Here is a 144,179-nt window from a genome sequence, read left to right on the forward strand (position 1 = left end):
TTTAATTCATTTAGAAAGACATGGTTTTTATTTTTGTCAAATTTAAGTTCTTTTGGCTATAAAGATTATTTTCCATGGATCTCTATGCATGATAAAATTGAGAGTTATAAGTAAAGGCCTATGATAGGCTCGTAGTCATTTAAGATGTCAAAATTTATTATTTCATTTTATAAAACTACAAATACTTTATTAAAAAAACTTATATTAAAAACAAATTCATCTATATTACAATAATTAAATAATATAAATAAAAAAATATCTAATACAAATAATCATACGTGATATTGTAATAATAATGTCTTCGTAAGAGTAATTTCTTTATTATAAGTTTGTGCATTTAATTTCATAAAATTATTTACATCATATTAAATTTTATTTAAAATAATTTACTATATTAACATGAATATTCAAGTTAAATAAATATTTTTATTAATTAATTCAAACTATTTCAACTTAATTCATATTAAATTAATAGATTCAACTTTTTATATTATATCTGGATACATATCTTAATTTATCTTTATTCTTACTTTCAAATGGCCTTCCATACTTTAAAGCAACGGTTATTTCTATAAATAAATAAGTTAAGAAATGTCTTTGAAAATACACGGAAAATTCTGTATAAAACAATTAGAAAAAAATAGACGATGGGCATGGAAATTTAAAGTGCCTAATATATGAACAGATTAAATATTTACTTATTACCACTAAAAAGGATTGACTAAAATAAATATATAATTTTTTTTTTTTTAAATACTTATTAATTAGAATTAATTGCATAGTTCACCCGGCATGTTTTGTAGGAAGTATTTTGGTTTTATATCAAAAATATAATTTATTATTATTATTTTTTTATAAAATTATATTTATAAAATAAATGAAAGATACTCCGACTGGGGTGCGAGCCGGTGGTTGGGATAGTTTGGGTATAGTAATGATATGTACCTTTGAGAAATGTACTGTCGCCCCCTACAAGGTCAAGGTGATGAGTGTGGTGACCTTTGGCATGAGTGTATGCAAGGGTGGTGGGAAAGGTGGAAGGGAAGGAGGCGAGGTAGGATGTAAAGGAGAATACGACAGGCAAGAGGGCGAAGTTGGAGTTTTGGCTTGCAGAAGAAGGAGGTGCTGCAGAGGAACGAGAAGGCGACGACTTTTTCGGCTCTAAGCTTGGAGATGACCTGCATCTATATACGGGTATGTCTTTTGGCGTTTCGCCTCCATTGCAATGACGTCTTATTTGGGATTTTACTGATGGGAGAGGGGGGACAATAGGAAGATTAATTGGGGGGTTGAGAATTGTTGGTGGCAATGGGGTAGGCAACTGGTAGCAATTGCCTGGTTATGTGTTTATATCTTGCGTCTGCCCGGTATTTCCTATGGCCTCTGTTGTGTTGACCTTGTGCCGTCTGGTTTGGAGAACTCGGGTTCTGTTAACTGAAGTTGGTGTGGGGATGACCGTAGAAGGCACGTGAGAGATGACAATGAGATGGATACTAAGGGAAGGGGGGATAAGTCAACACAGTGCATAGGAGGCAGGGCATGCTACTGCAGCCAAAGCACTTGCTGGGATAATGGGCATCCCACTAGGAATATGGAAATGCCAGGGACTTAGAGTGGAAAGCTGAGTATGAAAAAGAGAGTGGCAACGCTAAAATTTCCTAGGCAGAGGGGGAAGGGTTACCAATTTCTTCTTGGAAATCTGATGGAGTGAGGGTGGGCTCACGTGTTTGGATTTGGAAAGGGGTGGCTTACCTGATTGTGACTATAAGGTATTGGGTATATAGGAGGGGAGTGACAGAGTGTTGTTGGAGGTAGACCCCCTCTTGGGACTGTTCTCTTGGCCATCCTGGCTCCGACTTCGATAGGGAAAGGATTGAGGAGGAGCATGACGTGGCTTATCTCACCGGAAATGCAATTCAGGGAAGGAACCAAATTATATCAAATTATTTTAGATTAACGAACTGTCGTTGTGAATAGGTCTCAGGAATTTATGATATGGCTCGTCCTGTGAGAGGTTGTGGATGAGGAAGGAGGGGACAAACCCCTAGGAAAGATAAGGAGCCGAGTACATCAGAGCCCCATAGGGTAAGAAAGTCGGTATAATACCTTATCATTGAAGCCGCTGAGGCCTACCATAAGGGTACTAATGAGGGAATTCGGAAGCTGTTAGAAGAGTGGGAAGAGGAAATAAAGTAGGGCAGTGAGACAGAGGAGGATATGGAAAATTGGAGGACCTTAGTCCCAGACCCGGGCAACACCAGAGGAAGAATCACACAGTTCAAGTAGACCTTATATCTCTATTGGTTGATGAAGAGCCTGTTGGGCAAATCCATGGAAAAAATCTCGGTAGGCATGGCGGTTTCACTCCAAGGTATGTCGAGCTACAAGCAAGACCTGCAGAAAATTCAATTCCAGCTCCATAAGCAAGACATCAAGTTGGACAGAATTGAAAGACACATTCCATGCATCCTAGAACTGTCTGAGATGCCTGGATCAACAGTTAAGGACCCGACACCTGTGGAATCGACCTCGGAGGAGCAGAAGGGCTAGTCATTTCCCTATGTTTACTTTTGTTTTATATGCGGATAGCTTTTAATTTTCTTCATGCAAGTATATGTATAGCTATAAATCTAGAATATTGACATGAAATAGAGACATATATAGCTTGGTTAGAGAGATTAAAACTCTATTGTTTTTGGATCACTTACAATGCAGATAAGTGGCCAAGAGACTTGGTTTCCCTCCGGGGCAAGTTGAGGCCACCTAGCCAATCTATGTGATGTAAATTTGCCTATGTTTGAATAGAAAATGAAATGGTCCCACCAAGCTTAACAAAAAAATAAAAATGAATGAAAGATATTTTTTAAAAATAAATATATTAAATTAAATCATATAAAATTGTTTGTTTAATATTTTAATTGAAATAAATATATTTTTATATTTGTTTATTGCAAGTTATGCTATATATTGTAATTATTATGTATTGTAATTATTTTACATTCAAAATATTTTTATTTTGAATTTTTTCTTAAAGTTTTAATTATATTTTGTAAAATAGTTTTGAAAAAAATAACTACTAAATTAAATATTTTGAAAATAAAAAATATTTTTTTAAATTTGAATTTTTATTTTCTTAATGAAATGACTAATTTTATGAGATTATAAATAGAATTGGTTAGAAATAAAACTTATTTAAAAAAAAGAAAAAAGAAAAAAAAGAAACTATATGCCACCAAGTGTCATAATTATACACACATCAAACCTCAATATTTACGAAAATTTCATTTGTAACTGTGTCAAACTCATGTTTGAATTTTAATTAATGTGTAACTTTGAAAATAATTACAAAGTTTACTCAAATCTTTGAATTTTTTTAACAATCACATTTATTTTATGATATTATTTTTTGGTAGTTATATATATATATATATATATATATATATATATATGATATTTTGAATGTGAAATTACTTTAGATTCACTTTTTATATAATATTAACATATATAATCTAGTTAATATAAGAAAAATATCTAAAATTATTATGTCATTATTTAAATAAAACATTTCTAAGCTATAATGGGAAATATTTAACGAAATCACTTTTTAAGCCTTACTACTAGGACTTCAATACCATTGCAACAATTAAAAAAAAAAGCCAAGAAACACATTTGTGATTTTCTATCACTTTCTATAACAATATCAATATATTTTTCAGAATGCAATCTAAGTTACTTATAAATATTTTTCTAATACTTTTTTCATGCTTAATTATGTGTTCTTTTAATATTATAATGTTTTTCTTTCAAACATTTTTACCTATCTTTAATAGCTATCTTGATTTTATGATATTAAATATTTTTCTTTCAAATATTTTTACCTACCTTTAATAGCTAGCTTAATTATAGGTGCAACTTGTGTAAGAGTCATATAAAACCTTGAAATCTCAAGTTGTCAAATAATGCAAGGTAAAGGCTTATAAGCATTTGTAGATGTATTAGTTATTTAAGAATATGGACAACAAACATAAGCCAATTGATGACGTTTGTTGTGTAAATTTTTGTTATAATTTTTTTTTTTGTGAAATAGAAATTTCATTGTTTTAACTAAACACTTACTGAATCTTAGCTTTGTAAATCCAACTATAAACATCCCCCTAATTAAAAACCTTCTTTTAATATTTTGAAAATTTGTTTTAATATTCTAAAGTAAATACCTAAAAAAAATCTAAACTATTATAATGTTGCTTACAAAATGGAACCTTGCCAATCATCAATTTTAATAATTATTATTTTTTTTAAATATTTAAACACATACAGAATTTTTATAGTTCTGCTATCAATTTTTTTTTTACATAAAAAACAAATACTAAACAGAAAAACTGCATATTAATCTGGTTTAAAAATAAATATTAATTAAATTACTGATACATTTATTATTAATATTTTTTTATAAAATTTGATATACTTAGTACTTTTACTCCACTTTCATACTTGATTAGTCCACTTTCATCCATTTTTAGTTAATTTTTATTTTTTAAATAATATTTAAACCTAAAATCCAATAAAAATTAAACCCTGCCGAAAGCAAATAAATTAATTAAAATGACATGTTTAATAAATCAACGTTGGATATTTTTGATGCTAACGAGAGTATCGTTCAACATGATTTCAAAAGGAACGGCACCCACAATTTTACTCTTTCAAAAAGATTGAATTAACTGAAAGACCCTGATTCTTCTGTAAATTTTGTCATAAATTTAAGCAAACATCATCGAAACTGAATTGAAGAGTAACTCTGAAACGAATCATTGGACCTGGAACTGTCAATTTGTGGTGCTGTACAAAAATGGACTGTATGGGTGGCATAACTCCCTCACCTCATCCAGTTTTATTCTAGATCTTTTTGGATGGCATTCCTTCCTCACATCATCCAGTCTTATTCTACTTCCTGCGAAAATGCGCGAGTTGTACTATCATCACACTAGCATCATCTTGAGATTTTCTGGATACTGCTAGCTCTACAAGCTTTTTGCAAGCAACTTTAGGGCCTCCTCTAAATGGTGTCGAATTAGACTGCTTCTCCATGCAAAAGGGCCTAGCAATATCCACTGCTTCTTGATTACTGACTTTATCCCACAAGCCATCCGATGCTAAAATTAAAAACTCGCAGTCGGAAGTAATTTCAATCTTTCTGGTGTCAGGTTCAGCAGTTATCCATTTTTTCATGTGTGAATCGCCTATTGCCCTAGTTACGGCTAGAGATCCCTGAACTCGCCAAACACCGTGGCGGAGGTCCACAATTCCACCGAGATTTTCTATCCGTTGTCGCTCGTCCTCTCTTCCAGCTCGATGATCACACGTAAGGGCTTCAGAAGCACCATCTCTGCTAATGACTGCTCGGCAATCCCCAGCATTAGAAACCACCAGGTTACCATCTACAATTAGAGTTGTTAAACAAGCAGTACCGCTGCTAACCTCCTGCTTCAAGAACTCTGCATCTGTTGTTAAGTAACCAGCTTTAACAGCCTCCTCAAGATTGTCGTCTGTTTCTTGTTTCATGCGGAGCATAGCATCCACAATATTCTGCCCAATATTTTCGGCAGCAAAAGTTGCAGCTTTCCCACCGCCATGACCATCGAAGACACCAAAGAAGGCACGTTTGGAGTCACCAAGAACATTGACAATGACCTTGTGCGTATCCTCCATGAATTCTCGCGAACCTTGTTTGCATGACATCGCATAATGAAAACCCTCAATATTGACCTCCTTCCGCTGGTGCACTGTGGCGGAGCGGGCATACACGCTCGGGGAGTTGAGCGGAATATCCAGCCTCTGCGGGCGTTTACTCTTGAGCCGAGGCGAAGGGCACTTGCGGGCAAGCGGACCGTTCTCCTCCGGCAAATTTACACACTGAGAGACCGTCCTCTGCTGCACCCGCTTGATCAGGTTCTTGCCGTTCTCATTCCGTGGTAGATTCTTGTCTCTGGTGATCAACACGGAACTCAGCCGAGCTCCAAGAAAACCGGCCTGGTCGCCTCTGCTGTTGGGTTTCTGTAAACCGTGATTCCATGAGGAAGCTGCCCATATTTCAATATCAGAATCGTGAATAGAGGGAGACCTGCAGGAGTCCATGGAGGAGGCAGAACTCCGTGCTACTATGCAAGCCATGTTCATAATCTGGTGGTGATGAAACTTGTTGATGCTTTAGAAAACTACCTCTGTGTTGCGGTTGTTGTTGAGCCGACACAGGGATAGGGGTTCTCCAACAGTGACGCGAGACAGCAATAAATCACCCGTCTCCTTCTCCCTCTGTAGTTTCAAATTCAACTGACTCTATGCCTCCAAGCCCTTTCGTCATATATATTGAATTCTTATTGGGTATACGCGGAGCATTTATAGCGAGCTCACTAGGAAAGTTTCCTCTTGTCTCCTCGGTCAACACCGAATCCAGCACGTTGGCTCCATGCCAGTTCGTTAGATATATTGAATACTATGGGGTATACACAGCATTTATATTGCGCTCAATAGGATAGTGTCATGTTTTTTTGCTGGGTCAACACCTTTAACGAATCCAGCACGTTCCCAGTAAATTATGATATATAATGCCAACGTCAATACGTTGGAACACGCTGAAATATTCTAAAATTATATATGTAACCCTTGATTGATCAAAGTGTCAACCATGAAACTCAATTGATTGAAAATATATATTGTTATAAATAGGTCGGAGACGTTTTCAGTGTGATGGAAATAGTCTAAAATACTCTCTGCAATCCTTATTCCGTTTGTGTTGTATAAGTTAACTCTATTGATTAAAAATATATATTATTATTAAGTTGCAGACGCTTTCACATGAAAATTTCCGTAGCATATCACGTGGACCGGTCCGTGGTCCTTACCGGCCACGCGTATATTACTGAATCTACTAAGCCCGGGGGTTGCTCAGCATTGGATTCGGGGGCATTTTTACGGGGAGTTGTCTATAATGCGATTTTTTGAAGATTCCGGTGACGGAATCTGGCGGAAGAATTGAGGTCAAATCTTGATTTCTTGCAGTTAAAATGGTTTTTTAACTGCATATTTGGATTCAGCACCCTGAAAAACCCCTGGGACGCTTTCATTGTGCAGAAACTAGCTATCAAACTTGCGATTCCAATAATTCCTGCCGGATTTTGACCGGAAAAATCCACCAAAAAAACTTTCAAAAAATCGCGTTATAGACAACTGCTTTTACGGGTCCTATCTTTTATTCTACAAATGCCTCCCTCAGTGAATCTGCTCATGCCAACGGGTACGCCCAGCGTTGAATTTCGTGACATTTTTTCAACTCTTTTCCGTTTTGCCATTTCCGGGTCAACCTTACTTTAAATTGCCATTTTGCAACGGGGTCACAATTTCGTCCTTAGGGTGAAATTTTCTCGCGAGAAATTTTTTTAAGAAATTTAATTATGGGAGTGTGTGAATCATATTTTTATGATGGAAGTAGATTCAATATTATCAAAAAGAATTTAGCATCCAAAATTTTTAATCTGGATATTTAATTTAAATTTCTATAAAAATTGTCAAGATTTTGGAATTTATGCATTAAAAAGGCCTTTTAAAAAATTGAAAATCACAATATAAAAAATTAAAGAATTAAAAATCACCATCTCAAGGTTTTTTAATATATTTTTTAGCTCAAATAGTTAAAAAGTAAAACACTTAGCCTAAGTGGACTCTTTGTAATCTAATCGTCAATTTTCCCTAAAATCAACTAGGCAATTTGCAAAATCTTGATTTCTTTGGTTTTCTCAAGTGGCTAAATTTATTTATGCATTTAGAAACATATTTTAAACATCTAAAACTATGTAGCCTACATCTGAATCTTCAACTTGTCCTAAAGATGAACCACACCTGTTGGTTTGAAACCCATCGACAAATGCATTCGAATGTGATTTACCCCAAAGAATCTTCTCAAAAAACTTGATATGGATCACACAAGCTTAAACTCAACAAAAAATTTATTGTTAAATTTTGACAAAACAAACTGTTGGTTTGAAACCAATCGACAAATGCATTCGAATGTGATTTACCCCAAAGAATCTTCTCAAAAAACTTGATATGGATCACACAAGCTTAAACTCAACAAAAAATTTATTGTTAAATTTTGACAAAACAAACTAAAATATAGAATAGTTAAACTACACTTGTATAGTCTAACTCTTTTATATTTTGGTCCTTAAGTAGGATGTTTTATAGCCCATTTTTTGAAATGAGCTAAATAGTCCACATGACTCAAATTCCTAAAATTTTTTTTAAGATTGAATTTATTTATGTATTTAAGAAAAAAATTTAAACAACTAAAAATCACAATCTCAACAAAAATTGTTTAGTTGAGAGTAATCTAGAGTTTATTTTTTGATATATATTTTTATCAATTTTGCTATAAATTCTAGTTATTTAATTTGCATAATCTTAATACATTTAAAAAGAAGGAAACAAATGTAATTTATACATTTAAAAACACATTTAAAATAATTAAAATCATATTTTTAATATATATATATATATATTAAAAAATAAAAAATAAAAAATAAAAACAAAATATAAAATAATTAAACTCATTTTTATTTGTCAATCACAAAATATCTAGCTAAAATTACACTTTTCTACCGTATTTCTTTATTAAAATACTCCAAAACTTATCATATTTTTAAATTACTTAGGTTCTATTATTAAATATAATTTTGAAAAATCGAAATCAAAAAGTTTAGATAAACACAATCTATCCAAGCGGGCGGAACAATGGTAAGTGTAACTCGTAAGGAGCACTCTAACCCTTCCACTTTTACGAATCTAAACCAGAAATGATAATGAAATGCTTACAATGTACAACATAATTCCAAAGCAAGGCTATCTTTTAAGGTGAAGTATTGCTTTCTTTTGTTTTAGATGTAACATTCAAAACTTAATAAGAATAGCTAACACATACCTCCATGACAACACTCCATGATACCGTTTTCCCGTAAAACGAAAAACTACTACGACAATGGAATACAATTGACCTTTCATCATATGTATCATCATATGTATCATGTCAAGTTTTATATATGAATAGAGTTGTCTATAGTTCGATTTTTTTGGAGTTTTTGGTGCTGGAATTTGGTGGAAAAAATTGAGGTGAAATCTTGATTTGTATTATTTAAACTAGTTTTTTCACTATATATATGGATTTAGCAACATGAAAAACCCTTAGGCTGTTATTCGGAAATCTAGTGTCTATGCAGAGCTGCTAGTCCCACTAAAGCTGGTAGTTACCTTAGAAACAAACAAACTAAAACCACTTTCGTTTTCCTTTATGAGAAGTAGATAAGAGGGGAAAGAAGGGAGACCAACCTCTGTCTTGCGCTTGGTTCTTTGCTTGATTCCTCTCCCTTCTGATAGGTATTTGCCACTTGCTTCCTCGTCTACCCAGGTTCAAAGAGAACTTGTGGAATCAAAGCAGCATAACACTATACAAGAACAGAGATCTACTATCATAAACAATAAAGGGCCAGATATATACTGACCACACAAATGCATATATCATCAATCATACAAGAATGTGGAGGAAAACTTGAATAGCTTTATTAATAATCAAGAATAGCAAAGAGGATTACAACCAATTGTTCTGACCCAGCGTCATCCTCTCAGCAAGAAAGCCCTTCTTCACCTCATGAAAAGCTTAGATCACCCAACACTATGATGTTGCACCAAGAAACCAGCAGTGCTTCCTTACAAGATGCAAAATTCCAGCCTTTGGATCTCTGGGATGAGGGATCCATATATAGATGTTTGTAAGGGGGGTGAGTCAACTTTTGAGATTTGATTAGTGTCCTCTCTCTGATAGTTCGTTATTCCACTTGGAGATTGATGATCTCTTACTCATCCCTGTGCGAATGCAGAGAGGCAAGTGTCACAGGAGAAGTTTCTGGAAGATTCCATGATCCTCCACCTTGCAGATTGACCCTGCCATTTGTCCACTCTCGCCCATCGCACCCCATAGAAGGGATTTTCAGTATGCATCGCACCTCCCGTGTGCATTTAGGTGGGATGCAGTGCACTTTGACCATGGAGCAGGTGAGATGGTCCAGTTTTGACCAGTTCTGAGTAGTTTTTCATGGAGAACTTTTGGGAGATGATGTAATCAGCTGACCTTGTTCTTTTAGGGGTTGGAAAAACACTTTTAGGGACTTATGAGTGCTTGGTTTATGGACATTTATGAGTGGGGTTGCAGTGCCCAAAAATGTCTATAACAGTTTCCCCCTAAAGTATTAGGTCGTTAATCTTTTGATGTCGGGTGAAATGCTTTATCATGAGGATCCAAAGTTTTTTCGAGCTGGAAGGCGACCTGTAATAAGATACAATACAACACATTATCTTCATTATATTTTCATGATCTAGCTGAGGCGGGCATTCCCATGCTCAGCTTTATAAATTCATTTTCATGTACATAAGACAGACAATCGTCTGAGTGCAGACTGATGATTCCGGTAGAGCCATCATCCCTTGGATTGGATGATTATCTGTGCAGCAATGATGTACATTTGATGTCTTTATTGTCCTGAATATATATCGCAGCCAAGATGGATGAAACTAGATCCGGGGTCTTCAATCTTGTTCGATCTTCACTCAAAGTACAAGTCGATCCATGTGAGAGATGTTCTGGAGTCGAACATGGAAAGACATCACCTGATTAACAGCTAATGATGTAAGCTGTTAACAGGCACGAGAGGAATCACCGATAATGATGATGACCCTCAAGGTAATACAGTACAATTCACATGGTGTGAATAAGGGACTTGGCGTCGAACACCACACAAAATCTTTCAGTCGAAGACCATTGATGTAAACCTGTTGCCGGAAGTGAGAAACTTGCCATTGAGGAATGCAAACATCAAAGTACTGAAAGGGTTGTTCCTAGATTGACTTCCTGGATAATGAGCTGATGTCGACAAGAAGCGATCCGTCATAGGAGGGCCTTAGTGAATCCCACATCAATGACACTGAACGGAGCAAATGATTTTAATGGAGGTGAAAACGAACTGATGACATATGGTTCAGGGTGGCGGTCATGAAAGAATGGAGCGTAAATGTATTGCAGTGGATGAGACACAGGTGAATTTTCTGAGTGACTTCTCTTGAACATATTGGCGACACTGACATGATGGATTGGTAGCGTCAACCCCAAATATGGATGGTGTGATGGACCAATGGTGATATTACCGGTGAACGGAACAACCCAACCCGACTCAGATGCGGAGTGAAAGTGTCATGTTCAAGAGCGACTTGCTACCAACAAAGTTTCTTCAAATTTTCTTCCCAATTTTTCTCCAGTCATTGCTGACCAGTACCTCTTTATTTTTGTCAAGCTTGAGGAGGATAACATATGCTTGTTCTATAATTTTCTCTTCGGGCAAACCCATCGCTATGTTTTAACGAGCCTAGCAATAGTGAAACTCGTTCTTCTCTGTATGGACAAGTTTGTCGCTATTCGGTTTTAACGAGTTTAACGACAAAGATAACTCGGTCCTTTTCAATTTTAGAGAGTCTGAAAAAGGAAGTAAAGAAAACTCCAATAATCCTTTTTCATCATATAATCCCTTGAGTCCGAAAAAGTATAAAATAATACAAAAGGGATGAATTTTCGGTAATTTTAACGAGCCGAACAAAACAAGCGCTCGATCTTTTTGTGTAATAATCCCTCAGGTCCAAAAAGATTAAAATTTAAAGAAAGGATAGCACTTCCGGTCACTTGAACGAGCTGGAGAGGCAAATTGCTCGACAATCTTTTCATATTTTACGAGTCAGATGAAAAGAGCTTAAAGGAGACTCGTTTTTCGAGGAATGAGTGATAAATTCAGGTAGCAACTAATTCGAGGTAAGGTTTGGAATTTTCCGATCACGGCAGTGTCACAAGGATGGCTAATAGGATCACTTTTCGCAACTGTTCCTTGAAAAGGGTAAACAATCAAATGGAGGTGAATGATTGGCCAATAAAGAGTGGAAGTGATGATGAGAACACAACCAAGGCTTCAAATGCTGACGATAATGCATTCACGATGGTTATTTACCGGAATTTGGTTCATTTTTTAATGAGCTTAAACTCTGGGGGAACGTTTGCTCATTGCTTATGTTTATTTTTTAACGAGCTTGAATTTTGCGTTAAAACGACTCGATATAATGGTCATTGATTACTTTGATTTTACCATTGACAACTTTGTTCCTTCAAAAGTTGTACTGCCTATTGCTTCATCAAACTAGTTAGAAATGAATAATATATGCTTGAAAAATGAGTCAAAACACTAATATTTTACTTGAATTACGTGAAAAGTAATTTAAAAGTGGTTTTTTACCTCTCATTTTACCATTTCATTTGAACTTTGGTTTGTTGGAGCTTTGGAGGTGCTTTCCCCCTTGATTTTCACTAGCTGATTCCGGGAGATTCTGTGGACGATTCTTGGCACTGTCTGGACCAGGTAGGAGCTAAACCTGAGCTCTTCAGTTTCATTCTTTCCTTTTTGAATTCTGAGCATGTTTTCTGGTTTTTTTGAGCCTTTGGGGTTTGAAAAACTCGCCCTGGCTCCATCACACCTTTTCTATATTGAAAGGTGTGATGCATGCTAGCTTGGCCATTGGCCAATCAACATGCATCCCACCCAGAACACTGCTGGGGGTGCGATGGGCGAAACGAGGGAAATTTGTGCATAGTTTTTCATGGAAATTTTTGCCTGTTTTTCACCAAATCAGGATCCTGACTCTCCTCTTATTTCTTTTCAGAGATTCATCAGAGCAAAATTCCTGTTACATGGTGAGAACGTGAGCATGAAGAAAAGGACATGCTTGCTTTACATGATCCAGTTACGGTAAATACATTGCGGAACTGTGGCCTGTTCAAGTTTTTCTGCATCTCTAGCATGAGGCAAAAAATCAACTTGTTGCAATATTTTCTCGATTCATGGGATCCTACCAACCATGTGTTCTAGATTAGGGGTAAGTCCATCCCTTTGACTGTCGTGGACATCTATTTTTTGATCGGCTTATCGAGGCGTGGTGCCCCTATCTCATCATCAGGTTTGGCCCGTGGGGGTGAATCTGTGAGAGATTACATTCGCAGGTATTGCAGAGAGGGATCTCAGCTGAGTAAGGACGGCAAGATCAATATTCGAGATGTCACTGACAGGTCCTCGAGGACCATTCTGTTCACTTTTGCTAGACTGGCTAGTAGTGCGGCTCTTCATGTGGCCAACTGGTCTTATATGCAATATGCCTTAGAATGCCTTGAACCAAAGGTGTTCAACTGGTGTGATGAAGTACTCTCTGTGATGAAAGAACAACTGACCAAGGTGAAAAACGGAAGATTGAAGAACTTTGGATATGGTTCTATTTTGACCGCTTTTGCCTTGGAAAAGATCCCGCTGATGCAGCCGCAGTATGTTTCACTTGGTTTACCTCCACCGACTAAGCCACGGATGTAGAGATGGGTCAACCTTATGGCTAGACATGCTGGTCAGTCCCAGGTTTCCTTTTCTAATACCTTCTTCGAGTGGTTCAACTGTCAGGAGATGGTTTTTTCCAAGTATCAATATGCTGGTATGGATTTCCGGGGTGATCCGGATTTGGTACTGCCGGCTGGCGAGCAGTGGGGTGTCATCGGTAAATTCTCTAACCATATCTTTGTTTATCGTTTCTTTTTATAATGTTCTTGTGCTTTCTTCTATCAGGACTAATCAAAACTCATGTGCTCATGCAGATGTTGGACCAGTTCGGCCAGTAGTATGCTTGAGAGTGCCAGCTGCCGCTCCAGTAGGAGAGGTTGTGGGAAGGGCTATCCTTCGCGACCTTGACGTGGCTGAGACTCTTTCAGCATTGCAGGATCAGGTCGAAGGCCTCACTCTTGGTATTCCGGACATGAGGAATGACGAGCTGCTTCTGAGGTTGCAGCGACATACTACCAGCGTGCCGAGTAGATGGACTAGGCTTTTACGCATGATTGCACAGGTGGTGACTTGTTATCACCAGCATCATTAGACTAGGGTGCCCCCTAGCATTTTGAGTTTTGGGTCAATTGACCAATTTTGTCTTGGTTACAGAACATTATGTGTAAACCATAAATAGCTATATAGCTATATATATATATATATATATATATATATATATATATATATATATATATATATATATATATATATTTGATTTTCGGAGTTTTATTTTGGTTAAGTTACATGATCCTAATGCAAATATTGATGAAATGATTCTTTTTATGAATGTTGCAAATGTCTATCTAACACATAATTTGCCAATGAATCTGTTAATGTGTTTAAGTTTCTGGAAATATGCTGATATTGAATAAAATCAAATTGCCTTTCCAAAATCTTGACCCTTAGGAACATGCGATAGATAGCTGGATTTCAGACGGAGTAGATACCATTGAGTTGTAGGATGACGAGTTGTGAGTCTAGCTTGACGACAAGTCGGCTTATGCCATGTGAGATGGCATCAGAGAGAAGCTCTATCAATGCGCTATATTCAGCGATGTTATTTGTTGACCAACCAATACATACCCCTCTAAAACTTACTAACTCTCTGCTTGGATAAAAAATGGCCTAGGCTGCAGAAGATAGGTTTCGTGAACTACGACTCGCTCCGTCGGCATATCCAACAAAATATTCCAATAGGTTCGACATCTGCAACAAATGTAAAAAGTGGATTACTTGACCAAAACAATTACTCTTAGCGAAAACAAAAATGTAACAAAAGCATAGGGGTTACTACACTGATCATGCGTAGTAACGCTTAAGGTACAACCCGTTACGGGGTTGCGCCAGTGGAATCCCGTCATAATCCACTAACTCGTAGGCCCCTTTTGCTAATACACACTTAACAATATGGGGGCCCATCCACAAATATTGAATTTACCTTCTCTCAATTTATTGGATTCTTGGTCGTAAAGTAAGACCAAGTCACCTTCTGAGAAGACACGGGGTTTGACATTCTTGTTGAACTGCGCCTTGACTCGTTTCTTATGGGCTTCGTTAGCCAAAGCGGCATCACGACGGGTTTCATCCAATTAGATTAGTTCCAAGAAACGAGCCTCCTCTTCTAAAGTTTCGGGGAGAAGGTCGACTGCGAGTTTGAGGGACGAGATCTCACACTGAACTGGTAAGACTGCTTCTAGGCCATACACCAGTTGAAAGGGTGTAAACCTGGTTGCATTCCTTACCGATGTTTGGTATGCCCACAAGGCTGAGTACAGGATTAGGTGCCAACTCCTTTTGTGGACTCCAATCATCCTTTGCAGCATCTGCTTCAGGACTTTGTTGATTGCTTCAACTTGTCCGTTGGCTTGCGGGTAATATGGAGTAGAGATGTCGTGGGACAACCCCAATTTGGCAGCCAATTCAACCATCATGTGATTGCGAAAATGCGATCCATGATCTGTGACTATGGCCTGTGGAACGCCGAATCTGGCGACTACATGATTGAAAAAGAAAAGGGCAGCTGTTTTGCCGGTGTTGTTTAATGTAGGCATCGCCTCGGCCCATTTGGTAAAATAGTCTACTGCGACTATGATATACCCATGCCCCCGGTCGAGGTGGGGTTACATGTCATGAAATCTATGCCCCATTTGGCGAATGGCCCAACAACAACTATTGGTTGCAGGGGTGTGGGTGGTCTTCTGGTTTTGCTATCGAAAATTTGACATGCATGGCAACTTCTGACTGCGGTTATGCAATCTTTGAACATTGTTGGCCAGAAGTATCCTGCTCGTAAAATTTTTTGTGCCGTAGCGTAACCAGATTGATGCCCCCCACACGCGCCTGAATGGCAATCATTTAGGACTTTTTCGGCCGCCTCATGGGTGAGGCACCTCCTCAGAACTGTATCGACACCACGATGGTAAAGCGTATCACCGACGATCATGTAGTCTTTTGATTGGTATCAAGTACGCTTTTGTTCCGAGTGAGAGGTATTAGACCTATATTTTTGGGTTTGGAGATAGATGATTATATCTCCATACCACGGATTGCTTGAAGATATCAGAAACAAAGATTCATCCGCGATGGTTTCTTCGGATGTTTCATCGTTGGACGACAATGGGAGAGATCGCATAGTAATTCTGTGAAAACCAGGGATTTCTTCGATTTGAATTTTACAAATTCCAGATCAAACTCTTGAAGAATTTCTATCCATTTTGAATATTTTCCCCCCAGGAACTGTCGCGATAATATATAAGTCATGGTGTTGCAATCTGACAAAATGGTAGTTTTTCGAAAGAGGACATAGTGTCGAAATCTCTGTATCGCTTGAACAGCTCTGAGAGCCATCTTTTCAACATAGGAATATTTGCTTTATGTATCATTTAAGTTTCTACTCAAATAATATATAGGATGTTCAATTCCATTGTCTTCTTGTAGTAAAACCATTGTGATGGTTGTATCTGCTGCAACGAGATACAGGTTTAAGTCTTTTTGATAATCAGGATCATACATTAATGATGCTTTCATTATGGATTCCTTTAAATCATCAAAGGAAGCTTGCGCTACCTAATCCCAGACGAAGGGTACTTCTTTCTTCAATAGACACATATAACCTTTAGCAAGTTCGGCGTAATTTGGAATGAACCTCCTCAGAATGTTTGGTTTCCCTTGGAGTTTCTGAATCTGAAGCAAATTTGAAGGTGGAGGCAAATTTATGATTGCCTGAACCTTACATGGGTCGAGAAGAATCTCGTCCTTTGATACTACAAAGCCAAGTAAATTACCAGAACTGATACAGAACACACATTTGTGTGGATTGAGTCGTATCTTGTAGTGTTGGCAATGTAGAAATATTGCTCTTAAATGCTGTGGATGATCGGTCCGCTTTCGCGAATGAGCCGGAAGATCATCGAGATATGGTTGAACGATGTTTTTGATGTCATGGAAGGAATAATTCATTGCCCTCTGAAATGTTTCCCCTGCGTTCTTTAAACCAAAGGGTAACTTGCGATATGCAAATGTGCCCCACGGACAAATAAATGCAGTCTTTGACTGGTCCTGTGGGCAGATATTTATTTGATTATACCTGGAGAATCCATCCATAAATGAAAATATTTCACATCCGGCGCATTCATCAATTATCTGGTCAATAAAGGGTGTAGGGTAGTTGTCTTTTGGACAAGCTTGATTTACATCCTTATAATCGACGCACACTCTAATCGTTCCTTGTTTTTTCATTACAGGAAAAATATTCGATACCCAATCCGTTAGAGGAACTGGGTAAATAAAACCAGTATGGAGAAGTTTTTCAACTTCTGCCTTGATGGCAGCGGCTTTCTTGGGGTGCACCTGCCGTAGTCGTTATCGTATTGGTTTGACATTTGGATACATCTTGATTTCGTGTTCAACTATACTCGAGTCAATGCCTGGCATTTCATCATATGAACAAGCAAATACATCTCTGAATTCGTGAAAAAGAGCTTTATATATTTCCTGTTCTGAAGGAGAACAACATTTGCCAACATAAACATTCTCTACAACATCTGTTTTGGTCGAGATATTTATGGCGATAGTCTCTTCAATATTGGACACGTTTCGCTCGGAATCCACCGTGTTTACAGTATTTGATAGGAAATAAAAAACTGAAGGATGACGAAGGTCATCAGGAGTATCTTCTTGACAATCCGGAAGATGGGAACGATGGTGGTAATTTTCCCATGGCGCCCCTTCAATTATCATTGACTGAACAATTCCTTTGTCGGTGTAATGCACTTGCGACCAAGGATCTGAAGGGGTGCCATATTCCTTAGACCTATCTATCCAAACGCTTGATGAGCGTTGATTAGGGTTTGTCTCCCATGCTAGGAACATTGATTGCTACAATATTTCTATTGGGCTTGGAGGCAATACTTGTAGATGATCCATGTTAATATTGTTTTCTGAGATCTTTTGAATAGAAGATATCATATTGCAGGTTCCTACCGTTGCCACTTCCGCCAGATTGATTGGTGGTGGGAGGGCAAAAGTCCCTATTAATATAGGGTCTTTTAGTAGGCCTACTCCGATATTTTGAAGCGAATGGGGGCTTCCATGGATCATCGGAATGCTTCCCGTAACTTGGGAACTATTTGGGAGAAATGTTTGTTGGTCGATGATTGTAATTCCTCCTTGAAAAGGAAATGCAATCTTCCTAAAGTAGGTCGACACAACGACAGCCATAGCATATATCCAGGGCCTTCCCAATAGGATCTTGTAATCGAGGTTTCCGTCAATTACTTCAACATCTATTTCTACTATTTCCCCCCCTAGTTCAACTTGCAGGTTACTTAAAATCCAATATGGGGTATATGTTTGTCCATCAAATGCTGTAACTGTTGTCGAAGATCGCGACAAGGTTGGAGATCCTAAAGTTTTCCAGCAACTCATCGACATAATACATGTAGATGCCCCCTCATCAATAATTGTTCGATGAACAATTTTGTTGAGGGCTTTCACTTGAATGAGGAAAGCTAGTTGAGCTGGTAACTGAGGATCGTATCCTTTGTGATTAAAGGACACAAGATTAGAATCCTTTGGGTCAATCCCACCTATTGCTGATAATAAAGCTTGCTTTTGGGAGGGGCAATTTTGCAGTACCTCAAGTGTCGACATAGCGGATGGCGATTGGGCCAGATCTTCCACTATATTATAATGTTGTGCTACTCTGGCACACGGATTAAATGTCGAATTGTGTACTACTCCCTTTGGCAGTTTTATTGTCAGCTCTGGAATGATGGGCGGCACAACTTCTGTCGAAGTTGTTGTCGAACTACTAGGTTGATCTTTATCCTTGTTGTTCGACAATTGTGGATTGCCGTAATCTTTATTCCTTGTCGTTATCAAAGCATCATTTTGTTGTTTCGAAATCGACAACATCAGCACTTGGGATGGGGAAGCATTATCACTGGCAACTAGATTTGTTCCTAGATCTGGAAACGGATCAGTGAGTACCACCGAGGTTTTTGAATTCTTGAAGAATTTTCTAAGCTCAGCTTTATATGGACACTCTCTTGTCCAATGATCCTCATCACATATAGGACATGGATGATTTGGTTTCTTATCTCCAGAAGGGTTTGCAGAATATTTTTCAGGTGATGATTCCTCATGTTTCTTCTTCTTCCCTTTGTTTTTCTTCTTGCCTCCTCGTTGCTTGGTTTCTTTGCCTTTGCCAGTTGAGATGGAATTTACTTCCGAGGCGAGAAGTTCTTCTTTTGCATTTGACTAGAAATCTTACGGGCCTTTTTAGATTTAGCCTTTGTTGATTTCGTGTCTGTCATACCAATCACGCCATCGCTGACATGAGAGTCATTGTTCGATTTAGGAGGAGGAGGAACGGAAAATTCTGGCCTGGGAGCGTCAGGGATTATATCGTAGAGCGTGCCAGACTGAGTATAAATCAAGTCTAAATATTGCGCATGAGAAATAACTTGCTCTTCAGTGATGACTCCTGCCTTTGCCACATCTTCTGTAATGGAAGGTAACAATGACTTAATAAACCATTCAGCTAAAAGCTGATCAGGAACATACGTTTTTACCATTCTATGGCGACGTCGCCACTCATGAATATGATCAGATATGTGAGTGGCCGTTGTTTGCTTGAAATTGGTAAGAAGTTTTGTTCCCGTTTCGTACCTTATGGGTAACTGAAAATGGGTTAAAAAGGCTGTGGCTAGGGTACTGAAGTTATCGAACGAAGCTCTAGGTAATTCGATATACCATTTTGCTGCCGGACCAGTTAACGTTCTCTAAAAAAGGCGAAGCCTAATTGAATCATCGTTTAGGGTGTTTGATGAACACCACAGATGAAATGTCATCACATGATTCGAAGGATCTTCACCGAGATTCCCATTAAATTTAGGAATATCTGACGGAAGTTTATGCGGAATCGCTGGCCACTAAGGGGCGTAAGCAATTGGATCGTTCGTTAGCCGATTTAGATCCGGTAACTCTAAAGTCGCCACGAAGGGTAACTGTTGATTTAGGTTTTGTGAAGCATACCCAGGATAAGATGGAATTGCCTGGCCAGTTGGTCTTTGCATACCATCATATTGCGTTTGATGCTGGTAACTTTGATAAGGTTGATGGGCATAACCATTATAGAATGGTTGATTTTTACCGTTTTGAATATACGGCTGCCCATTATTTGCAAAGATTTGTTGCTCAAATCCTTGGTAAACTTGTTGGAATTGCGGTTGTTGATATTGCACCAGCCATGGTTTTGAAGCCATGTGCTGTTGTCCAATACTGGCTGTTTGACCAAGATGAGGTGTAATTGTACCCGTTTGGGCCTGTGTCATTCCACTAGTTGGCGATTGTGGTTGAGTCGCAGGGACAAGAGGTTGTTGCATTACAACCTGAGAAACCTGAGGTTGGCATACAACAGGCAACGCTTGTACTTGCGACACCGTCACAATAGCCGACGTAGTTGGTATATTTGACATAGGTAAACATTGTTGCATTGAATATACAACTCTTGGTTGTTGAGGCAGTATTGGCACCCAACTGCTAGATGTAATTCCAGTATAACCTGAATTTTGTTGTGAACTCTCGTATGGTTGTCCTCCCGGAGGAGACAATGAAAGGGTATATTGCCCCTCATACGGCGGTAATCCGGTACTCAAAGGAATGGTTTGTCCTTGAGGACCGGACTGCCCAAATTGACACCGTGAAGGATTAATTTTCTGAGACTCAACATAAGAGTTCCCGGATATTATTCCGGATGAACAAACGGGAACGGACCATACTGTCGAAATAGCCCCTGAGTGGGCCCCATCTAGCAATTGAGAGCTAGTTGGGACATATGGTATGCCGACGAACATTGTTGGAGTGACAGCAGGAAGTTCTGCCGTCGCTGTGTCTGATGGCACAGTCCTAGATGTCGATGGTTGTTCAGACATTTCTAATCTATCCAAAATATTTCCTAGCAATTCTATGGGAGCTTCCGATAATGGTAGACTAATTTCTGATGAAGAAGGATATAGGGTGATCCTGACTCCAAATTGCGATGGAGTACTAGATGGAGGATTCTCCACGATTACGGATTACTCGACCAACTAAAAATCAGGGGAAATATGTTTCCAAATTAAATGAATTTTAGACGCTTTGACACAACTTGTTTTTTCAATTTTTAAGAGTCGAGAAAAAACAAAAGATGACTCTAGTTGCCTTCGATTTTTAATGAGATTGAAGTGACAAGTGCTCAGATGGACCTTTTTCTTTAAGGAGTCTGAAAAGGAACGAAAGAGACTACTCTGGAAATCTAGACAGAGGGATTACCAAACCAATCGCAAAACTGCAGAATACTTTTTATGGTACGGCAGTCAATCTTCCCGAACGCTGTGTTTAGTGCATTTCGATCGGTAGGGCGGCAGACACAGCTTCCTATGGATAAAGGATAAAGCCTCTTGTGGTCTCCCAATATATACTCGACGATACGTGGGAGCACAAGTCCGTACTGGCACCTATCGTCTCAAAGTGGAGGAATCACCCAACCAGCAATGAAAACAACAGTTACCAGGCTTTATGACGCTGGAATACGTCTCTAGCCTAGACTTCTAAATGTTGTGCGTTAGGTTCCAAAGCGTTTTTAGATTCATTAAATTTATTTAACAGTTGATCTTGCTTAAGAAATTTGCCTTTCAGGTTCACCGCGTGATGTAGATATACAATTCATAAAATGCAATCTAAGATGATAAACAATCGTTTAATCTTCTTTTTGCAATGAAAATCCTAGCTACTAAGGAAAGAGAGATGATATTCTTTCAACATAGAGCAGAGAGCACACACTATATGCACTGTCCTAAATCAAACCAACGGATAGTCTAAATGAAAATGCACATGCATTTATTTGTTTTCAGCCTTCTTAATGTGTGAATGATAAAAAGAAATCCAAGCGCAAATCTGAATTATTTTTCAAAGCGACATTACTAACAAGTTTCTTTTCAAGACAAAATGAAGACAATGATGACACTTTGTTATTTGGAATTGAAAACTTGCTTTCGACACTTGAAAAACTATTAATTCAAATCAAATACAATAGTAACAGTGTAATTGACTATCAAGAACAATCAGATTCTCTTCTATGACTGAAAACAACACTTGCGACACTTCCAGATCAAGAAATGACAGTTCAATTACGCTACTTCTTTGTAAAAGAGAACTGAAAATGGCTCACAATACATAAAAACATTTACATTTCTTTGCACAATGGAGGCAGAATAATGGCAAGGAAGGGGGTTTCCAATAGAGGTATACTGATTACAGACAACAAAACTCCTGAATAGAGCTGAAAAGAGTGAAAAAACCAAAGTCTGAAGGCAAAATTAGCCCTTTCTGATCAGCGCACCTATTACACAGGGATTCTAGTATGCATCCCACCTACAACACATGGGAAGTGTGATGCATACTGATATCCTTGAAGAGAGGGTGCGATGGTACAGTGTGAGACTTTTGATCCAGTTCTTGATCACAGTTTGCAGCACAGTTCAGGGATTTAGGTCGAGCAAGTGGTAATCAGTAAATAAATCACAGGGGTAGATCTAAGGAGGTTACTAGAGCCACCATAAGGGCAATTAGAGAGTTTGTAAATCGATTGTTCAGTTCATAAACAAAACTCGGAGATAGACTGAAGCAGCATTGATCTACTTTGCATTTGCATAGAAAATGCAGTTCGAAGGCTAGCTGGCTTGACTTCAGGCTCCATCTGTAAGTTTATAAAGCAAACAAATATAGACAAACAAACAATCTATTCGCTCCCCAGTGGAGTCGCCATTTTGTTATCGGGAAATCTAGTGTCTATGCAGAGCTGCTAGTCCCACTAAGGCTGGTAGCTACCTTAGAAACAAACAAACTAAAACCACTTTCGTTTTCCTTTATGAGAAGTAGATAAGAGGGGAAAAAGTGAGACCAACCTCTGTCTTGCACTTGGTTCCTTGCTTGATTCCTCTCCCTTCTGATAGGTCTTTGCCACTCGCTTCCTCGTCTACCCAGCTTCAAAGAGAACCTGTGGAATCAAGGCAGCATAACACTATACAAGAACAGAGATCTACTATCATAAAAAATATAGGACCAGATATATATTGACCACAAAAATGCATATATCATCAATCATACAAGAATCTGGATGAAAACTTGAATAGCTTTATTAATAATCAAGAATAGCAAAGAGGATTACAACCAATTGTTCTGACCCAACGTCATCCTCTCAGGAAGAAAGCCCTTCTTCACCTCATGAAAAGCTTAGATCACCCAACACTATGATGTTGCACCAAGAAACCAGCAGCACTTCCTTACAAGATGCAAAATTCCAACCTCTGGATCTCTGGGATGAGGGATCCATATATAGATGTTTGTAAGGGGGGTGAGTCAGCTTTTGAGATTTGATTAGTGTCCTCTCTCTAATAGTTCTTGATTCCACTTGGAGATTGATGATCTCTTACTCATCCCTGGGCGAATGCAGAGAGGCAAGTGTCACGGGAGAAGTTTATGGAAGATTCCATGATCCTCCACCTTGTAGATTGACCCTGCCATTTGTCCACTCTCGCCCATCGCACCCCATAGAAGTGATTTTCAGTATGCATCACACCTCCCATGTGCATTTAGGTGGGATGCAGCGCACTTTGACCATGGAGCAGGTGAGATGGTTCAGTTTTGACCAGTTCTGAGTAGTTTTTCATGGAGAGCTTCTGGGAGATGATGTAATCAGCTGACCTTGTTCTTTTAGGGGTTGGAACAACACTTTTAGGGACTTATGAGTGCTTGGTTTATGGACATTTATGATTGTGGTTGCAGTGCCTAAAAATGTCTATAACAAGGTGTTGTGGTCACCAACAACCCCCCTCTTTGATTGGTATTAGCAATAACACCAAGCAAATAGGGACCCTTAACAAAACCCCAAAAAAGAAAAAAATGTTTTATCAAAATTTTTGTATTTTGACTCCCTAAAGCTATATCGCATCGCGAGAAGAGAGCAAGATGTTTTCCTATGCGCATAATAAGCTGCGAAGAAGCGACGCGAAATTCATCGCATCGCTTATATTGTGAAAACGCTCTTAAATAAAAATCTCAAGGCATCGCCGACGACCGATATGCAACGTCGCATATCGCAACATCCCATAAGCAGCACACAATGATCATGATTAACTGCGATCTGCGATATCGCGATCTGCGATATTGTGATCTGCGATTTGCGATCTGTGATGAATGCGATCACCAATTCCTGCGATGACACATCTTAAATGACACAATCCTCGATTCTGCGATGCGAGTCACAAAAACACTCATCGCAAAATTTCCTCGACACAGTGTTCAAGGAAAGCTGTCTGCAGACCAAAATTGGGCGCGCTCCTTAAAAGAATTTAATGATTGTACGCCAAAGTATCTGAGAAGGATTGTGTTGTGTTTTTCTAAGAGTCAGTTCATTATGAGTGTCATGATTATGCATTCATTAGAGCTAAATCTTTCATATCAATCTTTTCGTCATTACTCTTTTCCTTTGCGTAAACTGTAAGACAGCAACTAATATAAATCAATATGCAGGAAACATCTAAGGAAAAGGGGAAAGCGTCAATACTCGGAGAACAGAGAAGAGATGCCTTCGCAAACGGATGCCGCATGCAGCAGGACCGCGGATTCCAGAGTATCACTCAACAGAGACTGATGGAAATAGACTATCCAAGACTCAGAGTCAAAGGCGCACAAAAGCAACATGTTCACAAAAGATCCTGAAGCTTAGACTGGGTAAAGCAAAAAGAAAAACGCTAAAGAGGGAAAACGCACCCGAAAAGCCTGGAACAAAGAACGGAAGCAGTTTTCAAGACAGAAAATTGTTCAGAGAGAAAAGTCACTAACTTGTTCAGTCATTCGCGAGGCCGGAAACCGAAATAGCAACAACACAATCAGTTTGAGAGACATTTGGGTTATTACCAAGTATACACACAGTGGATACACCAAACCAGAGGAAAATATCTTCCAGTTTGTCAGAAAGCGGTGCCAGCGCTTGTTATTTCTATTTCCGTAACTCAAACGAAAGGAGAAGACAAACAGCCGACTCTTCCCAGGTGAATGTTGCATTGCTTACAGCACTAAGGAGCAAATACAAAAACGGTTAGAAATTAGATTCAATTTTTAGAAATAAATTTGCTTTAGTAGAAGGGCGGTCATTTGAAACCGTGTCCTAAATTTATGTAATTAAGATTAATTAGTTAGTAGTATTTAAACCCTTCTCAGGCATTTGGAGAAGGGTCCGGAAATTTGTCAAAGAACTTGTCCTCAGAACATGCACTTTTGCACCCTCGGAGGGGGTTTTTGGTGAATGGATGGATCGAGATTTATCAATGTTTGCATTTAATGTCTGCTACTGATGTTGCACTTTTGTACTCTTAGTAGATGTTAGAACAAGTAGAGATAAATCGTTATTGCTTGAAGCTTATGAGTGGAACCAGTCATAAATGGTACTTTTATCTCTTGACCAGTTTCTGTTCATATTCTTAAAGTGATATGCAGTTTTCAGTTGTTTATATGTTAATGCATGAATGTGTGGGTTACCATTTGGCACTTCTGTACGGTGGAGTCATTTATTTGTGCTTGATATATGAATAACTTATTATGCGATATGCTGTTCACAACTGTTTTGCTTAACTTCTTATGCAGAATGGTTTATCTTAATTGATTTCTATTCTTATGATAGTTGAATGATCTTTATTACCAGTTATTGTTCGAAATCTCTTTAGATCGCATAATAGAAGAAATACACCCCAGGTTAGCGTAGATTAGATGTGTTTTTTTTATTAGATTACAATAGCATAGAGTTACTTTAGAAGTTTGAATTAAATTAGATTAAAATACTCTTAGATCAACACCATCCAACTCTACACACACACACACCCCTTAGATTGGGAAACTGGTCCCATTATCCCCAGTCGGACCCGCTATACCAAACGGATAAGGAGCTGCCAACCAAGGTCCGGACTGGGTGGGTATCCCCCTTGTTGTCGACCCGATTTTCGGGGCTTCAACATATTTGGCGCTAGAAGGAGGGCCCGAACTATGAATGGAATCTAAATCAAAATCTAAATACCATTCTGAGAGTAAATCGCCCTCATCAACTCCCCCGACTTCCCTAGTACGTTTAAATCCAGAGTCAGAAGTCGCTCGAGTATCAACCGCTACTACATACCCTAATATTTCAGACCAATTTATCATTGAACCCCCTGAAGTTCAAACTCTGATTCGCAAACTCCAGGGATTTTCTATTTTTACTCAGAGGTCTGATAAATCTCAAAGTAGCGTGACTTCGCAGTACAATCCTGCTCATCCTCTGACCAGATTAAAGAGTGAAAAATTTGGCATCCAGCCAACTGAATTCCCTCTTCCCACCAGGAAAAGAGCAAGGAAAACACCACCAGAGTCTGACAGTGAGACTCTTTCATCTACATCGTCCATCTCAACTCCCTCACCGCGAAGTTAGCCACCCACGTCTTCATTCCAAACCACTCATCCATCTTCCACAACCCCTCCTCTTCAATCATTAAAGATCATAATATCTTCATCTTCCCAGCATCAGGGATCATCCTCTTCACTTTCATTTACTAGCAGCTCAACGATGGCCCAGTCTCCATGGAACAATCCTGGGGCAGTTTTAATGCCTCCACCCCTGAGCCCAATACCGGCCCATCCTGAGAAATGGCTACCCAAATTCAATCCAGAAGCAGGCATGCTAGCTGAAGAGCATATCAATAATTTCATGCTTTCTGTTAATCTCAACGGAGTTACCAACGAGGATGCTGTCGTCCGGCTTTTTCCCTACACAATGCAAGGGACAGCTGGGTCATGGTAATTTTCATTACCTTCCGGGTCTATCACAAGTTGGGACATTTTTCAAAGTCAATTCATTACCAAAGTTGGTGATGATAGATCAATGGTGACATTAATCAATGACCTATCCAATCTTAAAGCCGAGGCTAGAGAACCCATCAAATATTTTAATTTACGGTTAAATAAAATCCTCAACAAAATTCCTGCTGCTTCCCAGCCCAGTGAACAAGTGAGATGTGAATGGTATATTACTGCCTTACCATCGAACTTGGCAATCTTCGTAGATAGGGCAAATAAGACAACCTTAGTTGAAAACTTGACAGAGGCGATAGCAGTAGAAAAACGCGTAGTGGCCCTGGAAAAAATGTTTGCGATAGAGGAACGCAAATCTAAGAAAGTCTCCTACAAGGAAGACCCCAAGAAGAAACAATCGAAAGATCCTTTCGATTTGGAAGGATTACAAAAAGTGTTAAAAACCATGTCCAATGAGATGATTGACATAAAGAAACAAGTAGCAGAAACTTCTTCGAGAAAGCCCTACAGAGCTTTTAAAAGAAATCCTTCAATGGAGGTGAAACCGCCCAATGCTATCTCAAACGTCGAATCCGAAGAAGAAGAAGAAGAAGAAGAGAATACCACTGAAGGGCAGATTGATGACGAAGAAGTTGTGGAACTACAAGGAATGTGGGATTTCATCCTCCCACAAGAAGAAGATCAAGAAGCATTTCCGGTTAGCACACGAAGCAAAAATCAACTTGATCCTCCCCAAACTACCCCTAAGCAGAAGGGCGCAAGCCCTGCAACAAAAGATAAAGTCGCAACAAAGAAAAAACCGCTAAAGCGACTCAATCTAGCCCAGTCCAATCATATCAAACACCTCCATCAAGAACACTGATTGTGTCGGATGAAATGGAGTACAACATTATTGATGACATGAAAAAAAATAGGGCTAATATCACTCTTTATGAGTTGAGCAAATTGAAACATCAACAGAAGATAATGATGAAAGAATTACATGCCGTGCCTGCTACATCTTTGCCTACAGCTGTAGCTTCCCACAACACGGGAAGACCTCCAACCAACACGATCAATAAGATTGACCCAAATGACACCGCCTTGATTGGAGGAAGATCAAGGTCTCACACTCCCCCTTTTCTTCTCACTTATGAATTTTTCAACAAAAACGTGCACAATTGTTTGGTAGATTCTGGTGCTTCAACGAATATTTTACCCAGATCAATATGTGCCAAGTTGAACGTTCAACCGCAAAAATCCGCAGTGCGCATAGTTCAGCTTGATCGATCCCAAGTCGAAGTGATTGGTGAACTTAATCAAGTGACCATAAGATTGTCGTCTAACCCAAAGGTATGTTAGGTTATTGACATTCTAGTAGCTGATATCCCTGAATTCTATGGCTTAATTCTTAGCAGGGATTGGTCCAAAAAACTCCATGGATACTTCTCAACTGACTGGTCGCACATGTGGTTACCCTACAATGGTAAACCGAATCAAATAAAGGTTGAACGAGAGTTACAACAGAAGTACATAGTGACAGAATTGGAGGGAGAAAATGAAGCAATAGCATACAACAACAGTATCATAGGAAATTACTCGGTAGATTCTTTCCTCGGCAATTTTAATGCTCATACCTCACCTTACTTAGAAAATTCAGTTTTGTCCCAAGTCGAAATTTTTTCCCAAACTGATAATTCGAAGTGTGTTAATTTTTTAGATAACCCTGTAAATACATCTTTGTTTTGGAAATTATATTTTGACGTCTCTAAATCTAACGAGGGAGCAGGAGCAGAATGCGTTCTGATTAGCCCAGACGGAAATAAGACCATGCTTACGTGCAGGCTTGAATTCGATTGCACAAACAATACAGCGGAATACGAGGCCTTGGTGCAAGGCCTATACAAAGCAATCGGGTTGAACGTTAAGTACCTTCAAGTCTTCGGAGACTCTGAGATTGTCGTCAAACAGGTACGTAACACCATACATTGCCTATCAGGTCATTTGAAGCACTATCAATCTTTAATACAAGATCTGACTGCACATTTCATAGCATTCAATATTTCGTCAATCCCAAGACTCCAAAATGCGAGCGCAGACCTGTTAGCTAACGTAGCCTCTAGACTTATTCCCTCCGAAGATTTTAGTCCAAATAGATTCTCAATAGAATTAATTTTTAGACCGTCCATCCCTGACAACATTACAAACTGGAGAGTATTCAATGACGATCCAGACATTGTAAATTTCCTCACTTCTGAAGGATCCTACTCAAATCAAATAATTGACGAAGACCATCATGATCACCAAATACAAAAAAATAGCACTGATAATGCTATACCTAAATCGGTGGTTAAACTAGAAGACTTATATGATTTGAAAAGTCGGTTTAAAAGGTCTACCAATTCTAAGCTGTACAGTTCTACTCTGAACTACGATTTAGTAAACCTAGGAACCGATGAGAAACCACAAAACGATAATCTAGGCCACGCCTAGCCCCTGAAGAAAAATTAGCATATATCCGTCTTTTGAGACAATACAGACATGTTTTTGCTTGGAACTACGATGAGCTGAAGACATACGACACTTCTATAATTCAACACACTATCCCTATGACTGACAATGAAAAACCTGTCCAACAGAAGCTTAGAAAAATCCACCCCAATTTAGAAAATCAGATAAAAACTGAGCTAAATAAGTTATTGAGAGCCAGAATAATCTTCCCCGTCAGACATTCCAAATGGGTCTCCAATATGGTACCCATTAGAAAGAAAAACGGAGATATTAGGATTTGTATCGATTTCCGGAATCTCAACAAAGCCTGTCAAAAAGACAATTTTCCCCTCCCACCTATGGAGCAGATATTACAGGCAGTAGGAGGCTCAGAATTAATGTCTTTTTTGGATGGATTTTCAGGATACAGTCAAGTGCTGGCAAATCCCGATGATTAGTTAAAAACCACATTCCGAACTAAATGGGGCACATACGCATATCGGAAGATGCCATTTGGTTTGATCAATGCCGGTGCTACATTTCAGAGAGCCATGGACATCGCATTCAAAGGTTTAGTCAATAAATCTGTAGTGATTTACCTGGATGATATAACAGTGTACTCCAAGAAGCGAAGCGACCATCTCAAAGACTTGAAACAAATCTTTCAATGATGTTTAAGGCATGGGATTTCACTTAACCCAAAGAAATCTTTTTTCGCATTAAGTGAAGGAAAACTTCTAGGATTCATAGTGTCAAAATCTGATATTCACATTGAACCTGACAGAATCAAAGTGTTAGCCTCTCTCATAAACCAATAATAAATCCAAAAATAAATCAATTAATTAAATATTCCAAGTTAGGAATTTGTGCCTAACTCTTGGGTTGTTCCTCTAAGATAGGAGTTAGTTTAGGTAACTCCTATATTGGTGTGTCTGGTGAGAAATTATCTCAACCAAAGGTGTCTAAGATAGCACGCACTATCTTGAGAACACTGTCTCTCATGTATTTATTTGTAACACTATTCAATTAATTTGTAGAGTAATGAGAGAGAACATGAGGCTGAAGCCTTTTTCCGCCAATATTTTGTCTCTGTTTTTTATGTGTGATTTATATTTTTTTCTGAGTTAATTTCTTTTCATCATGTGGTATCAGAGCCAAGTTAGCTAGTTTGTTGTGAGAGGCGTGTGTTGTGAGCCATAGCTCCATTTGAGACGACGATCTAAGGAGGAGGTCCGCACTGTGCCACCGTGGATTCACTGAGCGCTTTGCTGTAAAAGAAGCATGGTTGTGGCGATCCGCCCCTCAGATTTGCATCCGTTGGAACAATCTTGGTCCGACCTGCCGGATGTCTGAGAGGTGAAAGGTGAGTTACGTATACCTTGATGCTGCAGAGAACTTGTGAAGTTGTGGAACCTGTGTCAGAGGCTAGAGCCCGTGTGATAAAAAAAAAATATTCTCATTGTTTGATCATCACATTTAGCGACTGACAGATCCTGCGTTGACAGAGGTAAACTTCTGACATTACAATTTTTGGGTTGCAGCGCTCCCCTCCTCCAACGAATCGCGCCGTGGTAAATGTGACTGTCTCTCATCTATAGAGTTCATCTACGATAGAGGGCCAATCGCGTCGTGGTAAATGTGACTGTGTTCGGCTCATAACCCTTTTGTAGAATAACAGTCACTAACCCGAATGCCTCGTGTTTTCCCGATCTTGCACAGCTGAATCCCATGAAGCACTTCGAATATTTTCTAAGAGTTCTTCAGCTTTCTCTATAGTTGCCATTTTCATGGCCATACTTACCTCTGCATAATTATTGTATCCGAGCAATTTCGCTCTCTCTAATCGAAGTCTCAAAATCTGATCAATAACTGGAGTGCCGGAGCCATTGACCACCGTCCTATTTATCTTCAGATGCGGAGTCCCTCTACTTATTCCAACCCTGCTGCTAAAACAAAGGGAAAATCCCGTCACGCGGCCGGTAGCGATGACAGAGTAGTTCAATTGTGTATTTTTCTGTAATCTGTTTGCAACAAATGTTGCCAGATTTGTAGAACAGCGTGAGAGCTATTGCTAGGGAGTTAAAAGTAATATGAGAAGGTGTGGCGCCGTAGTATGCTTTTTTATAAATAATTTGTTGTTTGGAATGTATGCTTGTTGTTTTCATGCGGTTTGGTACAGATGAACAGAGCCCGAGCTCTTAGTCAAGCGGCTCAAATTTTACAGTTGTTCAAGAGTAGCCTGAAAGATCCTCAGAATTCCATGAAAAACTGGGAAGACTCCATTGTTGCACCTTGCAATTGGGATGGAATTACATGCGACAATTCTACAGCAGCAAACTTTTGAATGAAGGGCCAACATTTGAATTATTGTTGGCAGCTTTGTAAATGAAATTGCGGAGCCATCGAATTGGACTAAGTTATGAAATGTCGTTACCCACTGGCGAATTTACTGCTTCGAGCTCCAGTGCCCTCCTCAAATGATTCGAGCTTTCTCCTGCACGCCGACCAAATCGCCAAAGTCAACTTTTTTTTTCAGCACTCTTAGTGGAGTAATATTTTTAAAAGTTTTATGCTGGGTAAATGCGCATTTCCAAAACGTGAGCTTTTACTTGTATTTTTCTTAAGCCTGATGCATAAAAATGAATGAGTGGTGTAATGTGAAGTGGAGATTTTATTATGTTTGAGTGGGCATAAGTTAGTTAAAGTGTGTTTTGGAGAGATAAGGAGTGGAAAATATTTTTTTAATTTTTGTAATGAGGTATGCCGTTTAAAGTGTAAATTTTTTGGAGTGCTTTTGGGAGATATAAGGAGTGACATAAGAAAGGAGATATAAGGAGTGACATAAGAGAGATGATAAGTAAATTCTTTTTTGAGAAAAGTCAATCATATATTTCAAAGTAATATTTTATTTTGAGAGAGATTTTGAGAGATTTTACTCAAAGTTGCTTCAAGTATTTGTGAGCTTGACATTCTCATGGCTTGAGAAATTGACAATTATGTACTCCAAAGTTTAATAAAGATATCATTTTTTGTGTTGATTGTGTCCTAGATCCGCCCGAAATTGAATAAGGGGATCTTAGGTACACGAAGAGTGTATTTGTGATGGCGAGTGTTTTTATGGCTTCATGTTGTTGCTTTTTTATTTGTGTCTAGTTTTGACACATAAATGATCTCATTTAAAATACATAAAGTTCAATGCAAGCAAGCACAACACTTGTAACAGAATAGTGTCAAGGAAGGACAATTGAACTCAACACTTGTATCTGTGCAAATACAATTCATAATCATAGATTGTCAACATCAGCATTCTACATCAACAAGCAAATTCACTTAATCAAGTTAAAGCATTTCAAAGCAAAAGTCTACATTGAAATTTTTGCAAACAAATTTAAGAACTTGTAAATCAAATTCCAATCAAATTGAATTGTACGGGTGCATTCTCGGTTGAAACCGACACCCACGTCTTGATTTGATCATAAGTCAAGCACGTTCATTCTCTTCAACTTAGTCAAATTAAGACAAGTGAATTCCTTGTTTTATGTGAGTCATTAAAATCATTGTAAGTTTTTTGGGTGCATTTTCGACAGTGTTCGACACCCTGTCCATGAGTTTTAACTCCTTGACACAACCATCACAACAACCAAAACAAGTTCAACTCTAACACCAATCAAGCAAGTTGAGTTCGTCATCAAGCGAGCGTGAATTCCAGAAAGTTCTAACAAGTGTTCTCAGCAAGTACAATAAGCCACAAATCAAGCGAGCGTGCCATTCAAGTTCCATAGCAAGCGAGCCTGTCATTCAAGTAAAGTGAAACAGTTCAAAGCACGACATCTACAACAAGAGAGCCTGACTTCAAGTGAGCAAGTTCAGATGGCGCAACATATTCAGTTGTTAAACATTCTTCACAGTTTGATCATCTCCAGTGATGAAGACATGGTGCACGTCAGCAAAGAAACTCTTGCTGATATTTCACGGCATCTACAGCAAACGCATGAAACCATTGAGTTTCTTCAGCTTGAGTCCCAACTTCAAAGGAATGAATTGCAAGAAAAGAGTGATACTTTCAAGTCTTTGAACCATCCAGAAGATAACTCATTCATCCAAACAACTTCAAGTGTCGAAGTTGTTCATGAGCAAATTTCTTCCAAACCCATCATCAAGCCTTGGGAAGAGATTCAAAATAACAAGAATCGACGAGGCTTAGGATATGTTCCTGATGACACCAACTTACAAATCCCAGATTATTCCAAGCCAATTAAGTTTGTGAGTGCAGGATTTCTTGAACCACTCACCTCAGCAGGTTCTGCGAAAGTTGCCGACAAACAGAATTGTACGCAACCTAAAGTTGAAGTCCAATCAAAGTGTTCTCATTGTCAAAGAACCTGTCATATGGAAGATCAATGTTTTGATCTCCATCCTTGTTGCCATTGTGGCAAGCCCAATCATTCCTCAGAAAAATGTCGCAACCAACAAAAATCAGGCAGATTGAAGATACATTATGAATGGATCGATCCTTGGGAATGGTCATCCACAGTCAAAAGATTGTCTCAGTTCTACAACCGACTACAATCATACATAGTGCAGCCAGCAGTGAACCGATGATGGTACTCTCATGCAATTGAATGAGGGAGTACAACAGTGAAACTCTCCTACACCTGAAGGGGGGGAGTTCAGATAAATTTTGGAGAAGATTGTCTCTCCTTTCAGCTGACAAAGGGGGGAAAATGTCAATGAAATTGACAAGTGGTTGTCAGACTGAAAGTCTCGACAACATCAGCGAAGTAGCCAGTGGGCATCTTCATCAGCCAGTGGGCATTTGTCATCAGCAGTGAGCATCAGCAAATTCGCCAGTGGGCGATCGACAACCAAAGCAGCAGTGAGCAGCTTTCATCATAGCAAAAGCAACATTGAGTTGTTTTTCGACATCTTCAGCCAGTGGGCGATCATCATCAGCAAATACGCCAGTGGGCGTTCATCAAATTGTGTCAGTGGACACCGGATGCTGTTTTCAAGCAAAGGACAGTTGGATCCTTTTGCGGCTTGGCACATGATGGAGTTGTCAAGCGTCCCTCTGAGATGAATCAGTCATGCAGCTGGCTCAGTCTCTTCATTTTGCGGTTTGTTCAGCATCCAGATTTGGCAGTTTTTTCAGGCAATGTTTTTGAGGATCAACATGAGAACTTGGAAGATGGTTCCTCGTTCTTATTTTGGATTTTTCATTGAAGGGGGGAATGTTAGCCTCTCTCATAAACCAATAATAAATCCAAAAATAAATCAATTAATTAAATATTCCAAGTTAGGAATTTGTGCCTAACTCTTGGGTTGTTCCTCTAAGATAGGAGTTAGTTTAGGTAACTCCTATATTGGTGTGTCTGGTGAGAAATTATCTCAACCAAAGGTGTCTAAGATAGCACGCACTATCTTGAGAACACTGTCTCTCATGTATTTATTTGTAACACTATTCAATTATTTGTGTAATGTGTAATGAGAGAGAACATGAGGCTGAAGCCTTTTTCCGCTAATATTTTGTCTCTGTTTTTTATTTGTGATTTATATATTTTTCTGAGTTAATTTCTTTTCATCACAAAGAAATTTCCGAAATATCCATGCCTCATAACAAAAATGCCATGCAATCTTTCCTTGGTCAAATCAATTTTGTGAAGAGATTTGTCCCAGATTTCTCACGTATTGTTTCTCCTTTGCAAAATATGATAAAAAAGAATTCAAATTTTAAATGGGGTCAAGATGAGCATGAAGCATTCAACTTGATCAAACAAGCCATCATTAATGCTCCATCTTTAGCAACCCCGAATTTTTCAGAATCTTTTATCTTATACACGTTTGCCTCAGCAAAATCTTATGCCGCGATTCTAACTCAAGAAAATCAAGAGAAAGTGGAAGCTCCAATCACATTTTTTAGCTCGAATTTACAAGGTGCTGAACTCAACTATTCAGACGTGGAGAAACATGCATATGCTGTTTTCAAAGCGATCAAATATTTCAGACCTTTTTTACTTAAAGCCCATACTAAGGTCATAGTACCGTTTCCAGCGGTAAGAAACCTTCTGATACAGAAGGATGTGGGCGAAAAAAGAGCAAATTGGATCACCGCTTTACAAGAATACGATCTTGAGATCAAACCAGAAAACATTGTAAGAGGTCAAGGCTTCTGCAAAATGTTAGCTGGAGCATCGCAAATTCCAGAGAATGCATCTGAAGAAGTACATACGTATGAGGTAAGCCTAAACGATGCAGAATCATTATATGCTGACACCATTTATTATCTTAAGAACGGGTATGCTCCATCACACCTGGATCACACCAAGAAAAGAGCTCTGAGGTTGAAAGCTAAACAATACCAGTTCATAAATGATGTTCTGTTTAAAAGGAATTACGATTCTGTGCTTCTTAGGTGTCTTGAGAAAACTGAATCCGAAAAGGTTTTGCAGGAACTCCACGATGGACCAGCAGGCGGACACTATGTTGGAGATGCTACTGCACATAAAATCTTACGTGCAGGATATTATTGGCCCACACTGTTCAAAGACTCACACAGTCATATGAGGAAATGCCAAGTCTGCCAGACTGCTGCAAGGAAACAAAAGAAACCGTCCATGCCACTACAGCCGGTAAACATCGAGCAACCATTCAGCTAGTGGGGCTTGGACATAATAGGTGAGATCGTTCCTCACTCTTCTAAGCAGCATAGGTACATCCTCACGACAACAGATTATTTTACTAAATGGGTAAAAGCAGTTCCTCTCAAGACAGCTAATTCTGAAAACATTATTGAATTCATAGATCAATTTATAATCACTAGGTTTGGATTGCCAATGGACTTAATGTTTGATAATGCTTCATACTTTTCTGGAAATACGATAACTGAGTTTGCACTTAAAAGAGGGTTCAAACTGAAATATTCGGACAACTACTATCCGCAAGGTAATGGACTGGCTGAATCAACAAACAAAAACCTAATTAGGATTATTAAAAGAATAGTCGACCAAAACCAAAAGAATTGGCACAAAGCATTGGTAAATGCTTTATGGGCAGAGAGAATAACGAAGAAAGCTTCAATCGGCACTTCTCCTTTTAATTTAGTTTATGGGAAAGAAGTGGTTCTTCCAACTCACTTAGTCATCCCCTCTTTGTCTTTGGTACAACACATCGATGAGGTATCTACCTCCTCCATACAACTAAGACAAATGGAAATAATTAAATTAGAAGAACGACGAGAACAAGCTAAGAAAACCCATGCTCATCACCAAGCGCTGATAAAATCCTCTTTTGACTGAATCATAATGACCAGAAAAAGTTTTCAGATGGGAGATTTAGTTTTGAAATGGGATAAGGCTCATGAAGAAAAGGGCAAACATACGAAATTTCAGAAACTGTGGCTTGGTCCTTTTCAAATTGTAGAAGTCATAGGCCCATCGACGTTTATGTTGTAGGATTTAGCAGGTAGAAGAGATTCTTTGCCTGTTAATGGACATATTCTTAAAAAATATTTTCCATAGAAGATCACTCTTCTATTTTTATAGGATAGTTTTAGTTTTTATTTGTTTTTCTCTTTCTTATAAATAAAACCAGTTGTAGATGGTCACTAAAAGGGTTCATGAAAAAGACACCAATTCTCTATCAGATTTTGAGCTTTTCGCTTGTACAAGTAGCAAAAATTTTTCAAAAAATCTGATTTTTATTATTGACAAGTAGAGTTAACTTTAGCCCAGACATGATGCTAGTTTCAACTTCAAAAATTTGATGAAAGCAACCTTTGGTAAAAAATTGTTTTATATCAACACAATGAAAGGTATCAATAATAAAATAAATATTCTCTGTAAAGCTGCTGTTTTCAAACTCTATTATTGTCGTCCAGAGCTTTCTTAAGGAAAAACAATGACTTCCTCCCTGATCAAGGAAATCACAGCATTCAGAGGAACAATCCGAGAAAACACTATATCTCAAAGAATAAGAGGTCTCATCACGAGCCGTCTTATCATGATCACAGATATTATAACTTGCTGACTTTGCCAAAATTGTCTACCAAAACAGGGCAACGACTCAAGATTGTTGCAATCAAAAGACAAGGGGTCTCATCACGAGCCAGCTTGTTCAGCAAAAGTGTAAATCAAGTGAATGACTATGTCATAATTTGGCCACCAAACCAAGACATTGTTCTTTAGAGAATAAAAAAGGAAAAAGTGTCAAAAAAGGTTTTCCTCTGAAATGTTGTAAATAACCTCAAGCAGGATAAAGGATCATTGCTGGGTAACAGGTAACCCTGTCGAGGCTATGGACGCTTGTGGGCAGCAGAGGCTCTACCTACGACAAATGAGCATATTTTAAAAAGCCAGCACGTAGAGAAGACCTTATTTTATCTTTAAAAGACCAAGTAATGTCTGGTGTGAATACAAGAACTAAGCCTGAGGAAACAAACGATTGGAATATGAAAAGGTTGAGACGAAGTATCAGTGCTAGGATAAGGCGTAATATACTCTATCTGTCCATAACAAAATTTAGACATATGAAAATTTTTCTGCTTCGGAAGTTAGAATTCAATAGAAAAACAGAGATAACTGGTTCTTCACAGTGAATCGCCATTGTTGTGGTCACCAACAACCCCCCTCTTTGATTGGTATTAGCAATAACACCAAGCAAATGGGGACCCTTAACAAAAACCCAAAAAAAAAAATGTTTTATCAAAATTTTTGTATTTTGACTCCCTAAAGCTATATCGCATCGCGAGAAGAGAGCAAGACGTTTTCCTATGCGCATAATAAGCTGCGAAGAAGCGACGCGAAATTCATCGCATCGCTTATATTGTGAAAGCGCTCTTAAATAAAAAGCTTAGGGCATCGCCGACGGCCGATATGCGATGTCGCATATCGCAACATCGCATAAGCAACACACAATGATTATGATTAACTGCAATCTGCGATATGGCGATCTGCGATATCGCGATCTGCGATATTGCGATCTGCGATTTGCGATCTGTGATGAATGCGATCACCAATTCCTGCGATGACACATCTTAAACGACGCAATCCTCGATTCTGCGATGCGAGTCGCAGAAATACTCATCGCAAAATTTCCTCGACACAATGTTCAAGGAAAGCTGTCTGCAGACCAAAATTGGGCGTGCGCCTTAAAAGAATTTAATGATTGTACGCCAAAGTATCTGAGAAGGATTGTGTTGTGTTTTTCGAAGAGTCAGTTCATTATGAGTGTCATGATTATGCATTCATTAGAGCTAAAGCTTTCATATCAATCTTTTCGTCATTACTCTTTTCCTTTGCGTAAACTGTAAGACAGCAACTAATATAAATCAATATGCAGGAAACATATAAGGAAAAGGGGAAAGCGTCAATACTGGGAGAACAGAGAAGAGATGCCTTCGCAAACGGATGCCGCATGCAGCAGGACTGCGGATTCCAGAGTATCACTCAATAGAGACTGATGGAAATAGACTATCCAAGACTCAGAGTCAAAGGCGCACAAAAGCAGCATGTTCACAAAAGATCCTGAAGCTTAGACTGGGTAAAGCAAAAAGAAAAACACTAAAGAGGGAAAACACACTCGAAAAGCCTGGAACAAAGAATGGAAGCAGTTTTCAAGACAGAAAATTGTTCAGAGAGCAAAGTCCCTAACTTGTTCAGTCATTCGCGAGGCCGGAAACCGAAATAGCAACAACACAATCAGTTTGAGAGAAATTTGGGTTATTACCAAGTATACACACAGCGGATACACCAAACCAGAGGAAAATATCTTCCAGTTTGTCAGAAAGTGGTGCCAGTGCTTGTTATTTCTATTTCCGTAACTCAAACGAAAGGAGAAGAAAAACAACCGACTCTTCCCAGGTGAATGTTGCATTGCTTACAGCACTAAGGAGCAAATACAGAAACGGTTAGAAATTAGATTCAATTTTTAGAAATAAATTTGCTTTAGTAGAAGGGCGGTCATTTGAAACCTTGTCCTAAATTTATGTAATTAAGATTAATTAGTTAGTAGTATTTAAACCCTTCTCAGGCATTTGGAGAAGGGTCCGGAAATTTGTCAAAGAACTTGTCCTCAGAACATGCACTTTTGCACCCTCGGAGGGGGTTTTTGGTGAATGGATGGATCGAGATTTATCAATGTTTGCATTTAATGTCTGCTACTAATGTTGCACTTTTGTACTCTTAGTAGATGTTAGAACAAGTAGAGATAAATCGTTATTGCTTGAATCTTATGAGTGGAACCAGTCATAAATGGTACTTTTATCTCTTGACCATTTTCTGTTCATATTCTTAAAGTGATATGCAGTTTTCAGTTGCTTATATGTTAATGCATGAATGTGTGGGTTACCATTTGGCACTTCTGTACGGTGGAGTCATTTTTTTGTGCTTGATATATGAATAACTTATTATGCGATATGCTGTTCACAACTGTTTTTCTTAACTTCTTATGCAGAATGGTTTATCTTAATTGATTTCTATTCTTATGATAGCTGAATAATCTTTATTACCAGTTATTGTTCGAAATCTCTTTAGATCGCATAATAGAAGAAATACACCCCGGGTTAGCGTAGATTAGATGTGTTGTTTTTATTAGATTACAATAGCATAGAGTTAGTTTAGAAGTTTGAATTAAATTAGATCAAAATACTCTTAGATCAACACCATCCAACTCTACACACACACACACACCCCTTAGATTGGGAAACTGGTCCCATTATCCCCAGTCGGACCCGCTATACCAAATGGATAAGGAGCTGCCAACCAAGGTCCGGACCGGGTGGGTATCCCCCTTGTTGTCGACCCGATTTTCGGGGCTTCAACACAAGGGCACTTCTATTGTGCAGGATTTACCCATCAATATTGTAATTTCAATGAATTTCGACTGGATTTTAGAGAAATTAAACCCGAAAAATACACCAGAAATCCACCTGAAAAGCTTCCAAAAAGTCGCACTAAAGACAACTCCTATATGAATGCAAGGTTGAGTACAACAAAGTACAATGATGTCTTTGGTTGTAAGGTTCCATTTTCTCCAACACTCCACTTTAAGAGCATATCCCACCAGATCTATGAACCAAGTCCATGAAAAGGATTACAGCGAGATCAGTGAAATTTTAAATCAATCGTTTTATGAGTGCCGTAGTAAAATTTATTTAAAAAATTATAGAAGTAAATTTTTTTATAAATATAAATTATAGTGGTTGAATTTTAAACTTATAGGTGTCTAAAAAGTTTTTGATAGTGTTGAATCCATTTCCACTATTAAAAATTCGATTCAAACATTCTTATTGCAAGAATTTTTTTAATTTTTTTTAACTAAATTCCGACATTTTTTGTCATCTACATAAATTTAAAAACACTGAAAACTACGCCTTTTACGAAGAGGCAAAGAAATATGTTTATGAATATGGATCTGTATCACAACCCCTTTAATGACTAGTTACACGAATAAGTTAACGATCAACATCATAAATAATTCATCTCTCTATTAATCTAGTAGTAGTTGCGTACATGTTAAGAAAGACACTATACCCACAAAGCCCATATTTTTATGGGAGAGAAATTATATTCTCCATTAGTTCCAAAATTTTACATAATCTAGTAATAATAATAATTGAGTAACACTATAGCCACAAAGCCCATCTTTTTATGGGAGAGAGAAATTATATTCTCCATTAGTTCCAAAATTTTACATATATGTATGTATAGAGCAATAGGCTTTGCAACTTCCAAGATTTATAATTACTTCCCACTTATATTGAAAGGGAATTTTCCACAAAACTAATGAAAGCTCATTTTTTGTCAATCGTGAAAATGCCATTTTGTATTTTTGTCAAATCATTTCCCAAATTCTATTACAATAAGAATATATGATTCCTAAACTTTATTATAAGTATAATATATGGGAAGATGATATTAGCAATGTAAGCCAAAATAATTTTATCAGCGCTTGCTTCAATTTCTTATGGAAGGCCAAGAAGAAATAAGTAATTACTCTTCTGCACTAGAACAAGATTGTTCATTCCAAAAATTCAGGGGTTGGGGTTAAAAATAATTTTTTCTTTCACAAAGTAACTTGTACTTAAAATCTTATAGAGATGCATGTTTGGGAATGGATTGTTGGGAGGCTAATAAGAGATCAAAATTGATAAAATTAGAGTGTAGTGAATTGGATCAACTTCGAGATAAGACTTTGGCATGGGAGGCTCTAATATGTGGAAGGCCTTAATCACAACTTATTCAATAATCAATCAGTGGCTTGTGTGGTAGGTGGGGATGGTAAATCGATCATCTTTGGTTGCAATCTATGGATTGGTGGTGATGGTATTTTATGACCCTCGTTAAATCTATTTTTGGCATTAATGATAAGATGAACTTTATGTTTGTGGGATGAAACATTCTCAAATAAACAAGAAAATGTGACGTAGGAGCATTAGAGCTTTGAATTCATTAAGCTTTTTGGAGATAAAACTCCAAACATTGTTTCAATGTTGTAAAGGAATTGTAATTCCTTAATTGTAAATATTCTTAGTTATTTTAATTATTATATTGTAAGGGAATTGTAATTCCTTAATAGCAAATATTCTTAGTTATTTTAATTATTATATAATAGTTTTGGAAAAACTATGGATAAGAAAGATTTGTCCATAAAGAAAAAGCTAATTTACCTTGAAAAACATGATAGTTTTATGAAATAAATCAAGAGTGATTTATGGATGTAAAAAAATATGCTTTCATTCTAGCTTTATATTTAATCATTGTAAGCCTACCAGAAAAGCTAATGGCCAAATGAATGTGAAATCATGCCAAGAGACTAATGAATACATTTGTATTTGTTCTGTAATTGTATGAACATGATTTTATTAATGAAAGGAATTGTCATTATGTTCACAAATTGTCGGGTGTATCTATGTGATGGATAATAGTTCTAATTTGTCCATGCTCTAGGATTCACTGTAAGTGAAGTAGGATTTATTTATTTATTTTATTTATTTTTTTATGAAGTGTTTTTGAAGAAAAAATTAAGGGCTTGATGATGAAGTGATTTGTAGTGTGATCATGAGAAGATGATTTTTGCGGGAAAATTTGTTTTTTTCCTGCATCAAAATGAATTTAAAAAATGGTTCACAAAAAACTACTTGGGTTTTCGAGGAGATATAACAATTGAATGGTCATCTTTCTCTTCCTCTCTAGCTCAAAATAGATTGATTCTGGGAAGAGGACATGACTGATTATTCTAGTCAAGGAATAAGGAATCTAGTTCTATGAAAATGAAAAAGGCTTATGAGGTATTGGACTCAATGAGTGAAGGGATTGAATGACGGTTTGTGGTTATATGGAAATGGAATCGTCCCCTAAAAGCCTATTTATTCCTTTGGATGGTACTTCAAAATTGTATCCTTACACAAAATAATTTAATGAAAAGAGTTTGGGTGGGGGTCCAACAAGATGTGCCCTATGTCAACAAGATTTAGAATCGACCACTCATTTATTCACTTTATGCAGTTTGTCGAGTGTAGTTTGAAAGGAGCTTCGCTATAACCATGATTTCCCGAGAATGTGTACAAGAGAGAATTTATCAGAGTGTTTGAATAAATGGATGGTTTCCCTATCATATAATTGACACACATTTCTTCCATGCTTGGTCATCTCATAGTTATGGATGCACATAAAAAACAAGTTATATTTGAGAATCACAATTTGAATATTGGTGTGGTGTTCATAGAAATTAAATAGCCATACATCAATTAGACGATGGAAAAAATGGGAAGAGAATTTGTAGGTGTGTTGGTCGAATAATCAATGAATCAATAGCTTGGGCCTTTTTCAATAAAGAAAAAAGACATGATCCTGAAAAATGTGGGGCTTCCATTGTGTTTCATTATATAGCGAGCATTACTTCTATATCAGTCTAGGGCTAGGGAAAGGTTCCAAAATTAAAGAATAACTAATTGGATTATCATTTTACTTAATATTTGCAAAAAGCCATTTATTAAGGAAACTATAGCTCTTCGGCGATTCAAAAGAGGTTTTCGATTAGTCTACTCACAAGGGTACTCTAGTGAATGTAGTGCTTTCTCGCTGGCAAAAAAAATATTCCTCAACTGCAAGAGGTCTTTGATGAAGTTGTAGGAGCTCACATACATCAAGAATTCTAAATTTTAATTGATAGATGTGAAAAAGAGTCCCTCTCTCTTCTAGCAAGCCACGTGGTGGAAAAGGAACATTTTTCCAACACTCAACATTTTCATCATTATTCTATTTTCTGAGCATTTGTAGTCTCTATGTTTTTAAGCTTCATATATTGAGTTGGATATCAATTTGTTTATTTATTTAGAACAAATTTGTAGGACCATAATCGATAAATGAATGGATAATCATTTAGGAATGGTCTCTACATGCTAAGAAGAAAAAACTCGAAACAATTTTCGAAGGACTATGTTTGTATGGTTTGATTCCAATGGAATAAACAATATAATAGTTTTTTTCCAAAAAAAAAGCATTATATTTATCATAATTTTATGTATATATTATTAAAAATTAAGTTTTTTTTTTAATTAATATTATTATATTTCTCCCATGGGGTCTTGGATAGATGGTAATCAGGTGCCTTGTTAAGGATTTCCTTGATGTGAAGTCAATGGCTTGAAGATGTAGTCTAGTCAAGCTTTATATATATATATATATATATATATATATATATATATATATATATATATATAATCAATTACAAAAATATAATCTGAATAAAATATTACCATCTAAATTTATAATGGACATGGACATGTTGAATATGTAGTCTAGTCAAGCTTTATATATATATATATATATTAAATCAATTACAAAATTATAATCTTAATAAAATATTACCATCTAAATTTATTGTCATCCACTTCAAGGTGGATCACATTAAAATGTTGATACCTTATCCCACATCTCAAATGCAACCCTTTTCAAATTACGATTGACATATTATTAATACAATCGGATCTTATGATATGATTCAAAACATGGATAGGCATTCAGACTCCAAAATTACATGAAGAAAGGAAACTCTTAATGCCCAATAATGTTTAACTTTAATAATTTTTTTATTAGATGATTTTTTGGGAGGTACACTTTATAAGACTTTAGACAGGCTTACACGACTATGTTTATTCAATTGCCACTTCATCTTTATCAACATTCCACGAATTTTTGGCATTTTTCCTTCAGTGTTTTATCTATTTTGCATTAGGGGAATTTTGAGGTCTAAAATGGGCCTCCTAAGGAAATTATAAAATAATAGGGGAAATAATAAAATAAGATTAGATTACATCATCAAATTTTAGAGGGAAAAAAGAAAAAACTATTTTTTCAACTTATCTCCCTACGAGTTTACTCAAATTTCGAGCGACAACAGTTCTTGGATGAAAAATTTGATCGCTCATCCAAGGAGTACCCATGTTCCATGCTTTCGATGGACCCCGCTACATGAAAAATGAGAAATACATGAAAAACATTATGCAGCATGGGTACCCTTGGATGAAGAATTAAATTTTGCATCCAACGAGTACTTCCACTCGAAATCTCAGTAAAACCTTAGGGAGATAAGTTGAAATTACTTGAAAAAATGGTTTTATTATTTTATTATTTTTAATGTTTTTACCTTTTTACTAAAAAAATGGTGAATCATCCCCCATGATTGAAATCACCATCTTGAATCCTATTGGTTCTTATAAAGTTTATTTCTGTTCTACATTTTTCTTAGGAGGCCCATTTTTAGACCTCAAAATTCCCCTAATGAATTATGAAAAAAAAATCTAGTAAATTTAGATTCACAAAATATTAAATTTTATGCTATGTATTATTGTTTATATTAAATAATAGAAAAATTAAATTTAAATAAATTTGATCTTTTATTCTAAATTTAAAATAAATATATATTAACATATATATTTTGAAATATTATCTTATGAAGTAGTCCTTAAGCATGATTTTTTGGAGTTTCCGATTGATGTCTCGCTGGAATATAGCGAAAACATTTGTGTCTAAATCTTGATTTGTGTTGTTTAAATTAGTTTTTTGACTACATATATGGATTCAACACCCTCAAAAACCCTTGGGGCACTTCGATTGTGAACAGTTCACCTATCAAACTTGTAATTTCAATGAATCCCAAGTAGATTCTAGAAAAATAATACATAAAACTTTTCAAAAAGTCACACTTAAAGACTACTCATTACCTTATACATATATAATTATTGATTTATTATTATCATTATTGAATCTATAAAACATGGCTAACCATGATTGATATTATAAAACCAAGGGAATAATAAACCCTAGGGATTAATACTTAATACCTAAGGGATTATAAACCTTAGGGAATAATATTAAACCAAAGGGATTTTTATTATAAACCCAAGGAATAAAAATTATAAAACCAAGGTATATAAACCCTATGATTAATATTATAAACCCTAAAAATAAACATGGTTGACCATGGTTGATTTCGATATTGAGACAATCCCTATCACAATGCGGCATTGGACTCTGGTTGACCATGGTTGACTATGATTAACTTTCATATCGGGACAATATTTGTCATAATGCGACATTAGACCATGGTTGATTTTCATATTGAGACAATCATTGTCACAATGAAACATTCGACCATGGTTGCCCATGGTTGGCTATGATTGACCATGAATGATATTATAAAACCAAGGGAACAATAAACCCAAGGGATTGGTATTATAAACCAGAGGAATAATAAACCAAAGGGATTTATATTATAAACCCAAGGGATTAATACTAAAACCCCAAGAGATTATGAACCCAAGGGAATAATATTAAACCCAAAGTATATAAACCCTAAGATAAATATTATAAACACTAAAATAAGCGTGGTTTACCATGGTTGATTTTCATATTGAGACAATCCTTCTCACAATGCAACGTTGGACCATGGTTGACCATGCTAAGCCATGGTTGATTTTCATATCACGACAATCTTTGTGACAATGTGACATTCGACCATGGTTGACCATTGATGACCATGTTTGATTTTATAAAACATGGTTGAACTTGGTTGACCTAAGTTGACCATGATTTCCCATGGTTGACCATGATTATCCTATTCCGACAATGTTTGTTGAAATGCAGCATTGGACCATGGTTGATTTTCATATTGAGACAATCTTTGTCACAATGTGATGTTGTACCATGGATGACCATGATCAACCATGGTTAACCACGATTGAATTTATAAAACTTGGTTGACCATGATTGATATTATAAACCCAAGGGAATAATAAATCCAAGGGATTGATATTATAAACTCAAGGCAAAAATAAACGCAAGGGAAAAATATTATAAACCCAAGGTATATAAACCCGAAGATAAATATTATAAACACTAAAATAAACATGATTTACCATGGTTGATTTTCATATTGTCACAATGTGACATTGGACCATGGTTGACCATGATTAACCATTGTTGATTTTCATATTAAGACAATCTTTGCCATAATGCGATGTTCAACCATGATTGACCACAGATGACCATGTTTGATTTTATAAAACACGGTTGAACATGGTTGACCAAGGTTGACCATGATTGGACATGGTTGACCAAGATTACAATATTGTGACAATGTTTTTCAAAATGTGATGTTTGACCATGGTTGAGAAACTCATTCACTTTCATATTGAGACAATGTTTTTCACAATGTGACATTGGACCATGATTAGCCATGTTTGACCGTGGTTGACCAAAGTTGACCATGATTGATATTATAAACCTAATCAAATAATAAACCCTAGGGATTAATACTAAAAACACAAGGGAATGTAAACCTAAGTGAATAATATTAAACCCTAGGAATGTGAACCCTTAGATTAATAAACCCAAGTGATAAAAATCATAAAGTCAAGGTATATAAACCCTAAAATAAATATTAAAAATCCTAAAATAAACATGGTTGACCATGGTTGATTTCCATACTGAGACAATCACTATCACAATGTGATGCTGGAACATGGTTGAGCATACTTAACCATGGTTTTTTTCATACCAACAAAATCTTTATGACAATGTGACGTTTGACCATGGTTGACCCTGATAGACCATGAACGACCATGTTTGATTTTATAAAACATGGTTCACCATGGTTGACCAAGGTTGACCATGGTTTATTTTCATATCAAGCCAATATTTATCACAATGCGACGTTCGACCATCGTTGACCATATTTTATTTTATAAAACATGGTTAACCATGATTGACAATAGCTGACCATGGTTAACCACAATCTTCCATGGTTGACCATCATAGTTGATCATGATCAAAGAGATTTTAATAAAGGTTAATCATCATTTATGAAATTCAACCATGGTTAATCATGGTTGACTATCATTGACTATGGTTGATCATGGTTGATTTTCATATCAAGCCAATATTTGTCACAATGCGATGTACGACCATGGTTGACCATGATTCACCATGTTATGTTTGATTTTATAAAACATGGTTGACCATGATTGACCATGGCTGACCATGGATTACCATGATTGTCCATGGTTGACCATCATAATTGATTATGATGAAAGAGACTTTAATCGAGGTTGATCATGGTTGAGGAAATTCAACCATGGTTAATCATGGTTGAAAATCGTTGACCATGGCTGATAATGTTGAAAATGCAACAAGATGATGGAGCTTAGTGGAAAGGAGTCGCTTTCACTAAGTGGGCCTACAGGCTATTTTTGGCGCAATATCTATTTTTAGACTATGTCTATTTTTAGACATATGGATCATGGTCTATGAGTTGCAGGATGCTATTTGTGGATTATTGGTCATGTTGGTAAAAATAGACGGACTTCTATTTTTAGACATATGGGCGGATTCTATTTTTAAACTGCCAGGCTAAAAATAGAACAGTCGAATATTATTAGCTCATAATAATATTTGGACTATAAACATTATCTTATCCTCTTGGAGCACTTCATTTTGAGCTACAGATGTGGCACATGCATCTGTTAGAAGGAAATACGCTTTTCTTATGAGTCAGTTGAGCTATTTCATGGTGGACTTCAGTTAGAACTCAAGTGGTTGAGTTTTGGTGGAGTTGATTGTGGAGTTGATGGAGTTGTGTTCAGTTTGACTTGGTTGAACTAGTTGTATTTTAGTCTAACTAAAGAATACAATAGTGATGAGTTGTGTGAATTAAATATTAATTAACTCACTAATTATTAACTCATAAAGAAACTAAAGAATACATCAGTTAACTCAGTGCATGTACAGTTCAGTGGAGATAGGTGTTAGAGGTTGAGATTGCTATCAGTTGTGACTATAGATGTGACTATAGTTGTGCATGAGATTTTCACATGCATGGATTGAGTTATGCCAATGAGGACTGCGCAGTGTGGGCCAATACAAAGGTAATTGTAGCCTGTGCTCACATGATTTTCACTTTGGTTTGTGTAGTGGAGGCAGGCAAAGCGAGCGGAGGAGATTTGAACTTGTGACTTGTTCGGATCTGAGCTAGTTTTGTGTGTAACAGGTGGAGATAGTACTGAGTACTTGTGAGGAGTATTGTACTATGTATTGTTACATGTTCTCAATCATTATAATATACAGATAGTGTGGGGTTTTCAGCTGTATGCTTTCCTCGGGTTACATACTGTGTTAATGTGTACATGTGATTGATGTTTCATTGATTTTAATGTTGCTAAATTGATGATCAACATAGAGGAGATTACGTATTGTGCATGTATTTTGCAATAGTGTATAATTGGGATAATCTCCGTGAATAAGTGTTTATTATTCAAAATTTCTACAATAATAGTTGACTATGGTTGATTGTGGTTGACCATAAAGATGTTGACCATGGTCAACCAGATTAAAGCATGATTAACCATCATTGATCACGGTTCACCGTAGAGACATTAATTAACCATTATGACCATGGTTGATGATGGTGGAGCATGCTTGACAATGGAATATCATCATGGAACATGGTTGATCATGGTAGACGATGGTTGACATTGATTGACCATGGTCGAGGATGGTTGATCACGTCTGACTAGATTCAACCATGGTTGACCATATTCACTTTTATTACTTTATCAATAAAATTTATTAATCTATTAATTATAATTAATTACTTAAAAAAATTAATTGATAATCAATTTAAAGTCATTTATTTATAATAATTAATATTGATATTCATGGCAATGTTAATATATTGATTACTAGTAATTGCCCCAAAAAGTGCAAAGAGATGCTGATAGGATTGTTAAATTGAAAAAGTTGTATTTTGAATTCGATAATCAAGCAAATAATAATTAATATATTAACAATTCTAATACTCTCCTCAAGAGACAAATTTATTGGCTAAGAAAAAAAACCATGTGAAATAAAAGTTTGAATCTAGTAGAAGTTAATACCAAGTCAATGAATGCTTTGATAGGGTAGTCTAAAATGTTCAGAGGTGTTATCCTCCAATGCCAGCCATATAAGTTGATGGCAATTGTAGATTAAATCTTTAATAAAGTGTTTATAGTCCATTACATTTCTTGAGGCATAAGTGAGTTGCTTTCTTAACCCATAATTTCATAAATGTTTTTAGTTCATAATACCATAATTTCTCTTTTAATCCATAATGCCATAAGTCATAAATGAAAAAATGATATAATATAATATTTGATAAATAAAATAAAAAATAATTAATCAATATTATTTATTTACTGATATTTAATATTTACCAATTAAAATAACCAAAATCAAACCAACCCACACTAAAATATATCACTACTCCATTACTCCATTAATGTAACTACTTTCGTTTCCACCACTACAAAAATGGAGTTGACATAGGTAATCACTACTATGGGAACGAGGTAATCACTACGATGGCAACAACATTAGATTTGGATGGACTAGTTGATTTATAAATAAAATAAAAAATAATTAATCAATATGATCTATTAACTGTGATATTTAATATTTACAAATTAAAATAGGCAAAATCAAACCAACCCACACTACTCCATTACTCCGTTAATGTAACTACTTTCGTTTTCACCACTATGGTAGCGAGGTAATCACTATGATTGGAGCGAGATTAGATTTGGATGGACTAGTTGATTCTTAATTGTTTTCTGATATGTGATATTAGATTTGGATGGAGTAAGTTGATTCTTAATTGTTTGCTGATATGTGATACTACTGGGGATTGACGGTTATCTTTGGTTATCTTTGATGTAGTTTGAGTAGGTCAAATTTTTTTTATAGAACATGACATTACAATATCTCTTCTACACATTGAGTTGGAGAGGACATCCCAACTCGATCCAAAAAAAACCATTTTTATATATTAATTAGGTTGTTCTATTTACATATAAACAATAATTAAAAAATAATAATTAAAAAATAAAGCTATTTTGTTTGAGATTCTTAAACCCTAAACTCTAGACAAGGTTTTACAAAAAAAACAAAAGCTATTTTATTCTAAATTCCTAAACCCTAAACTAGACAGGGTTCCAAAGTTTTAAACTCTCAAATCTAGACAGGGATTTGACTATAGTGGTATTTTATACATTTTTACGAATTTTAGCTGTGGTTCTAATTTATTTACGAATTTATGGATACCTACCCTAATTGTGATTTCGATTTTGTGAAGAGAAATCTTTGTCGCAATGGCTCTTTTTTATGTTGTTCACAGCGCTGCCTCAGGCGCTGTTTTATGTTTTATGTAGTGTGACATGGAGACGAATACAAAGAAAATGAAATGGGGTTCGAAGAGTACAAGCATCCGACGACAATTGTTTAGAGAAGCGCAGGCGAAAATGGTGGTGAATGGTGCATGTATGGTTGCAAACGATGCAGAAACGACACTAAACTGATGAACTATGTCATACTTAGACGGAAAAATGGAGACAAAAAGGTGAGTGACCTGATTCAAAAGAAAGGCATATGGGCTTAAATATTAACATAGTAATCTAAACATGGTTAAATTAATGTTCAATGTTATCTAATATTTTTATTATAAATCATTTATAATTAAATCATAAAAAATTGTTGTTATTAATGTTTTTTAAAATTATTAATATTAAGTCCGCCTAGGGTAGCTCAAGTGGAGATGGACATGGAATGAAGTCTCATCGAACTAGAGATCTTGGGTTCGAATCTTGTACTACCCTCCTCTTGTTGCGGGGTGAATATTGCACATGTAAAATCGAAAATGAGAGAGTCCTACCAAGCTTAAGAAAAAAAATGATGATATTAAAACTAGTAAAATATTGTTATTTATTTATAATATTATTAATTATTATTATTTGTTTTTAATAATATTAATATTTAATGGATGGATGAATGAAAAAGTTTGGTTATTAACATTACTAATGCACGTTATCATCCTTTTCCATTGAAAATTATTATGCATGGCTTGGGAATAATTGTCACAACTAGGGTTTCAGATTGAAAGCTTGACACCCCTAGCAACAAAGGACATCTAGTTTTGGCTACCCAATGACAGGCATGACTGAGAGGTTAGTGTTTGCAAAGGGCCACAAAAAAGGCGAGATTTATCATATCCAAAAAAAACTGGAATCGTATAGGAAATACATGAAAGACCACACCCTAATATGCAAATTTATTGGTTTTTGGTCTATAGAAAAGGAGCTGGTCAAATGGATCCACTATAAATGGCAGCCAAAGGGCCACATTGAGTTGAAGTTGGGAGCCAAAGGCTTATTTATAGTAATCTTCTCCACTCCGGAATACAAGAAACGAGTCTTTGAAGAGGGCCCCTACTTTTTCAACAAAGAAGGCCTCTTTATGAGACATTGGGAGGAATGTTACAACCCTGATTAGGAAAAAAATCCTCGCAACACTGGTCTAGGTTCATTGATTTTATCTATTAGTTGACTTCTGGGACCTAGAGATCCCGGAGGGGATTGGCAATTCCATCGGGAAAATTTTCAAGGTTGTAGACTCCGTAAGGAAGGGAAGGTACACTTGATACGCCTAGATTTGTGTCTACATGAACATAACATAGCCATTACTAGAATTCATAGATACCATGATGAGGTTTGGTAGCAGCCTCTGGATTACAGGTACATACCCTTTAGATGTCGTAGATTCCATGAGTATGGTCACTTGTTTCGAGCATGCCCTCTGAATAGGAAAGAAGCTCCATAAGAATCTACTGTCAATGGAGAAAACAAAGCAAAAGAAGATGTAGAGGGATTCCAGGAAGTTCAGAGAAGGAAGAGAAATAAGAATAATCCTCCAAACCCCAACCTAGGTCGAAGTGGAAAGGGCCTCCACAATCACAATCGATATAAGGTCCTACAGGAGAATGAGGAAAGTGACGAAACCCCTCAACTGAAGACAGGCCTGGAAATCCATCCAAACCCTCAAAGCGGAGGAATCAACACCAAACGAAAAGTGGAGGATAAACCTCAGGAAAAAGAAGTAAATATGCAAGTAGAGGACCAAGCCAATATGGAGATCGATAGCCAAAAGGATGATCTTAGCACATAATAACAAGTGATGAAATGAATTTTGAGCGAATGGAGGCATCTTGATAATAGATTCATCTCAGAAGACTAGAAACAACTATACAAAGACACTTTTCAATAATATCAGGCCAAGCAAGGAATGTTAGTGGTGGGCCAACCGAAGTAGTTGGGATCCAAACAAGTCAAGTGATGGAGCAAGGACATCAAGGGAAAGGCAACAAGAAACAAGGTAAGAAAAACATGAGTGAATCCATTCAAATGGTAGGGGAAATGTTGGTAAATTCTAGGAGGGTGGTGCCATTGTCAGTAGTGTTCCACCAACTCAATAATCCTTTGAAATAATAATTACATCTTGGAATGTTTGAGGTCTCAACAACAAAGGAAAACAATGGTACCTAAAGGAATGACTAAGAAAAGATAAGTTGGGCATCATGATACTCCAAGAGAGAACGATTGCAGAAGTCAATATTAAAGAGTCATACCCCCTATTATGAAGTAATAACTCAAGATGCTAGGGGTAGGACTCGAGGCCTGACTATCCTCTAGAACCTAGTGGAGGTATTATTTTAGGATTCAGTTAGTCTTTCGAGGATACCATCAGGTAAATTATGTCATATTGGATCCCAAGATTGGGTCCTCCTGACAGGGGTTTATGGGCCTCACATTCTAGGAGAAAAAGGGGTCTTCCTTCAGAACCTCACCAAACTGAGGAAGGAATACCCTGAAGACCTTTGGCCAGTAGGCAGGGATTTTAATATGATAACATTGTTGGAAGAAAAGAGAGGAGTTATTCGTTGGATAGGGACATATATGGAAGAATTTGGGGATCTAATAGTAGATTTGGACCTAGTAGACCTACAGACAAATAATGGAGTCTATACATGGAAAACTCGTAGAGGAGGAACTCATCAGATTGCCTCCCAATTGGATAGGTTTATGATCTCGGAGAAAGTCATTAGCAGGGATATTTTCTTCGAAGCCTCGATTCTCCCATGCATAGGATCAGATCATTGGTCCATCTGATTGGAAATAGATTTGAAAACAAACCAAGGAATCGACCATTCAGATTCAAAGCCTTTTGGCTAAGAGATCCCAACATAATGAAGAAAATAGAGGAGTGGTGAAGTAACAATGACGAGAAAGGAAGAAATTACATGCACACCTTCCAACTGAAGGTAAAGGAGATCAAACACAAGCTCAAGAAATGGAATCAGTAAGAGTTTGGACACATCATGAAAGACCAACACCAACTAAACAACAAAACCTAGAATTTACAACAACAAATCATCCAACATGGTTGAACGGATAGCTTGGTGGTGGAGGAAGGGAAACTGATCAACGAGTTAGAAGAAAGGAGAAAACAAGAAGAGATTTTCAGGAAGGAAAAATCGAGGGTCAGCTAGTTGTAGGAAGGAGAACGGAATACCAGATTTTTCCAAAAAGCAATGATCCATCACTGGAAACATAACCAGATCTACTCTATGAAGAACAAAGATGGAAACCGTGTAGTCCAACATGAGGAGATGGATGATTTTTTGGTTCGGCACTCTGAAGACATAATGCAACTGCCCTAGGATCACACAAAGGCTACATAGAGTATCACGAGGAACATTCCATAGAGTAGTTCTAAAGACCATAAATTAGCCCTCATGTGCGCAGTAATGCTAGAAGAAGTGGAGGAGGTAGTGAAGGGAATGGCGAAGAACAAAGCACCTAGACCGGATGGCTTCATCGAGGAATTTTTTCAAGCTGCTTAGAACTTTATAGGACCCGATATACCGGAGGTGGTGGAAGAATCGTGTCGAAATCAAAAGGTATGTCCTAGCTAATGCGATGTTCATTTATTTAATTCCGAAATCCTCTAAATCAGAAGACCATCAAGGTTTTAGACCCATCTCTCTTTCCAATGTGATTTATAAGCTCATAAGCATGGTGGTTTTCAAATGCCTAAAACCTATGTTTCCTCTTCTAATATCCCCTGAGAAAATGGGTTTCATGGAAGGTCGAAAAATTCTTGATGGAATTTCTCACCTCCCAAGGGATTGTGCACTCTCTCAAATCCCAGAAACTCTCGGGTAGGATGATAAAATTAGACCTCTCCTAGACCTATGATGGTCTAAGATGGGAATACTTGAGCAAGGTCCTCAAGGCTTTTAGGTTTGATCATAGGTGGATTAAATATTTTTATGATTTTGTGTCCTCCCCTGTGTTCCCCATTTTTCTCAATGGCTCCCCCTCTCATACTTTTAACCCCTTGCGTGGCATGCGCCAAGGCTATCCCATCTCCTCGTTCCTCTTTATTATTGCTGCGAAAGTTTTGGGATAATACTTAAAGAGTGAAGCCAAAAACTTCCAAATAAAAGGCCTATGGCTATGGGGTAACGACCTCCCCATTACCCGCCAACAATTCATAGAAGATATTATGATCTTTTTCCATGTGTCGTTGTGTGAAGCCCACCACATCAAAGAGGTGCTCCTCGTTTTCATGGAGGAATTCGAGACAAACATTAATAATAACAAATCATGCATTTTCTTTTTCAACACCCTTGGGAACATTCTGTCATATCCTGCTTGGGTTCTTGGGTTTGGTATTGGATATTTACCATCCAAGTAAGTGGGAATGCCCCTGATGGTGAACTCTTTAAAGACTTAGTGTTGGAAATCCTTGCTCCAAAACATCATTGGGAAACTCAACAGCTGGGATTTTTGGTGGCTAAATTTTGCAGGCCAGACAGTCCTTCTTAAAGTTGTTCTTCAATCTATTCCAATCTATCATCTCTTAGGGATGGGAGGAAACATTCAAGAAGTTCTTATGGGGATGGGCTCAACAAATTAAGAAATAAGCGCTAGTATCTTGGCCAAAATTAACGAAGCACAAGATGAAAGGATACCTTTGCCTATGAGATCTGTATATCCTAAAGTAAGTAATGGGGGCTAAGCTATGGTGGCATTGGATGGGAGGCGAGATAGAACTCTAGAAACAAATATGGACATGCAAATACAACATATCTGCCAGGACAAAAGATATCTTAAGATAATGGGATACGCCACAAGGATCGGATATCTAGAATATGGCAGCCCAAAACAGGAACCTTATTCAACAACACATATTCTGGAAAATCAACAATGGGAAAACGAGATTGTTCTAGAAATATTACTGGTAGCAAGGAGACAAGCTTCTGGGTGGACAAGTGATGTGGAATTGATCTAAGAAAAACAATTAAGGTATTACAGACTCATGTGCATGGATGTGCCTATGTTATTTTGTGCAATGGATCGATAAGATTGCGAAATACACAGGCACTGAAGCAGTTAGGGAAAACATAACAGGAAAGCATATAAACACAATAAGTTTAATAACGAGTTCACCCAATACTCTTGGGCTACGTCTCCCGGTCCAGCCTTCAGTGGTGGCCTCTTTATTATGTTTTCTAAGCAGAGTTTTTACAACAGTGAGCTCAATTTGCATCTCACACAACAGACATAGATAAACAAGACTGTACTTGGATCGCCCAAGTCTCTGGAGTACATAGACTCTCCTTACTGAAACTCGACCTCTATTTGTCACAGTAGTATGAGCCCAATCTGAGACTCATACATGACATGCATATACAGAGGAGTTCTCTTGAGCCTCTCAAGCCTTCTCTGGAGTACACAGACTCTCTGACTCTCTCTGGCTCTGTCTAGCTCGATGCTACCTTTGCTTCTGCAAGTTAGCTCGGCTTCTTCTCTTTGCTCTTAGCTTTATGCTTCTAACTTAATTGCTTCTCTCCCTGTCAGTTCGTGGCTTTAAAGCCAATCTGCTTTCTGACTATTCGTTTCTGCTTCTTGGCTTTCCCATTCCCCTGCCTCTGTTCATTTGAATCCCTCTGTTCTACGTAATCATGACTATATAATTCCTCACAGGGAGGTGGCCACCTATTTCATAATGAACTGAGTGTCAGTTCTCTTGGAAGTCTTTGAAACGACCGTTTTTACCGTTAACTCTAAGAATGTCCGTGAAACACGATTTTCTGCCAATGCATCATCCACGTCGGACTTCAAATCCTATACAACTCTGTTGTTTACCTCATCGAATCCGGTCATCCATCGGATTGCGTCTCCACCATCGATCTGGAGCCTCCAAATCCAACTGTCATCGTTCATATTAGGCAGGTAAGTAACATGATGTTTACCCGTCCGATGTGACTGGTTTTCTCTTTCTTCCACTGGATGCATGGCACCCATTGTGTGGCATCGGGCGGGACTCGGTTGAAACCACTTATCGCTCAAAGCCCTTCCGATATTTTGTCGGTTTCTGTGGGACCCCGCCTCTTATGGAATTGATGCGATATCCGTTGAATTTTATGATTTTTCGGGTCCGGGCGCTCGGGGCTTTTCTTTCTTTGAGGGGTTTCGCTAATCGCATATCAGAAACTGCCCCTGTTTCATGAATTGACCTCTGGTTTTGCCAATTTGTGCCAGCGCGCGTTACCATGGACCGACGGTCTTCGTGCTTGACCGAGGGTCCTCGTTGCTCTGCGCTGATCACAAATTGCAACTGTCACGAGGATATCTCTGATAGATTTGATCTTTATAAGACTTTGAAACTTTGGAATGCTTTTTTAAAGAGTTCATGAAAACTTAGAGAGTGTTCTAATATCCAATTTGGATCAACAAGACTTAAGGGATCTCATTATATACACAAATGGGAGGAATTTTTATACGGTGGAACCATTATGGAAAGCAGAACAAGCGTGGGAAGGTTGGAGGAGATGGAAGGAGAAATTGGACTAGCCACAAACCCCATAATCGATTCAATGGAGTCAAATAGACAAGGAATTAGACTCAGGAAAGATAAATATCCTAAACGAACCAAATATCCTCAGATGAGGATACAATACCAAAGGGAATGTTGGGACATGGTCCCTCAGGGTTAAGTTTTGCTAAGTCTTAAGTCAAATGTTGATAAGGTATTGTAAAGTCTCTGCATTTGAAGGAGTGGAGTGCGAGTAGCATAGGCTATTAAAAGTCAAAGGGGATTTTAGTCAAGTAAAGGCCCCTTATTTTGTAAAGGGATGAGTTATATTAAGCTCCACACATAGTTTGCGGACCATGGTAATGTAATGTAAACACCATAAAAGGGATTCATTGAGGAGTCATTAGGAAGTTAAGTCAAGTGAAGTAAGTTCAATGTCATGATTGATGGTTAGAGTCTGAACTGTTCTTTTTTTGTATTTGGGCGAAGGCAAAGTTTATTGCTACTGTGTGCATGGAGACCTTGGTAAGTCCGCAACTGAGTGCACGGGTCCCTGCAGCTGTGTGCACAGGGTCTAAAAAGTATATGTATTGAAGATCTAGAATAATAAATAATATTTGAAGAAATTTTTTGTCTGAACTGTGTTGCTGGGTTTTGAATATGCCCATTTTTCCATCATACACAACCGCCATTTATAACCTAAATTCTGACACTAGTATACTCATTTCATGTCATAATTCCATCATTTATCGCCAAATCACATCCTATGCCTCGTGGTTGATTATCATTAGTTTTACTATCTTTTCGATGATTAGAGATGATTATGCTATGATTTACTAATGATGGTTTCACTAAACTCATCTTTTCACAGGGTCCCATCATTGAGTTTCTTTACAGGCCAATAGAGTACGAAAATGACCAATTTGGGGCTTTGACATTTTCGACATGCTTAAGGAGAAACCGAGAGAAGTTATTGTCAAAAATAATGTTTTAATACCTTTCCATAATGTGTATTGCAACTAGGTCACTCATGTGGGTCTCTAGAAGGAAATTCAGAAATTTGCCCAAATCTACAATAAGTTTCAAACTGCCAACTTATGCCTCGATTTTCGTGTAGGTGTAGGGGAATGAAGAAAATATGGCACATGGGTTTTGGTCCCCGTATATCAGAATTAATTACCTGCAATAGTTTTCTAAAATTACTTACAGTTTGGGAGATACGAAGAGGTCTTTGAGGCATATTTGTATAAAAATAAGGTAAAACCCATATTTCTAAAATATCCAAACTGCCATGTTTGACGTCGATTTCCATGTAGCTGGAGGTGATGTGGACAATATGAGCAAATCAGTTTGTTAAAAATATACCAAATTATCTATATCCAAAACCGTTTCTCAAGATTCAAATTTTTATAAAAGTTATAAGTAGGTCTTGGAGGTGGTTTTATAAGAAATGATTGTTTTTCTAGAGTTCTAGAATCTTGCAAAAGGAGCCAGACAACCAACTTTGGGCACGGTTTTGCAAGGAGATGAATTTGAATGACACGAATACAAGAGAGGTTTTTGTTGAAAATATCACAGTTTAGGTTCCCTCCAAACAGTTATCCAAAATTTGTCATGGTTAGGAAGATATGCTAATATCTTTGGGGTTAGTTTGTTAAAATTGTTTAATTTTCCAAAATAGAGGAAAATGACTAATTCACCTTGTAAATCTTATAAATGGCTCAGCCATGGTTTGTATTATAAGATTGGGAAGTTTGTAAAAGGAAGAGAAGTAAGGAACAAATAAAGGATGGATTGAAGCTCTTTTGTAATAACAATTGAATCTTAATTGAATTTTGCTTCATCTCTAAATTCTTTGCAACTATTATGACTCTATTTTGAATTTTATTTCCATTGAGTTAATCTATCTTGCTCCAAGAGTGGAAAGGGCCCACCATCACCTGGAAGCAATTTCTGTAGTTCATTCCAATCATAGGGATTAGATTTGAAGAGTGATTTTCATTAACGAATGTTTTGATGAGTTCAATCTGAATCTTATAGTTCAGCATTTCGATTTTGATTAGAGTAATTTTGTTTTCTATTAGATGCAATCTAAATCTTAGAGTTCAACATTTTGACTTTGATTTGAATGATTTTTTTTTCCATTAGATGCAATACGAATCTTGTAGTTAAAGTATTTCGATTTCAATTAGGAGTACTCTAGGTTTGAATTGGCGATGCAATTGAAGTAATTTAGCCTTGAAATAGTCATTGCAGTAATTTAGTCTTTTGATGATTAAGTAAAGTAGTATATCTTTGTGTGATCCCGGGAATTATATTAGTCGCAGTATTGTTTGGATTGTTTATTTCCTTAGATTAAATCGTTTGGATTATAATTAGTTTTGTTTGAATTGAAATTAGCATAAGCTTGATGTCTTTTTGAGTTAATCTTGATTGATTTAAGATTCTTGCATTTAGATTAAATAGATCTCAGTGTTTGATTTAAGATTTTCATTACTTAGATTAAGATTGAAATTGTTCGAATGATAATTTTTATTGCTTGGTTTATGATTAATTAGAGTTAGTTTCGTTTGCACATTAATTAGAATTTCTTATTCATATTGTTTGAGTTTGCTTCCCTTAATTAATTAGTTTCAATTAGAAATAGAAATTATGTACTTAAACAATAAATTGATTCCATTTCTAGTTTAGATTAAACGCTCTGATCCTGCATTACCTACGCTTGCGCCTCAAAGCTTACGAGTCCCAGATTGATAATTTAATTTTGGAATTATAACATATATAATTTCCCCAACATGTATACTTATGTATTTTCTATATTTATTCTTAATTTAATGCCATTTATTTGTAATATTGTCTTAATTATGGTGCGAAGATCTGGATCTATTGTTATATGTTATTTTATGCATGATTAGACTCTTAGGCAGAGATCATAACTTTGTTTAATTGGAATTTTCTTTAAGTTTGAGGATTTTGAGAATAAGGGTTCACGAAAGTCCTATTAAGATTTAAAATGAAGAAATGCCTTATCCCCCACATCACATAGCCTTCTAGATGCTGAAACCTGGTTCTAGCATCCCCTAACACTGCCTCGGTGAGACTATAACCTCCGTTAAGTGGGTTGTTGCCAAAAGGGCCGATAGTGTAGGGTTTTTTTGGTTAGTGCAACTAACTCTTAACTTGGGTCCAAGCCCCCTCAAGCCAACAAATGGTTCTGTTGCCAAGAATGGGATCTATTTGAGGGATGTGTGATGTGTCGTTCGAGGATATCAACTAAGAAGGAAATTGAGAAGTGGATAGATCAAAAGTTGCATGAGTTTGCAGCTCAGGAGAATCAAAATCTGCATTTTCCAAAAGAAACGTGGTTACAGAAATATCTCTACACATAAGTGCACAAAGTTTTCTTTTCGATGTTCCCCTAGGAATTACACTAGTGGCTATCCAAATTAGTGGATAGCAAACCTACTTCGAAGCACGAATGTCCTATTGTGTAGACTCCAGAATTAGTCAAACATCTTGAAGGATCTGATTATAAGGTTGCAAGGGTTGTTGATTACTGAATTGATAGTACCTAGGGAAATTTCATCACTGAATTTGCAATCAATACATTTGTGTCTTATAGTGAATCTAAACCACGATTCTTCAAAGGTTTGAGAGGTAGGTACATGAAATCACTAAAGGCAGGGATTAAAATGTTGTTGTGTGAAAAAGGGGTTATGACTTTAAATTAATGTTTAAGAGAGGTAAGACTGGATCTACGTGAAGTGGAAAGCGATTCAGAGTAGATCTAGACAAGTTCATTAGAGGTGAATACAACCCTTTGTTGGGAGAGTCTGGAAGTGAAGAAGAAAGAAGTAGCCCTAGTATGCCTAAAGGTGCAATGTAGTTAGTAGATTAGGATACTTCTCGAATTCCACATCCACCACTCCACCTCCAAATTCACCTTCACCTCATACACTTATGCCTCCACCTCCACCTCCACCTTCGCTATTCACTATGGCGAATACAGTGAAAAAGCCTTCATTTAAGGGTCAGGGAGCAGAGGTTCCTCATCAATTTTGGTTTGTCATAGTAGTTATGTGGAAGGAGCAGCAGGTCAACGATGATGACATGAAGAAAGCGCAACTAGTTACAAAGATATAGGATAGAGACGAAGGATGTGTTGAATACAGAATTCAGGAAGCCAAAGTTGCAAGCTCATTGTGTGACCAAAAAAAGGAGATCAAGCAGAGGGTTGACAAGTCTCCATGGGATATGGATCAATGATAGAAGTATTTACTGAGCCAAGCTAATCTATAGATTTTAGATGAACAACATAGGGACTGATACATAGCTACACTATTACCTCACTTAAGATTGCCATTATTTCAGCAGAATATTAGGTCCCAAGTTGAAGCATTGCAGATCGCGATGAAGCTAGAAGCTTTGCCAATCCAAGACACGAATATATGAGTTCAACAGATCCAACCGTAGTTAGCATGTCTGCATATGGAGTTGCAGGATCTGAGGAAGGGAAATGAGGTTAAATCAGAAACACATTCTGAAGTTTGATGCACGAAGTGCAAGATTGAAGGTCATCATAAATATCAGTGCCTTGTATTTTGGTATTATATAATTGCAGGGTCCCAACCCACTGAAGCTAGTATCTTCCGCTGGATCAAGCACCAGTACAAGTGCCTCGTGTAGCATCTAGCAAGTGTTAAGAGAACATTCGACAGATAATTGTCATCTATTACAGAAGTTTTTACAGTCTCTAAAGAAACTCTTTTGTAACTTTTGTAAATTGGTTGGGCATGATGAAAGGAATTGTCAAAGCTATGAATTGATGATGGACAAGGCTCCGATGTATAGAATGCAAGTGGAAACCCGTGAAAAATGATCAAGGCTCACGTGCAACTGGTGGAGGATTTCAAGGACAAGGAAGAGGAGGAGGAGGAGGAGCTGGAAGAGGTTGGGGCTAGATCATTTGCTACAATTGTGGAGAACCAAGACACTTTTCATGCAACTGTCAGAATCCAACTCACCCTTCTTGTCAATATTTTTGGCAATTTGATCATGTTATAGAAGATTTCCTAGTATTGATAGAGAATATGTAGGAAAATAAGAACCAACAACTGACGCATAATATTTAGATGATGAGATCCAAGCCACGCAAAGATGATCCTAGTATCAACATAGTCATGCACAGTAGTATAGCCACTGGTGAAGACAAGGTCGAAGGCAAACAACTAGTATCAGATCTATGGTTTCGAAGAGCTGGTGAGAAGAATGTTGGGTTTGATTTACATAGAGAAAAAGAGATTTTCATGGAAGCCAGGAAAATTTTTATGGATCTAGGTGCTTCTACGTCTAAGAATCAGATGCCACTAGTACCACAGAAGGAGAAACCTGAAGAAGTTACTGGGATGTAGGATTAAGACCCCATGGTGTTAAAATCATTTCTGCAGACCTACATGAAGTTATTACGAGATTATAAGGCAGTTGAAGTACTACAAGAGCTGATATATAACTGCGCCAACAAGGATAATTTGTTACCAAAACAACACACAATAAATAAGGTGAAACGAAGCAAGAAAAGAATTGGCTGGGAGATGTGGTTGACAACACATATTGGTAATTTCGAAGTGGACCAGGTAATCCTGGACTTGGGCTCTGATGCTAATGTACAGCCAAAGAAAACTTGGGAGCGTATGGGGAATCCTAAGTTATAGTGGTGGCTAATTTAGCTATGCATGGCAAACGAACAAAAGATAATTCCAATTGGTCATCTGCACGGAGTAATTGTAAATATAAAAGCCGCAAGTGTAGTGGAAGACTTTGAAGTTATTGAAATAGTCGATGAAATTAATCCATACCTAACGTTTCTTGGGATTGATTAGGCCTTCAACATTAAAGAAATGATTAATTTAAAGAAGCGAAGCATGGTGTTTGACAAGAATGATCTTCAAGTGATTGTTCCATTGGATCCCACAGAAGGTGCGTGATACAGAGAACCAGTTTGTGATTATTATGAAGATGAAGACATTGAGAACATATATAAGCTAACTGCGTGAAATGAAGATTAGATCAATTCCATTATGGATGGAAGCATCGACTGAGAAAATGACATTTCCTTCCAATCAGATTGAGATGAAGAGTTAGAAAACTTGCATAATAGGTTGCATGAGATCTTTATGATGCGATGCAGTTAGCTTACCAAATCTCTACGCTCTATATCTACTAAGGTATGTAATTTTCCTTATTATGATGGTTTGGATGATGTCAATATGTTTCTTGACCTTTTTGAAAGGGACATATGAGAGGAGCATCGATCCAGACCTTAGATCTAGCATTGAGAGGTATGCCAGCAAGATGGTGAGGTGCACACAAGGATAATATTGTTGACTGGAAGGAATATCGTAGAATGATTAGATTAAGATTTGGTTACACAAAGACCCGAATCAATCAAAAATACACAAGAAAGGATGATCCGTGCAAACATCTGGCTTGATGGACTAAGGCACGGAGTGAGGTATGTCAACTAGAGTGGGCACATATCTTTATTCATAGCTTGGATGTTATCCAAATGAAGTGGTATCTAGAGACGAAGCTGCGACACGAGACTACTGATTAGGATGAAATGAAGGAGAGTTTCTCACTGGCGTTCAATTTTGAAGATGGGTTCAAATACATTAACGAAGCAGTTCAAGAGATTAAAGCCACAATATTCTGAACACCCGTAGAGCCTATCACTTGGATGAAACCTAATTGGAGTACGCAGCTACAACATGCTTTGGAATGTTACAATTTTACTACAAAAGAAGGCGTAGAGGATCCACAGAATATTAATATCCTTGAGTCAGAGGGATTGCGCAAAATTGCTGGACCTGATGTGGAGATCCCTAATATCTCACAACTGGTGAGCAGTTACAGATAAATATTGGCTCAGAAGCAGAACTGAAATTTGTGAACATTGGTGACTATTGGGATGAACACACAATGGATAAGGTTGTTGAATTAGTACACAAATATCAAGATTTATTTCCAACTAAGTTCTCTGACTTGAAGGGGATAGTAGGAGATTTGGGTATGATGAAGATCAATCTAAAACCAGATGTGAAGTCGGTTAAGTAGTGCCCATATCGGTTGAATCCCAAATACAAGGAAAAGGTAAGAGAAGAACTCGATAAGATGCTTGCGACAAGAATAATTGAGCCCATTGGAGAGGCTGTTAAAGAAGGATGCTACATTCTACTGGGATGACAATTTTCAAAAAATGTTGGATATTCTTAAGGAAAAGACGATTACGGCACCAATCCTAGTATTCCCGGATTGGAAGAAATAATTTCATGTGCATGTGGATGTGTCTTGTATAGCATTGGGAGATGTCTCAACTCAACTAGGGGAAAGATATATTAATTAACCATTTGCCTTTGCCAGTAAAAAATTATCCAAGTCAAAGAAGATCTATTCAACCACAGAGTGAGAAGGATTGGCCATGGATTATGTACTACAAAAATTCAGGCATTACCTACTAGGTGCACACTTTAAAATGTACATGGACCATTCTTCTTTGAAGTACCTGGTCAATAAGCCTGTGTTGGGGGGTGGGGGGGGGGGAATGTAGGTGGTTGATTCTTTTCCAGTAGTATGATTTGAAGTGATAGATAAGCCCGAGAGATTGAATGTTGGACTTGATCACCTCTTTCGGATCGAGAATGGCGAAGAGCCCACTAATATTGATGAAGGGTTACTTGACGCACAACTCTTTGCTTTCAGAGTTGCGGATGATCATTTTGCAAACATTATTCACTTTTTATCTACTGGCATAGCTCTTGAAGGTTATATGACACAACAAAAGAAGGAATTAGTTGTCAAGGCTACACATTTTTGTGTGATTTCAGGATTCTTATATAAGATGAGATTAGATGAAGTTCTACGCTAATATGTGCCTGAATATGAAAGATACAATATTCTAGATGCAGCACGTGGCGATGTCACTCGAGGATATTATGCAGACAAGGAAAATACGCAAAAGATTTGTGAGCAGGATTATGGTGGCCTACAATACATAAATATTCTAAGGAGTACTGCAATGTGTGTGATGTGTGTCAAAGGACCGGGAGGCCATTGCATAGGGATGAATTGCCATTAAATCCATAACTCACGCTACAAGCATTTGATAAATCGAAATTGACTTCGTTGGACCTATTCATCTACCAGGGAAGAAGACAAGATCACATTATATTATCACTGCGATGAAGTACTTAACTAGGTGGGCCGAGGCACAACTTGTGAAGGATTGCAGCACGAAAACTGTTGCGAAGTTTATATTCGAATTTATTTTGTCAAGGTTTGGATGCTCGAAGATTTTTATGAGTGATAGAGGTTCACACTTCTTGAATGAGACAATTGGGGCTTTAACAAAATAATTCCAGATGTACCATCAGAAGAGTACACCGTATCATCCTAGGTGAATGGAGTTGTTGAAGCTTTCAACAAGAAATTGGAGAATGCCATAACAAAGGTATGCAATGTTAATAGGAATGATTGGGATGTGCACATACCAGCTGTTCTACGAGCATATAAGAAGACCTGTAAGAAATTGATTGTGAAAATACCATTTCGACTAGTTTATGGATAAGAAGTAGTGATGTCGATCGAATATAAAGTGCCCAGCCTTAGGATTGTAGCTGTAATTGAGATGGAGGATCACTATGTAATGTAGGAATGCCTCACACAACTACATGCATTAGAGGAAGAGCGTTTTTTGGCTGGCATTCATCAATAAGTGCAGAAAGCTAGAGAAAAGGCATGGAATGATCATCACATTAAGTAACATACTTTTAAGAATTGATATCTAGTCCTGATATATGATAGCAAGTTTACCAAATTTCCAAGGAAGTTTCACATGCATTGGATAGGATTGTACGTGATTAAGGATATTTTGGATGGTGGCGCAATTTAGCTCACGAAGCTGAATGGGGAAGTTTTTTCTTGCAGGATTAATGGGAGTATATTTAAGGTTTACAAGGATGATCCTGTCCCTACGCAATGGCTACATGACAACAGGAAAGTCTTAGTGCTTCTGGCAGTTGAAAGAGAGCGCAAGACTATAAACTACTCTTCTGGGGAGAAATTCTATCGAAGAAGGAGGATTGCGAGTTGTTTAGGATGATGGCATAGGTGGAAGATCTGGTGAAATAGCCATGCCATAAGGAGTGGTCCCATGCATCCTGCCCATAAAGCAACCGTTGGAACAACTACAATTGATTTGACAACGATTTTTCCATTAAAAGGAGTGGGGGAAGTGCAATAAAGGAGAATATCTATGAAAATTTGCTGCCAAAAACATATTAATGAGGGAGATCTTGAGGAATCAAGTGGTTTGAATTCGAAAAGGCTATAAATATGGCACCCCGCTCCATATTCAGACACTTTTCTTTCAGAGAAATTATTTTGTGATTTTGCACCTGTGTGAGATGAGAGAATTGTTGGATGTATGAGTGGAATTGACTGGAATTCGAGAAGGAATTCTTGCAGAGAGGGATTGGATATATCATGACTTCTACAGCGCCTAACCATACTACAATGCCAAATTCCCCTAGAAAGAAACTTGCCGTCTCAACAGTAGCAACTAAGAAGCAGAAAAAATCGTAGTAGACCCTAGTTTGGAAATCGTCGCGGAAAATTCCAATCGAGCAGAGAGAATGGAAAAATGGATAAAAACAAACAATCAATGGAACCGCAGGACTTGGATGAGAAGGAATTGGCCACTGGACTCAAAGAAATTAGCGATGCAGAAGTCGAATCCATTTCTGGATTGCCTTCGTATTTTCCACCATGGAAGCCAACGTCCAAGGTCACGAAGGACCTAGATGCTATTAAATGTAAAGTTTTCACTCTGTTGTTACCTCAGGACGTACCTATTGAGGGAAAATTGTTGGCCTAGGTACCACACCTAAAAATTGAAGATTTGGATTTAAATGATCGAAGTAAATACCTACAGTTTGAGCCCAACCAACACCTAAGATCCGTATATTATGAAGAAGCAGATGTCACACAAGTTGAACCAATGTAGTGGGCTACTGGAATTCAACATGCATAATTGTTTGGTGTTCTCAATTAAGCAATACCTTCATACCAAGTCTCATCATTTCCCGGCTCAAAAGTTTGTTGCTCTCAACATGCTAGCTTCTCTTGCACCGAGAATCTCTGATGAAAACCACCTTTATAAATAGAAAGCCCATCACCTTAACATTTTTGTTAATAACGGATATAGTAGGCACCAAGGTCTTAAAGCTTTCCTCAAAGCTGGTAGAGATCCCAAGGTTAAGAAAGACCCTAAAGATCGAATCTCAGGGGTGCATCTCCCTTTCATCCAGGGGACCATTGACAATATTATGAGAATCCTAAGGAAGCATAATGTTCCCCCAACCTTTAGACCCCTTAACACCATTCACAGCTCCTTAAGATCTGTAAATGACCCTGCTGACCCCAAGGATATGAAAGGTGTTTATGTTATTCCATGTTCTTGTGGGATCCCCTATGTTCGTGAAACTGGGTGCTCTATTATTCAGAGGATTCACGAGCACGCAACCGACATGAAGCATGGGAGGACCTGGTCTTCAGCTTTGGTAGAACACACGGAGAAGACTAAACATCATACATGCATTGGGGAGGTCCGGGTCATTGCTGGGATTTCTCCTTTTCATTGCTGAAAGTTTAGGGAGACCATTGAAATCGAAAGGAGGCCGAGTAATCTTCACAGGGATGATGGATGGAAAATCAACAGTTGTTGGATCCCTGCTCTTTCCTCGTAGAACCTCCCCCGCCTTTTTTTTTCCTTTATGTTTACTTATTTCTTTTTCGGTTTTGATTTTATTCCCTCATCTCATGAATTGTTTGAATTTCCTCTCTGTTCTCTTTTCTATTTATTTGTTGTTTTTCCTTTTTTGTTATTTATTTAGTACTTATTCATTATTATTTTTATTATTATGATTTATTTTTAATTCTAATTTATCTCACAATATTCCTATATATATATATATATATATTATTAGGTTTAAAAATGAAAAGAAGAGAATAATTTCCCTTAATAATAATGTATTAGGTTTAATTTCTTTGTTTAGGTAGATGAAATTTAATTAATATATATTTGTAAGTTAGTTTTATTAAACATGGTATTCTTTTAGTTAATTATAACCATACATATTTAGTTTTATATATAGTTATAATATAAATAAAATTTAACATATATATATATATATATATATATTTTATTTATTTATTTTAAGTTTTTATTTAATTAAACATGGTATTTATAATAAATAAAATTTAATTAATATATATGTTTATAAATTTATATAAAATTTAACTAATATATATTTTTAAGTTTTTAATTAGTTTTTATTTAATTAAACATGGTATTTATAATAAATAAGTTTACATATAAACATAGTTAAAATATTTTTAGTTAATTATAAGCATATATATTTAGTTATTTATATATTTAAATTAATATATAGATAAATTTAATAAACAAATTAACTAATTAATTAATTAATTAATAAAAATTTTCCCTAATTATTGGTCGAGTCAATTGTAGCTGAAGCCTCGTCAAATGTAGTCGTTTCTTTTTGTCAAAAGTAGTCTTTTCTTTCTATCCATTTGAATGGTCAGTCTATCGACTTAACTTCTTACCATGATCTGATTCTTCATCTTGTCCTGATGATGAACCACACTTGCTGGTTCGAAACGCATCAACAAATGAATTTTGATGTGATTATCACCGAAAACATGTCTCGAAAACTTGATATGGATCACAGAATCCTTAATTACTTAATTGTTGGACATGTTGTATGTTCCGCATTTCGAGCGTAGTAATATAAATACTATGTGTGTGTGCTAATTGTTCGCTCTGGTGCATGATGACTGTCTTTGGCTCGAGACGCCCATCCCTATTGATGAGATACTGATCAAACAAATTACCACACTATCTTGTCAGGGGGTGCATTCGGATGACGCCTTTGTAGGTAATTCATAGGAGAAGAAACTATCATATCAAATGAAGAGTGACTCTGGATTGATCAAGAAGTCCCGGGGCTACGCCATTAGCTCCTACAATGATGAGGTTGTGCTATTTTCCGCCTATATTTTAGCCGAGAAGATTATGAGAAAGTGTCGCGTAGATGAAGTGTCGACCCTTGTTGTTTCCTTGGTTGCACAATGCAACTAAGGGTCTAGTTCAATTGGGCGGGGTACTTGTGTGAGGAATTCCTAGATGATTGTCGCGAAGCACAGGGGCAAGGGAATTCGTTTCATTATTCCTGGTTGTTACTTTTGATTGCATTAATAGGTTGGAGAACACATGAGTATTCACAATGGTGGACCCAAATATCTGTGAAGCTGCATGTTATGCCTCGTTGTGGGCATCCAAAGACCCAACAAGGGCCATGGAGAATAAGATTATTTGGGTTTTGTTCGAAATGGACTTGTGCATCGTGAATAATTAATGCTTGCGGTTCTCACTTGCCCTATTTTCTCAATACTCTGACGTTGCAAAGTTCAAGGCTGATTTTCACAATGTATATATGTGTGCCAGGAAGGATTTGATGGAATATTGGCATGCACTGCCATTTCTGGTAACAAAAGAAAATATTTTGGCTATTATCATTCAGTGGTCAAGTGATTGGCTCAACCCAACTGACACGACAACAACATGCACAAGTAAGACCATTGCAGAGACGAAGGATGAGAAGAAAGATTTGAAGAAAGACCCAAAGAAAGATCTAAAGCAGGTCACGATTGACGTGGAGGAACTCACTGTGCCAGAGACAGAGCGCACAATCGACATAGAAACTACCAAGGAGGAAGAGGGTGGCACATACCCTTTTTTGGGCACGGAGGACTTCGAGTCTCCATTCATTATCAAGAAGCGAGAGAAGTGGAGCGCTAGTGGTGCATAGAAGAAACAAAAATTGGACAAGTCCATCAACATCGAACCACTGGCCTTCACGGAGGGGACTTTCATGAAATTGGGGATACTGTTAGATCCACGAGGGAAGATATCTAGGGACACATCGAAGAGCAATACCAATCAGTCTTAACGAAGGTCCAATGGGGCCTTAAGGAATTTCAAGTACGGATAGGCATTCTAGAAGTAAGCGTGGGTCAAGCGAGCCCTAAGAAAGTGAGCATGATAGCCTCAACAATAAAGATTACCATAGACCTCCGTAAAGTGCAGTTTCCGGAGGGATCATTACATATTGAGACTTTCAAGGACAGGGTGTGCCTATTGCATATGAAGAATGTGAGACTTAAACTTGTGGCGCTCCCCATTCAGTCATTGCATGAGCTACATCAAGGAGTATTTGATGAGCTAGGGTTTGGGAACATTGAGCATTACTGGTTATCAGTTTAGTCAAGACTAAAAACCAGCAAATATTGGAGGAAAAGGTGTAGGTACTAAAATAATGAGAAGAGGTCATTGCATGCAGTTAGTAGCTAGAAGCAACAAAAACACAGGTATGCGGTGAGCTTCCTGAATTCCAGATTATAGCAGAGGTAGTTTCGACAAAGAAATTACAGAAGCTGGCATCCGCAGTGAAAGAATATAAGGCCGAGGTGGGAAAGGTGGGGTTTGAGCTACAGTTGCATATTTCTGAGCTTTAGATGAAGTTGCATCCTACCACCCCTCTAGAAGTCTTAGAGGAGGGAAAGGCTACTATCAAAACAGATATGGAAGTTCTTGTTGCTGCAATTAAAGACTGTAGCTAAATTTTTGAAAGCAAGATGGAAATGTGGGCCTCGCTATAGGAGGGCCCGCATCTATAGAAAATTGAAGCTGACATCCACGAGAAGAAATTGCAGTTTGATGAGATAAGGGAAGCAACATGGACCTTAGCACCTATGGAGAGGTTTGATAGACTCCAATAAGGGAAAACCATACAGACTCAGTTCGATCAGTTGTGTCGAAAGGCCTCTATCATTTCAATAAGGACGCAACTGTGGGATGAAAAAGCAAGCCAATTGTCATTCAATGTAGAGAGTAGATTCAAAGCGCTTCAACAGTTGTATAGGATGATGGGATTAGAAGTCGAAGGGCCAACTACAAATAAGTTGGTTGAAGAGGTTCGACAGGTTGTCGCATAGTGTACCGCATAAATTCAAGCCTTGAAGTTAGAATTCTGTGGCCTCAAAAAACACATCGAGGACATACCAACACAGTGACTTAGGACGAGTAAAATCTTTGTGTTGGGGGCCTATTAGGACATGGTCCAACATCATTAAGTTTTTCTAATTTGTAAGTCAAGTTTTGATAAGATATTATAGAGACTCCTCATTTTGAGGAGTCTAGTGCGAGTAGCGCAGGTTGTTAAGAGTCAAAGGGGCTTTTAGGAAATTCAAAGACCCTTATTTTGTAAAGGGATGAGTTGTATTAAGCTCCGCCCATGGTTCATGGACAATGATAATTTAATGTGAAGACTATAAAAGGGGTTCATTGAGGAGTCATTAGGCAGTTAAGTCAAGTAAAGGAAGTTTAATGTCAAGATTGATTCTTAGAGTTAGAACTGTTGTTTTTTTGTATTTGGGCAAAGGGGAAGTCTCCTATTATTGTGTGCACAAAGACCTTGGTAAGTCTACAACTGAGTGTGTGGGCCCCTGCAGTTGTGTGTGCATGGTCTGAAAGTATATGTATTGAAGATATGGAATAATAAAGAGTATTTGAAGAAATTTTGTGTCTGAAATGTATACTTATGTATTTTTTGTATTTATTCTTAGTTGAATACCATTTATATGTAAGGTTATCTTAATTACACCACGAAGATCTAGATGTACTATTATATGTTATTTTATGCATGATTAGACTCTTAGGCAAAGCTCATAAGTTTGCTTATTGGAATTTTCTTTAAGTTTGAGGATTTTGAGAATAAAGGTTCGTGGAGGTCAGATCAAACCTTATAATGAAGAAACACCTTACCCCCAACATTACATAGCCTTTAGATACAAAAAACTGGTTCTATCATCCCCCAATACTGCCTCGGGTGACACTACAGCCTCTGCTAAGCGGGCTGTTTCCGAAAGGGCCAGTGGTGTAGGTTTTTTTTTTTTGTTAGCACAACTAACTATGAACCTGGGTCCAAGCCCCCTGAAGCCAACAAGGACATGTTGATGGTGTTCGACCCACAAAAATTCAGGGGATCTCCCTGGTATGAAGTCCCAACTTGACCCCACACCGTTTGGTGTAAGATTCTTATCCCGTATGATGGCCCGGTTGCCATTATCTTAAATGTTTGCCTTAGATCTTCCTTGTCAGCATAGGAGAGTGGTATGCTTTGTCTTCGAGGCACACGTGCCTGGTGAGCGCCAGTGTTACTTGTGTCAAGATTCTTTCACTGTAGAGAGAGAGGGTGGAAGCGAGTCTTGTTGAGAGATTAAATTGCCAGATTAAATCCCTTAATATTAATTGTCAACCCGGGGTTCATAAACATGAGCTGCCTTGTGCTTTCTTCGTTCAGGTTTAAATTAAATTTTTGACACTTCCTGATAATGATTCTTGGAGTAATAACACACTAACACTCACAAATAGTTAGCTGTCAAGAGCAGACCCAACAATCAAATTCAATCAGATTTCAAAAGTCTTTACAAATCCTAGCATTCAAATCTGAACTCAACAAACGACTGAGCTATGAATCTTAAGAGACAAAATGGAATTATTCTCACACAAAACTTTACTCAATCAAACCCATAATGCTGGTACCAGACTTCTATAACAATTTATTCAACACTCAACAAGCAATCTATAATGATAGAAATTCAATCCTTAAGTAGACAAACAAACCTGCACTAATAATGATTCAACCCTTAATCAATCTACACAAACCGCAATTCATTCCTTAAGCATCTAAGCAGTCTATAACAACTCAATTCTTAATCAAACGAGCAATCTATACTGATAGAAACTTAATCAAACAATCAATATGTACCTAATGGTGGGTTAAATTCTTAACAAATATTTGAAAGTTAAGTACTAATCTAAAGCAATCACTCTATTTTGTTCTATCACTTAGTTTATTGTTATACTTGCAATTAAGAAATCTACATGTCTCAATCTGATGAAAACAACTCAAACTTGCCACCTAATAATTCAACCAAACAACCCTTAAGAAGTTGTATTCTAAACTCTTTTGTAACCACACCAACCCTTACTGGTACATAACCTTATGTGGAGCCAATGTTCTGATGCTTGAAATCTAATTGATACCTGACTCCTAAAAACTAGGATAAACCACCTCACAAAGAAAAGGGAATTATTTATCTCGATGAACAATAAAATTAACCTTCACACGAAACAGGGGAAAATCCTTTGTCTACTAAACTCAATGTAATCAATCCACACTCAAATTAGAGAGATCATGTATCTATTAAACTTAATGGAATCACAGTAACCATCGAAAAACTCACAGGTGTGCTATGTGAAATCCACTCGATCCATTTTACAATCCTAGAGTCTATTCATCAAATGAAAGAGAGCTAATTGATAAAGATCCATCCAATCATGTATGAAAGTGATCTTCAATGTAAACAGCTTGAAACTAGACCGAAAATGATCAATGAGAGTTCTGTTATGATTATTTGTAAAATAATTTAAATAAAAAGTCAATCCATTCCAGTTCCTGAGGGAATGCATAGTAGTTTGTTATCCAGACAAATCTCATTCCTAATTATTTCAAATTCACTTGATCAAAACAATCACAGTATTCTTCAATGTATAGATCATCTGTTTCACTCATTAAGTGATCATATAGCATTTCTCGGCTAATTACAACTTAATATGATAGCAAGCATACTCTGTTTTTAAATCAAAGCAAGGTTCACACAAGGTTCAACTGTGAATTATGGAAACGACTGAATGAAAGAACATTAATGCATATACACTCTTTTAAACAACCAAATGAATGCAATTCACATACAGTCAATCTAAACTAATTCGTAATGCAAGTAAAATTGATCGTAACTAATCACACTGTGGTTCTATCTGTAATATACAAAGAAACCCAGATGGGTGGGCCCTGGTCGCACCTGGGAGGTAGATAAACTTACATTAAAGAAGAAATCTCAAACGCAATCAATCGACTATCTTTAGCAATTCATCAATGCTTACTCTCAAACTCAGAGCGAAAACATTTTGATATTATTAAAGACGAGTTATATAATTCATGGAAAAGTATTTCACTATAACTAACACCCACTTGACATATTACATCCCCTGCCTTTACAGGCATTTAATTACAGTTAAACAAAAAACTAATAATAATAATTTATAACAGTCTTAACAAGTCGACTTCTTCAAAGAAAATAGGTTCGAACGGCTACCCCGCATTGGTCCAACAACTTGTAACCAATTCCCAAACTTGGTGTATGCCGTAACAAGAGAAAAGAGAACAAAGATCTTTTGATCAAATGCATTCCTTGCAAAGCTGGTGACATCTCATCATCCAGAAGCGCACGAATTCTTATCCATTGCACTGTTTGAGTACCAAATCCGAATATAACGTTTAAGTACACTAGTAAGGAGCCAAGGTACACCATTTGCTTCTTTCCATTAGTTTCCTGCACATATTTGCTGGGAAATCTACACTTGATCATAATAATTAGTTAGTTTTAGGAATCAGCCACCTATATCTGCTTAAATCCACTAACAAATAGCCAAATGTAACCATAAAAGGATTTACCTTGAATAGGGATTTGGATCATGATAGGGTAGCAAAATAGCAAGGAAATAGGTTCCATAGTGTCAAAAAGAGGTAAAAAGGGGATTGAAGATGATATTAATAGGAAAAAAATAGAGTATCAACATCCTCCCACGCCGATCTTGATGCATGCCCTCATGCATCCAACAAAAAAGAGACTGCATTCAACTGAAGAAGACTCTGGTTAGAGACCAATAGTCTTGATTAAAACCTCAATCGCTTGTCAGATAGGTGGCAAACACTTTTGAAATTGCAGTACTAATCTGTTTGCATTCAATCGTCTGACAGGCTTATTTTGGGCTGCTTTCCATCTCATAAGGTGTTTATTTTTCCTTGTCAAGGCATCATTCTGGGCATATAGTTTCATATTAGAGTCCCTGACTTGCTGATTTACATCTTTTACAAAATGAAATAAAACCTTGTATTTATTTTCTTGCTCTCTAAGCTTGGCGATTGTCTTCCATAGCTTGATAAGCTTGATCTTCAAATTTTCTTTAGCATCTAGTGTGGTGGCTTTAGATGGGGTCGTTGATTGCTGTGAGGTACTTCCTCCCAACAATTTGCCTCTCTATTTCTTAGATGACTGATGCAGAATAACCTGTGTAGTGTCTTTGCTTGCTATTGGTCTAGTGGGAGATAAAGCCTCCAGATCCCGGGCAATATCCTCAGGGATTTTAAGCTTAGTTGTAGCAGTGGCCTCTTCCTTGAGGGAAATTTTTGATTGCAGAGAATCATCATCACAGGAAGATGAAATAGGAATATGCATAAGGCTAGTGCCCTCAACATTGGTTAGCAAGGTAGGAGCCATGCTGCGGGTCCAATGGCAAGCTTTAATTGAGGTTTCAGCTATGGGAATTGGGGGAGTTTTGTAGGAGAACACGGGACTCCAGCATTTAGCCTTAGGGGTGGTGCTTCCGGGTCTGAAGGAGGGATATAATGGAGATTCCAGAGCATCGATCTCTACCATGGGACTTAGTTCTGGCTGGGTGGGTTTTCCTGATCGTGTTTCCTTTTTCGCTGCGACCCCAGCGAGATTTCCACTGAACCCTTCCTTTTGCCATCTTTTAAACTATCTGCAGTTGTATGAGGGGTTTAGAACTAGGGTAGGGGAATGGGTAGGTGTGGACTCAGACTTAGATGGGGGCATTACATCATCGATTTTTAAGGAGCGGCCCACTACGTGTTGCCTGCCCTTGATTTGTGTCTCCTGTCCAAGGAATGCTTCAATGAGGAAGTCCTCCCATTACTGCTTCCATTTCTTAAGCTCAGCCACCAGTAAAATTTTAATTAAACTATGATGATACAGTGCAGTTTCGGGCTTCTTTCCATGAGAAGGTACTCCATTTGCCATTTTATGCAAGCTTGATTTTAGGAAGTAAGGAATTTTTAGTGGCCTATCTTCAACAAAATGAACCATGAGCCTGATATGATAAAGGAATAGAACAACAAACCTTCCCTCACAGGTCACAAAGCACTGTAACATTATCAGGAGTGGATGCCATTGGTCCTCTATGCAGTTATGAAGCACTCCCTTCGTCCAACTAATTGACCTATAGGCTAGTTTTAGGAACATGGTGCAATTCGGTATGTCTAACTGGCTGCCACTGAAAAATCGCTCACCAACAGCTAGTAGCCCAATAGACTGACTCACTAATTATTCTGTGATGCTGAAGTGGAGGTCACCGACTTGGGCATCTTCACCATTAAAACTTCGAGCGAATGCCATTGCGACTTGATCATTATAGCCCTGAAACCTCCGTAAAAAGATCATCCATCCTTTCTCCTCTATAATTCCCTTACATTGTTCATATTCTGCACTGCGTAGAAATTAAACAAAAGTGGGTTCATGTTTTTCTGCTCCCATGGCGCCTGCATTCTGTTGAACTCCCCTTTTTCTTTAATTGACTATGTTGTTGGTTTCTTATTATCCCTCCGCCCATGCTCATAATCGATCTCTATTTTAATGGGAGATGAATGACTGTGGCAATGATGGATTAGATACCAGGGATCGATTGCCATGATGGTGATAATCCCATCCTTGACTGGTTTAGAGCATGGGCAAATGGTTGCAGTGTGCAATCCATGGATGGAGCATGTGAGCATTTTGGCTATGAGATGGAGCATCTTTACCATGATGACAAAGGGTGTCATGAACCGATGGTCAAGTGGGTGAGCAGTCATCATAGCAAGAATATATCATGGCAATGGGGGTGATGTATTATTAGCATAATGGAGGATATGTGTTTACGAGATCGGGAATAGATAGATGAGGTCATAGGATGTATGATCATGGTGATCACAGGATAGATTCAGATGCATCCTTTAATGATTAAAATTTCAACTACTTGTCAGTTAAACTTAAGAAAAATACAAGTGCATACCTTTACCACTTAAATGATTTGTGTAAAGTGTGCAATTGATGTGTTGAAGCCACACCTTCTGTAATGATGTGCCCGTTGCCTTGCTTCTGGAGGATTGCAATACCATGCCTTTGGCGAATCAAGTACTGATGCCATGAACCTGTACTTAACTCATAGTGAGTTGGTAGCCTTGATCATTTCTTGTTTGCTTTTGAAGTCAGGCCCTGACTCCTCAAAGTGTGTTAACAAAAACAAGATGATTATGTTTATGATACAATAAATTTCTTGCGCATATTGTGATAGCACTGTGTGGTTATAGGCCCCAATTTTTAGGCAAGATCTCAGGACCCTCGTATGAAATATGAGTTGCATTCTGGACAGAGCATATAACATAAATATTTAACAGAAAATGACACATCATATTTTGATCAAAACATGAAACATAGGTATCTTGAGAAATATGAGGAATCAAATTCTGAGATCCTCATGAAAGAACAACTGAAGCTGGACAAAGTATAAGATATGAGCTATTTGTGCTGATTTCGGAACCTTTAGATTGAATCTCAGGCTGCTCAATTATTTCAGAAAAAGAGACTACTTATCAACCCATGGATTTTAACCAGGCTTGGAATGATAGTTGCCTGGGGTATTTCTTTTTTGGGGAGCTAGAAATGGCTAGAAGAGAGCTCCAAGGGGCTTCTTTTCCGTAGTTTATTCCTTTGGACCTGGAAAAGAATAATTCACAACCCAAAGGATCCATGTACTACTACTACCTTATTATTTTAGCGAGCCTAAAGTAGTTAGTGCTCGAGGCATTCTTATTTAGAGAGTTTGAATTTCCCAAGTAGACTCTCTAGGTTTCCTTTCCATAATCATTACCTTGAGCCTAAAAAAAAACAATTCTATGCTCAAGGAATCCCTAGACTAATATTGGTCCATTTCATTTACGAGCCTGTATCATTCAATACTCGGGAGCTTCATATTTAGAGAGTCTGAAGGCTTCCAAAGGAGACTCCACCAGTTCCTTTTTGTTATATACCTAGGGGGGATAATATGGGGTACCAAGGGAGGTACCCAAGGTAATAATGTAATAATGGGATGGGCCATAGTAATAAATAAGGTGGTTAACCCATATCATGTAAGGGACCACAAGTAGTTAGTAATAATGTAATGGGCCCATGGTATTAGTTGATGGTATGAGGGAACCATGGTAATTACCCATGGTATTGTATGTATGAGGCCTATATAGAGGGTAGAGACTCCATGTGAAGGAATAGTGTCAAGGATTATTGTATGAACATGCATATGGCTTGTGGAGTGCTCTCCTTCCTTAAGGAGTGAATGTATGGTGTTGCCCTACCTTAAGAGTTTGATCAATAAAGAATCATTTCATATTATTTTTGGATTGTCTTATATTTTCATATCAGATCTATAATATTTCCAGGTTAGATCTATAACAAGTGGTATCAGAGCACTTTCTTGGGCACAAAAGTGGAGATTTTTTATTTTTTATTTTTTTTTTATTTTTTTTATTTTTGCAGGATTTCAGGGGCGGTGAGTTTTTATATCAGATCTGTATGTTTTGTGCAAGATCTGCTAAATTTAATTGAAAATCCGGATTATTTATGAAAATATAGCCGATTTCAAAAAAAAAATTGGTTGAATAGGAGTCCGGATGAAGGAGATATCACTGATTTAAAAATCAGTGGGGTTGCAGACAATTTTTTAGGGTGATGAATTTGCGGCACATATTTGGATGTCTTGGTGCAATATCTACAAAATCTAATTGTAGATCTAGATTCTGTGTGAAAACGCACTCAATTTCAAAAAAAAATCAGTTAAATCGGAGTCCGGATGAGGGAGATATCGCTGATTTAAAATTAGCTCTTTTTTGCAGAAATTTTGGTGACGGCGGAGAGTTGCAGCACAGATCTGAAATTCCAAGTGTCTGGATCAAGATTTCTATCACATGGGCAGATGCAGAATGGTTGTTCCATTTCCGAAAGTATGTCATAATAGGGATTCTGATCAATATTGACTAAACTGTGACAATTTCAAATTTTTGCCAAGTAAGTGAATTTTTTCCAAACCTTCATGGCTTCTAGCAAGGAATTTTTTACAGGGAATGATAAGAGTCCTACTATTGAAGAATACATAAATGAATACAAGAGGTTATTTAGACACAATTGGAAATGGGTGGCACTAGCTAATTTTAAAGATGAGGCAGCCACATGGTGGGGATTCCTTAACCAAAAGAAGTGTTTCAACTTGCCCGATGAAGAATTTGAAAAATTACTTTTAGACAGATGGTCTCATGCCAAAAAACAAGATAAGGAGAAACATGTGGGGCTATTTCATACCGGTATATCCTTATTGCAGGTTCATGGATTGATTCAGAAAGAGAAGATCATTGTTTCTATAAATCCTAGTTGCAAGCATAATTTCATCAATGTTAATTTGGCAAAAAACTTACAAGTTCTAGAAAAACAAATTGAAAATACACAAGTTGATGATGAGGATGTTCAAATTTATAAGGATTTGAAGCTTTCTATGGATAAGTATGTGTTGCATGGTGATTTTTATACTTCAGAGATGGATAATATGGATGTTGTTTTGGGATATCCTCGCATGGAATCTGCGGGTACTATCAATATTAATGTGCAGAAGAAATTCTTGAAGCTCTGATATAAAAAGAAGAAAGTCACATTACAGGATATTTCCATCAATAAACAGCTAGAGTCCACAAATGTTGAAGCAGAAGATGTTCCAGGGTCTGAAATATTAGATGATGAGCCAGTGATGATAGATAATCAAATAGAAACAGAGGCTGAAGCAAAAAAGGTTACAGGTACATCAGATGAGGGCTTAGTGGTTGAAATCATATTGGAAAAGAAGACACCACAATAGGCACCACAGCAGGGTGAATTAAAGAAAAAGACACTGTGGGTTAAAACTTCAACATATCATCACCCACATCACCCCACAAGAAAACAACCAACAAGATGGCAACCAATTAGCCACAAGGAAAACAACCCTCGTATGACGGATAGCGAGGAGCGAAGATCCACCTACTACACATCAACACAGAAGAGCTGCCATGGTCAACTTCCATCTCAAGCGAGCGAGGCACCAGCGAGACCGAGGGTTCACCTTTCTCTTGGATGGCTATATGCACGTGCATGGTACCAGTGGACTACTCTTTTGAGTAGATCTTATTATTTGTGTTCTTCCCATGTTTCGGGGATGAAACATGCAAAGGGGAGTGGAGTGTTATATACCTAGGGGGGATAATATGGGGTACCAAAGGAGGTACCCAAGGTAATAATGTAATAATGGGATGGGCCATAGTAATAAATAAGGTGGTTAACCTATATCATGTAAGGGACCACAAGTAGTTAGTAATAATGTAATGGGCCCATGGTATTAGTTGATGGTATGAGGGAACCATGGTAATGACCCATATTATTGTATGTATGAGTCCTATATAGAGGTTAGAGACTCCATGTGAAGGAATCGCATCAAGGATTATTGTATGAACAGGCATATGGCTTGTGGAGTGTTCTCCTTCCTTAAGGAGTGAATGTATGGTGTTGCCCTACTTTAAGGGTTTTGATCAATAAAGAAGCATTTCATATTATTTTCGGGCTTATTTGCATTATCTTATATTTTCATATCAGATCTATAATATTTACGGGTTAGATATATAACACTTTTCCATAGATAATCCACTAGACCTAGATAAAGGAATAAACTTCCTTCTGATGGATTCCTCCTTTACTTTACATGGGTTGTGTGGAGGACTGCTTGTATCTATCTATCTATCTATCTATCTATATATATATAATTTGTACTATCAATGATGATAAGATTTTCTTTGTAGTAAATGGCCATCAACTTAAATTTTATCGTAAACCACCTTCACGTGATCAGTTTTCACATGAATTTCGAGAGGATCCACGATTGGAGCTAATTCATTTCAATAATCAGCTCCTTGCTGGTTCAGTTGATTATATGAACCAGCAAGGAGCTGATTATTGAAATGAATTAGCTCCAATCGTGGATCCTCTCGAAATTCATGTGAAAACTGATCACGTGAAGGTGGTTTACGATAAAATTTAAGTTGATGGCCATTTACTACAAAGAAAATATTATCATCATTGATAGTACAAATACGAACTGAACCGTTATTAAAGACTTCAGTTACCTCATATGGTCCCAACCATCTATTGAAAAATTTACCTTTGAAATGCTTAAACTTACTATCGTATAACAATGCCCAGTCACCTGGATGGAAGATTTTCTTCTTAATAAATTTGTCGTGCCATCGGGCTCTTTTGTCCTGTACTAATGTAGTTTTGTGGTAGGCATATTTTCATATCTCATCAAGCTCGTTCAATTGCATCAATCTCTATTCTTGAGCCTCATTTTAATTCATGCCCAACTAAGCAACACTTCTAAATTTTTTTACCTGGAATTCGATGGGCAAGAGCACTTGTTTACCATAAACTAATTCGTAAGGTGTGTGTCCGGTCACATTCCTTCAAGTGATCCGGTAAGCCCAAAGTGCTTTTGGTAACTTTTCTTCCCAATCTTTGTGATGCAGTTGAATTGTTTTTGTAAGGATAGATTCCAACACTTTGTTCGTGGACTCCACCTGCCCATTAGCTTGGGGGTGGTAGGGGGTCGATTTGAGATGCTTAACTTGATACTGTTCTGTGAGTGCCTTGACCAACTTTGATGTAAATTGGGTTCCTTGAGTAGTGACAATTTCACGAGGCACCCCAAATCTTGTAAATATGTATTCGAACAAAAACTCTACTACTTCCTTCTAAGTGGCAGCATACAATGCTTTGGCTTCTACCCACTTGGTGACATAATAAGTGCATACCAAAATATGTTTCTTCTTATTTTACATTGAAGAGATGGGCCCTACGAAGTCTAATGCTCACTTCTCAAACGATTCAATAGAAATTTGTGGTTGAAGAGGCATTTCATCGGAGGAAACTGGTCTCCCCATTCATTGGCAAGCATCACAACTTAGAACAAACTTCTTGTCATCTTTGAATAAGGTCAGCCAATAGTATCTAGTATGGAGAACTTTATATGCCATTATTTTGTTGGTGAAATGGCCACCACAAGGCTCGTTGTGATTGGCACTTAATATATCATGCATCTCATCCTCCCGCACACATCGCCTCATAATCAAGTCCAGTCCTTGATAAAATAGATCTCCCTCAATCCAGGAGTAACTAGTAGTGTGCTACACTATATTGTGCCTTTCTTGGGCCGACAGGATTTGAGGTTGTTTTCCTGATTGCAGATAATTGGTGATGTCAACGAAACAAGGAGTAACAGTAGAAATGGCAAATAGAGCTTTATCTGGGAATTTGTTGGGCACTGGCATTGGCATGCTTCCCTGCATAAGATTACAATGAGATAAGAAATCAGCTGCCAAATTATCTCTTCTAGGCCTATCAATTATAGTTATATTGAATTCTTGTAGAAGAAAAAACCATCTAGTTATCCTACCATTAATAACATGTTTATTCATTAAAAATCTAACAGAAGAATGGTCGGTATGGACAAATGTCTCATATTTGGTAATATAATGTCTAAACTTTCCTATAGCATGCACAACTACTAACAGTTCTTTTTCAGTAACCGTATAATTTAATTTAACGGGAGAGAGATTTTTGCGAAAAATGTAAATGGCATAGGGAAAGTTATCTTCCCTTTGTCCCAAAACTGCTCGTAGCGCAGTGTCCAAAGCGTCTATACAAATGTGAAAAGGTAAGGACCAATTTGGTCCTCTTAGCACCGGAGTGGTAGATAATCTACTCTTTCAATACCTGAAAATCCTGTTGACAGTCAACATTCCATACAAAGTTAGTATCTTTAGTTAACAACTCAAATAATGGTGCTGTAATTCTAGTGAAATTCTTAATAAATTGTCCATAATATCCTGCATGCCCTAAAATACTTCTTACCTCTTTTTGCGAGCTTGGAATAGGGATACGTGAAATTACCTCGATTTTTTCTGGGTAAACTTGAATCCCTTCAATTGACACATGATGGCCTAGAACAGCTTCTTGACAATGGATTAATACCTTTTCTAGATTCTCCAAAGCCTGTAGAAAGTCATCCGCATAGACTGTGAAGTCATCCATATAGACTTCCACACAGTCATGGATCAGATCAGAGAAAATGATCACAACTCTTTGGAAGGTGGCAGGGGCATTACAAAGAAAAAAAGGAAGGAATTTATATGCATAAGTACCCCATGGGCACATGAAAGTAGTCTTTTCCTGGTCTTCTTTGGCTACCTGAATTTGATTGTACTCGCTATAACCATCCACAAAAGAAAAATATTTCTTACCTGAAAGCGTGTCTAGAATTTGATCAATGAAAGGCAATGGAAAATAATCGCGCAATGTGGCCTTGTTTAATTCTCTATAGTCGACACAGATTCACCACTTTCCTTTCTTCTTTGGAACTACTACCAAGGGTGACACTCATTTACTATTAGAAATGGTGTAAATGACATATACGGCCAAAAGTTTCTGAAGCTCCTCTTTAACGATGTCTTTTAATGCTGGGTTCATATGCCTTTTTGGTTGCCAAACAGGTCTTATTTCCTCATTTCTGTAGATATGATGGATGCAAGTGTCTGGATGTATACCTCTCATATCCAAGTAATCCCATGTGAATTCTCCTATTTGTTCACAAACCATACTCATCAACTACTGCTATTGTTTTGTAGTCAATTGTGCACCAATGTGTAAAATTTTCCATTTGAATATTTCCACAGGTTCTGTGGTGGGCTCATGGCTTTCCTCCATCGCTACAAATGAGGCAAAGATAGCCGGGTGGCAGGTTTCCTGAAACTCATCACTAAACACATGCTGATAACCATTAAAAGAAATATGATAATTGATACAAGAACTCTTTTCTAAGAACTGTTGTAAAACATGCTCATCAAAATGCTCCTGGAGACCTCTAGATTGATCTAATGTTAACAAGGGGAACATGCAATCTTCGTATCCATATGGGTTTTCGAGCCATAATGGTATTTCAGCAGTTGTTTGAGCAAGTGGAAAGATGGACAAGGTTTGATTGTGAGAACCATTTGAAATAATCATTTCCCCATTCCTGCATCCAATGACGACATCAACAGTTTCCAGCCATGGCCTCCACAGGACCACAGGGTGTCCAGGTCTAGAGGTTTTGGGAGAAATAACTACAAAATCTATAGGGTATTTCCAAGAGGCCATAGTGACTGCTATGTCTTCCAAGGATCCTATTGGTTTGACAACAGATTTATCTTCCATTTCTAAGAGGATAGGGGTGGTTTTCAATTCAGGTAGCTGTAGTGACATCATTGCTTCATAAGTCATTGCATTTATGGTCACTCGTAAATCTAACAGGGTGTTAGGTAGAAGTACTCCATTTATTTTAATAGTGACAATGGAGATCCTAGGGTCATTATATTTGGCATGCATGTCATAGATCATTGTGGACATCTGGCTCATGATTTTGAAATTTTGATTCTTATGCCCCTTTCTTCTCGTCTTCTTAATGCAGAGGTCATTGAAAATTTTAGTGTATATGTGAATGCCTCTAGTTTCTTGTAAAAGTGGGATTTTAATACAGACATTCCTAAGTTCATTTTCCAAGTCATATTCAAGTAGTACTTCCTCTTTCTTTACTATCAGTCTTTCCGGGTATGGTGGTTCAGGTGATTCTTCTTCTTTCTGTTGTTGTTTTTCATTTCGTGAATAATTTTCAGATGACATGGAGGGTAACTCTTCCTGGATGATGACAATTGATTTTCCTTTGTTAATTGTCCTTCCTGATCGTAGTTGAATTTCATTTACAGGAATGGCAGTGATCATGTATGTAGGAAAGGGATGAATTTCTATGTTTTGCACGGGTTGAGGTAACCTATTGTGATTAGGGTTAGGTATGGGTTGTGCAGGCCACAAAAGCAAAAACAAATTTGTTGCCATGCTTAGTAGAAGGAAGGCCCGACATGTAATACATGGATATGGATTCCGAAGGTTGACTAGGGGTAGGCAACAAAGTATAGAGGCCTTGCTTCTTGATGGTCGGTTTGGAAATGGTGCAGGAATTGGAAGATCTGATGTACTTCCCGACATCTTGTCGAAGATTCGGCCAGTAGAAATACTTCTACAGTGCTGCCACTATTTTCGCGACACCAAAATTCCCAACGACCCGACTGTAGTGCACTTCCCAAATCATCTTGGCTCGCTTGCTCGAAGGAACACAAATATGTCCTAGGTGGCATAGGAGGGCATCCTGGAGGTGGAATTCTAGAAATTGCTGACCCTCCAAGAGCATTTGGTATGTGTGGCTGAACTCTAGGTCACTTTTGCAGAGAAGTGGCCAATCATAAGTCTCATGCCCACAAGAGTTGAGAATGGTGTTTAACGCCATGATCGGTGGTCGGGTGAGGCAATCTGCAACATTATTAGTGATACCCTTCTTATACTTGATATTCAAATGGAACTATTGCAGGTATGTGGACCACTTTTGATGGTGATCATTCTGAAACTTCCCTTGTGTCTGTATGAACTACAGGGGTCGGTGGTCTGTGTGGATGGTTGTTTCCTTCCTCAAAATGTAATGCTTCCATTATCAACAAGCTTGCACAATGGAATACATCTCTTTCTCATAAGTGGGATACTTTCAGACTGTGTCTGAAAGTGTCTCACTGTGATATGCCATTGGAAGCCCCTGTTGAGTAAGGACTGCCCCAATAACATAGTTAGAGGCATTTGTCTTGATCTCAAATGGTTGTTGCAAGTCTGGTAAGGTGAGCACTGGTGTAGAGTAGTGTAAATGTTTCAACTATGTGAATGCATTCTATTGATATTCAGACCAAAATAACTATGCTTTCGCTCCTCCCTTGGTGACTTGACTCAAGGTACAAGTGATATGAGAGAATCCCAACACGAACCTGTGATAGAAATTGGCAACACCCAAAAAGCTATAAAGCTCTATCAGAGTGGTTGAGGCTGGCCAATCCCAAATTACTTGGACCTTGGATGGATCCACATGCACCCCTCGTTCATCAATAATGTATCCCAGACATTGAACCTATGTCATGCCAAAAGTGCATTTCTCCAAGTTGGCACACAACTTGTGTTTCCGCAGTGTTTGAGGAACCTGTCAGATGTGGTGGAGGTGTTGTTCCCAACTCTGGCTGAATATCAGGATGTCATCCAAGTATACCACTACAAATGAGTTCTTGTATAGCCACAAGATGTCATCCATTAGCCTCATGAAGGTTGCAGGAGCATTCGTCAACCCAAAAGGCATAACCAACCATTCGAAATGGACCTCCTTGTCTTTGAAGGTAGTCTTCCACACATTAAAGGGTTCGATTGGTACTTGGTAATAGCCAGAATTCACGTCGATCTTGTTGAAATATTTTGCCCCCTTCAGTTGGTCTGGAAGGTCATCAATCCGTGGGATCAGGTACCTATTATGGATAATGATCTTGTTCAGTGCCCGGTAGTGAATACAGAGTCTCCAAGTCCCATCCTTCTTCTGTACCAACATGATCGGGCTCCCACAGGGTGATGAACTCAGATGGATGTGACCTTTCTATAACAACTCTTGAATCTGCCTCTTGATTTCGTTGTTCTCCAGAATGGAGTGCCGATAGATTGGTTCGTTGGGAAGCGACACACCTAGGTTTAGATTCATGGAGTGCTTGACGTGATAGTGCAGAGGCACCCCTGTGGGGGAGGTGAATATGTCCTCATACCCCTCCACGACCTTGTCCATCTTTTGTTTTTGTGCAGAGGGGCCCTGTATGGAGGTCATGAACACCGTTTTCTCCTATCCCTAAGGGCATATCATCAAGAAAACAAATTTCTCATTTTTGGAAATGAGCTTACCGCATTTTTTTGTAGTAACCAAAGAGATGGTAGTAGGTGGTGCTACCTTCGGTATCCTGTACAACTTATTTCCAAAAGTAATAACAACAACACAAGGCCTTGGCTCATATATAGCATGTCACTTCCATAAGTATGGTTGGCCTAATAATACATCACAAACATCAAGGGGAGAAATGTCACATAATACCTCATCCGTGAAGGGCTTGATGTTGTATGGGAGGCGACGTTGCTGGCTCACGCGAAGATCCTATCCTTGGTGAAGCCACCTGATGGTGTAAAGTTGTCGATGTGTTGTGGTTAGTAAGCCCAGCCTCTTCATGAGCTACGCCGAAATGAGGCTCTTTTTGCTCCTGCTGTCGACAATGAACTGTAGTAGGGAACCCTTTACCCACATCTGGGAGTGGAAGAGGCACTCCTCCTCTGGATCTTTGGGTTCCTCCTTCTAGATATTCGTGGTGGAAACAATGGCGTTGGGCTCTACATCGATAATGTTTTCCTTTTTTTATTCTTCTTATCGAGTTCTGACTCAGAGTCGTAACAGGAATATGATTCCGAAGCCCTTAGCTCAGCCACCAGTGACTGCTTGGCTCAACACTCACTTGTGTTGTGAGTGGAGGTCTTATGGAACTCAAACCACTTTCCCGTGTCCTTCTTCAGCTTCGTGAAATTGTTCTTTTCTTATAGCTTTAGCAGGTTTTCCTGGGCCGCCCCTGTTACACAAAAATATCATCACCATGATTATTTGTAGTCAGTATGGGTCTATCATCACTTGTACTGTCCTCCTAAGCAAGTCTCAGACCTCAGCTCTTCAAGTCAAGCTTTGGAAATGGGAGAAAGACATTAAAAATCAATGTAACTCTCATTCCACACTTTCTCTCATTGTCACCTGCGGTCTCGCACCTTCTGTGTACAAAAACTGCGGACTTGCCCGCTCTGTCCCTAACGACGTAGGTGCGGACCCCTCTGAAAGTCAAAAGGCACAAGTTTTATCTTAAAAAACTCACTTTGGGTTAATTCTAGAGGTTTCTAGAAGGAATTTTGACATGGATTGTTCGCTCTGAGGTGGTTCATGCATCCCAAAAGAGAAGGAGCTAATCACTTGATGAGAGGAGCTATCCCTTTGAAGGAGGGCTTTATCCCTTTGAAGGAGGACCTAGTAACCTCCCTCCATTGCACTATAAATACAGGCATTGGGCTGGTTGCTGGAGAGGTTAGAAGCTGAACATTTTTGAGGGTAAATGCTGGTGAAATCAAGACTTCCTAGTTGAGCTTAAGAGGAGAGATCACATACCTTTTTGGCTTCATTGGGGAGTGAGTGAAACTTGTCAAAGTAGAGGATACTTCTTGCTGGACCCTAGGAGGAGCTTGTACAACGTCAAGGAAAAGGTTGTAAATTTCTTCTTCTTTTGAATTAATACAATCAAACTCATTTTTTTCAACAAGTATCTCATGCTATTTGTTTCATGGACTCCTTGACTTTCATGTTAAATATGTTTTATGATTTTGGATTTTCAGGTGCTATTTAATTTGTTTGCCTTGTTTGTGTTTGCAGATTCACGACAAAGGAGCTCATTTGGATCGAAGGAGCAAGGGCATCCACAAGCTTGCATTGAACCGAAGGTAGGCCCTAAAAACACTTGTTTGTCATTGTTTATTAAAGCATATTTAGAGAAAGATAGTGTCTAGTTGGTTTGCTTGTCATTAGGTCTTCTTGAGATTCTAGGAAGGTCTATCTTGTCTGTAAGATCGACCTATTCCGTGTGATAGACCCACCTTGGCTTTGCCCTTTGTTCTTGCAGTTTGGGGGTACGTTTCCCTTGCTTCGGATTTGCAGATCCAAAGTCTCGCTTCTTATATTTAAAATTTTGCTCGATCTTGACCGCATATCAGTATGTTGTGTCGAGCGAGGAGATGTTTAGGAATTTCATCTCATCCTAGATGTACCTATACAAGCAGTCGAGGTACCTAAGAACCAAATTCTTCTTAGAATCCTTGATACCCAAGTTTGTGCGAAGGGTACGAAAAACATTGGTAAGCCCCTGCACATCTTTGTCCCTTCCTTGTCGCAGCGTTGTCCACTTTATGTATTTATCCTCATAGCTTATGACAGGGTAGAATTGCTCCTTGATGGCATCCTGGAATGAGTTCCAAGTGGGGTTGGCTGAAAACAGTGAGTTCGTACTTTCATCCTTCTGCTCACAATAGGTTTCCCACCAATCATTGACGTGGGGGGATGGTTTGAGAATTGGAAAGGTGATCTTTTCTAGACTAGAAAAATCATGAAAAAAAAATATCATTCCAGCATATTTAACCATTTATCTACAATGTCAGCATCTATCTGACCCTCAAATATGGGAATGTCAAAGTTAACTTGTACCTTAAAGGTTGTCGCGCTTCCAGAGTAGCTGTTGGTAGTAGATGTGTCACCCCTAGGTAGCCGCTGAAGGACCTGGGCAAAGTTGTCCATATTTGCGTTCCTTTGTCGCTCAAGGGGTTTCTCAAGCAAGATTTTGATAGGATCTCCTGCCCCCTCACCTTTCTTTTCATCCACCATGGGAGGCCATCGGGATTTGTGAGGTTGGTTTTGCAAAGGTTCAACTAGTTCAAGCCCTAACTCCTTATATCCCGACCTCGTTGGAGACATGCAAAGAAAAACAGAGAAAGAGCGGAACGCTCTGATGCCATTGATCCGGATTTAAATATGAGTGCAACAAATTACAGATATAACCATAAATATAAAGATGCGGTAGAAATAAAACTTCATTTCATTAATATCAAATACTGAAATATGCTTACAAACAGAATGGAAATAAGACTAGCTTGGGCAATGGTAGCTTATCTCTGAGAAGAGATGTGGTGGCTACATGCCTCTGAATTGTGTAACAATGAGGCTCAAGGGCCTTTTTATTATTGAATAGTAAGAGCAAACCTTAAACAACCAAAACCCTAACCCAAGGAGATGTAACACCAAGAGTTTGTGGGCCTCGTTGGGGTGAGTTAGATAGCCAACTTCTCAAGGTCATGACTTGGTCATATTATCTTCGTTTGACGTGCATGATAACCCATTGGAAATACATCTTCGAGGAATATGACTGAAAATATGATTTTATATGGAATATCACTGGCTGTAGATTGCGAAAAGAATGTCATTTAGGGCCTCAAAATGGATCCGAAAGTTTAGGACTCGAAAAACTACTAAAACTAGTAAATTGTGCTACAATTAAGGAAACTGAAAAACTGAAAGAAACAATGGTGGGGGTCCAAGTGGAATTAGCGAGTGGCCACCAATATCCACCTAGATCAACTATGTGGGAGGAGCCAAGGTGAAGACTTCCTTTGCATGTACAAATGAGGGAGTATTTATAGCCAAGGGTAAAACTGGCCCTTGTGGCTGTTCGACTTCCATCATGACTGTTTGACTCTCATGAATTTTTAGGTTACATGACTCTTCTGATTACATGTGGGTCTCTTGGACTTCCACATTACATTACATTCATTTACAACAGTATGGCCCACAGTAGTGATGTGGGTGACATGACTCATGACACGACAGTGTTGGTATGTTCATGTTGTTGGTGGTGTCCATATTGAGCTACAATGTTGCTGAGTGATGGATGTCCTCTTGGTGTATCATAACTTCACCTCCATATGGAAAGGTGTGTGGAGATTTCAATGGTCTTTGTGTTCACTTGAAGTTGCATGTGCACATCGCTCCTTTGCTTGTGCTTTGGCATGCTTCACATGTTCATCCATTTGTGAAAAACTCTCCTCGTATGCATTATTCATTCGTTAAAAATTCTCCTTGCACACATCATTCATTTCTACATTCACGAACAAATCTCCTTGCATGTGCCCTGCTTTTTCATCCCATCCATCTCCGCATCATGTCTAATCCATGTACCTATATCTGCGACCACTCATGACGGGATGACATCGAATCCATAAACCTCCTAGTCTACCATGATGCATTATCATTAACTTTCAGATGCAAGTGACCACGAGAGAGGAAAAGGATACGAAACTATGCAAGGTAGGTTTCAAGGCAGGATGTGGGCTCTGGGTATTGCGAGTGAAAATTGCGCAGAAGTCACTCGAGACTGAGATGGACAATCTAGATCAGGAGTGATTGTCTGCGGGATCTTGCTCAACTAGTGAGAAGATATGCGCTATTTTTTGGAGGAAGTAGTTTAGGTAGCAAAGGGGTTTGGTAGAAAAAACTATGCAATTCCTCTGGGGAGTTGGCAGCGGGTTGCAGGAGGCTTTTCGGGAAAAAATGTGCATTTTTTCAAGGAGATAACAACGGGATTGATGGTGAAAAAACTATGCAATTTTTGGGAGGTTGACTTGCTAAATACCCCTGCATAGATTCTGAGTTGAGAGGGATGCTTGGAAGATGAGGGACTACTCATGAAATCTGCACTGTTTTCTGGGTGAACAATCGGTCCGATCACTCGGTGGCTGGTTGGAAAATCTGCACATTTTTTTGAGGGAGATAGGGACAGACACCAGGTGTCTGTCCGGCCTGTCTACGTAGTTTGCTCAGTCAGCGGAGTGGGAAAGGTCTGCAACTTTTGTGCAATTTTTGAGGGGAGTGAGTCCCAGGGTCACTGCGTGGTCAAACTCTCTAGTTGACTAGCACAAGGCTTGGTTGATTAGCTTGCAGGCATTGCAGATTGAAATCGCTTGTTGGACACTTTGCACTGTTGTGGGTGACAGTCAGTCAAGTCGATTCTAGGGTGGAGGTCTAACTATTAGAGGGTGATCTAGTCATCATAACTTCATCAAAATGACTAAGTGTGTGAGCGAGTGAATTTGTGAATACACAACCTTGCAAACACACACTCAACATGACATGACGGCAAGGTGCCTTAGACCATCAAGAGAACATATACTCAACATGATTTACCAACGATGAGAGTGACAAGTGCGACGCTTGTGATAGATCATTGAAAGACTATGACGATTCTTGCACGAAAATGCATACAAAATCATGTGTGAGTGTTATAGATGTTTACATAGTGATTACAGCTTGTACACATGAAGCGAGACCTTGTGCATGACCAAAAAATGGATGTAAGCGTGACATTATGACCAACATGAAAAAAGATGTCCGTTGAACGGTCAAGCAAGGAGGGTGCAAAGACTCAAAATGAGCTCACAGGGTGAGCCTGACTACTTGCAAACATCAATTAAAAATCCAAGGGAGGCTCTGACTTTAGAAGTAGACCAAAAATTTGGAGGGTTTTGTAGCCACTACAACACTTGGCGACACACTGGTTGAACTCCATCTTCTCTGTTTTGGTCCATTGACAACACAGGGCCTTGGTCTTTTAGGGAGTATTGAATCGCTATGAGGGTTACTTCAACCTCCCTATTTGCCCCATGGAAAGACATGGTTCACCTTTCACCAACTCAGTTAAAGAAAACAATAAGGTTCAACTTGATCACAATGTTTCAAAATCGGGAAGGGTAGTTTCGCTCACGAGTTAAATTTTTTTAAGAGTATAAGTTTTCATCTCTAGTGTTGCTCTGCTGTGAAGAAGGCCTGGACAGTTCCCCGATGGATTCACGTAGGAGCACACGCATTTCTCCACTCCCATCAAGCCAAGTCAGTGCCTCAGTGGAGTTGCATGCTTCACCTCTGTGTGCAGGAAGCCTTTCTATTCTTTTGCCTTTGTATTTTTTAAGGGAATGTGCATAGGAAATTATTTATTTTTGGGGTGGAAGAGGGATCCCAACATATTTATAGAAGAAGAGGTTGTTCCCTCAGAGAAGCATGTAAGACCTCTGACATAGGTTTGCTCATTTAGATTTTCCCCTTCTCTGTTTCTACTAGTTCAATGAGCTTGATCACATAGAGAAGAAGGTTGAGTATAGGCATGGGGTTTCAGAGTGTGGACATAGGCTCATGGTTAGACCCAAGCTTCCCTTGTAGACAGCTCACATTTTCCATCAATACTTCATCGTCCGAAGGTTACGACTAAGCACAAAGAAGACAGACACAAGACAGGCCAACTACTGCAATGTCACAAGACTCTTTAGATCTTAGCCACATACTCATTCAAAATCCAGAACTCAATAAAGGGAAGCACTTATTTAAAAAAGACCAAAAAAAGTAGGATACTAAAAAAACAAAATAATATGAAACATAAATAGTAAGAAAGTGAAAAAGAAAAACAATAAGCATTAGACAAACTTATGTACATGGTGCAGGGTGTAGTTCGACCTACTAAAAATAATATTTGAGATCTTAGAAATTGACAAGAATACTTTCAATCGTATTGTCAAGTGATTGCAGACAGTACGTATAAGGGCCAAGCTTCTCGTGGACTATGTATGGACCAATCCATAGGGATTGAAAATTCGTATGCTTGCCTTTGTCTTCATGAGGTTTATCCCATTTCAAGACTAAGTCACCAACATCAAAGTTAGCTTTCCCTACAGACTTATTGTTGAACCATCTCTTGATATGGTTCTGGTGAAGTGTAAATGTTTCTTTTTCTTTCATCCTTTCTTCCTGTAGCTTGTGAAGTGTATCGATCCTACGCTGAACTAGTAGACAAGGCTTGCCTTGGGATTCTTCAGACAACTGAAGCATAGGCTAGTAGATGTTGGGTAGTATGATTTATTCTTTACCATAGACCAGGAAGTATGGTGTGGTATTCCGAGAGGGTTTGGGTGTTATGTGATCAACCTATAAAGCATTCGTCAAGGAAGAGTGCCAGTTATGCTGCTAAGAGTAAACAATCTTTTTTATTATAAGGATAAGGTTTTTGTTTGTGGATTCTGCGATATCGTTTCCCTTTGGGTGGTAGTTAGATGAATGTTTAAGCACAATACCATTTTTCAATGAAAGATAATAAAGATTTAAATATGAAAATTAAATCACATTGTCAAACACAAGTGATACCGGGATGCCAAAGTGTGATATGATGTTCTATTGGAGGAAGCTGATGACTTTCTAGTCGTTCACTTTCTTGAGTGGACCAGCTTCTATCCACCGCGTGAAGTAATCCGTTGTTATCAGAATGTAGCAGTGTTGTTTCGATGAATGTGTGAAAATTTCCTTGATGATGTCCAGGCCCCATTGTTGGAACGGTTCAGTAACTACAACAGGGTTCAGTGGGGCTGCTGACCTTCACATTATGTTGGCGCATTGCTGAAAAACTGGGTACTTGTGGGTGTAAGCATGTGCATCCTTGAATAATGCGGGCCAGTAGAAACCGTCTAACATAAATTTGTGTGTAGTGGTATTTCCCGCAAAGTGACCCTGGGCTGGTCTGTTATGCAGATCTTGCAAAAATTTCTCTAATTCATGTGGCTCGAGGCACCTAAGCAAGATTCTGTTACTATTCTTTCTGTAAAGCACTTCATGCACCAATTGATAGGCTAAATATTTGAGGCACATTTCCCTCTTCTATTTGATAGTGAAGTGATAGGGTATGGTGATGTGCTCAAGGTACTGGCACGCATCTTCGTAGCAAGAGTTTCCGCATGCAATGGGTGGTGCTCACACTACATCATACATTTCAATTTCCTACTCCTAGTCGGTGAGCTCTACTTCTTCCTCCTATGTGTGTACTTCCTCAGCTATGAGTTTGAAGAGACCATGACCCTTGACAATGTGAACTGGCTTGATGTCAAGATCATACTTTTGCAAGATTTTCATATAGTTCAAACATCGTTAACCCAACTCTTATTGTACGAGCAGTGAGTGGCTTGATTGGTGAGGCACATATACTATGCAATGATTCTTCAACAAGTAGGGTCTGAAGTGTTTCACCGCCTTGTACACTACATATGGTTGTTTTTCAATAGAAGGGTAGTTGAGTTTTGGTCCCTACATGCTTTCTCTCATGAAGGAGATGGGACTTTCATCGTTCAGTTCATCCTTCTGACTGAGTACCATAGCGAGTGAGTTGTTGGAGGGGAAGGTGTAAGGCAGGAAGGTTTTTTGAAATCTAGGTTGTAGAGTGTAGGCGATTATACAATAGCCTACTTGATACAGGTGAATTCGTACTTTTCCCTCTTGCCCCAACTGTAGAATGCATCCTTCTTAATCATGTCTTGCATTGGTTTTACTATTTGCACATAGTCTGAGATGAACTTCCAGAGGAAGTTTATCTTTCCCAAGAAGGACTGCATTTCTTTCTTAATGGCTAGGTGAGGGATTTGTGTAATAGTCTGGACCTGGTATAAATCAACCTTGATCCCACTTTTGGCAATGATGTGCCCAAGGAGGTTCCCCTCAGACACTACAAATATGCCCTTTTTGAGATTCAAGGAAATTTCGTATTTCTGGCATCGCTCAAAAAATTTCTTTAGATGGCCCATTTTCTTGAAAACATGGTCACATCATCGAGGTACACCACTACGCTCTGTCCATTGAGTCTATGGAAGGCGATGTCCATGGTGCGTTGAAAGGTTACACCTACATTCACAACCCCAAATGGAATTCTTCTGTATGCGAATGTACCCCACTTGGTACGGAAGGAACTTTTGAGTCTATCAGATTCCACTACTAGGACCTAATTATATCATGAAAACCCATCAAGTAGAGAAAACATTTATGCCCTAGATATTGTTTGCAAAATGTGCTCCATAGATGGCAAGGGGTAGTTGTCTTTGTTCGAGGTGCCATTCAAGTTATGGAAATCAACACACAAGCTGATTTCCCCATACTTATTACATATAGGAACAAGGTTTGAAACCCATGTAGAATGATGAAGTCTGTATATGATTCGTGCATCCAACATCTTGGTGAGCTCTTTCGGTATGAGGGGTTCAAGTGACGGATGTACTTTCCTTAGCTTCTGCTGATATGGCTTGACCCCTTCTTTTATCGGAATGATGTGTTGGATTATGCACATGTCGTAAGTTTTCAGATCATCATATGTCCACGTGAACATATCTCGATACTGTTTGAACAAGCATACAAAGGCTTGTTGCTCCTGCTGCGTGCAACACATACTGAGATTAAAAAAATTCAGATCTTCTTCTTTCACCGAGTTAATCAGTTCGTGCATCATGGTAGAGCTATGGGTTTTTCTATTCCTTGGCCCTTGAAATCATTCTTGCAAGTCATAGAGCTTTTCCAAAGATATCACACCTTTGGGGATGAGGTGGTCTTTCTTGTTATCCGCCCCAGTTTGCAAAGATTCCTCGTTCTCATCTTCGTCTATCGCTACATCCTTGAAGATATCAGTGTTGTCCATGAAATGCAGTATCTATTGATCATCATCAAACATGCATAAATTAGTTATGTTATCTGATATAGATGGTCTATACAACATTTCAACAATAAATCTATCCCTAAGCGATGACATTCTAGAAGCTGTGTTTGCCAAAGCATTGGCAGTTGCATTATGTGTCCTTTGTAAAATAATGATATTAAATGCTTGCAATTTAGAGATGAGTCGTCATACCTCTTGCTGGTAAATTTTGAGATGAGGTGATAAATAGTGAATCATGTTACGTACTTTCCATAACACTATTTCCAAATCACCTACCACTTTGAGCACGACCACATTGAGGCTAATGGTTTTTTCAAGCCCAACATGAGTGCTTTGTATTCAACAATGTTTTTTGTGCACTCAAACTCCAAGTGGGTTGAAATAAAATGTTTTCTATTTTTTGGGTCAATCAAGACACACCCAACTCCTGAGCCATCCTATGTCTTTGATCCGTCGAATTACATGATTCACAACTCGGTTGTACACCGATCGTTCGACGTGCTTGCACTACTTCTGTGGCTACTAATGTTACAATGCACTGTACATGTTTCGTTTCCATCCGTTAGGCAAGGAAGGATACCCAAATGCGTGTTTGGTGGGGTTGGAGTTGGTTGTGCGGGATGACACCCCATCGTTGTTTCCAAAAGGAAGTTGTTGAACATGAGCTTTGTGAAGGCTAACAGTTCATTCTCGACATTGAGGGGAGTGACATTGTGCCTCATGTATCTCTTGAATAACACCTGGATTTGATTGTGTTTTCCCTTGTACGAAAGCCATTTGTGCAACCAGTCTGTATAAAATATTTTTTCAGCTTGCTGCACCAGCTCTGCTAAGTAGTAAGCCATATGCTTCTGGTATGTCAATAGTAACAATGTTTATGCACTGGTGAACTCATCCGTCATGAGATAGTCGAATGATCACATCCCAAAGTTCACCAATGGCTGGTACAAATTTCTGATCGAGTTGGATGATCTGCGCGAATGTCTTGCTCCATTACACATTGGTATTTTTGGCAATGGTAAGGGGCATGACATTGTCTGCCATGCCACAATCAACTAAACAGTTGTGAACATTATAGGTAAATATTTCAAATGAAATCAAGAATGGAGGGAAAATGGATTTTGCTTCTTCCATCTTGAGTGTGTTTAGAACAACTGAATGTGATCTGGGAGGTGTGATTGCTCCCTTGCTAGTAGAGGTTGCGCTGTCCATTGGTGTCTACCCTAGTGCATGCAGCAGGATGTCCTGCTGACTCCAGATCTTAGCCAACTCGAGCACTGATGTTTGCGTGAGTTTTCTTCATGTCTTCCACAATGTTGTAACTTAGTGTGGGCAGACTCACCTAGATGTTCGGGCTAAGACTGGTGTTCGTGTTGTCTAGCGGAGTGTTTTGCAGTTTTGTTCTCATGGACATACTCTTGTCCACCATTGTCTTCCCGGCTTGCTTTGTGTTTTCTTCTTTTGGAAGGCTGGTGGATCAATCTTTGGTAGCAGTTTGAACTTTCGTTTCATTTCCCCAAGTGTAGGGGGATCCCCTTGACTTCTAAGATTGCAACAACCATTTTTCTTTTGGGGTTGCTTCTTGGTGTTTGTCTTCTGTTCTGCTTGCTAGGACTGATACATGTTCACCACCTGACCAATGCTTGATGCCTCATTAGGCACAACATTTTTGTCATTTTCTATATCTCTTGGTTGTCCTTGTGTAATACTCACTATGTCTAGTGCGCAGTTTCATACTTAACCTACAACTTGCTTCCAGTCTGAACAAGACCCTTCCGATTGCTCATCTTCATGGAATAAAAAAAATTTGTTGTTCGCTCACTATTTGAGCTGGAACACTGAGCTCTGTGCAAGGGTAAAACTAGCCCTTGTGAATATTCGACTTCCCTCATGACTGCTTGACTTTCATGAATTTTCAGATTACATGACTCTTCATATTACATGCGGGTCTCTTTGACTTTCACGTTACATTACATTGATTACAACAATATGGCCCACTATAGTGATGTGGTCAACATGACTCATGAAACGACTTGGCACGTCAATGCTAGTATGTTCATGCTGGTAGTGGTGTCCATGTCGAGCTGCAGTGTTGCTGAGTGATGGATGCCTTCTTGGTCTTTCGTAGTTTCACCTCCTCATGGCAAGGTGTGTGAAGTCTTCGATGGTATTGGTGTTCTCTTAATGTTGCATGTGCACGTCGCTCCTTTTCTTGTGTTTTGGAATGCTTCACATGTTCGTTCGTTTGCGAAAAAATCTCCTCATATGCAAAGTTTGTTTGCAAAAATTATCCTAACACACACTATTCGTTCCTCCATCCGTGAACAAATATCCTTACATGTTCTCTCCTTGTTCATCCCATCCATCATTGCATCATGTCTCATCCATGTACTTGTATCTGCAACCACTCATGACGGGACGCCATCAAATCCATAAATCTTCTAGTCTACCATGATGCATTGTCATTTGATTTCGAATGCAAGTGACCACAAGAGAGGAGAAGGCTACAAAAATGCAAAAGGCAGATTTCAAGCTGGGATGAGGGCTTCGGGCACCTGGTGAAAATTGCACGGAAGGCACTGGGAGACTGTGATGGAAAATCCAGATTAGCAGTGACTATTCGCAGGAGCTGGCTCAGATGGCAGGAAAATCTGCACCATTTTTTGGAGGAAGTAGTGCAGGCAGTAGAGGGGTTTGGCAGCAAAAACTGCACAATTCGTCTGGGGGGCTGGCAGTGGGTTTGAGGAGGCTTATCGGGAAAAAATGTGCATTTTCCAAGGAGCTGGCAGCGGGCCAAGGGATTGCTGGTGAAAAAAAATACACAATTGCTGGGAGGATGACCTGCTAAACACCCCTACATAGTTTTTGAGTTGAGCGGGATGCTGGACAGCTGTGGAACTACTCATGAAATCTACGCAATTTTCTGGGTGCGCAGGCGGTCGGCTGGTTGGGTAGATGGATGGAAAAACTATGCAATTTTTTGAGGGAGATAGGGATAGACACTATGTTTCTATCAGGCCTATGTGTGCAGTTTCCTCAGTCAGCGAGTGGGTTAGGTTTGCAAATTTTGCAAAATTTTTGTGGGGAGTGAGTCCCGAGGTCACTTCCTGGTCAAACTCTCTGGTTGACCAACAAGAGGCTTGGTTGATTATCAATCAGATAGAGCAGATTGAAATGGCTTGTTGGACACTTCTGTACTGTTCTTGTTGAGAGTCGGTCGAGTCGATTCTAGGGTGGAGCTCTGGTCATTAGAGAGTGATCCGGTCATCATAACTTTAACAAAATGACTAAGTGTGTGAGCGAGTGAATTTGTGCATACGCAACCTTGCGAACACACACTCAACATGACTTGATGAAAAGACGACTCAGACCATCAAGACAACATATACTCAACATGACTAACCGACAGTGACAATGACAAGCATGACGCTTGTGATAGATCGTTGAATTACTACGACGACGCTTGCGCGACAGTGCATACAATATCATGTGTGAGTGTGACAGATGTTTAGATAATGAATAAAACTTGTACATACAAAGCGGGACCTTGTGCATGACCAGAAGATGGCTGCAAGCGTGACACTGTGACAAACATGAAAAAGGATGTTTGTTGAATGGTTAAGAATGCAGGGTCCAAAGACTCAACACGAGCTCACTGGGGTGATCTCGAGTGCTTGCAAACATCAAGTAAAAGTCCAAGGGAGGCTCTGAAATTGGATGCATGCCAAAATTTCAGAGGGTGTTGCAGCCACTACAATAGGACCTTTATAATCAAGGAGGCTTATGATCTAAGGGTAGGTCGCGAGCTGAAAGGCCATAACCTGATTTGGAAGAAGGTATGGAAAGGGGCATGGTGGCCAAAGGTAGCTTATTTCCTTTGTGTTGTATACAGAGGCCACATTCTTACCTGGTATCAACTCCAAAGATGGGGTTTTTATGGGTTGTCGCTCTGCAAGTTGTGCAATAAGCATAGCGAGGATATAGAACACATAATTAATGCTTGTCAATATGCTAAACAAAAATGGAGATAGATGGAGGATCTCTTCAGAATAATGGATCGGGATACACAAAGTATTCAAGAAACCATCCTTCTATGGAGAGTAGGCATTTTCTCCAGCCCGGTCATCAACAGGGCATGGGGGCTAGCCCTAGGAATAACACTCTAGGCCATCTAGAAAGAGTAGAATCATCAAATATTTAATGATCATATTCTCCCCCAAGAGGTTGTATGGAAAGGGATCTTACAAAACATAAGGGAAAATATTCTGGGAGAAATGTGTCATTTGGAGGAGTGGAAGGTACCCCGCATGAGGCTAGAATCATGTAGAAATTGAACATATCACTGACAATGATAGCCCCATCCTTCTGGAAGGAAACCTTGAGGGGAGAGGATTCTCTCGACTACTTCACACCCCCCTGGAGGTATTTATGAAGTTGACCTTCGAAGGGGAACCCAGGTTCAGCAGGCCTGGAAGGACTGTTTCGAGACCTCAGAACTAACCCTACTCTTATCTACGCATACCATTGTGGGTATGCCAGTAATAACGAAGCAGAAATTGTGACTGCTAGACAAGGCCTACAAATCGTAATCAAAATGAGGTACAAGAATATGCAGTGGAGGGTGATTCTAGGCTTGTAATCAACATAATGAAAAAATTAAATCAAGGAACTAAATGGGAAAATCTCAGCCACTACTGGAGAACAACGACATTAATCTAGGAGATAGGAAACATCCTCATCCAATTTAACTATATAATAACTAACCACATAAAAGGGATGGTAAGAGAGCATCAAAATTCCTTGCAAATTACATTTGTAGTCATCAGAATGTGTCTCTGGGGAAAATAGGGCCGGATCAACCATTGTACAAATGGTTTCGATCCTTCAACGCAATCCTGGATAATGACCGATGACATAAAGCTGAGGACATACAGAGCCCCGATTGGGGTGTAAGCTATTGGATAGGGCCATTAAGGCTGTCATCATGATAAGGTCACAGTGGAATGTTTCTACCATCCCTCACATGCATGAAGCGCAACGTGCGGTGGCCTTCGACATGCTTAAGACTACAGAAATGGAGGAAGGTGGCATAAGTAAGCAGGCAGGTTTATCGAAGACGGTGAAGGCTAGAAGGACAAGGTTGGAAAGAGCAGAGGTACTAAAGGAGTGACTGGAATAAAGGATTCAGAAGGGATGGGGGCTCATTTGGCTCCAAATGTTAGATACTGGCTATGTTAACTAGCTTTTACTCCATTACACCATGATTCCTTGTGTCTAGTTTGATAACTGGAGTCTCTATGGGCACATTGGGTTTTTTGGAGAGAGAAATTTGGGCTGGGAGAGATGCATGGTGTTGAGAGTTTGCTGGAATAATCCCAGCTCCATGGGTTCCTCCTTGGTGTCACTCCATTATAGGATTTACCTCTCTCACACGGGGTTTAACAGGCTTGGTGGGGAGGGGGTCAGTTCGGGGGAATACCACTATCTTGTATGCATGGCAATCCTAGGGGTCAGGGGTTGTGATTCTGTTAATGTCTATGCCATGGTGAAATTCTATTTCTTAGTCTACTATGTGGGTGCTGAGGATAATTGGCAGAGTTCGCTCCAGAGGGTAGGTGCCAAGTACCTGTGGAAAGCTTGTAGTGGGGAGGTGGTCACGGGTAAGGATATTCTGACGTCTGGAAAGTGGCATGAATTGAGTGTTGGCCATACCAGCCACGACCAGAGGAGGGGAGTCTAGGAGGCAAGTAGAGTTTTGGCTGGGAGCCTCTTGAAACCCAGGGTTTAGCTTTCATGCTGCAGTGCCAGTCAAGGCAAGGATAAAAAGGTGATGAGTTAGAGGGGATGGGGGATTGGGAAGATAAAGGTGGGCAAGGGAGGTGTGCAACTAGTGACCCATTGGTTTGGCTACCAAGTTACAGATTCTGTAGCTGGCCAGATGCTGGCACTTCACTCCCAAGGCCAAGGTCAAGGTGTTTTCAAGGGCATGGGCATGCTGGGGCATCTGTTGGGACATAGTTACTAGGGTACGGGTCACGGTCAAGCTAGGCGGGGGATCTTACATTTTGAGGGTTACACAAATGAACGAAGGGGGACAGAGTTTGTGAAAAGGAAAAGCCTTTGGGTATTGGCATTACAAAGCATAATGTTATGGAAATTCTAGTTGCTTGTTCCCATAGCACGTCCATAAAACGATAAACATTCTCAGAAGCGAAGAGCACCAAGACGAGTTTTGAGCCATCCTTCAGTGTTGATCGACAGGTTCCGTGACAAGGAGAAAATGGGAAGAATGATGTAAGATAAAGGTCAAGGAAAGAAGCCACAGGTGGTCAAGGCTGAGGCAGAACCAAGCTCCTCAGGCAAATGCCGAGGTAGAAAACCAATGGGCGACCTGATAGGTGAAGCGACATCAGCATATCAGGAAGGTACCCAGGAGCAGATAAAGTGACTGATAGAAGAATGGGAGGAAGACATCAACCAAAAAGCAAGTATGGATTAAGTTTACCTGGAGGACTGGAAGCTCCTAGTTCCAAATCCGGGCAACACTAGAGAAAGAGAGATTCAATATAAACAGACCATGCATATTTACTAGCTGATGAAATGCCTTCTCGGCAAGGCCATGGGGAAAATGTGGATGATGGCCATTCAAGACTTCCCAAATTATATACATGAATTCCAGAAGCTGCAATTTCCATTGCAGAAATAGGACGGTCATCTTGGACGCATGGAGAGACATCTCCCCTGCATGTTCGCGCAGATAGAGCTGCCAGGCTCTAGTGCAAAAGATTCGGCCCTGGTAGCTATGGCATTCATCAACACAGATGGATAGAACGCTGGTTTTTAGTTAATTTTAATTACATTTTTCATGCGGACAACTTTTAATTTCATGTTTAGAGTCATATATATAGATAGGCAAATAAAATATGGATGTGGACATGACAATATGACTTATTTAGCTTGGATAAATAGACTCAATATTTTTTGTTATTGGATGGCTTATCATGCAGTGAGGTGCCAAAAATACTTGGTTTCCCGACAGGAAAAATGAGACCACCTAACCTGATTCTATGTGGTTACAACTTGTTTATTTTATAATGAAAAAAAATAATCTACCAAACTTAACAATATATATATATATATATATATATATATATATATATATATATATATATATATATATATATATATATATATATATATATATATATATATATATATATATATATATATATATATATATTATTTAATAATACTTATTAATTTATCAATTTAAACTAAGAGATTATTATTATTATTAAATTAACAAAATTTGTTTGTGTGTTTGGAAACGCTATGTGTGGAATTTAGTTCAATAAACTCTATAGAAGTGTTTTAATTCTTTTAACTTCCATTTTGAATGAGGCAAGATATTTTTTATTGTATATATATTTTATCCGTAGCCTCCGCTTCAACTCATATTTGCTTTTTGTTCAGGATGTTTCTGAAATGTTCTTATCAATTAATCTTTTACCCACTTAAACCCTTTCTTTTTCTTTTACTTGCTTCAGTTGGCACTCATTGTCATTAAAAAAATTCCTCAATATATCTTCTATAAACTATCCAATATAAAGCGTGAAATATAATTTTTTCAAACCTATTGTTGCCAAACATACCGAAACCACCCATCATACCATTTAAAATTTAATCGATCTTCATGCTACCTCCAACTTACTTAAAAAGAAAGATCTGAAATCTGACAGAAAAAAATGAAGACTCTTCGGAAGAGCTTGATATTTCATTACTAAATATAATTATTTATAGATACATATGAATGAGAATCAATAATGACCTCCGCCGATCTCCGCTTGTCTTAAAATGATGTTTGACTGATTCCTGCAGAATCACATTAAACTTGTTGACATGTGAACAGTGGGCAACGCCGTTTGCTGCAGTAGTGATTAATGTTTTAACACCTCCCCTTAATCACAACCACCTAAACTTTAACTTGCTTGCTAGTCTAAGTCTCACCTAGGCTTACAACAAAACATTTCATTTTTACCTTCTTGCTAAAGGGTCCATGCTTGTTCATTTATTGGTGCAGTTTCATTTTCACCTTTCTGGCTTTCCTTATGAAATTCCTCTGCTCCTTGCTTACGTAGTTAACATCAGTAACCTTTTCCGGATTGGGATGCAATGCAAGATCCAGAACAAGGTAGTCTAAGTCATGTTCTCCCCACTTTCCATGAGGAGACACCAAAATGCATTCATCTTCAAGCATGAGCGACCTCCAAATAGAATCCATGGTAGTATCCTCCACTATTGCAGAAATCTTGGGAGCGGATCCAATCACATTACTAGCAATTGGGTTTAGGGACAAGAAAGTTTTTCTCTCATGTCGAATGGACTCCAGCTCTAGATATTTATGGTCATCAGTAAAATCATTCTTTTGATCTAATAATTCTGGTGACTCAAATATACTACCGGAATAAAAAATATTACCCACCCCAAAAATACTTCCAAATGGACTCTCTAAAAAGACATCATCAAAAAGATCACCATCCAACATTATTTCAGTCAATTTACTCCAATAAGACTAGTGACCTTCTACCTGGCCTCTCTAATCACGATGGAAGCCACAACTTTACACAAACAATCTTTAACATTTATCTTCTCCTCTTGGGATTGAGCACTCACAAACTCTACTTCAAATTAGATGTATGCACAAAGACGTTTCCACTCTCTTTGAAATGGGGTACCAATGCTCACTCTGCTACACATACACTCTTCTTTTAACACAACTAAAGACGTTGTGGTCCACAACAGGCACAAACAACTTCACTAATCTTCACACAACAGACTTAGCAACAGACTTCACCAAGTGGGTAAGAGCAACATTTCTCAAAACAAAATCCACACTCAAAGCCTCCAACTCACAGCGCCATCTTAAAACATTGTGACAACGCTGCTTAAATCCCCATGCACCTCACAATGCCACTCACAGCTTCAAATTGCACAATGTCTTCAGAACTACGCTCTCCCGGACTGCGATTACACATCAACATCTTTTACAATAGACTCTCTATATTCAAAACACAACAGATAAACAACACAACACACAAAGAATATTTCCTCCACACTCACAGCACCATGCTACACCTCTCGCAGCGACCTTCCGACACCAAACAACACTCACCAATCAGCGCAAACAATGGGGCACACTATCTCACAACTCAAAATAGTCCACACTCTTGTTCTCACCACTCTGCAGAAATAAAAAAAACACCAGCAAAGATTATGGACAGCAGGCACAACATAACAACACCACAAAGCTCTCACAACAACAATTCCTTCACACTATCTTAGGTTTCTTGCATGATCATTCCGTGAGGGCACAAATCAGTTCTTCCTCACAGAAGTTTTCTTTTAAACAAGGAAACAACCCTCTAACTAACAACTCTATATTTACACAGCGATAGTGAGCCTCACAACAGAAGGTTGCCTCTCCCACAACTGTCACTCTTCCTCAAAGAGTAGCCACAACCTCAACCCTCGGCTCTGATACCATCACAGAAAATAATGAATACTCTTTCGAAGAGCTTAATATTTCATTACTAAGTATAATTTGTTGAAATATTATTTTCAACTTTCCGTGCTGCATTTAATGCATGCCAAAACCGCCGTGAGCTTATCGGACCACTTTTGCTCTACAAGTGGTATTCGTACAAACTCATTCGATGCAATCAATTTTGGACGCGTGTCAATTGTACGTTTTCAAAACCACCCTTCCATCGGGACATAACGTTCAGCAAATAAAGGCCTTCCAATATTCACCTCAACCGTTCGATTTCTTGAGGGTAGATCAACGGTTGACGGACAAAATCAGACCTGCAGCAAATGAATTTTGACATTGCGTAAAGTTTTGTGTTGACCGCCAGTAAAACATAAAGGCAACTTAAATGCGTTTGTATACGTATTGGTAAAAGATTTTAATTTTAATGTTCTTTTTTCTTACGGAGGTATGGGCATAGGTAAATGTTTTTAGATTTTAATGTTTTTAATATGTACGGGAGTATGGTCATCTACGCAATGTAATTTTTTTGGTTTTGTTGTTGCATACACATAGTATGTGTTATGCTTTTGTTTTTGAGTTGACCATTCTGTAATGATGCAGTAGAACGCACAGCAGTGCGCGGGCAAAGAGGAAGACAATATGTATTTATTTTGAGAATATGTAATTGCAAATACGCAGCAGCGTGATTAATTTTTTTTTTTTGGTTGTTGACTTTGTATTGTGAGAGGAGATACGCAGAGCTGCGCGAAGATGAAATGAAATAGAACAGAGCATGTAATGGCTTGTGTGCTGGAGGTTTTGGAATATGCAGGGAGCGCATAATGAATTTTTTTTTTTGGTATTATAATAGCATATGTAAAAGGCTTTTACAGCAGCAAATGTAAACAAAAATTTACACACGTAGTTGTGTAAATTTTTTTATAAAGGAGACAGAGTAATTTTGTTGAAATGTTTTGGTGAATCCCTTTGAGTGAAAGAGGATGAATTTTGTATCAGGCATTTTATTTTAATGAATACAAAGCTTTTTATGGGTGTGTAATACTCTGTTCTCAGAAATCAATTAAAGCTTCCCTGTGCTAAGATCCTAGAGAAAAATAGAGCATTGTCTCTGTGTTCAGTTTATTTTGTTTTTGGGATTTTACCAGAAAAATCCCCAACAGTGGTATCAGAGCAGATCCAGGCTCTTTGAAGGTGTCAAAGAAGCTGAAGGAAGGAGTTTTTTTGCTGCAACAACTTCTCCAGCAGAGTGAAGTCTCAGGCAAAAGAATCCAGGTATTCCTCAAAGTTTTCTTTGTGTTACTGCTGAAGAAACAATCAGTGTTTTAAATACACAGTCAAGGATTTAGAAGCATAGCTTAGAATGCAAGGAATGGCCAGCACTAGCATGGGTATGTTTAATACTCAACTCCCACAGTTTAATGGGAAAAACTATGACTATTGAGCAATAACCATGAGAGCCCTGTTTGCTTCTCAAGATTTATGGGAATTAGTTGAAGATGGTTTTGAAGAACCAGCAGATGAAAATGAGTTTAATAGATTAACTTAGGCAGAGAAAGATTTGTTGAAGAGAAATAGGAAGAAGGATTCAAAAGCCATTGTATTTTTGTATCAAGCAGTGGACCAGAGTGTGTTTCCAAGGATAGCAGCAGCTAAGGCATCCAAACAAGCATGGAAAACTCTCAAGACAGCCTATCAAGGCATGGAGAAAGTGAAGACAGCAAAACTACAGTTGCTGAGGAAAGATTTTGAGAACTTGTGCATGAAGGAGTCAGACAATATTGACTCATTCTTCACACATGTAATTGATCTGGTCACACAGATAAGGACTCATGGAGAAGTTCTTGAAGAAAGGAGGATTGTGGAGAAAATATTGAGGGTCCTACCCTCAAAGTTTGATGTGATTGTCACCACCATAGAAGAGACAAAGGATCTCTCATTTTTCAGTTGACGAACTTCATGCATCACTGATAACACATGAGCAGAGGTTGAGAAGAAATGAAAGCTCATCTCTAGAGCAAGCCTTCAAGACCCAGATGTCCTTTGGAAGAGGAAGAGGTCAAGGCAGAGGAAACAAGAGAGGAAGAGGCAGAAGCCAAAACATAGGTGGAAGGAACAGTCCAGCAAATGCTTAAGCAAGAGGCAGCAATCCAAATCAGAACCAAGGCCAAAGCGGTAGCAAACAAAGTGGACAACATCATGCTCAAGGACAAAGGTATGAAAAATCCAATGTCCAATGTTATTATTGTAAAAAAAATGGGCATTATGCCAGTGAATGCAAAAAGAAGCAACATGATATGAACAATAGATCTAGTGCAAATATCACTAGAGAAAATATCAGCCAAGATAATGTATTGCTAGCTTGTAATATGGCTGAAACAAACAATGAAGACATATGGTTTCTAGACTCCGGTTGTAGTAACCATATGACAAGAAACATAACCCTGTTTTCTGCTTTAGATAAACATGTGAAATCACAAGTTACACTTGGGACTGATAGTAAAATTTCTGTTATGCGAAAAGGAGAAGTAAAAATATTTACAAAGAAAGGAGAAAGGAAAACCATAGCAGATGTCTATTATGTTCCTAGAATGAGATGTAACCTGTTAAGTATTGGATAGCTTGTTCAAAAGGGGTACAATGTTTTCTTTGTGAATGATGTATGCACCATCATGGATAGAGCACCCAACAAAAGATGTATTGCTGAAGTGAAGATGACGAGGAATAGGATGTTCCCTCTTAGAATAAGGGCAGATTTGAAAAACAAAGAAGTAATTGCAGCAGTTACCCAAGAGGCTTTCCAAAGCATACCAAAGGATGAAAATTGGTTTTGGCACTTGAGATTTGGACATCTCAACTTTGGAGGTCTTAACCTGTTGAGCAGAAAAGGAATGGTAAGAGGATTACCATTGATAGAGAAACCAGACAACCTTTGTGAAGGTTGTATCTTGGGGAAACAACATAGAGAAAGTTTTCCATCAGGGAAAAGCATAAGGGCAAAGACACGCTTAGAGATTGTCCACTCAGACTTATGTGGACCAATGCAAACTCCATCACTTGCAGGCAGCGAATATTTTCTAAAATTCATTGATGATTTCACCAGAAAGACTTGGGTTTATTTCCTAAAGAACAAAAGTGAAGTGTTTGAAAAATTTCGAAATTTCAAAGCACTTTTGGAAAACCAAAGCGGGCTGCATATCAAAGTTTTGAGAATTGATAGAGGAGGTGAGTATATCTCCAAAGAATTTCTACGGTTTTATAGAGAAAATGGAATACACAAGTAATTTACAACAAGGTACACTCAGCAACAAAATGGAGTTACTGAAAGGAAGAATAGGACCATCATGGATATGGCGAGGAGTATGCTAAAGGCAAAGCATTTGCCAAATGATTATTGGGCTGAATTTATACACTGTGCAGTATATATTTTGAATAGGTGTCCTACAAAAGCAGTGATGAATAAAGTGCGGAAGAAGCATGGAGTGGGAGAAAGCAAGGAGTCACCCACACGAAAGTTTTTGGATGTGTGGCTTATGCACACATTCCAGATCAGCTAAGGAGAAAGTTGGACAGCAAAGGGGAGAAATGTATTTTCATTGGATACAGTGAAGAATCCAAGGCTTACAGGTTGTATATCCCATCCACCAAGAAGTTTTTGTGAGCAGAGATGTTCAGTTCATTGAGGAGGAAGCTTGGGATGGAAGCATAGAGAAAACAATGAATGTTAAAAATTGTTTGTCTCATGATGAAGATGATGAGGAGATGGTTGAAATACATCCCCAAACAGCAGCACCAACATAAGGACAGCAAGAGACACCCTTGAGGAGAAATGAAAGTGCTTCTCCAAGCGCACCACAATGAGGAAATTCAAGTGCATCTTCAAGCACTTGCACACCAAATGAAAGAGGTAAGAAATTCAGAAATTTAAATGATATTTATGATGAAGGAATGAATTCTTTGTTTGCTCTGTATTGTCATGTTGATGACCCTATTCATTTCGAAGAAGCAATTAAAGATAAGAAATGGATAGAAGCTATGGATGAGGAGATGAATGCCATAGAGAGAAATAAGACATGGGATTTGGTTGAGCTACCAAAAGGCAAAGAAGTCATTGGAGTTAAATGCGTCTACAAGACCAAGAGTAACGCTGAAGGCAAAATAGAAAGGCACAAGGCAAGGCTAGTTGTCAAAGGATACGAGCAGCAGTATGGGAGAGATTATGAGGAGACTTTCGCACCGGTTGCAAGAATGGAAACCGTGAGAGCAGTGCTGTCCATAGCAACACAAAACAAATGGAAAGCTTACCAAATGGACGTGAAGTTAGCATTCCTAAATGGAGTGTTAATGGAAGAGGTTTACATTGAACAACCTTTAGGCTATGAGAAGAAAGGCCAAGAACACAAAGTATGCAGATTGAAGAAAGCTCTTTATGGGCTGAAGCACGCACAAAGAGCGTGGTACAGTAGGATATATTCCTATCTACTGGAAAATGAATTTGCAAAGTGTGAGGGAGAACCCACCCTCTACATCAAAGAAAAGGATGGTAAAATCTTAATTGTTGTGTTATATGTTGATGATGTTATTTTTACAGGTAATGATGAATGCCTCATTGAAAATTTCAAATCAGTCATGAAAGAAGAACTTGAAATGACTGACATGGGTTTGCTGAGATACTTCTTAGGAATAGAAGTAGATCAAAATGAAAATGGAATTTTTATTTCGCAAGAAAAATATGTAAATGAAGTGTTGGGCAGATTTAACATGGAGGACAGCAAGGCAACAATCACTCCCACAGTGATGGGATTAAAACTCAGCAAAGAGGACAACAACAAGGATTTTGATCCTAGCTTGTACAAGAGTATAGTTGGCAGCCTTATGTATTTAACTGCAACTAGTCCGGATATTATGTTTGCTGTTAGTTTAATTTCCAGATTCATGGAGAGGCCAAAAGAAGTACATTGGCAGGCAACAAAAAGAATTCTGAGGTATGTTAAAGGTACAAAAAGGTTTGGAATTTTATATACTATCTCAGAATGTTCAGATTTAATTGGATACACTGATAGTGATTGGGCTAGAAGTGTAGATGATCGGAAAATCACATCCAGTTATGTTTTTTCACATGGGTTCAGGAGCCATTTCATGGGCTTCTAAAAAGCAGCTTATTGTAGCATTGTCTACAGCAGAGGCAGAATATGTGGCAGCTACAGCAGCAGCATGTCAAGCAGTTTGGATGAGAAGGATGTTAAGGAGCTTACGCCAAGAGCAGGCAAAAGGAACAGTGATTTTTTGTGACAATAGCTTAGCTATTGCATTATCCAAGAATTCAGTGTTTCATAAGAGAATGAAACACATTGACACAAGGTTTCATTACATCAGGAAATTGGTAAGCAATGGATAAATTGTCTTACAACATTGCAGGATTCAGGAACAGGTTGCAGACATTTTGACAAAGCCATTTGATCAGAAAAGCTTTGAATTTTTGAGGAAATGTTTGGGTATCAGTGAATGCCCAGCAGTTGAAATTAAAGGGGAGTTTTGAAATATTAATTTCAACTTTCCGTGCTGCATTTAATGCATGCCAAAACCACAGTGAGCTTATCAGACCACTTTTGCTCTGCAAGCGGCATTCGTACAAACTCATCCGATGCAATCAATTTTGGACGCGTGTCAACTGTACGTTTTCAAAACCACCCTTCCAGCGGGACATAGCTTTCATCAAATAAAGGCCTTCTGATATTCACCTCAACCGTTCGATTTCTTGAGGGCAAATCAATGGTTAACGGACAACATCAGACCTGCAGCAAATGAATTTTGACATTGCGTAAAGTTTTGTGTTGACCGCGAGTAAAACATAAAGGCAACTTAAATGCGTTCGTATTCTCTTTTCTTACGGAGGTATGGGCATAGTTAAATGTTTTTAAATTTTAATGTTTTTAATATGTACCGGAGTATGGTCATATACGCAATGTAATTTTTTTTGGTTTTGTTGTTGCATACGCATAGTATGTGTTATGCTTTTGTTTTTGAGTTGACCATTCTGTAATGAAGCAGTAGAACGCACAGCAGTGCGCGGGCGAAGACGAAGACAGTATGTATTTCTTTTGAGAATATGTAATTGCAAATACGCAGCAGCGTGATTAATTTTTTTTTTTTTGGTTGTTGACTTTGTATTGTGAGAGGAGATACGCACAGCTGTGCGAAGATGAAATGAAATAGAACAGAGCATGTAATGGCTTGTGTGCTAGAGGTTTTGGAATATGCAGGGAGCGCATAATGAATTTTTTTTTTTGGTATTATAAAAACATATGTAAAAAATTGTTTTTACAACAGTATATGTAAAAGGCTTTTACAGCAGCAAATGTAAACAAAAATTTACACACACAGCTGTGTAAATTTTTTTTTATAAAGGAGACAGAGTAATTTTGTTGAAATGTTTTGGTGAATCCCTCTGAGTGAAAGAGGATGAATTTTGTACCAGGCATTTTATTTTAATGAATACAAAGCTTTTTATGGGTTGTTGAAATGTTTTGGTGAATCCCTTTGAGTGAAAGAGGATAAATTTTGTATCAGACATTTTATTTTAATGAATACAAAGCTTTTTATGGGTGTGTAATACTCTGTTCTCAGAAATCAATTAAAGCTTCCCTGTGCTAAGATCCTGGAGAAAAACAGAGCATTGTCTCTTTGTTCAGTTTATTTTGTTTTTGGGATTTTACCAGAAAAATCCCCAACATAATTATGTATAGATACATAGGAAGGAGAATCAATAATGACCTCCACCGATCTCCGCCTGTCTTGAAATGATGTTTGACGTGAATAGTGATAAAAATGGCTAAAACAACACAATTATAGAAACTCAATCATATATTATGCACAAATGGTGTATGTGCAAACACACTCACACACAGATTTACATTCAGATTACTCTATTAAATAGAGTTTCTGAGATCCAACTTATTCCTAAATTAGATAGAGAGGTTGAGAGAATTTCTCAACCATCACAAACCAACTTCTTAAATATGGAATGTAAGCATTAACTCCAACATCCCCCCTTAATGATTACATTACATGAAAATAACAAAATAATCAAGCTTATCAGTAGATGCTCCATCAAGTTGCCTCATAACCCTCGGAAAGGTGTAGTTGGCAAGTTGGATTCCCGAGTTCCCTTCCTCAACTCCCGAATCAAGGACTTCCCGAAGTCAATTACTGAACAACATCCCAATCTGTCGCATAACCTCATTAGGAAACCAGTTCCATGTCTACCACTAATGAGGGATCCTTCCCTAGATCCGCAACTACCATACTATCTGGACAACCATCCATATTGAGCCTTACTACTACTTGATCTTTAAGTATTGGCATCAGACACATAGTTGAACTGCTAGTTATTTTTAAAAGAGTTTAATAGGTTCACTCTCTTCATTGAATTCATCATAATATGAATGGTTTTGCCAGCTTACTGAGACAGAGAGAAGAACCAACAATATAATGGCTATGAATACGATAGCACTGAACACCTCGAACCATGCCGTGACAGAAATAGGCAACACATCAGACATGTAAGAAACGAGATATGGGCTAGCGATCGTGCAATCGGATTTCATACCGCCCATTTGAACGAGAACGGTGCTGTAATTGGGATCGATAAGGAGACTTTGGATTCATTCCCCAAGATGTTATATTCCGTCAAAGCCTGCCAATCGCTCAATTTTTTTTACACGGAAATGAGTTAGAAGAAGCAGAGGATAACAAGTGTTGCTCGATTTGCCTAAGCGATTACAAGGAGTCGGAGAATGTGAGGATTATTCCTGATTGCGATCACATGTTCCACATGGATTGCATCGACGAATGGCTTCGCCTGCACGCAACATGTCCCATCTGTCGAACATCTCCTCTTCCTTCACGGAGCTCCACTTCTCTCGCGCAAGAATCCCCTCCAACTGCTATTCTGACAGCACTTGATCATGGTTTGAACCCATGATTTATATGAACTCAGATGGAGATCTTGTAAATTTTTCTCCCTCTTAAGCGATTTCCCACGTTCAGAGCATAGGACATAATATGTCGCAGTGTGAAGTGTCTACAGGAGCAGGAAGGTCGGTCTGTGAAGCAAATGAATGAAAAATATGCAGATCTTCTCGTTCACTCCATGTATTACGTTCTGAAAATCTGTGGTCACTTCGCTAATTCCGTGGCTGGACTGGACCGGACCGGAGATATGGCAGCAATTTTAAAAAATAGAGAATACACTGTCCAGAACGCAAAGCAAACAGCTCTTGAACGCAAGCTCATCTCAGTTCTAGGAATTTTATCACAACACAACACACAGGCCTCTAATCCTACGCTCTGATACCATGATAAAAATGGCTAAAACAACACAATTACAGAAACTCAATCATATATTATGCACAAATGGTGTATGTGCAAAGACACTCACACACGGATTTACATTCAGATTACTCTATTAAATAGAGTTTATGAGATCCAACTTATTCCTAAATTAGATAGAGAGGTTGAGAAAATTTCTCAACCATCACAAACCAACTTTTTAAATATGGAATGTAAGCATTATCTCCAACAAATAGTGGGCAGTGCCGCGTGATTAATGTTTTAACAAAATCAACCAAGATTCAAAACTAACAACCAATTATATAATTGTTTGAAATAGAGAATTAAACGCCTTAGCCGAATAAATCATTTTAATTTATAAATCAACTCTCATGGTTCTGAATTATGAATAATTGATTGAGCTTTCTCACTTAATTAAGGTGAACAATTGATCGAGTGTGTTGAATTATAAATAGGAAATGACGGTGACATGTCTCCGACTGAGTATATCCAATTCATTAGCTTTTTGGTTCGTTGTTTATGGTTAGTTCGCATTCCATTTGTAACATTTCTGTCAGAATGCTGATGATCGCCTCAAAAAATACAGGACATGACTTCTGTTCCCAATTTTTGATAGAGTTTTTTTACTATTTAATTAATAATGGCCCGATTCAAAAGGGCTAAAATTTCATTTTGTTTGGAAATAAAAAACCTACGGATTAAAATTGGGAAACATTAGAAGTTCTTCTTGGCTTTAAACACCATAAACTAAAAAAGCACGAAAAATCCTCTTAGCACAGAGAAACTACACGATTGGACCTTTTTTTTCAAGAAAAAAAATATCATTGATTATATTAAGACAATATAAAAATCAACATAATATATATAAACGTGGCATATGACAGTCACAAAAGTGACATGAAGACAATATAAAAATCAACATAATATATATCAAGGTAACATATGACAAATCAACATAATATATATAAAGGTGACATATGCCAGTCACAAAAGTGGCATCAGTGAGAAAAAGCAAATGCCAAAAGTCCATAAAGAAACATATACAACAGCACAAACCAGACCATGACATATAGGACTATGTATGCCATTAGACTTTATCAATTGAAACTTCAGGAAAATCCAGATCTCTACCAAATTATACGGTATATATTTTTATTCAGCGGAAAATAATATTAATAATGGAAAATTGCATTGTATACACCATTTTGGAACGGATTTTGATAGTCCTTCACTGTTATCATACGATTGGATATACACAATTGCTTCCTAATTCCAAATTCCGTCGTTCTTAATATTTTAAAATCAATCAACACTCGATGTGGCCAATCTTGATCATCGCACAATCCAAACCAGGAAATTTGAAAGTCCAGCGGCGCTAAATTGACTTAGAAATAGATCGTGTTTGGTTCTAATTTCTGTTGTTTAGGTTATAAGAACCATTTATATCAATATCCCAATGGAAGAGGTGATCAAGATTTCCTCTTCCATAAATATTAATATATCTCACTGATTGATCTCATAGAGAATTTCAGATTCCTGCATAAGTAATGATAAACAAGTCTCGATTTATTTAACTGTGAGAATTTCAGATTCTTGCATAAGTAATGATAAACAAGTCTAGATTTATTTAACTTTGATTTATTATGTACTAATAAAGATTAAATATTGACATAATTTTTTTTCCAAATTATTAATCCAAAGTTAATAATAATAATAATAGATTTAATGATGCTTTTTACGAAACATGATAACACAATTTATATTAAAAATATATTGAATTAGTAATTTAAAATATTACAATTTTAAAGTGAAATTTTTTATATATTTAAAGACTTTAAAATATTAAAAAAAATTTGAGCATGATTTTATATTTTTTTTATTGTAATTTTTTTATTTATATAGTTATTTTCATTTGTGTTTTGAGTAAAAATTAATATTCTTATTTTTATTTATTTTTATTGAAAACTTGACCTACTTACACATCCCCTCATACTTTTATAAAATAAACTTCTCTACCCAAAAATTCACAAATTCACAATAATAATCAACAGTATTCGATTTTAGAAAATAACATAGTAAATCCGATTCCTCCCTTTCTCAGACAGGGGACCTGCATTGCATGCATAGCCTCACAAATTTCAATTGAACGTACCTGATTTTGAATTCAGTAATTAGTAAATACAGATCATGTGCCAATTAATTACCTTTTGTAGACGGTGGGAACAATCTCCCTGGACCGTATTTGACAATTTTCAGATAAGCAGGCTGGGCCAATCCGAAATATTGGAAGGGTGTGCTGCACCAACCACCATTGTCGTTGGGGAGAGCATAGTTTGGCGGGCACAAGTTAGTGGTTGTGATTCTTACAGCCCAGGAAAACACCACTGTAGCTGTCCCCCTTCCACGCAGTGACAAATGCCACGTTATAAGCAGCAACAGGGATCAGTCAACTTTCAAAATCATTTTTTTTCCGAATTCACTGAAATATCACAACAGCCGTCCATCCATGTCTCACACCAAAGATATTCCCTTCAAACTTAATAGCGGCCCTCCATGAATAAAATAAAAATAAAAAAATAAACTCAATATGGGTACATCCACCTTAGTCCATATAGAAACGCCTTCAGTTAACAAACACGGGTACCTGTGATCCCTCCAACGTTGGTCTGGGGTCTCCTTTTACGAACTTTATACCTCATCGATATTTACAAATTATTACGTCTCTACCTCATCAAAATTTACAGATTATTCAATCTCAGGTCAAGGTCAAGGTCTCTCTGTTCCTCTCAGATGTACAACCAATTTTAATACCATTTCATGTCGCACGCAGGTTCTTAACAAAATAACACAACACAATGCAACTTACAAAGTAATGAAACAAATAACAATCAAAGCAGACACCATTAGTAAACTGAGAAAATGAAATCCTACCATTAGTTTTATTGATACTCACGGCCAGTACGTCTCCGGCCTGTGATTGCATATACGGAAGGGCCAAATTGCGCTCTTCATTAAACTATTCTAACCGTTGAAATTAATTGCTTCATCTGAAATATGATAATCTTCATCGTAATTAAAAGTATATTCACCGTAGATTGCCACATTAGTTGACACTATGGTTTGAATATATGCTGGAACTTCTCACAGTTTGAGTAGGCCTAATGGTTAAAAGCATGTGTTTTCTCCTAAGAGGTCACAAGTTCAAAACCAGAGGGGGTAGAGTATGTATTTCTTCATAGACTTACCAGTCAAATCGCTGCGCGGAAGTGGGTCCCTTGTCCCACAAATAAGGGGGTCTCATACACCAATTTAGTGTCTGGCTTGGCTGTGACCTTAAAACAGATATTATTATTATTATGAAATAGTCTAAAATTATAAATATAATCCTTCATAGTCTCAGTTACGACGAAACTGTAAAAGAGCACATGCACAATGAATCATTCTATGTGATACAAACGTCTATGTGTGGGAACACGCTAAAATGTTCTAAAATTATAAATGTAATCATTCAAAGTCTCGGTTATGACTGTAGTGAGGAAACCCTATCATGGAACAAACGTGTATGTGCTGGAACATGTTGAAATTGTCTAAATATAATCTTTCAAAGTCTAGGTTATGAGGAAACTCTAAAAGAGCACATGCCCCATGAATTATTCGGGCGAAAGTCTATGTACGGGAACAAATGGAAATAATCTAAAATTATAAGTAGCAATTGTATCGAGAGAGATGCAAAAGGAATGTCGATAGAAGGATTGTGGAATGTGGAAAACAGTGATCAACTGAAATCTGCATAATTTTTTTTGAAAAATAATTAGGGAATAGAGTTTTTTAAATTGTCTAAAATATATTTATAATAAATGTCACCAATACATAAAAACAAATATTCAAATTCAAAAGTTTTGTTGACTAGCACAATCATATTTACTAAAGTAAATATGGTTGATATATGCCTAGAGACATATATCAAGCACATATATCAACCACATTTGGTTGATATACCCGATAGGCTTATATCAACCAAATTAATAATTATTATGGGTATTTAAGATTATTAATAACTGTATAAATATCTATATAGAATTATTAATAACTATATAAATATTAACAACCAAATTATTTATATATTACTATATAAATATTATAATAATTTTATAAACTCCTAATATATATTAATTAATAATAAGAATAGCTCATAATAATATTAGATTATTTTTATATTATTTAAATAACCTAATAATATAAAATTAGAAAAAAATAATAACAATTATATAATAATAATAATAATAATAATAATAATAATATTATTATTATTATTATTAGATTATAATATTATAATAATATTATATTATTATTATTATATTATTATAATAATATACAAATATAATTATTATTATAATAATAATATAATCAATGTTATATGATGATGGTGGTTAACCTCTACTGAGACCAAACTTTGGTCTATTGGACCTAAAGAAACAAATTATTTAGTTTGATTTAAGATTTTATTCCTATGCTTAAAAAGCTTGGAGAGAAGCCTCTCGAGCTCACTAAAATTTTGACATCGTAAGAGGCTAGGAAGGTCAGTATTGTGACAAACATTATGAAATTGAGATCTAATGTGGTTGTACGTGGGGCACTCTAAGAGGAAGTGGTTTTCATCCTCGCTGTTCCTATTCTCACAGAGATAGCAGATCCTTTCCATCCATGGTGTTTTAGGAACTGCCCAACGACCTGTTTCACTATAGAGCTCATGAGAGTTCGTTCTAATCTTTGCTATATTAATTTTTTTCTTTGAGCTAGTTAAAACAGAGAGATACTTTGATCTTTTAGGGTGGGGTTGATGACCTTCTTATAATAACTTAATTTTCTTTTAATTGCTAAATCTTTCTCACACCACATTTTTCTTTGAACTTAGAAGTAACACTATTTTTAATGTTATTAATTTTTTGCAAAGCATCATTCTCATTGATCTCCCAAAGGTATAACCAGGCCTTCGTGTCTTTATACCACCCCCACTTGAGCCTTAGGTGGTTTTGGCTGGAATTTAAAGCTAGCTTAGGAAGTCTATGATCTCCTATGTTATTGAGTTTGTGCTTGTACAACAGAAGCCTAGTCATAGCTAGGCTCTCTATAGGGGAAATACCTACTTCTATAAGGAAAATAGGATATGGTGTATTGCTATATATTATTATAATAAGAACAATAAAGTCCAATTATTTATTATTTATGATAATTAATAACTATACAAATAATACCAACTATATTCTTATATATTTATGGTTATTATATTAATATTATTATAATAATATAAACTCATAATAATATTAGTATTTTTAATATTTATCTTAGCGTTTGTATACAAAGGGTTAATTATTATCAGTATTTAGGATTATTAATAACTATATAAATAACTACATAGGATTATTAATAATATTAGATTATCATTTGTATATAATAATAATAATAATAATAATAATAATATTGATTATATTATTATTATAATAATAATTATATTGTTCTTCTTCTTCTTAAGCTTTAGTATTTTTAATATTTATCTTAGGGTTTCTATACATAGATTTAATTATTATTAATATTTAGGATTATTAATAACTATATAAATAACTATATAGGATTATTAATAACTATATAAATATTGTAATAATAATATAAACTCCTAATATATATTAATTAATAATAAGAATAGCTCATAATAATATTAAATTATCATTATATTATTAAAATAATATAATAATATAAAATTATAAAAAAATTAGTAATAATAATATTATAATAATATAGTCAAGAATTAAATCAACTCATAATATAAGAAGTTATATGGAGTGGTATATATATATATATATATATTACTAATGCAAATAAATTGCAATTGCAAAAGTGTAGCGGGCAGGTTATTAACACAGGAATCATTGATTCCCGATTGCGATGAGTAGTGCGAACTCGAAACACATTTATATTTTGTTGTAAAGTCCTCGAGGGTATGCAGTTATATGTATGTACATATATAAAGATTGCTGATTGCGATTAATGGTGGTGGACCCGAAACATATTTACGTTATGTTGAAAAGGCCGGCGGGTCCGTAAGGCGTTGAATACAAGCAAGAATTAAATCAACACATAATATAAGAAGTTATATAGAATGGTCCCCTTATATATATTACTAATGCAAATAAATCGCAATCGCAAAAGTGCAGCGGGCAAGTTATTACCACAGGAATCACCGATTCCCGATTGCAATGAGGAGTGCGGACCCGAAAAACATTTATATTTTATTGTAAAATCCCGACAGGTCCGCAGTTATATGTATGTACATGTATAAAGATTGTCGATTGTGCTAAATGGTGGCAGACCCAAAACATATTTACGCTATGTTTAAAAGCCTGACGTGTCCGTAAGGCGCTGAATACAGGCAAGAATTAAATCCACTCATAATATAAGAATTTATATAGAGTGGTTCCCTTATATATATTACTAATGCAAATAAATCGCAATCGCAAAAGTGCAGTGGGTAGGTTATTACCACAGGAATCACTGATTCTCGATTGCGATGAGCAGTGTGGACCCAAAACACATTTATATCTTTTTGCAAAGTCTCGGCGGGTCTGCAGTTATATGTATCTACATATATAAAGATTGCCAATTGCGATTAATGGTGGCGGACCCAAAACATATTTACGTTATATTTAAAAGCTCAGCGGGTCCGTAAGGTACTAAATACGTATGTTGGTGCATTCAATGATTACCGATTGCGATATGGGTAAGCCGAACTCGAAACATATTTATGTTATTTTTTAACAGCCCAACGACTCCGTAAAATGTTGAATACATATGTTGGTGCATTCAATGATCAGCGATTACGATTTATGATCGCGGGCTAGACCCGAAAGGTATATTCATTATGGTTCTAAGTCCCGTTAGGTCCGGCATGTTGAAAATTCTTTTTATGATTGCGCATTTTATATATTTCAATTATAAAGAGATTATAATAGAAATGATTGCCGATTGCGATATGGGTAAGCCGGACCTGAAAGCCTATGTATTACATTTTATGACTGTGGTGGGTCCGTCATATCAACAAATATAATGTATATATATATGGGGAAATGCCAATTGCCGATTGCGATGAGGGGTATGCCTCGATAGTCGTGCTAACAGTATTAAAAGTGGGAAAATACCCCAAGGGTTTATGAACCCAAGGAAATAATATTAAACCCATGGGACTAATATTATAAACCCAACATTGTTAAACACAAATATAAACACTACAAACTCTAAAATAAACATGGTTTATCTTCATGGTGAGTCAATCTTTGTCAAAATGCGACATTCAACCAAGGGACCAATATTATAAAACCAACATTGGTAAACCCAAATATAAATACTATAAACACTAAAATAAACACGGTTTATTTTGATGGTGAGACAATTCTTGTCACAATGCGACATTCAACCATGATTGAACATGTTTGGCTATTACTAACAATGGTTTACAATGATTGATATTATAAACCAAATGCAATAATGAACCCAAGGGATTTATCTTATAAACCCAAATGAACAATAAACCCAAGGGATTAATACTAAAACCCCAATGGACAATAAACCCAAGGGATTAATACTAAAACCCCAATGGACAATAAACCCAAGGGATTAATACTAAAAGCGCAAGGGATTATGAATCGAATGGAATAATGTTAAACTGAAGGGCCTAATAGTATAGACCCAACAACGTTGAAGCATGGGATTAATATTATAAACCCAACATTGCTAAACCCAAATATAAGTACTACAAACACTAAAATAAACATGGTTTATTTCCACGGTGAGTCAATCTTTGTCAAAATGTGACATTCAACCAAGGGACTAATATTATAAAACCAATATTGGTAAACCCAAATATAAATACTACAAACATTAAAATAAACATGGTTTATTTTGATGGTGAGACAATTCTTGTAACAATGCGACATTCAACCATGATTAACCATGTTTGGCTATGATTAACAATGGTTTACAATGATTGATATTATAAAACAAACGCAATAATGAACCAAATGGATTGATTTTATAAACCCAAATGAACAATAAACCCAAGGGATTAATACTAAAACCCCAATGAACAATAAACCCAAGGGATTAATACTAAAACCCCAATGAACAATAAACCCAAGGGATTAATAATAAAAGCCCAAGTGATTATGAACCCAATGGAATAATATTAAACCGAAGGGCCTAATACTATAGACCCAACAACATTGAAGCATGGGACTAATATTATAAACCCAACATTGGTAAACCCAAATATAAATACTACAAACACTAAAATAAACATTTTATTTTGATGGTGAGACAACTCTTGTCACAATGCGACATTCAACCATGATTGACCATGTTTGGCTATGATTGACAATGGTTTACAATGATTTATATTATAAACCAAATGGAATAATGAAGCCAAGGGATTGATATTATAAACCCAAGGGATTAATACTAAAACCCCAATGAACAATAAACCCAAGGGATTAATACTAAAAGCCCAAGGGATTATAAACCCAAGGGAATAATAAACCCAAGGGATTGATATAATAAACCCAAAGCAATAATAAATCCAAGGGAATATTATTTATTTTCATGGTGAGACAATAGTGGTGAAAATGTGACATTGAACTATGGTTGGCTATGATTGACAATGGTTTACCAAGATCAATCTTATAAACCGAAGGGAATAATGAACCCAAGGGATTGATATTATAAACCTGAAGGAATAATAAACAAAGGGATCAATACTAAAACCCCAAGGGTTTATGAACCAATTGAAATAATATTAAACCCATGGGACTAATATTATAAACCCAACATTGTTAAACCCAAATATAAACACTACAAACACTAAAATAAGCATCATTTATTTTCATGGTGAGTCAATCTTTGTCAAATTGCGACATTCAACCAAGGGACTAATATTATAAAACCAACATTGGTAAACCCAAATATAAATACTACAAACACTAAAATAAACATGGTTTATTTTGATGGTGAGACAATTCTTGTCACAATGCGACATTCAACCATGATTGACCATGTTTGGCTATGATTGAAAATTGTTTACAATGATTGATATTATAAACCAAATGCAATAATGAACCCAAGGGATTGATATTATAAATCCAAATGAATAATAAACCCAAGATATTAATACTAAAACCCTAATGAACAATAAACTGAAGGGATTAATACTAAAACCCTAAGGGAATAATAAACACAAGGGATTGATATAATAAATCCAAAGCAATAATAAACCCAAGGGATTATTATTTATTTTCATGGTGAGACAATCGTTGTCACAAAGGGACATTGAACCATGGTTGGTTATGATTGAAAATGGTTTACCATGATGGATATTATAAACCGAAGGGAATAATAAACCCAAGGGATTGATATTATAAACCTAAAGGAATAATAAACAAAGGGATCAATACTAAAAGCCCAAGGGTTTATGAACCCAAGAAAATAATATTAAACCCATGTGACTAATATTATAAACCCAACATTGTTAAACCCAAATATAAACACTAAAAACACTAAAATAAACATCGTTTATTTTCATGGTGAGTCAATCTTTGTCAAAATGAGACATTCAACCAAGGGACTAATATTATAAAAACAACATTGGTAAACCAAAATATAAATATTGAAAACATTAAAATAAACATGGTTTATTTTGATGGTGAGACAATTCCTGTCACAATGCGACATTCAACTATGATTGACCATGTTTGGCTATGATTGACAATGGTTTACAATGATTGATATTATAAACAAAACACAATAATAAACCCGAGGGATTGATATTATAAATCCAAATGAACAATAAACCCAAGGGATTAATACTAAAAGCCCAAGGGATTAATACTAAAAGCCCAAGGGATTATAAGCCCAAGGGAATAATAAACCCAAGGGATTGATATAATAAACCCAAAGCAATAATAAACCCAAGGGAATATTATTTATTTTCATGGTGAGATAATAGTTGTGACAATGTGACATTGAACCATGGTTGGCTATGATTGACAATGGTTTACCATGATCAATATTATAAACTGAAAGGAATAATGAACCCAAGGGATTGATATTATAAACCCAAAGGAATAATAAACAAAGGGATGAATACTAAAACCCCAAGGGTTTATGAACCAATTGAAATCATATTAAACCCATGGGACTAATATTATAAACCCAACATTGTTAAACCCAAATATAAACACTACAAACACTAAAATAAACATCATTTATTTTCATGGTGAGTCAATCTTTGTCAAAATGCGACATTCAACAAAGGGGCTAATATTATAAAACCAACATTGGTAAATGCAAATATAAATACTACAAACACTAAAACAAACATGGTTCATTTTGATGGTGAGACAATTCTTGTCACAATGCGACATTCAACCATGATTGACCATGTTTGGCTATGATTGAACACCGGTTTACAATGATTGATATTATAAACCAAACGTAATAATGAACCCAAAGGATTGATATTATAAACTAAAATGAACAATAAACCCAAGGGATTAATACTAAAACCCCAATGAAAAATAAAACCAAGGGATTAATACTAAAAGCCCAAGGGATTATGAATCCAATGGAATAATATTAAACCGAAGGGCCTAATGTTATAAACCCAACAATGGTAAACCGAAATGTAAATACTACAAACATCAAAATAAACATGATTTAGTGTGATGGTGAGACAATCATTGTGAGAATGCAAGAATAAACCATGGTTTACCATGATCGATATTATAAACCTAAGGGAATAATAAACCCTTGGGATTAATATGAAAAACCCAAAGGAATAATAAAACAAAGTGATTAATAGTAAGATCCCAAGGGATTTTGAACCCAAGGGAATAATATTAAATCCAAAGGACTAATATTATAAACATTAAAATAAACATGATCTACCATCATTGATTTACATTTTGAGACAATTCCTATCACAATTCCATGTTGGGCCATGGTCGACATCATAATAAGCCATGTTTGACTCGAGAATAATAAACCCAAGCGATTGATATTATAAACCCAAGGGATTAATACTAAAACCCCAAGCGATTATGAACCTAAGGCAATAATATTAAACAAAACAAACTAATAATATAAACCCAAGGGAATAATGAACCCAAGGGATTGATATAATAAACCCAAATGAATAATAAACCCAAGGGATTAACAATAAAACCTCAAGGGATTATAAACCCAAGGATTTATTAATATTAAAAAGTTGAAGAAGGAAGAAAACCAACAATTTGATATTACAAACCATTGGGAATTAATAAACCCAAGGGAAAAATATTAGAAACCTGTTGTGCTATACAAAAACCCTCCCCATTTCAAAATTTTTATATAAAAAATTTAACAAGAAATGGGTCCCTTTTTTAATAAACTTAGCTAAAATCAATAGTTCTAAGTAATAAGTATTTTTTCTTTTAGGATAACTTCAATAACAATCACATTTTGCAAAAAATCCATATGATACATGAAAATCCTTATGATGAGGTCCGATCCAATGTAAACGCGAAACAAAACCTTGTCATAAGATAAACTATAAATGAAACATATCACATCGTGCACATCCTTTGGCTAAAAGATGGACTTAAGGTTTCCTTTGGCATTCCCCGATGCGATTTAACACAATTAGAAAGTGTATATCGAAAATTTCTTAAGGAAACATTCCATGGGGTCATACAACTCCGCCGATGCGACAAGGCGATTGTAATGGCACAACAGTAAGGTGCCGAAACACATAACGAATGCCCATTTGATATCTGCCAATGTGATTTCATCATCATAAATAAAGGTGCGCTTGTCAATAAAGTGGAAATAGTATGGTTAAATGAATGCTTGCAGGTTTAAGAGCATAAACCATTAGTAAATGAGAAATAAACAATTTATTGATTTCTTAAAGATTATCCCACCTCCGTATGACAACTCACTCTTTATCACAGTTGGATCTATACGAAGGAAACGGCTAAAGCATAAAGTTGGGCCTATCAATCTGTGATATGCGATTATTGCTAATCGTTGATCGGGAAACTCACCATATTTACTTTAAAGAACCATTATGAATATGTGTGATGCCACATATCATTATGGCATTTAATGATCATGATGGGTAGTTTCTGAAATCATTAATAAATCAGTTATGGTTGAATCCTTCGAGGATTTCATCTGTGGTAACATAATATATCAAATTCATATCACTTATTGTCCTTAATTGTTGTTAATCTTATGTATTGTGCATTATCTTGGAATGGATTTTCTCCTCTGTTATGGGCATCTGTTTCTTTTGCAAAGTTAGTTTGAATTCATCAATTTAGGAGAAATTTCGAAGAAATAAAAGAAAGTAAAGATTCCTGTCTTAACCAAAGAGGAACCAGCAAAGAAGGGCTTGATACGTGATACTACCTGCGCCGACCTAGGCAAAGCTTCATGGGAAAGCATATACAATTTATTGGAAGCTGAAGATCCAGAAGTAATTGAAGAAGAAAAGGGAACAACTGATTCTAGTGACAAATCAGAGGATACTCTGAAGGATTTGGCCTACTCTTTTCTCCACAGAATAATTGTCTGCCCTAGAATATTACCCTACAATGACTTCATTAGATGGGTAATCGAGAGAATCAACATAACAGACAGAGCATTTTTTATGGTTGATGGAAGGATCTTCGGCTCATTCAGAGGAGAAGATATCAAAAAGATGTACCATTTGGTGGAACCAGAGAAGCATTACAACAAGGCATTTATCGAAGCCTTTGCCAAACAAAATGACGTGGAATCGGATCCTATCAGGTAGTGGAGGCATTACCCAAACAAACACAAGCATGAATCATTGGGTATGTATTCCATTGACTCCTTAGCATCTCCTTACTGCTATGTTGGTGCTATGATATGTAGACTCTTTGGAGTCTCTGATTCCGCTAGGTTTTCAATTGAAATGGTTCCTTTAATGGAGGCAGTGGTTAACTCGTATATCATGGATTGGGAAACCATTTTATCTAATAAAATGGCCAACCATATCCTTGATTATAGAAGAAACAGGTTCGTGACTACCCGGGCAATACCCCCATTTTATATGAGTGCCTACATTATGGACACTATTTGTTTCAATTCCGATTACCCCATTCTAGGTTGGAAATGGAATCCACAAGACCCAACCCCCATTCACAACTATCATAAGGAATTATGGAAAACCCATTATAAAAACAATCTTTATAGAATCTGTCATGGTTTTGTCTTGCTTGTTCATTATGCTATATTCAATAAATCTGCTCCTCGGTTATCCGATGAAGCCAGTGTCGACTTAACATAAATTGGTAATTGGTTTAGTGAAGAAAAGTTCACCTACATTAGACTTTTTGGAAGCACTACTGCGCCATATGCTCTCCCCTTATACATTCCCTATAAACTATTTTCCAGGGAAATAGCTTGTCAAATCACAAAAGAAGGGATGTCCAGAAACCTAAAGGAATCCAAAAAGCAAATGTGGCCTTCATTCCCCCTCCCATGTGGTACTTTCACACTACATGACTTCAAACATTCAGAGAAAGAAGCAAAGAAAATAAAAGTGCTAAAGTTAGCAACCATGCCAAAGAGGAAATATGATCCAAAAGCAATAGCCTATAACTTCACCTCTTATGTCAAAATCACCAAGTTTGAACATGAGAAAGATGATTATGATGATTTTTTCACCTCAGCTGATTTATTTTCTCATGTAAAACAACTTGTGAAAATCAAATTGGGAGTAGAGGGAGTAGAAGCATTTCTACAATTCAGAACAATGAGGTTGGAAACTCTACCACTGAACTTATTAAATACCACCCCTATGCTACAACATGAAGGGCAAAGTGAAGGAAAAACTACCCAGAAGATTCCTGAAAAGTAGAAGAGCCCTAAAAGCCAGAGTACAAAGCAAGGAACTACTGAGCTCCTTCATACTGATATAAATATTGATCCAAATTTAATCAAGGAATGGGAGAAATTCAATCTAATCATAAAAAACCCAAAGGACTCCCAAAACCGCAGTACGCCAAAACCGCCCATAGCACAATAGTCTGAGGTTATTAGTGTTCCAATGGAAGGGACAAGCGGCCCACCCAAAATGTAGCAGGATATAGAAATCATTCTTGAAAATCCCACAGAATGGATTGTACTAAAACTAGAGGAAATACCACCCCTTGATGTATTCTACAGTCCAAAGCATAGGGCCGTAGTTAAAAGACAAAGGAAAAAGAGGAAAACCAATCAAGCACCTCTTTTAACTCCTCAGGACGAAATCATGAATGTCGTATGGAAGTTAGAAATCAATCCTTCTGAGGATTTAACAAAATTATCTCAGTTTGCAGGGGCTTACACAACAACAAAAATGGACAAAGCCTCAGAGGTCAGTCAACTAATCAGGGATAGAGATCAAAGGATCACTGAGCTTGAGATGCAATCGACAGAAGAACAACAAAATATTAATAAACTAGAATAGCAACTAGCAGAAGAAAGGCAAGAAAATTAGCAACATAAAGAACAGTTGAATCTGGAGAAACACAAAATTGATAAGCAGGCTCTCCAGAAAAAACAGTTGTCTCAAGAACTAGGAAGCCTTCAGATAGCGATCGAGCAAGAAAAGAAGGCCAAGGATGATCAAATTGCACAACTACAATTACATATAGAAAAATACAAGGGTTATCCACAGGTTACTGAATTCAAAAAAAATGACTTGGAGATAACCAAAGCCTTGTCCCGGAAATTGAACATCCTTTCCCACAATATATCATTGGCCAACCCGTTGTGCGACATCTTTGCATCATTGATTGAAAGGCAGTTGATAGGAGATTGGAATTGTTGAAATAAAATGAAAAAATAACAAAATTTCTCGCTTGGCAAAATTCAGAGGAAGGAATGGCTGCAAATCTACTAAAAATACAAGAATCAAACAAGAAAATCCTATTTTCGGAATGAGAATCTCAGCTAATGAAAGCCGAAAGATCAACTTCTAGAGCCAAAGCTACAATGAATTTTGTAATCGAATTAGTAAATAACAATTTATATATGTCTAATTTGATTTCTGATTGCTCTCCAGGAAAACTCCCGAAAGCAAAGGAACTAGAACATCAATGGAGACAGGAGCTGGCAAGCAGAGAAAAACAGATCGGAGAAGTTCAAAACTTGACATGGGATGCATTTTGGTTTCTTATAGTCAAGCCTCATGGCCAGCAGATGGCCATGAAATTCCTATCTGACGCGGTCAACTGCATGGTTCCCGAACTCTCCAATGCCACCTACACAGCCCAGCTACATTCTAGGATGATCCAACCTCCGAAAATCCAGCTAATGCTAGCAATCTGTGAGCTGCAAGCACAAGAGAAGAAGATGATTCAATGAATTAGGTCAATTTCCATTGCACTGCTAATTTTATACCAAATCCCACATTTTCATGTCACAGTTTGAACACCTTATAGCGATTTTTGTTGATAGTAGTTTTTATTTTTATTATTTAAGACCCTTTCATGTATTTAGAAAGGGTCCTCAATTTGTATAAAATTTTGACTTTGGAAGTTGCACTACTATACTTCTAAATATTTTTTTTATCAAAAACTGCATCAAGGTTTCACATTTTTATCAAGTATCTTTTTCAAGACTTGCACTTTTGCATCTTCTGTAGGTTTTTCTCAAATAGCAAAGTGGAATCGAAGTGTTGTTCCCACTGGAAGGATTCAAATGCTTGCGCTACTTCTATCACTGTTTTTTTCTTATTTCCTTATGTGAATGAACACCTGTTTAAAAATTGCTATTGTTGATATATGTATTTTTTTTCAAATAATTATTTATCATATCATTTCTGAATATTGAGAATTGTTATATTTCAGAGGATATATGTGTTGTGGGGAAAAATGCCTATGCAGGACGATCCTATCCACCTAAGGCGTGATAGTGCCTTAGCAACAAACGAATGCAGCTACTTCGGTTTCTTCCTTTATGAAATATGAAAGAGAGGAGATTGGTAGACTTACCGTTATCTTTCGGTTGTCCCTCGATCTAGATCCTCTCCTCTTTGCGTGTCCACAGCTACTTGCCTCCTCGCTTTTGCTCCCACAAGATCACAAGAGAACAACTACCTGTGACAAGAGAACAGCTACATGCAACAAGAGAAGGACACAATACAAAGGCAAATATACATATTCATAAATGATTCAGGATTAGAAGTAAATCAAATACACTAATGTAAATCATACAATAAACACCAGCATATAGGAAAGAACCAAGAAGCTTTATTGATTGATAAACAAGGTTCAGGAAGAGATACAACCCAAAGGGTTCCAACCCAGCATCTCCTTCCCAGTAGAATGGAATTCCTTCTTCAGCCCCTTTCAAAGCATAAGCACCCAATGATCCAACCACAAACCAACAGCAATTCTTTGCATTCACAATATTCCAGCCCCCCTTGACCTCATGAGAGAGATCTATATATAGGAGTTTTGGAGAAAGGATGAGTCAGCTTGAGGCTGGTATGAAGCTGACTAGTGTCCTATCCCACTTCAGTTCTTGAGTCCACTTGGAGGTTCTTGCTTCCACTTGGATATTTGGAACCTCTTACTTATCACCAGTCGAATTCCCTGATCCAAGTGTCATTTTGGAAGCTTCCTGGGCATTGACACCTTGAGAAATGAGTCTGCCACTTGTCCAGTTACGCTCAGCGCAGGTAGCCTTCTTTGCAGTTGACATTCAGCGCAGGTAGACAATGGAGCAGTTGACATTCAACGCAGATGCTCAGTGGGGCAGTTGACATGATCCAGAATTGCCTTGTTTTTGAGTGTTTTCAGGTGGAGAACTTTTGTGAACTGCTGTGGTCTGCTGGCCTTGTTCCTCTAGGGGTAAGAACAACATGCTTAGGGACTTTGGATCCCTTAATTATTGACATTTCAAGCTCAGTGATGCAAGGCACAAAAATGTCTATAACAGTTGCCCCCTAAAGTATGAGGCCGTTTATCGGGTGAAATGCTTTATCCAGGGGAGTCCGAAGTTCATCCATTTGCTGGGAGGAGACCTGTAATAAGATACAATACAATAAATTATGATTCATTATGCTTTCATGATCTAGCTAAGGCGGGCATTCCCATGCTCATCTTTATAAATACATTTTGGTACATAGAACAGACGATCGTCTGATGGTAGACCGATAATTCTGGCGAAACTATCATCCTTTGAGAAGGATGATCATCTGCTGCAATGATGTACATGTCAAATGTCTTTATTTTCCTGAATATATATCGCAGCCCGGATGGATGAAACTAGATCCGGGGTCTTCGAACTCGTTCAGTCTTCACTCTAAGTACAAGTCGATCCATGTGAGAATTGCGATGAATTCGAACATGGAAAGACATCGCTTGATTACCGGTCAATAATGTAAACCGTTAACGAGCGCGAGAGGAATCACCGATAATGATAATGACCCTCAAGGTATTGCAGTACAATTCACGTGGTGTGAATAAAGGACTTGGCGTCGAACACCACGCAAAATCTTTTGGTCGAAGGTCATTGATGTATACGTGTCGCTGGAAGTGAGAAACTTGCCATTGAGGCATGCAAGCTTCAAAGTACTGAAGGGGTTGTTCCTAGATCAACTTCTTGGATAATGAGCTGATGTCGAAAAGAAGAGATCCGTTAAAGGAGGGCCTTAATGAATCCCACATCAGTGACACGGAATGAAGCTAATGATTTTAGTGGAGGTGAAAACAATCTGTGACATATGATTCAGGGTGGCGGTCATGAATGGATGAAGGATAATGTATGGCAGTGGATGGGACCTGGTTGACTCTTTCTGAATGACTTCTCTTGAACATATGGCGACACTGATGCGATGGATTGATAGCATTACCCCATGTATGGATGGTGTGGCAAAGACCATGGTGATGTGACCGGTGAATGAAACAACCCAACCTGATGTGGTACGGAGGAAAAGTGTCATGTTCAAGAGCGACCTGCTACCATCAAAGACTTCTTGATTTTTTCCCAATTTTTCCCCAGTCATTGCTGACCAGTACCTCTTTATTTTTTTCAAGCTTGAGGAGGATAACATATGCTTGTTCTATAACCTGCCCTTCGGGCAAACCCATCGCTATGTTTTAACGAGCCTAGCGATAGGGAAACTCGTTCTCGTCTAAAGACAAGTTTGTCGCTATTTAGTGATTTTAACGAGTCTAACGACAAGGAAAACTCGGCCCTTTTCATTTTTAGAGAGTCTGAAAAGGTACATAAAGTTAACTCCAAAATTCCTTTTTCGTCATCTAATCCCTTAAGTCCGAAAAAGTATAAAACAATACAGAAGGGATGAGTTTTCGATAGTTTTAACGAGCCGAACAAAACAAGCGCTCGATCTTTTTGTGCAATAATCCCTCATGTCCAAAAAGATTAAAATCTAGAGGAGGGATAGCTCTTCCGGTCGTTTAACGAGATGGATGGCCAAAACTTGGCAATCTTTTCATATTTTACGAGTCAGTTGAAAAGAGCTTAAAGAAGACTCGTCTTTCGAGGAACGAGTGATGAACAGGGTTAGCAGCTGATTCCAGGTATAGGTTGGAATTTTCCAATCACGGCAGTGTCACAAGGATGGCTAGGTGAAATCACTCTTCGCAGCTGTTCCTCAAAATGGGTAAACAATCATATGGAGGTAAACGATCGGCCAAACGAAAAGTGGAGGTGACGGTGCACAAACACGACCAAGGCTTTTATGGTTGATCAGGTTACATATATAATGGTTATTTACCGGGATGGGTTCATTTTTTAACGAGCTTGAATGCGCCAAAACACTGCTCAATCTTATGTTTATTTTTTAACGAGCATGAACTATGTGCTAAAACTTCTCGGATCTTGCGTTTATTTTTTAACGAGCATGAACTTTATGCTAAAACTGCTCATTATACCAGTCATATGATACGAGTGTCTCAATGGAGATTGCTATTTTTTAAGGAGCTTCATCTCTCTTGCGCTTTACTCCTCATCCTTTCTTTATGCAAGTTCGCAAACGGCTAACCCAAAAAACAGATAAATAACCGTTCTTTCCTTGCACTCCAAAAGGTTTGCATGCCCCCAGGTATAAAATACAATTTCAAGGTTGCCCCTCCTCCTTCTCACCTCTGCTTTTCTTTGGGTGTTCACAGCTACTTGTCGTCTTGCTAGTTTAGTTTCAATGGGTCTATACGAGGTCACAAGAGAGCAGCTACTTGTTTTCTCGTTAGTCCAACTTTCAATAGATTCTTTGCAAGATCGCAAGAGAACAACTACTTGCGACAAGAGAGCAGCTACTTGCGACAAGAGAAGAACACTACACAAAGACCAAACATTTGTGTTACTGAGGGAGGCTTACCTCTTTCTGGTTACCCAAAGATTGTCTCGTTAGATAAAACACTTCCTTGGCCTACCTTTTTCAGGTTACCTAAAGATTGTCTCGTTAAACAAAACACTTCCTCGGCAATGCCTACCGAAATAGACAAAGGTGGGCGACGGGCCCCGTCCTCCCACATAACTTTGACAAAAGAATCCTCTTCTAGAACAACCCTCTTTCCTCCACGGAGGGGGTATGGACTAGTCATATTCTCTCGCAGAAATCCTACCTTATACCCAAAGTTCTCTGCCGAAGCAGACCAGGACGCATGCCCCCTGGGTTCCAGTCATGTCCTCTCAGATTACTCGCACTCATCAAGAGGATGGACCGTGGGTTGAGACACCTCTTGCGTGAATAGACCATTTAGGGATGGTATATGACTATTTGCGATGTGTGATCCGGGAAATGAAAGTTGGTCCACGAGCTTGATCACTCTTCCTCCATGCGGAAAACACATTACTCTAAAGAGTGAGGAGACTACTGCTCCCATGCAATATATATAGTCTCGTCCAAGGAGTAGGTTATAATCCAAGGGTCCTTGAATGACCATCACGTTCATTTGAATGGTCTTCCCTTTCAATGTTATTGGCACATTGGGGAGGATCCCTAAAGGGCGACTGGTTCCCTTATCAAAGCCTGATAGATTTCTCATCTCAGGCAAAAGCGCAGGCGAACCAATTGCGTTCCAAGCAATAGAGGAAAGGATACTCACAGATGCCCCTTCATCAATAACTGTACCAGGCATTACCATTCTATATATTTGGACAATAATTCTGAATGGTATGCTAGCTGGCAAGCGGGGTCTGCCTAGTTGGTTCCAGTCAAAGGACACAACCAGGTTGCTTGGTGGTGGGACCGAGTAAACGGTCGGATAGCACTCTGATGAACTTCCTTCCTGCGATAAAGGAATGGTGGCATTGCCCCCTTGATCATCAGAGTCAGTGCTGATGAAGAGAACTTGGACGGTGTCGTCTTTGTTCTCCTCTGTGATGGTGTCATCCGAAGATAGAGCCTCTGAAGGCAAAACCGGGTCAACTGCCGTTTCAACCTTTTGACTTTCATCAGGCATGGATCCAAACGATTCATCTTCAATGACAGGTGCTTCGGCTGACCACCTGGGCGGGTCAACCGGATTCTCAACTAGCGAGGGACTTGGCAAGAGTTTTTGATATCCAGGAGGAAGATTCGCTCGTAATATCGGGCGATCTTCCAGAACTATTTTCGCCTCGTCTAAGAAGGGACAACGGTGGATGGCGTGATTGCCTTCGCACAGTCTGCAAGGAAATTTAGCTTTCCCGCTCTGTCCTGGAGCTTCACTCCCACTAGTTGACGGTGAACAATCGACATGGCTATCAGAGGTCGATGCTACCGAATTGTGCAGACGGGGGGACCAGTCTCTTAGTATCCGAGGGATACATGGACAATCTCTATGGAAGTGGTCTCCCCTGCATATGACGCATGGCGATTTAGGCCTTACGAGTGCTGTGTGTGGATTTTTGTTAGATGACGATTGTTTGCCCCCAGTCGCCTTAGGCTCCTTCTGCTTCCTTTCTTTCTTCTTCTTCTCCTTCTTCTCCTTAGGAACTCGGTTCTTTGACCGACCAGTTCCGTCAAGCGAAGAGGAAGGAGGAGAGGAAGATGAAGTAGAAGGCTGGGAGGCAACTCTTGTCTGATCTAACTGTTGACTCGACTGTTCAGGAATGGTGGTATTCTGAATGACATTGGTTGAAAAGAACCATACTGGTAGGCCAATTGTCAGTCCTGGAAGCGAGAATGTGGCCGTGTGGGGCGCACCAACATCTCCCCAAGAGGAGAAAGGACTAGGATTTCCATCAAGGGGAACTCGTTTGGTGTGCTCCATCTTTTCAACTTAAATATCAACGCGGGAATAAGGGTGATTGTTCCGTTTAAAATAAATTGTTAACGACGCTTTAGACACAACTTGCTTTTTCAGTTTTAAAGAGTCGAGAAAAAGCTAAAGATGACTCTAGTCTCCTTCGATGTTTTAACGAGCTCGAAGTGACAAATGCTCGGTTGGACTTTTTCTGTTATAGAGTCTAAAAAGGCCAAAAGAAACTACTCTGGATATCTAGGCAGAGGGTGTGCCAAACTTTTTGCAAAACCACAGAATACGTTTTACGGTACGGGTGGTTGATCTTCGTGAATGCTGTGTTCACTGCATTGCGATCAGTAGGGCGGCCGACACGGCTTCCTAAGGATAAAGGATATATGCCTATAGGGGTCTCCCAATATATACGCAACGGTACGTGGGAGCACAAGTCCGTATTAGTGCTATCGTCCCTCAGGAGGAATCACCCACCTTCTTAGAGATCGACAGTCACTACGTTTAAAGACGCCGGAACACGTCTCTACCTAGACCTCTATGATGAGCATTATGTTGCAAAGCGTTGTTAGGTTCATTCAATATATTTTAAGTTGATCTTTTTAAAGTTTGTCTTTCAGGATCACCACGAGATGTATTGGTACAAATTCCTAAATGCAGTCTAAGATGATAAGCAAGCTTTATAATCTTTCAACTTTGAAAATCCGAGCTACTAAGGGAAAAGAGAGCGACTATCTTTTCTCAAAGAGCAATCAACACACTCTAATGCACTCTTCCTAAATCCAACATGCAAACTTACCAAAATGAAAAATGCACAATGCAGGTGTTTGTTTTCACTTTCTTAGTATAAATGCCTACAAAGAAAGCTTTTTGTACAACTTCGAATTTGCTTTTAAATGACTGAAAATAAACAAGTTTACTTTTTCCCAAATCAGCAAGGGTAGAAGAGATTACAATCACTTTGCTACTTTTCGAAAGAAATACTTGTTTCAACACTTAAAAGTGACAAATTCAAACCAATAAGCAAAAGCAAATGATAATCAAATTGCAAACAACCAATGAACTCTCTCCTAAGATCACGATCAATCACTCAATCAGATCTGAATCAAGGCTACAGGATGACTATTTCGCTCATGCAAAGGAAAATTGTAAATGACGCCAAAAACACATAAAAACACTTACAGTCTTTTTGTACAAAAATGAGGCGGAATACAAGCAAAGAAAAGGGGTTTCAGATGTGGTACCTATGCTGGTTAAAGGCAGCAAAAACATAGATCAAACAGGGAAAAAGACAACAAGGAACCCCAGCTGCACAAGGCCGCACTGGTTCAACGCAGGTACAACACTGTCAGTTTGACATTCAGTGCAGGTAGCCTTCACGGGACCTGCGTTGAAATGCAGACTGCCTTCACAGTGTCTGCGCTTAAAGGAGAAACTATCGTTTCTCTTGGTTTCCGGGTCATAAAATGCTCAAAAATCAACTGTTTCAGGCCAAATCAGAAACACAAGCAAGGTATAAACAGAGGGATGCTTTGAAAGGGTACTAAAGACTATCACAAAGGATCATCAAGTCATTTGTGAGTCCATTGTTGAGATCATAGACAAAAACCCAGTGAAGGACCAAAGCAGCAACATTCTACTTTGCAAAGCAGTTCGATTGTTGCTGTTGAGTCTATGAAGTAAACAATGATGCAAACTCAAACAAAAATGACTAAAACAAAGTTCTTCCCCAGCGGAGTCGCCAATTTGTTGTGGGGAAAAATGCCTATGCAGGACGATCCTATCCACCTAAGGCGTGATAGTGCCTTAGCAAAAAACGAATGCAGCTACTTCGATTTCTTCCTTTATGAAATATGAAAGAGAGGAGATTGGTAGACTTACTGTTATCTTTCGGTTGTCCCTCGATCTAGATCCTCTCCTCTTTGCGTGTCCACAGCTACTTGCCTCCTCGCTTTTTCTCCCACAAGATCACAAGAGAACAGCTACCTGTGACAAGAGAACAGCTACATGCAACAAGAGAAGGACACAATACAAAGGCAAATATACATATTCATAAATGATTCAGGATTAGAAGTAAATCAAATACACTAAGGTAAATCATACAATAAACACCAGCATATAGGAAAGAACCAAGAAGCTTTATTGATTGATAAACAAGGTTCAGGAAGAGATACAACCCAAAGGGTTCCAACCCAGCATCTCCTTCCCAGCAGAATGGAATTCCTTCTTCAGCCCCTTTCAAAGCATAAGCACCCAATGATCCAACCACAAAGCAACAGCAATTCTTTGCATTCACAATATTCCAGCCCCCCTTGACCTCATGAGAGAGATCTATATATAGGATTTTTGGAGAAAGGATGAGTCAGCTTGAGGCTGGTATGAAGCTGACTAGTGTCCTCTCCCACTTCAGTTCTTGAGTCCACTTGGAGGTTCTTGCTTCCACTTGGAGATTTGGAACCTCTTACTTATCACCAGTCGAATTCCCTGATCCAAGTGTCATTTTGGAAGCTTCCTGGGCATTGACACCTTGAGAAATGAGTCTGCCACTTGTCCAGTTACGCTCAGCGCAGGTAGCCTTCTTTGCAATTGACATTCAGCATAGGTAGACAGTGGAGTAGTTGACATTCAGCGCAGATGATCAGTGGAGCAGTTGACATGATCCAGAATTGCCTTGTTTTTGAGTGTTTTCAGGTGGAGAACTTTTGTGAACTGCTGCGGTTTTCTGGCCTTGTTCCTCTAGGGGTAGGAACAACATGTTTAGGGACTTTGGATCCCTTAATTATTGACATTTCAAGCTCAGTGATGCAAGGCACAAAAATGTCTATAACAATATGTCAGCAATATATATATATATATATATATATATATATATATATATATATATATATATATATATATATATATATATATATATATATATTGATGAATGTGATAATGTTTTTATAACTACTATGTTTAATTTCTTAAACAAAGTAACCATTATATCAATGGATCTTTCTATTTGATAAGTAAGGCATTTATATGCTTATTTTTCTTTTAGGAATAATCAAAGATCGCCTTGTTTATAAATCACCCGACTTAGATAAGAATATTTATATATTTTTCAGTTGTAGGATAAACACATTGTCATAGACCCATTCCACATGCTTCAAATTTGCGAAGAGAATCTCATGTTCTTGAAAATGAAGTAAATGTTACTCTGTTGTTTAAGATGCTTGTGCCAATATTAATATTTCCCACAAAAGAGTCGGAATAGATTAGTTCGATAGTGATCTAAACCAAAACCAATATAAGAACCACATTGCAAACCAAAAATATTTTTCAAACCTTGCACTTTTGCATCTTCTAGAGGTTTTCTCAAATAGGAAAGTGGAATCAAAGTGTTGTTCACATTGGAAGGATTCAAATGCATGCGGTACTTCTATCATTGTTTTTGTCTTATTTCCTTATGTGAATGAAAACTTCTTTAAAAATTGTTATTGTTGATATATGTATTTTTTTCTCAAATAATTCTTTATCATATCATTTTTGAACAGTCAGAATTGTTATATTTCAAAGGATATATGTCAGCGATATATATATATATCTATATATATATATATATATATATATATATATATATATATATATATATATATATATACATATATATATATATATACATATATATATAGATATATATATATATATACATATATATATAGATATATATATATATATAGATATATATATATATATATATATATATATATATAGATATATATATATATATATATATATATATATATATATATATATATATATATATATATATATATATATATATATATATATATCTATCTATATATATATATATATATATATATATATATATATTGATGAATGCGATAATGATAAACCATGACTACATTAATAATAACACATTTATATCACTACATTGTAAACAATAAATAGAATTCAGGCCATAAATACATTGATATCAATACATGAATGTATTAATACTATAAATGTCAAGAATATTGATATAAACACCTAGAACATGAAATCGCAACAACAATATTATAAATGTAAACAATATTTTCATTTATGGATCCTGGTGAACAAAGTGAAGGGATCCACATAGAAGACCACAACAATCACAAATGTAAGAGAAAGATATAAAATAGTAACACTCCCATTGGAGCAAAGCAATATAAATGAAAAAAACACATCTAAATTGGACACATTGTATTTAAAGAAGAACAACATAATAGGACACTCTAAGACCAGAGATATACAATTTTTCACATAAAAACAACACTATTGTTTAAAATAATCACAATTTAACCAACATTGTAACCACAGAAAGAACATTGAGTCTTAACATATAATTTTTGTTTTGTCTACATCAAATAATCCACTACAAAATTGAAGTTCAAAACTATAAATAAGGCCACAATGTTATTAGTTGTATTTCATAGTGATATGGACTTCAATCGCTTCTCTTCCTTATTCCTAATTGTAACATATGCGCTATTTTTCATCTTGGCATAAGATTGGAATGTGAAAGGTGGTGTAATGCGTAAACCATCTATTGATTTCATTCTTGATATGCCTGTGAAGGTAAGGCCTTGCTGCTTTTTATTCTCGATATCAACTGACACTAGTTCTAAACTCAATCCCTGTGACTTGTGGATTGTAAGAGCTCATTCCATCTTCAAAGGAATTTGTTTTCGATTTCCTCTTATCACTGGGGTGATAGGGACAATGTTTGGATTTCTTGCATCCAATGGAACACCAACATACTTATCAAAAACAACAGTTGTGAACATTGGTAGTGCAAGTGGCTTAGAGGTAGGCGCATAGAATATATCCTTAAGAAAACCAAGTGCACCATTCACCAAGCCAGCTTCAACCCATAAATTACATGTCAACATAACACGCTGACCACGACAAAAAAAAAACTTCACGGTCCAATTGATCATCATCAACACCACCGATTTCTGAATGCCTTGAATATTCAACAATACATTGTGCAATTGAAGAATTTACTGATTTTAACATATGCCTATTATGCAAGGACACCAAATTATTTGTTGTAAACATGTGACCTGTTGCATCAAATAAATCTCTTTCTATAGGATGCAGCCTCATATCAGCCCAAGACATAAGAAATTCCCAATCTTTAAGAATAGGTTCTACGTTTCTTATGTTATTGAGGACTCTACGAAAACAAGATTGTTTCTGATTATTCCCTTGTTGGCGAAATATTGTGTCAAGAGTGAAAACAGTGTTGAATGTTCAACAAGACTTTCCCTGCTGTATTACTTGCATACAAAGGCTTATCTCTGACAGGAGGCAGTTGGCCAAGGTCACCCACAAGGATGATGGATCTCCCACCAAAAGGATAATTCTTTTTCTCTGGAAATGCTTCTCGTAACTGAGCATCTATCTGCATAAACAACCTTGATCCCAGAAAGCTCATTTCATCAATAAATATATATCTAACATGTCACATTTCTTCTTGGAATACTACAAGTGACTGCCCTTGTAGTGGCTGCATATCTTTCATTGGTATTTTTATAGCTGAGTGTATTGTTTTTTCATGTATATTAAAATTAGTTATTCCTGTTGACGCAAGAAGAAGCAAAGGGCTTCTTCCATCACTTGATGAATTAGAAAGTTATTCAAAAATACAATGGATAAGGAAAGACTTCCCAGTGCCTGCAGTGCCCTGAATAATCATAAGAAAAGTTTCACGAATTTCATATTTAGCAAAGTGCCTTAACACAATATCAAAAGCAAGTCGTTGTTTTTCCGACAAAGAACCTGGAGATGTAAATCTTCTGTTTGAAAGGTCAATAATATCACCCGCTGATTTTGCAATCCTTATAAAATTAGTAGCTTCCTCTGCAACATCATCAGAAATAGTTGTACTTTCCCAGTCAAAGGATATATCAAAGTCGCTTTGACCAAGGGTGTGAAGATCAGAAACATTCACATTGTTTGGTGGAAGCAAATGAGAGAAAATATGCCATTCTTGAAAATCATCTTCAACATTCATTTCGTGGTTAGAAAAATCACCATGTTCTTCATCTTCAATATTGTCTATAATTGATGGCTATCGATCAACATGCCATGCTCGATATAAAATATTCCTCTATCTTTCAATAATAACTTCAGCTGAAAGGCCAATTTCTGCAGAAATGACACGAAATGGCTTGTACAATAGCAATTCTAACCAGAAAAAGGTTTCAAATTCCTCTGAAGCCTCACCGGGAATAGAATAAAACCATGGCCTAACCTAAACAATAGCATGAACATCTCTAGCCTTCCATGGATCTTGTTTACGCTTGCTATCAAATTTCCAAGATCTTGTTGTTTTTATCAAAGATAGATGTTCAAGGAAAGAAGGTCTCTTCTAATAATGTTGAACCAAAGTATTCTCAGATGAACATTGGAAGCCTTCCCTTGATATTTTCCTAAAAACCTTTCTTCCAAAATTTAAGGAAACAAATTTCCGACTAAAAACAACAAGAGGCAACTTAAGCAACATATGGCATGTTTCTTGTGCTCCAATGTCATGGTCAACAATCGCTTCTGCAAGAAACTTTCTATATGCACATAAAGCATGATCCTCAGGGCCAATAGAATTTGAAATTCTAATTAACATATGATGATAACTTTCAAACCTTTTTTCTACTTTCGATACATACTTAGTAATGTATTTCAACACAACATAGCGAGAAAGCACTGGCTGGCAATCAACATTTGCGTGCCACATTGTTAGAAGGTCAATGTTATGTACATTAAGCCTATCATTATTTCTTGTTGGCTCATATTTTTTTCTTCCCTGGTCATCTATGAACAATCTTGATTCACCACAAAGATCCCATGGAGCATTGTACCGATATGTTAGAATAGTGCCATTTTTACACAAACAAGAACACACAATACACTTTGTGTGCCTTTGGACACAGTTTAATAATTCTTCATAATTATTATGAGGATCACAAGAGAAAACCTAACCACTATTAAACAGGAAAGGGTCATCATTAAGGCCTTGTGGAACCATTATGTTGCGACAATGGATGTCACGTGGATTCCATGCAGTTACATATTTGTCGAAGAACATCTTTGCAAGTTGTACATTAGAACTATTTGACCAATCAGGTATTTCCATGTCAGGAGCACCTTCTAACCATAGGAAACCATGGATATGCGTTGAACCTCTGTGTTGCCACTCATATCTGAAATAAATGAACATATACTTACTACAAACAATATAAATAGAACCACAATAAAAGTTGAAAAAGTATAGAAGAAAAATTCAACACAAACCTGTACCAAAAGTCTTTAGCTTTAAGGCATTTTTGGATAACTTCCTCTCGAAATTATTGAATATGTGGTGCATAAATGCCAAAACAATATGAGGGTACTGGATAACATTCTCAAATTTCATACGATGCTCATTTGAAGAACGAGAATGTGAATGTATGGGCATGAGGTTATGCAACTATGTCCACTTTGTCTCAGCTGCACTCAAAGTAAAAAATAAAGAAGGACATCCTAACTGAGTAATTATGTCCATCAATTTAGATTGACACTTAGTCTAGTATGCCCGTGTACCTCTTAGAGAAGAACCAAACTGCATAAGATGCTCAACCAACTTATTATCTGGTAAATCAGATAGTTGGTGATGCAACTCCTCAACTGTTGTAGGTGAGTTATCATGTAAATGTTTCTTTGCAAAAACTGCAGCAGTTGCTTGGATCTGATGCTGCATTATCATGTTTAATAGGTAATATCGAAACCAAGGATGGCTTCCAAATATCTGACCATAGTACCTAAGAAGATTCAATGCATATTCATGAACTTCAACACAAACATGTGGTTGCAACCAATCAGCATCACCAGTGGGGAAAAATGTTGGGAATTCCATATCGAACAACCCCTCTATATTATATTAATTCACAAGAGAGGTTCCAATAGTGGGCCAATCCATGTCTTGAACATGTGAAGAATGAACATTATCAAGAAATGCTCTAATTTCTTCCACTTCTCTACATTCATTCGGTAGGTGAGAAACAAAGGAAGAAGGATTAGAGAGCAAATGCTCAACATGAAACTCTTCATTATTAGTTTCA

The 144,179-nt window shown here is 37.6% G+C and overlaps 1 protein-coding gene across 1 annotated transcript; it reads right to left on the minus strand.

Moving 5' to 3' along the window:
- Positions 1-4,941: 4,941 nt before the first annotated feature.
- Positions 4,942-83,863, minus strand: LOC149211759 (uncharacterized). The gene is made up of 6 exons (XM_089388473.1): positions 83,684-83,863; positions 83,546-83,554; positions 82,988-83,112; positions 31,789-31,848; positions 31,156-31,375; positions 4,942-6,177 (listed from the first exon to the last, which is right to left on the minus strand). Exons 1-6 carry the CDS (start codon positions 83,861-83,863, stop codon positions 4,942-4,944), a joined length of 1,830 nt encoding a protein of 609 aa, XP_089244599.1.
- Between the last annotated feature and the right edge of the window lie 60,316 nt (positions 83,864-144,179).

Source organism: Pinus tabuliformis, chromosome 1_1 (genome assembly GCF_031772625.1).
Source record: "Pinus tabuliformis cultivar Carrire ecotype Pingquan chromosome 1_1, CPIR1, whole genome shotgun sequence".
Classification (NCBI taxonomy): Eukaryota; Viridiplantae; Streptophyta; class Pinopsida; order Pinales; family Pinaceae; genus Pinus; species Pinus tabuliformis.

Bases quoted from the DNA above. Each gene is read 5' to 3' on its own strand.
- LOC149211759 (XM_089388473.1), bottom strand. From the start codon at position 83,863: ATGGATGACTTCACAGTCTATGCGGATGACTTTCTACAGGCTTTGGAG. The intron at 31,849-82,987 runs GTCGGCCCAAGA...GTCGGCGTGCAG, and splicing joins GGAAAACAACCTCAAATCCT to GAGAAAGCTCGAATCATTTG. The intron at 6,178-31,155 runs GTAAGTATGGCC...CATCACCACCAG, and splicing joins GATACAATAATTATGCAGAG to ATTATGAACATGGCTTGCAT.